General features: G+C 41.1%; 1 long non-coding RNA gene across 1 annotated transcript; it reads left to right on the top strand.

Annotated features, from left to right (window-relative positions):
* The first annotated feature begins 39,757 nt into the window (after positions 1-39,757).
* On the top strand, positions 39,758-117,575 carry LOC122788819. Its single transcript, XR_006362743.1, has 3 exons — positions 39,758-39,798; positions 48,141-48,185; positions 116,512-117,575. It is a non-coding gene; the product is annotated as an uncharacterized LOC122788819 (long non-coding RNA).
* Positions 117,576-144,179: the final 26,604 nt, after the last annotated feature.

Genomic DNA, 144,179 nt, shown 5'->3' with positions numbered 1-144,179 from the left:
CATGGTGGGGGATCTGTAGCAAGCTACAATTTGGATTGCAGTCTTACCTAGTGTTAGTTGCACCTGGAGAATTTCAGACGCATTGTGTTGGGCAACTAGCCTGGTGGTGTGAATATCCTTGGTGAATATGGACACTCCACCTTTAGTGTTTCGGTCCTGGTTTGGTGGCTAAAAAGTGTAGTAAGAGTTGTAGCCTGGTATTGTAGGAGGTGCTCTTTGGAGCCTTGAACCAGGTCTCAGTTACTGGACAGATATCGATGTTCTCCATTTTTATGAGTGCCTCGAGAGAGTGCATTTTGAGGTTTAGACTTCTACCATTTATTAGCATTACCTTCAGATTTTGCATGCTTGTACCTGTTACGGTGGTGGTTTTGTCCTTTGAAATTTGCCTAAAAAAGGCACTATAGGGGTGGCAAGAGCCTTAGCCAGTAACCCGAATCCCAGAGGCGACAGGTGCAGACCATCTCTGGCAAAGCACCGTGGTCTGTCAATCATGTCGTCCCAGGCAGACAGATATTGGATCCCCTTTGAATGACACCAGAAGTTTAGCCAATTGTTGAAGTCAATGATTTTGTCCTTATACTGTGGTATCATCCTGGGCGAAGGCAGGATGCTACTCAGGGCTAGGGTCATACCTGCCTGGGCCACATGATCCGAGAGCTCTTCCATGTCTCTTTTCATGTAGTCCAGAGAGGTACGTCTCAAGTCATTCACTCCAACATGGACAATGACAGAGTCATATTTGTACTTGTTGTGGAGTGACTTGAGTGCATGCTTTATGTGGCAGATCCTGGCACCCGACAGGCAGCTGACTGTAATTTTCTCCTTGTTCAGCCTGGTGAGTGGCACATCAGTGTGCCTGACTATAGAGTCACCTATGACTAAAGTGTTGGGTACGTTGCCTGCCTCTGTCTGCTTGCATGGCCTGCGCACACATTTTCAATGATACCTTGTGCATTAAGACCACCTGGCAGTTGATGGAGTGAAATCCTTTTCTGATAATGTACCTCCTTCTCATTTCACCAGTTGGGGCCTTTATTTCAATGTGAGCAGAGCTATATCCCCTAGTACATTAGGAGAATTGGCTATAGAATAGAGATTTTGCTCACTCCTCTGGAATATGTGGAAACCACATATAGTCCCCCACATATTTAAGCACTGCATTGAGGAACGAGTGAAATATTCTTGAGACAGACACCTGTGAAACCCTTACTGCATCTTCTGTACATAGATGAAAGGTCTCTGTAGGTACATAATGCTGTACAAATCTTAGTATCCACTAGGACAGGCTTTCAACAATTCCCATGGGGCCGCAGATGAGAGTGTCACATGTGTATGATTTCACATATGCTGTCTCTGTACATCCTGTAGCTTCTTCCTACTTTTACAATTTCTTATTGTCCAAAGTAAGTCAAATATGGTCTGAAAACTCTATACCTTTGATGGCAATATCTGGCACCATTAGCAGCAGCACCTTTTATCAGAGTCTCTTGCAGATACAGATTTACAATAGCTGCAGCAACCCCTAACATATTTTCTAGTTTTTCTTTAGTTGTATTCCAGCATATGGTTGAATTCAATGCTAAGGTAAACCAGACATTTTTGTGTGTGTTTTATATATTTCTGAATCACTGTAATATATTTTTACCTCATTAGCATACAGCAGAGCTTATTATACAGTCAATAGCATATGATTCTGCTAAACCTTGTTTTCTGTTCCGCCATGATGTGTATTTCTCTTTCCTGAATTGCAAAATCCCTGTTTGTTGCTTATCATGCATAAGAACTTAGCATAATGTGCAAGCATTCATAAATTGTGGTCTCATGAAAGCAATGACTTTTATTATTGTAAAGAATACTTCTTACTAATAACACTGCTATTTGTACGGTTGTAATAGCTTTTATTCTTCTCAAAATATTTACTCCTGTTTATCTTATGCTTTTTAAGCTGATTATTCAAAGAATGCTCTGGAATACAAGGATGCGTGTAGGCTGCTAGAAATGTGACATTCCACAGCCACATCACATAGGCGTTACTGAACTTAGATGTCACCTTGTGTAATGATTAATAATTCACTGTAGTCTTCAGTGAAATTGCTACAATTGGTAAATTTAAGAAGTGTATTATTTGCTCATTTGTTTATTTTGGCCATTCAGTTGTTTTATGGCTTTCTAAAAGTATTTGGGATTTATAGTGAGAACATCTGATTTTGACTAAGGAATATGGCTTTGACACTATTAGTTGCAATTCTAAATCTCTTCTGTGTTTCAGATATGTCTGATATATTTGAGAATTGGAAGGATTTTGTTTTCAGTTTTTCATGCCTCATTATTTCATTGGATTATTGATGTTATAAGTTAGCAAGTACACTTCTATCCTTGAACTGCCACCCCATTCACCTGACAAGCCTGGTCTGCAAGGCTATGGAACGTATCATCATGGAACTTATAAACAATGACATTGGTAATCTCCAAATTCTGGACCCTACCCAATTCGGGTTTGTAAAAGGTAGATCATGTCTCCTAAACCTGATAGACTTCTTTGAAGAGGTCACCAAAGCCGTAGATGAGGGTAAGATTATTCACACAGTCTATCTATATCTCGACAAGGCCTTCAACACCATCCCCCACTCTGGAATTATAGATAAACTCACTAAACTAGGTATAAATCCTTATGCTTTTGTTATTGATTTCAACAATTGGCTAAGTTTCTGGTGTCATTCAAAGGGGATCCAATATCTGTCTGCCTGGGACAACATGATCGACAAACCACGATGCTTTGCCAGAGATGGTCTGCCCCTGTTGCCCTTGGGATTTACTGGCTAAGGCTCTTGCCACCCCTATAGTGCCTTTTTTAGGCAAGGCTCAAAGGACAAAACCACCACCGTAACAGATATAAGCATGCAAAATCTGAAGGTAATGCTATTCAATGCTAGAAGTCTAAACCTCAAAATGCACTCTCTCGAGGCACTCCTAAAAAATGTATTTATTTATTTTTTTATTTTACATTTGTTTACTGGGAAATTCCGACTGGATGCAGGTCATTTTACAGTGGATGCCCAGGGAGAAAAAGCTCCACATCATGTACATGATAAATAGAGATACAAAGTTGCAGCAATAGTAAACAACATTACAGGTTGCTGGCTTTAATACAGTAAAAAAATCTTGATTATCAACAGTATATACAGTAAATGTTGCAAGTTAAGATGGTTTCTTGTCATTTATAATATTAGTAACAAAGTTGGCAGACAAGATGTTAAAGTATGTAAAGACAACTAGCTAATTCTGATTGTGGTTAGTAGTGGCGGTAGTATAGTTGGGTTAAGAGTCTAGGTGGGGGGAGTAAGGGTGGGGTGTTAGTCTGGATTAGAACAAGGACAAAGCCAGTGCAAATTTAAGTGGAATTTGAGCACAGTCTTGAAAAGGCTGCTGGAAGGTAGAGTAGTTACAGAGGGTGGAAGATTGTTCCAAAGTTTAGATATGGTACATGAAAATATGGCTTCTCCTGCTGAGTTTTTGGGTTTGATAACAGTGAGTTGATTTTTGTTGCTTGATCTTAGGTGCCTAGTGGAGTGATGGGGTTGGAGAAGGGTTTGAAGGGAAGGGATATTAAGGGGGTGGTTAATAAGTTTATGACCGAGGGTGAGTTGATTAAAGTGAAGGAGTTGTGGGAGTTCTAGCCAGTTTAGTTCTTTAAGGGAGACACAATGATGGCTGCAGTAGGAGGTTCCAGTGGCAAATTTAGCAATTTTGTTGTAACAAGCATCTAGCTTATGTAGGTCTGTCTGTCTAAGGTTGGTAAGTATGGAGGATGCATAGAGTAGGGTGGAGATTAGCTGGGAATTGGCTATGAAGATTCTAGCCACCTTGGTTAGGAATTGGCAGCTTCGATATAATGCACCAAGTTTCTTGTGAACTTTTTTATTGTGAGAGATATGTGGGTGTTTTGGGTGGCTTTGGAATGTTGGAACAGGAGAAGTTGTGTCTTACTTGGGTTGAGTAGGAGCTGAGCATTGGATAGCCAGCTTTCTACAGAAGAAAATGATTCCTGTGTAATTTGTTGTAGTTCTGGTGGGGGGGGGGCAGAGCAGATGAGAACAGAGTCATCTGTGTACTGTATAAGAGCTGCTTGTGTGGTGGCAGTATGTGGGTTGTTAGTGAAAAGTGAGAATAGCAGAGGGCCAAGGACAGACCCTTGGGGAACTCTGAGAGTAACTGGGAGGCGAGGTGATAGGTTATCATTCCAGATTACTGATTGCTGGCATCCGTGTAGATAGCTGTGGAACCAGTTGCAGGCTGATTGTGAGAAAGAGAGGTTGGGGAGAGTAGAGTGTAGTAGCTCATGAGATACCATGTCAAAGGCCTTTGAAAGATCTAAAAATATGGCAGTAGAGAAGAGGCCATTGTTTTTGTGATGAAGTATAGTGTTGGTGAAGGAGAGCAGAGCGGGGTAGTGCTGTGATATGGCCTGAAACCATGTTGGGTTTTGGAGAGGAGATTATTAGCTAGGAGGTAGTTGGAGACCTGGCTGTTAATACATTTTCAAGTATCTAGTATATAAATATAGTATATAGTAGTAGGGCGGTGCAGTGGTGCAGCGGTTAATGTTGTCACCTCACTGCAAGAGGTTCTGCGGTTCGATTCTCGGCTGGGTGCCTTCTGTGTGGAGTTTGCATGTTCTCCCTGTGTTCGCATGGGTTTCCTCAGGGTACTCTGGTTTCCTCCCACATTCCAAAGACATGCATCTGGAGCATTTCTCCCTGGGCCTCCGCTGAAGGCTCTGTGGAACCTAATCGGACTTTCCCAGTCAACAAATGTTAAATAAAATAAATAATCTTGGAGAGAGGGGAGAGGATAGCAATGGGGCAGTAATTGGGGAGGACGGTGAAGGAGGTGCCTTTGTGGAGGGGAATAATGTTGGATATTTTCCATATCGAGGGAACATAGCCTTCTTATATGGAATTGTTGATTAGAATTGAAATTGGGTAGGCTAGCGTATCAGCTGCAATTTCAATTATTCAGAGGGGAGGTTGTCAGCTGTGAGTTTGGTGGGTTTAAGTTTTGACAATAGACTTTTTATGTTGGAGGTAGGGAATGAGGTGAAGAAGAAAAGAGGAGTGGGGGCTTAGGGTTAGCAGTTGGGGGGCTGTTGTAGGGAAGTGTTGTTTGTTTAGAGATGTTATAGTTTCAGTGAAGTGTTTGTTGAAGGATTCAGCAATACTGCTGGAGGAGGGGGGAATGGACGGCTGAAGGGTATCAACCTTCCCTGGGTGGAGGATACTGTTAATACTGGACCAGAAGTGCTTAGGGTTGTGGTTGGTAGAGTTTAGGGTGGCTTTATAGTAGAGGGATTTGTCTAATTTTATTAGCTTTTTGGCTTTATTGCACAGTTCAACAAATGATTGCCTATTTGAGTTATTTTTTGTTAGTTGCCAATGCTCCCAGGCCTTATCTCTGGATTTCATTAGGGTTCTGGTGGTCTTTTGTAACCATGGGGTATGCCTGGATCTGACTTTGGCATTTTTTACAGGAGCATGGGTGTTTATGATGGAGAGGAGGGTACTGTTGAAGAAGTGGACAGCCTCATCTAGGTTGAGGTATTTTAGTGGTGACCAGTTAATTTTTTGCAGGGAGGAGATGAAGGAGTTGGGATTGAAGTCGGACTTGTTCCATATTTGCCTGTGGATAATAGGCTTGGGACTGTTTGTGTGGTGCCGAATTAGGAAAGAGGGGGAGTGGTCACTAAGACTGTCAGGTAAGTAGCCTACTGGGTAAGAATGAGGGGCTTTGTTTACTGGGATCCAGTCAAGTAAGGTATGATTGTTAGGGTTTTTGTTGATTCAGGTAAGGGATTGGATGAGTTGAGTGAACCCATGAAGATTAAGGTGAATGGTTGGGAGATTGTTATTACAAGATAGCCAGTTGATGTTAAAGTCGCCGAGAATAATGGTTTCCTGGGGTAGAGATAGAGTAGCCCAGCTCAAGAGATTTTCTAGGGGTGTAATATTTTGCCCTGGTGGGAAATAGTATCCTGTGATATTGATTGTTTTGTTTGGGTTTAGTTTGAGATTGGCATAAAGGATTTCTTCATTGTTGTGGTGAGGGGCAGATGTGTTCAGGAGTTGAATATTAGGTGGTGTTTAAATATCAATACTAACCACCTCCTTTTTTGGACAATCTATCTATGTGAAGGATGTATTCAGATGGAAGTATTTCCTCACTTTTGATGTGAGGTTTGAGCCAGGCTTCTGTTATGAAGAGAATATCTGGGGAATATATGCTTATGCTGGCATGTAGTTCCTAGATTTTATTCCATATGCTTCTGATGTTTAGGGACATTATAAGTAGGTCTATTGTTTTTTTGTTGGCTAGGACTTGAGTTGTGGGAGTTGTTGCTTGGACTAGGGTTTGTGGTTGGGTTGGATTTGAGAGGACCAGGGTTTGGATGGATGTCTCCAGCGAGGACTAGTTTATAGAGGGTGTTTAGGATATGTTTTATATACATAGTAAATTGCTTATGGTATCCTAGGGATATTTTATTTTTGAGTATGTTAGGTGTTTGGTAATGGAGTGTGTGTATTGGGAGGATGTTTTTGGTGGCAGGGGTTGTGTAGTTATAGTGTAAATATTTGAGAAAGGATGTTGAGAGAGTACAGTAGAAATTGTTGCAGCATGTGACTGTGGAGCCCGGGTAGGATGTAATGTGAGCTAGAACTACACAGGTTAGGATTGTTATTATATTAGGAAGTAGCATGATTGTATTGGATGTAGGAGGGGTGACTAGTGGTGTAGCCTAATTGGTGGTAATTAGGGGTGGGGTTAAAGCTAAAAATAAATGTAGAGGCACTGGGGTAGGTGGGAATAGGGGGCAGGGAGGGGAGGGGAGCGAAGTGAGAGTAGCGAACAAAGCAGGCTAGAAACCCCCAGGCTAAAGATTGCAGGGTAAGTGTCTAAATAGCCAAATTGTTAGGAGTTATTAGAATCTAGTAGGGAAAAACAATTATAGACCTGATTTCAGCTGTGTCCTTTCTGGGTAGATACCTAGTTTAAAGCAGACAAAAAGTGGCAGTTTAAGTATCTTTTTGCCTCTATTTTACAAGTGGGCAATTCCAGTGTATCTACTGGGTTACCGTTTTTCATCTAGAGCTTTATCTTGGTGTACTGATAACTAAAAAGAAAAAGTTTAACTGGGGAATGTATTTACAGCTGATGGGGGTGGGGAGCAGCTGCTGTCCCTAGCCATGGGAAGAGCCAGTTATTTCTGCTTTAGACTAGGTACTTTCTACAGTAGCAGGCTAAGATGGAAACATAGCTAGACACCTATAGTAACTTATTTTCTTTTTAAAGCCCTTGAGTCCTTGTGGCTGGTTTCTTCACTGCAGATGTGGTCAATGGCCAAGGATTTAGAAAGTGGGAGACTGAGAGAAAACCTCTTCGCAGGGACAGTAGTCACTAAATGAAAAGATGGAAACAAAAAGAATTATTATGTTAAGGTCTCTGAAAGGGGAATGAGAGAGAAGTGCTGTAAAAAGTAACTGAAATAATAAATTATTACCCAGGCAGGAAGGATATTTGGTTTAAGAGTAGCAGCACATTATACTATTTACACAGGTACAAAGTGTTTAGTAAAAAAGGCTCAGGCAACTGTTATGCATTCACATATGAAGCCCTTGACATAAAAAAACCCTTACTTAGTGTTATGTACCAGATAATTTAGGTACCCCATGAATTTAAACAGACAGTTCTATCACAGATATAGCAGTAGTAAACTATCACAGCAATTGTATATAATAGTACTTAAATATCACAACACAGACATTAACATATCTACATTGCTATAATATTTTTCATGGTACAGCAGTTAAAACAACTAAGGATCACTCTGACTTGACAGCAAAACAAGACTTTTAGCCGTAATATGGTGTTTTGTATTTAACTTATGCTTTCCTTCAAACTGAATCACAGAACACTCAGACTGCTTAACATCTATTTTAACTAAAAAGTATGTACTAAACAAAAGTGATGAGGAGTAGCAACCCATTTTGATACTATAGCATCTGTAAGTACTAGCAGCATGAAACACACTAAGCACCAAGTCAGACTGGAAAATTATACATTGTAACACTTTGTCTACAACTTGTATAAATAGGAAACCAGTTCTGCAACAGTAGCAATGCTGACAGTAATAAAGCAATAGAATAATTGAGTTTGTCAAGACCTTAACTGCAATATGAAAAGTAAAACTCAAACACTTACAATGAGATACACCACGAGCTGCAGGGAATGGGCAGCTGCTGTGAGTAAGCCAAAATGGCTCCAGGGGTTTAAAAAAAACTCTGCTGAGACAATATTGGGGAATGGGGAGGGGGAGTGGTCACAGGTAATGTGAAGTACTTAGTTCTTGTAGAAAATCATACTCAGGAGAAATTGAGCAGCATATGCTGCAAAAAATCTATAGACCTGATTTCAGCTAGAACCCCCCAGGCTAAAGATTGCAGGCTAAGTGTCTAAATAGCCAAATTGTTAGGAGTTATTAGAATCTAGTAGGGAAAAACAATTTATAGACCTGATTTCAGCTGTGTCCTTTCTGGGCAGATACCTAATTTGAAGCAGACAAAATGGAGAACATTGATATCTGTGCAGTAACTGAGACCTGGTTCAAGGCTCCAGAGAGCACCCCTGCAATACCAAGCTACAACTCTTACCACACTTTTCGGCCACCAAACCAGGACCGAAGCACTAAAGGCAGAGGAGTGTCCATATTCACCAAGGATATTCACACCTCCAGGCTAGTTGCCCAAAACAATGCATATGAAATTCTACAGGTGCAACTAACACTAGGTAAGAATGCAATCCAAACTGTAGCTTGCTACAGAACCCCCACCATGCCCCAAGATTCTCACTACACCTTTCTAAACATACAAGATAATATTAAGATACAACCAAACACCCTAATACTGGGTGATTTCGACTACCCTGCCATTAATTGGCAAAACTACTCATGTACCAACACCTTTGCCAAACGGTTCTTGGAATTCATAAATTCCAACACCCTAGACCAACTAATCCATAGTCCCACCAGGGGCTTAAATATCCTTGACCTGGTCATTACCAACATGAGAGATTGATGCTCCACACCAGTGGTCACCCCCTCGTTGGTCAGGTCTGACCATAAGCTAATCACCCTTGATGTCCACATCCCACCACCACCCCCCAGTAGGGAAACCCCCATAAAAAACTTCTCCAAAGCCAACTTCATGCTACTCAAGTCAGAAGTGACAAACTTCATGACACCCATGCAGACGAGAACTGAAAGTTCGACCACTGAATCCTACACTAAGGCACTATACGAGCACATCCACTCATGCATAAATCATGCCATTCCAAACAGAACCAAAACGGTCTCCTCCAAAAAAAAGGAACCCAATCTTGTGGTCCAATGCCATAAACAAACTGTACAACAGAAAGAAAAAACTGTTGCAGAAAAGAGGAAAATCCCAGGATGCAAAAAACCTCCCTTACCAGCCTCAGTAAGAAGCTGAGATCCATCATAAAATCCTCCAAAGCTAGCTACAAAAATAAAATAGCCAAAGATTCCAAGGACAACCACAAGTCATTCTATAGTCATGTCAAGAATCTAAATGGCAATACTCAGATCTGCTCTGAGCTGCAACAGAGTAGCATTAAATATACTGATCCCAAGGATATTGCCAATATCCTGGCAGATTGATTCAGTGCCAACTTCACCCTCCTCTCACCCCTTAATGGGCCAATCTCAATACCAAAAGATTGCCAAATTCCAGTACTCACGGCCACACAGGTAAAAAAACGCATTCTCCAAAGCTAAGAATACAGCATCCGTGGGACCAGACGACATCCTGGGCTGTGTACTACATGACCTACAAAATGAACTGGCACCTCACCTAAGTTTAATCATAGCCTCACCTCAGGCTTCATGCCCAATGAGTTGTGCACAGCTACAGTTATCCCACTCCACAAGGGGGGATCCACCTTGGAATGCGGAAACTATCGCCCCATCAGTCTGATGAGCCTGATCTGCAAAGCCATGGAACGCATTATCATGGCACTTATAAACAAAGACATTGGCAACTTTCAAACACTGGACACCACCCAGTTTGGTTTTGTAAAGGGCCGATCTTGTCTCCTCAACCTGATTGACTTCTTCAAGTCAGTCTCCAGAGCCATGGGTGCTAGTAAGGCAGTCCGCACAGACTATCTGGACCTTGCCAAGGCCTTCGACACCATCCCCCACTCTGGAATCATAGATAAACTTACTAAGCTGGGCATTAATCCCTGCGTCACTTGATGGGTTGCCAACTGGCTTACTGACATAACCCACACTGTAAAAGTAGCCGACTCAAAATCCAGCTCCAGACAAGTGACTTCAGGGTTCAGTCCTGGGACCACTCTTGTTTGGTGTCTACTTCTCTGATGTACAGAACAGCACTAAGGGACTCTGGCTAACAAAGTTCACAGATGACTGCAAACTGGGAGCCATTATTGAATCCCCAGATGATGTGGATATTCTACAAAAGGGCCTTACAGAAACAGATGCTTGGTGCCAGAGCCATGGGCTCAAGCTCAATGCCAAGACATGTATAGTTATCCCTTTGGGAAAAAACATGTACCCTTGAATTACCACTTAAGTGGCAGTACATTAAGCTCCGAAAGTGTGATAAGGGACTTAGGGACACAGGTGGACAGTGGTCTCACCTTTGATAACCACATAGCCCCAACAGTCAGGAAATCCTTCTGTGTGGCACACCTCATCACTAAGGGCTTTTCATCCAGAAAAAAGAAGGTCATTGTCCCACTGTACTCATCCGTCATTAGACCCATTATAGAGTACAACGCCCCATTTGGTATGTACCTCACAAGACATCTGCAACAACTGGAAAGGCCACAGAAATACCTCACTAAAAGAATCACAGGCCTAAAGCAGATACGCTATGCTGACCATCTAAAAAAACTCCAGCTATACTCTGTCACATATCGCCTACTCAGAGGCGATCTCTGCTTAACATACAAGGCCATGTCAAACCCAGTGCTGTTGGACATGCTACACTTAAAGAAATCCCAATCCCTCAGGGCTACATGCTCCAGGGATCTAAACCTGGTCATCACAATGAACAAAACATGCTGGAGGGATAGTTTCCTGACCCAGAGACTCCCCATGCTCTTGAATAGACTGCCCATACATGTCAAGCTGAGCGCCTCTTTGTCCCTCTTCAAAAGGTACCTTGATGATTGGATGGGAGATAGGAAATTCACCCCGGGGATCACATCAGTCACCCTGCTAGAGAGGGGACCAGGGAAGTAAATATTCTGGGAAGAAATAGCCAGGGAATTGTTATGGCTAGGCTTGTATAGGCCCTAGGGCCAATAGCCTAGTACCAACCTATGAACCTATATCACAAGATGGGTTGCCAACTGGCTCACTGACAGAACCCACACTGTGAAAGTAGCAGACTCCAAATCCGACTCCAGACCAGTGACAAGTGGAGTACCACAGGGTTCAATCCTGGGTCCTCTCCTATTTGGTATCTACTTCTCTGAAGTACAGGCTAACACAGAAGGTCTTTGGCTAATGAAGTTTGCAGATGACTGCAAAGTAGGAGCCATAATCGAAACTTCTAATGATGTGGACATCCTACAAAAGGGCCTCACTGAGACAGATGCCTGGTGTCAAAGCCATGGCCTCAAGCTCAATTCCAAAAAGTGCATTGTCATCCTTTTTGGTAAAAACTCTGTACCCATGAACTACCACATAGGCGGTAGTCTACTTAACACCAAAAGTGTGATAAGAGACCTTGAGACACATGTGGACAGTAGTCTCTCCTTTGATAATCACATCACCACAGTAGTCAGGAAATCCTTCTACATGGCACACCTCATCACAAAAGGTTTCTCATCCAGGAAAAAAGAGGTCATTGTTCCCCTCTACTCGTCACTCATTAAACCCATTATAGAATACAGTGCCCCTTTTGGTATGTACCTCACAAGACATCTACAACAACTGGAAAGGCCACAGCAATACCTCACAAAGAGGATTATCGGCCTCAAACAGATGCCCTATGCAGACCGTCTCAAAAAAACTCCAGCTTTACTCCATCATATATCGCCTACTCAGAGGCAATCTCTGCCTAACATACAAAGCTATGTCAAACCCAGAGCTGTTGGACATGCTCCACTTAAAGAAATCCCAATCCCTCCGAGCTACACACTCTAGAGACCTAAGCCTTGTCACCACAATAAACAGAACATGCTGGAGGGATAGATTCCTGTCCCAGAGACTTCCCATACTCTGGAACAAGCTACCTATCTATATCAAACAAAGCTCCTCATTAGCACTCTTCAAGAAAAAGCTTGATGATTGGATGGGAGATAGGAAATTCACCCCACAAATCACTTCTGTGGCTCTGCTCGACAAGGGCACAGGAAAATAATTTTCTTGGGTGGCGAAAGCCAGGGTACTTTTTTGGCTAGGGTTATATAGGCCCTAGGGCCAATAGCTTAGTACCTACCTATGAGCCTATGAACCTATAAGTGTTCAATATGTTAAAAGAAAAAACTTTGCAAAGAGATAAGTCTGCTTAAGCAATACCTTAGAGCTATAGTAGGATCACTTTGGTTATATAAAGGAATGCAACAGACTGTTTCAAGATACATTTGTGAGGTTGCCATTTTACTTTCTGGGTAGATCTGCCAGAATTTATCTGAGTTTTTTTTTTCCAACTTGTTGAATGATCAAGTGGAAACAAGAAGACAATGGTCATTTAGACTATTGAGTGATATTGTAAATTACAATGACACCAATGCTTTGTGGTAGTTATGAGATCAATGGTCAATTTATTATTGAGGGCAGCTTGTGGTACTGACTGCTGGGCTGCAGTCCATGTCTGTATTAAAAAAACAAAAAACTAAATATTTTTAATTACTTTTTTCCTATAAAATTCACTTTTACCATTACTGCAACTGGAACTCCAAGCATGCATGGAGTTCTGAAGTGATCTGAAAAAAAAAAGAAAGAAATGACTTCTCTGCTTGCTGGGCTGTGCGCATGTGTGTGTGTGTGTGTGTGTGTGTGTGTGTGTGTGTGTGTGTGTGTGTGTGTGTGTGTGTGTGTGTGTGTGTGTGTATGTGTTGTGTGTAAGTGTGAGTGTATGTGCAAAGGACCTAGTTAGAATTTCCTTTTTTTTCCCCAAAATTCTTTATTTTGAAATTTTCAAAATACAAGACAAAACAGGGCAACAGATACAATGTAATAGTATACTGAATAAAGTATTATAGGTGAAAAGTATCTATACACAAACATGAAACAACATTATTTACAACTGTACAAAAGTGCCATATATTTTGATATCACATCCATTTAGCGAGCTTACACTGTTATGGAGAGTTCTTATCATTACATATCTATATGTGTGTTAGAGGTGTGTCTTTGCAAATAAGGACCTGTGTCTTTATGTTAATGCGGGTGGATTAAGCTAACATTATGTTAAAGACCTGTTCCCATATTTCTAGTTTCTTAACAATATTATTTTTCACATCAATTACCCATTTATGAGGTAGCAGGTGTTTGATTGCCATCTTTTTTAATTCAGCCAAGTTAATGTTCAGTCTGTCCCCCCATTTGAATGCTATGTATAGTTTCATTAATAGGAATAATGTGATATGTATGATCACTTGACTATTGAATACTTCTGGCGGGGATGTGAAGGAGTGTGAATTCCCATGTAAGTTTTGCTTTTTCATAGCCTTGTTTTTGTAATTGGATTTTTAATGAGTTCCATAGTTTAAATACACATTTGCATCTCCAAAACATATGAATTAGATCTGCTTTCCGTGATTTTCAATATGGACGATGTGGTGAATTGGAAGAGTTAAATTTGTGTAGTACTGAAGGGGTAAGATAAGCATTGTTGTTGACTATGAGTTGTGTGCATGTTAACCTTTTCACTGATAATGCTTTAAGTGTTAAGGTCAAAGCCTGGTTTAGTTGTTCAGTTATCGATAAGTTACTTTTTAACTAACAGTTAGAGATGAGTATGTTGACTTGGAATTTAATCTCGGATATTAATTTGTATGTGTTGGATATTGTTTTCTCTCTGGATAGCATTGTATTCCATAAGGTTTCACAACTGTTTATATCTACCTTGTTTAATTTAGTGTTTTGACAGTGTTTGGAACATACTTCTGTAATTTGTCTCAAGATAATTGTGTATGATTTTGGTAAGTTAAGTTGATATCTCAGTTTTGGGGTTGTGTAGTTGTGGTAAGGGTAGAGATCTTGAATTGTCAAGTCTTTTAATAAAGGGTAGTTGTTGAGGTTTATCATTAAGTTATTAATTTTTAAGTTTGGATTATTGTGGATTGGTTAAAAGGTGTCCATTGCTGACCCAAGATCAAGGGAAATGAACAACTTTTGAAGTATGGTGATGAAGTGTTTTAGAGAGTCAGTGATCTTATAAGCTGTTATATCTTTCTTGGTTAGAAAAGGAAGAGCTCAAGGATTAAATTCTAGAGATTTGATATAACTATGATATACCTTCAGCCAAACTGGAGTCCATGTGTTGGGTGAAGGGGCATATTCTGCTATGTTTAGTATACTGCTACTATTAAAACGATATAGTATAACTTAAAATCCAGTAAATTTGGACTCCCTTTTAGTTTCGGTAGTGAGAGTTTTTGGTATGAGATTCTTGTTTTTTTAGGCTCCCAGATGAACTTGGCCAGACATGTATGTATTTGTTTGAAGAATTTGTTATGTATTACCACTTGTGTGGTCATAAATGCATAAATTACTCTAGGAAGAATATTCATTTTGATTATCTAGACCTTGAATAGGAATGGTATTTTGAGATTATTCCATCTGTTACAGTCTTGCATTATCATATTCCATTTATTCAGTATATTATTTTAGTGAAAGTCTCTTTTGTTTTGAAAAAAAATAATTCCAAGATATTTGGTTGATTCTTTTATCTTAATTGTGTCTAAAAATGGGAATAGCGATAATAGTTTGGGAGGAATAAAGGGAAAATATTGGTTTTGTTTAAGTTAAGTTTATAGTTAGATATATTTGAGAAATATTCAATTGCTTTTAGTAATTTTAGGTATGTCAGAGCTAGGGGTGGTGAAGTAAATGTTTAAATCATTGGCAAAGGCTGTGTAAAAGCTTTTCCAGTTAAAGATAGATGGTGGGTTATGATATAGTTTCTGTTTAATGTACAGGAAGAGCAGTTCAACGTAGAGATTGAATAAGAAGGGGGATAGAGGGCAGCCTTGTCTTGTCCCATTTTTAATCTTGATTCTAGTCGATAAGGTTCTATTTATGTATAGGTTAATGTAAGGGTTTTCATACAGTATTTTAATTATTTGAATACATTTGTTAGGGAACTCAAAGTAGGGTAAGAGTTGAAGTAAGAAAGTGATATTCACTCTATCAAAAGCTTTATGAGTGTCAACCACCAATGTGTATATGGGAATTTTTTTAATATTTGTGAAGGTTATCATGGCTTTAAGAGTTAAGGTGTTGTCACAATTCTGTCTAAATGGAGTAAATCCTGATTGTTCTGGTGATATGATGTTAGTTATAATGTTCTTCAATCTATTTGCTAGTATTGAAGTGAGAATCTTAGCGTCTATATTTAGTAATAAAATTGGTCTGTAGCTGCTAGGGTCTTTTGGATCTGATTGTTCTTTCAAAATAAGGATGTTTTTTGAGGCATTAAAGTGTAAGTCATTTATTTTGTTGTTTGTTATATAGTTTAGTACCTGTTGTGGTATTTTAGCAACTAGTGGAGTGAAGAACTTGTAAAATTCTGGTGTGACGCTATCCAGACCTGGAGCTTTGTTTGTTTTTAGTTTTTTAATTGTGTCAATGATTTCACTTAGTGAGATTGGGTTAATTAGGATATTTTGTTGGTTAGCATCTAGTTTTGGAAAAACTGTATCTTGAAAGAAAGCTTTTCTGTCCATGAAGATGATAAGGTTTCTGCTCTGTAAATCTGAGTGTAAAGTTGTTCAAAGAGGTTTGTTATTGCCTGGTTATTCATATATGATTTGTTCTGGTGGTAAATTTCTGTTATAATGGTTGTGGATTTGTATAGAGTAATTTAGTCTCACTAAGGCCCTGGATAGCATTTGAATAGTCTCCGCATATTTAGCCAAGTTTCTCATTCCGTTGAATGATAGGTTTCTTGTTTCTTTTAGGTATAGTTCTTTTTGTGTTTTTCTTAGGAGGTCTTTTGTGTTTTTGTTAGGACCTGACATTAGTTCCAATTCTAATTGTCTTATTTTATCTTTTAATACAGATTCTTCTTTAAATAATAGTTTATTTTATAAGTTGTTGCTTTATTAATCAGAAAACTTCTAATTTGAGCTTTTGTCAAAGCCCATTCAATGTCTAGTGGCAGTTGTGAGTTAACTAGGTTTAAAGTTAGGGAGTTTAGTAGAGTAGTAATGCCTTCTAGCATGTCTTGTTTTGTTAAGAGGTTGGAATTCAACGTCCAGTTGTAGCCTCTACTGGGTTGTTGTTGTTTATTATCATATTCGATGAGTAGTGTAATTTTTGAGTAGTCAGAGAAGAATCTGGTATATGTGTGTGGGTTGTAACTTTCATGTTAAGGAATGTCTCAGAGATAGGAAGAAGTCAATCCTCGACCTCATTTTTTGACATTGTTAATATAAGGTGAAGTTTTCTGTTTTATTGTCTTTCCTGGTGTATTTAATGGGATCAAAAAGTTTGAAATCTTGTTTAAGTTCCCTAATTGCTAGTGTGGCCTGTTTATTATATATTTTATTTGGGTTAGAGCTACCCTTATCTGGATTTTGATATGAATTCCAGTCTCCACCAATAATTATAAAGTTGTCTTTAAATTTTGTTAATAAAGCATATAGCGACATGATAAAGTGCTGTTGGTTATTGCATGGAGCATAGATGTTTAGCACTAATACTGGTTTTGGAATGGCGGGGTTGGTGTAAATTATATAACACCATCTTCTCTCTTTATCGGTATCAGTTTTAATTATATTGCCTTGAAAATCTTGTTTGATTATTATTGCAACCCCTGCACTATTTGTTTTTCCCTCTGATGCTGTGATTTGTCTTACCCATTTTGTTTTCTATATTTATCCATTGTTCCTTTGTAAGATGAGATTCTTGGATTAAAATTATTTTGGCTTTGGTTTTAAATGTAAGCTGCAAGAATAGATTTCTTTTGTTTTTCAATAGCAGGCCTTTAACATTCTATGATTATAGTTCCCACATTTATCTCAGTAGTATCCTTGATGTCGTAAAACTTTTATGAAGAGTGTATGTGTGGTTATTCATGTAAGCCCGTTTTACGTGTTTTTGTGTATGGCACCTAACTATTCCCGTCCCAACCCAATTCCTAGTCATTACTTCCCTGGACCAAGAATAGTAAGGGGAAAGAGAGAGGTTTTTTTTTTTTTTTTTTGTAAGAATATTTTCCCATTGTATGTGTTAGGGAGTTCTCTTCATGCAGTGTAGTTCCCATGTGGTTCCCCTTGAAGTCAGTAATAACATCAACATAGAGAAAACCTAACAACAGTTCTTAAGACAGCACTTCTTAATACTACTTCCTAGTGTCTTCATCTTGAAGATACGTGTTAATACTATTATTCAAAATCTGTCTATTAATACACATATAAAATAAAACCTTTTGAACCTCTTTGTATATGCCTAGTATTTGTGGAATGTAAGCAGAAGGTTAAGGGAATCCGACTTTAATACTTTGGGATTTTAACATGTTATTAAATCAGTACAATATCCTAATAGGCTTCTGACAAATTCTTTACTATGGTTTAATATCTGATCTCTTCTAGTTCATCAGTGAGTTCGCCTGTATTGATCAATTCATCATAGTTAGTACCCAGAGATACATTTGTTACTGAATATTTTGCACTCATAGTGCTGGAATCAGTTTACATTTCTTCTGTTTTCATTGTTAGAACATATCCAGGACTGCTATTTGAACAGTGCTCATTTGCTGCTATATATGAATTAACATAAGACTAATGAGAGGTCTATTTAGTGATCCTGCTGGTAATTTGACCTTTAGACTATAAGACTTGTCCAGCAGCCAGAGAGGCATAACTTGAGCATCTTTTCGTCTTTTCAGAGGTGCCCACTGTTAACAGTTATTGGTTGACCTCTCTCCTTCTTTAGTATACCTATGTAACACAGTCAGTTTTGACAGAGCAGCCTCCATGGTAAAGCTACTTTTATCACTGGAACACAGAAAGAAATAGAACAACAATCTAAGATTGTGTTAACTGAGAGGTTTCTCAGCAAATAAGCCTACAATATTGAGATTCACAATTTTTAAACTCTTTCTCTAATATTTGTAACCTATTGCTAATTCAGGTACAGCAATGTTTATTTACAATATAGTTAGAATTTTCTACATACTGGCATTAGCAGGCAGCAAGTCTGTAACAAAAACATCAACAGATAATCTTAAAATGTATATATGGGTATATTTATCTGTTTGGGGAGAGGTATAAAAGCTCTAAACTGGTCTTGATTGTGTCTTGCTCATTAATTTTTGTTTAGACAATCATTATATCAAAAGCTTGTAATGCACCTCAGAGCATCTATGACCCTATGAATTCTAGAAGCCACCCCCAAACACCTGGCTTAATTCATTTCCATATTTCAGAATTATTACAGTAGAGCCTTGGCCAGTTAAGATTTGCCGAGAGCATGGATAGGAGCTAAAAGTGAGACAAGGAGTGAAAAAGCAAGAAAGAAATACTCTATCTGATGTGGAGCATGGATGAGGCAAAAACATGGGAGAGGCAATTTGGAAACTAATGTGCATCAGATGGGTCCATGAAGTCTTTTGAGTAGTGCTCCATTTCACCTCAGGCTGGCCTTGTCGATGGCAAGTCAGGCATCTGATGTGCATGTAGTTAGTAAAGTGGTAATAATGACTACATAATGAGGCAGTCTGCGGACAAAAGTGAATGACTGCATCTGCTGTTTTATTACAAATAATACTCACTGACTTGTTATAATAGAGCTTCAGCTCATTCCAGTTAACACCATTGTATTTATTTTCTTCCTGCAGCCTCCCCCCTTGCTTTGTAGACAACAGTCACCACTGATTATTAGAAGTAATGTGAGTTGGTCCTGTAAACTTTGCTGTTGTAAAGTTCTGTTCAAGTGCTTTCCTTCAGGTACTCCTGCATTTACACTTTCTATAGTATTTCTTTGGAAACTTAAAGGGAGCAAATCGTCAAAAACACATAGAAGTGTGGTTTGTGTTAAGATCCAAATCTGGTACAAAGAGTTACAGAGTATTACTAGAAGGGAGTTGGAAAGGTAAGAAAATCATGGTGCCTTCAAGTCGTGGGATTTGATAGGAGCCATAGACTGAAGTAATAGTTGAATAAGGGGACAAGTGGCAAAACAGAAACCCACAAGAAGAAGTTTGGAGAAGTTCTTGCCCTCACCTGTGGGGCAAGAGAGTATGAAATAGTGATACCAGAAAGGTAAGGAGTCTGTTAAATAAAATTAAAGATGCCCTAAGAGCCATATGGGTTTGAAGAAAGAATGTCAAGGGAAATGCATGACATACCTATCCCACTGGACATGAATATCTTGCTACAGGGATATTTCAGTATCTGACAAAGGACACATTAGGTATTCAAAGGCATTAGTTATGTAAATACTACACCATTTCCTAGTCATGATGCTGCAGCATTTCAGTCCCAATATAATGGTTAAGGTGTTTACCTCACAAACACAAGGTACAGGGTTCGATTCTCACAAATGGAAACTGACTAGGCTGATAAAAATGTCCCAAAGGGGCAGCTAACCTAGTATTTGATTATGAACCATTGGCATGTGAAGGAGTATGTTTGGTTTTCGCAGACAGCAGAGAAGACAGACACCATTATGCTGACATTCTGTGACATCGCCAATTTCCTAGAGTCCCTGGAAGCACTGACTGTCATTGCACGTATAATGCCATCAAACCCCTACATACTTCCCATAGCGTCTGGTATATATCAACCAGAAGGATTTCCCCTCCATCAACTGCCAGGTGGTGTCAATGTATGGGATATGATATACAATGTTATTGCCCATAGGTGAGTTTCTCAAGGCAAAGTGAAATACATCTGATAATTTAGAATTAGAAAATGTGCTTGATGAAACTGATAGCCAACTTAGAGAAAGAGGTTAAAAGTCTCATGCTTATTAAAAAGCCAGGAACAATGTTAAAGAAAAAAGTGTTTCTATGCTTAACACAAATAGATCCAAGCTTGTAAACGATAAATAAAAGGGAATAGAGGTATAAAGCGATACTGGATATTAGAAAATATTCTCATCAGACAAGCAACTAGGTTGTGCATATGATATTGTAATTTTGGTTCCCCGTGAAGGCATTTGGCAAGACATTAGGGATTCAATAAACAATTTTTCTTCCAGACACATTTTTGACATGCTGCCTGTTTTTCTTACAATAGAAGTATATACAATATTATATGCAATGTGTCTTTGCACCATCTAGGTGGCTTCTGTGATTTTCACATTTCACACATGTTCATCTAAGATTTCATAATGGGTAGCTTTCCACAAGGTCATAGGCATACATTGCCAGACACATATTCCAGTACATGCTGTTCACACAGATGCAAGCCACAAGCCACTCATAGTGGTTTCCACTGTAGTGTTTTGAGGGTAATGTAAGATACGCCTTACAACCATGGCTGAGGAGCTCATTCCTTTTTCTCAAGATCAGAGCAGAGATGGCTTATAAAACTGCAGACTACAGACATGAAACATTACTAAACATGTGTTCTGACTTATGAAGACTTCCTTCCTCTGCTGGGATATTTCTGATGTTTCACTGCAGTGTGCACCACAGACCTGCAGTAAGATTCAGGGTTGGCACTGTGTTACATATTATGACAGTACAAAAGCAAAAAAAGCATGGTAACATCATAGTACTTCAGTACTCCATGTTAGAGAAAGGTGAGTGCAATACCTATTGACACTAGCAAAGAGGTGGTGTATGCTCTGCAACTATAGGACATGACATAGACAGTGCAGAATAAAACTGATACATCCATTAATATATCCAGGCAATGTATTATAGTTCACTTATTAGCCACATTGTGCATTAAATGCTAGCTTACACACACAGGCTAGATGGATGGTCAGGGCACAGTCACCATCATTTGCATAGATTATGTGGGGCACAGTGACAGGAGACAGCTGCACTGCCAAAAGTGTATAGATTTATAGGAGGAGGAGGATGTGTTAGCAGTGCAGGCAGCTAAGAGGTTAGGCAAAGTCAGGGATTACAGCCTCCATGTCAACATGAAACGCCTATATTGTGAAATTTAGTTGTATGCATCATGTGACCCTAGAATATGAAGATGGAAAACATTCTATCTGATGGATGATGCAGGATTTCAGGACTTGGGGGCATGAATTTAAGCACTGCTCTAGCCCCACAGTGCTGAAGAGGCAATAGATGTTTGCATCTTTAACCCCATGAATCCATGAATGGCCTTGGTTAAGTAATGCAACAAGCCAACAAGGTACTGGGATCATGTGGAACTACAGGATGAACAGCAGCTTCTCAATGAGGTATAATTTTGGTCAGAACTATAGCGAGCTTATCTGATACCCGCTGCAATTCTCACTTATCTGATACCCTCTCCATTTCTCACTTATCTGATACCCACTGCAACTCTCACTTATCTGATACCCTCTTCAGTTCTCACTTATCTAATACCCTCTGCAATTCACTAAACTGGTGCCCCCTCTCAACTTTAAGTTCAGGAGCAAATAAAAAGTAAAAAAGAAAGAACTGTCAGTCTGAAAGTGTAACAAGCTGTTTGTTACTAATATTACAAATAGCACATGTAATAAAAGCTTACTTAAGTTGATGAACCATATACTGAGTGCTTCAGATGTGACTGCAAATGCTCTATCATCACTCAGCAACTAAATTGGACACTGTTTTCCCCTTCCAAAAAAAAAAAAAAAAACAAGTGTGAGAAACAGAAAAAAAAAGGTCTTTAAATGTTCTATTAAACAATACACTTCTACTCTGACTGAAAAAAAAGATAAAAGCTGTTCTAATCTGAAAGTGTAGAAATCTGCTTACTACAAATGTAATGGGCACCTTGTTAGAGTCAGTTAAACTGCCACACACTGAATGCTTTACCACTTTAGATGTAACTGCAAATGTGCTACTGGTATTCATAAATGAATGCTGGTAATATACTGTGACGGCATCAGCACCAGCTGTTCACAGACCCTTATCACTTGTGCCCAGGCAGCCACTCCATTCACTCTGCTCTAGTTATGCTGGAGTTGGAAGACATCCACCACAGCCATGAAACTGAGCACTCATAGTGCTGAAGGCAGCCATAGCCAGAGGTGGCAGTGATGCAGTCTGAGGAACAGTGTATGACATTTATGTATGTCTGCCTAATGATCTGGTAGGTATTGTGCATTATCCTACATAGCCAGAGGTGGTGGTGATGCAGTCTGGGGAACAGTGTATGACATTTCTATATGTCTGCCTAATGATCTGGTAGGTATTGTGCATTATCCTACATAGCCAGAGGTGGCAGTGATGCAGTCTGGGGAACAGTGTATGACATTTCTGTATGTCTGCCTAATGATCTGGTAGGTATTGTGCATTATCCTAAGGGATGCACCACTTAATGTAAACTAAGGTGTCACAGCCCTCAGCAGGTTTATGTGCTCCGTGTCTCTTTATCCCATGTCAATGCATGCAATGCAAGACATCCTGCAGTACTTGCAGTGGTTGTGCTTCCTCATCCAAGCCTTGCTGCACTCTTAACATCTCTGACACAGTGTGCATAGTGGTTATCTGTACCTGGTTAACTGATCTGCACATCTGCTGATTGAAGACAAGGGTGACACCCAGATGAGGGAATGTCCTGTAGTCATGGTAGCAGTGGTCACTTATATTCCTTTCCCTTATGTTGGTTGCACAAAACTTGGAAGCAGTGCTGCTCACAGATTGCATCTGCGGTGGTAAGCTGTGTGTGCAGGTTGGGTGGGGTAAGGTAAGATGCCTAGCAGTAAATGCAGAGGATACCAGAGCTTCCTTTTCTCCTTTATTGCTATCTCATATAAAAGGATGTATGCGCACCTCTCAACCTGTTAGAGCAAGAAATCTGGACAAAGCCATAAACAATGGGGGGACAAATGCCCATAAACAGAGACATTTTTTAAGTATTGCTCTTACAAGCTTAGAAAGTTGATAGAATAACAGGTTTTGAATTGGCATGAATTTTCTGAAGGGTATGACGCCTGAAGCTCAAATGCCTGCCATGTTCTGACTTGAATCCTCAATGATTTTCCAACGATGTGCTAAAAAACTAAAATTTTATGAGAAGCAGACCAAAAATTTGAGGCAAAAATCTGGGCATTCTGCAAAAATCAGGACAGCTGAGAGGCATGGATGTGTGCAAGCCATTCAAACTTATAATTGCTGACAGTGCCACTATGTCATCAGTCACCATTTTATGGTGCCATCATTAGATACAGATGACCCACTAATATCGGGCATATGTCATTCTGTTTTCCTAGACTGTCCACTACATAAAAACAAAAAAAAAACTCTACATTACCAAAGGTAGTCTCAACAAGTAAAGAAAATGCAGGAACAAAGATGAGACGTACCACCAAGGTTGTCGTGAGGCAAACACGTCACGTTAAAAAACAAATTCTTTAATACGAACAATAAAAAGTAGCATAAAACAAGGTTCTAGGGTGGACAAGCACTTTTGATAAAAATCTTCTTCAGATCCTCACCCATTAACCAACAATTGTTCTTATAAAAGGAATAATAGCCAATCATCAAGAATCAGGAGCAAGCTGGACCAATGAGCTTCTCAAACTGAATCAACCATTTAGCATATCAAGATGACCAATGAGAGATTTACATTTGAAGATATTTTTTTGATCGTCTGGTTGAAACTTTCTCTATGCACAGTCACTTGATCAGAAAAACAAAGAGGTCTGCTAAGAAACAGAGCCACTTTACTGATAGAAAAGAACAATCATGATATCATTCAGGAAGGCCTGCATCTGTCAGCATGGGCATGTATTTTGCTCCTTAGTTTTCTTTTGCTTCTAGTGGGTGTTTTCACTTGCAGTTTTCCTCACATGAATATGAATAGTCAAGGTCTAATTTCTATTGGAAGACAAGCTTCCTGACTATGAATACTCATGACTTGGTTCCTATTGGCGAAAAAGCTTCCCGATTAAAGATGATTGGTCCTTTTGTTATGCTAAATAGCTGGTTCAGTATGACTACTTCATTGGACCAGCTTGCTCCTGTTTTTTATTGATTGGTTCTACTGTGATTCTAAATGAATTTGAGACTGACTTGCTCCTGATTGGAAGAAATAGTTTCTGATAGTCTCTCATTGGTCATCTTGATATGCTAAATGGTTGATTCATTTTGAGAAGCTCGTTGGTCCAGCTTGTTCCTGATTCTTGATTATTGGCTATTACTCCTTTTATAAGAAATAAATGTTGGTTAATGGGTGAGGATCTGAAGAAGGTTTTTATCGAAAGCACTTATCCACCCTAGAACTTTGTTTTCTGCTACTTTTTATTGTTCATATTAAAGAATTTGGTGTTTAACATGACGAGTTTGTCTCACGACAGCCTTGGTGGTACGTCTCATCTTTGTTCCTGCATAGACTGTCCACTACTGTAATGTGTGAAAGCATAATGATAACATACCTGTGGCAATGCTAAACATTGTTTCTCTTCCACCAACATATGGAAAACACTACTACATGCCAAATATCTACATGCCTTATGGGCACATGCATTACTTCATGACAATTATTTGAATGGTGTATGGACACATTCAGAACTTATGGTGCACAATGTCACGGTTGCAATATGAGTGTAACAAAACAGATATGATAATGTCTTCTGATGAATAATGCATTCATACCAGTGTGGGTTACTGTACAACACTAATGGAACAGATTATTACTAACCCTTTGCATCTCCTATAAATTCTCTGGCAGTGGTCACAAGCTCAAATCCTAGATCCACCCCACTATTTTGTATGAGATTTATCTCGCAAAGAAATCAAGAACCTGTATAAAATGTCTCTGCGTTGGTGGTACAATTCTTTTGGTCACCTGTGCCTTGATCTTGATGTGCAGTATCTCTGTGTTGATGGCCCACCTTCATTGGTCACTTGCACCTTTATCTTGATATACAGTATCATAGCAGTTATCCTGAGACACATCAGTTCTACACTCCTATTATGACTGCACACAGCATTGATGTCTTGCACCACTCACTGTTAAACCTGGTCTGGAAAGCTTTATGGGTTTCACATGTGGTTCACTGTGTGTGCATGACTGGCTACCCTTGGCAAATATCATTGTAACAGCACCATCTTCCTGTTTCCATTTTGTAGCCATATACCTGTTTGTTAATGTGTTGTGACCACTCCCACCTTGTGCCATACTGACAGCAGCAATAGACATGTTACCACTGTCTGCTATCTAGTATGATCTATGTACAGCAGGCCTCATATCTCAGTAGCATGTCTTCCAATCTGTGTGCTTATGGCCCAGTGTGTCTCTTCCACATAGTTGGGTAGTAACCTTCAATGCCCATGTGCTCGTTCCCTCTTAGTGTCAGCCACTTCCATCACAAGGCAGTAACTTGTTGTGTCCTTGAGTTCTGTTCCCTGTCAGACTGAACGCCTCCCCACACATTAAAAGAGTCAGCAGCTGACATGCTGTTGTACTCTGTTCTCTTTAATGGAGAGACCCCCCCCCATCAGGACAGCAACCTCTCATGCCCTTGGGCTATACTACACCACACACTTTAGTGTTCAGAATCTGAGTAGCTTCTTCACCCTCATGAATGCATCTTGCAGTCCTGAGGTCCATTACCAGTTGTCTTGTCTGCTGCCATTATATTTGTATGGCAGAACAAACTGTTATCCACTGTATTCCTTTACTTAAGCTGATTTTCATAATTAAATATCTCACATTTTGACAAATGCAAATTATATTCTGCTAAAACAGGCCTTATAGTACAGTGATTATGCTAATGAAGGGATGTAGTGTGATTGCCTCTGAATTGCTCCAATAACATGATACATTATTGGCCTTAGCCAGCATTACCATTCTTGTCCGTGCCCATTCCCAGGCTTTGAGGTCATGTGCACAGTATGCTTGTACATGGACACTGAGAAGCATGTAGTTCTGTCAGTCCATGTTTGTGATCCTTTCCATTGCAAACCTTTGTTGTCTGGCAATACCCATCACATGGTGTCCATAATATGTGGTGCTGTGCATGAGATTACCATCTTCCTCTTTGTTCTAACCTACAGAGTAGGCATGACCTCTTCAGTCACTGGTTTTAGCAGAGTTCCCACCTGGTGCAGACCAAAATCTTTCTCTTCTTGCTGCATAGGGATAGTCGTGTATCTGCTGAGGCAGTGTGATGGCCCCATGTAAAGAACTGATGCCTGACACTTCCTTGCCATGGTGGTGAGTGATGCTAAGAATATGTCATTTGAAGTTGTTACTGACAGACCATATGATGTGGTGATGCACAGGCAGTATACTACCCTGATAGCCTGCACTCCCAAACACACACCATAGTTTCCTTATAACTCATGTATTCTAGCCTGCCCCAGTGTGCAGAGCCCAGGTGTGTGGCAAACTCCCTGCATGCCATACATCATGATGCATTGGCTATGCTGTTGAGCTAAACCCTAGCTAGGTTGGTGCAGAGGGAACAGCTGCCCTGGAGGCAAGGAGATGTGGCCACAATCAGAAGCATTTACAATCAGATATGAAGAGCTTCAGCACTCCCTGTGTGTCATTTAGCAGTATCAAATCACTTATTACATTTGTTGCAAGTGGTCCTCAACTTAAAGTTGCGGGAGTATCCAGACTGAGGAAATGGCACAAGGTACTAGAATAGCTAGCTGTGGCTATGCTGTTCATGCATAGAGAGTTGGTCGTTTCACTGCAAGTAAGTAATTGGGATCTATCTCAATTTGTTGAAGGACCAAATTGTCAAAACCCATATGGCTGAGACCATATAGCTGACAGTTTGGTTCAAACCATCCTGACTGAGGTCTTGGTACAGTAGCGATTGGGGAATTTGCCCTTTTCCCCATGTTATGCAATCTCAGAGTTGGTATAAATAATTACCAGGGGGTTTGGGGGGTGCAGGGGGGGGCTTGCCCACCTGCAAAAACATGTTTTGTGTTGCTGGCTTATGTTGTATAGCTTTATGTTAATTTTTCAATTAACTGCATTGTCAAAACTCATATGGTCAAGACCATATGGGTTTCGACGATACAGTTTTTCAATAATCTGTCATAGATTCTATTTTTGCATGTGTGCTTTCTGTGCATTATATAGGTACAGGGTTCAAACTACTGTACAAAAAAACTGTAACAGAGCTTTTTCACTGCCAAATGCACAGACTATACTACTGGGTTCTGCTAAGATGACCTAATATAGCTAAATAATAATAAATGGTATGACAGTAAATCATGCTCACCATTGGACTTGGAAGTACACTGCATTCTCCTGTGGTACAGTAACACATTCTTTGCTATTTCTCCTGATACAAAAAGCAAGACTAAAAAGTACAGCACTCATCAATTAAATGTCCAGAAGTGGCCCATTTAACTACAAGGGAAATAACAGGGCAGGATTAACCATGCATACTTACAATACACATCAACGTTCTTCTCTCTGACCATTGCCTCATTAAATCAGGATGGTGCCTTCTCATCTCATTGAAATGATGTCAGCACTGCTCACTGGAGAAGTATATGCCAGAAGTAGTGGTCACTTAGAAATACCGTGTCAGGCATCCACATTATACTAAAAACTCTGATAAGGGTCCCCAGTCAAGTGGACCCAGTCGTCTCTCTAGAGCAAGTGAGGAAAGATTATACTTTCTCTAGGGCACCACCTTAAAGCCCTGTCACCATCAGTGCCTTTGAAAGCCATGGTCATTCACCAGGTCACAGTCCAGTGAAATAATGTAACTCTCTTCTAGTTACACACATTAATGCTACTGACAAGTGAAATGCATCTTCATGCAGCTATTTGGCCTAACCAGTAGAGGTGCTACCATTACACAATGTGAAAATATGTAGCATGGCATGCTGGTGTTAGGGTGTGAACAACAGCATAAAAGCACTGTACAAGTATCATAATGCCAACATTTAATACTTGTGTTTTTCTGTACCTCTATTAGCCATACTTCTGCAGTATGTTTCTTCTCTCTGCCTAACAAGTCAATGACCTGCCATCAATTGCCTACCATGCTTCACAGGTACTCATGGATTTGCAAAGCTGACCATCCTCTCAGTGAGGCACAGGTGATTGCAGAGATGAAGTGAATGTGTGTTTCATGAAAATTCATTCAAATTAAGTTAATTAGCATGAAGATCATGATAAGATTCTTAAAACCTCATGATAAAAACAGCCATGACTTTCCTCATCTCACTTCAGAAGACTGCTGCATAGCAAACTGTACAACTGTCCTTCTGAAGTTGACAGGAATTTTTACAAAAAATATTTTATTTATGTTTAGACAGAGTTAAGTGAATGTACAGGAACAGTATATGATTTCATTTTTACTGTATTACTGCTTTACTTGTGCATTGCTTCAGGGCACACATGGTATATTGATACTGTAGGGAGTAAGGTAATGAGAGTTAATGTGAACTATGGTACAATTGAGTGGGGGACTGTATACAGAGGTGGGATTTACTGGTATGAGTAAGTGTAGGGAATGTATCAGCTTCAATAAAACACATTCTGAGGTTTGTGTCCTTATAGGCAGTGTGGATAACACGCACTAGGGTGTAGACCGAGCATTGTGTGTGTTTCCCAGTCAATGCTGACATGCAAATGTTGGAAAGTATTCAGCTTGCTGATAATTAAACTCACAGCTGTTGCTGCGATGTCCTATATTAGAGGGATACCTCTGTCAGGTATTTAATATACTGTGTGAGTACTATAATTACAAAATGCCTAGAATGAGGTTATTGACATAGTACCTGTGAGTGTACTATTGTGGGTTATGATTGTTGGTACTGGCACCAGTCAGCAGGGTCCAAAGTTATTCATAGTGTGGTCTTCATGTCAACATTCCTCCACTGTGGTATTTTTGGACTGTTGTGTCCATATACCTTCCACATTCACCACCTCCTGTGGACTGCAGATGTCAGAAAAGCCTCTGCAGTAGTAGTATTAAGTCAGGGGTGGGGGCATACACTGCTACTTTGTCCTTAAATTTTTGGGAGAGGGTCCCATTTTAAGTCATATCCTTTCTACCACTTTCAATTAACCCCTTCCTAAATCTCTACCAAGACATTGCACGTCTGACTTGAGCTATTTCTGTTGGTTTGGGGAAGGGTCATCTGTGAACAGTAGCAGGTCATTGTATTCAAGTCTTGAGCCCATGCTTAAATGTGGAATGCATACACATACTGTTACATGTTCCTACACTGGGAATCTGTGCAGTGGTCCCAGATACACTGTACGTCATACAAGTGGTATACATCATTGGATGAGAGGGTGCTGTACACTCGCAGTCACATCCCATGCTGAATGTGTGCCATGTCTGCACTTGGTGAGTAACATGCTGCAGGTCACAACAGTTATACACAGTGGCAGCATGTTTGGTGTGCCTGTGCTCATACAGATGACCAGATCAGTCTCATATATAGCCAGGTGTACTCTAAATTTCCTGCTCGGAGTACTATGACTCACCTCTCCTGGGCCACTATAACACCTGGTTAAACACCACACATAATACATCCACATGGATGCCACTACATGTGGGTAGTACACTATCAATGTTGCAATGGAACAAAGGTATTCTGAACACTGGCCAGTTGCAGGTATAGCTGTGTGAGGTTATATCATGTGTGACCTTCCAAAAGCTCACACTTACATTTCTTTGCTAGTACAGGTTGTCATACCTGGAGGTGAGAAGCACCAAAAATTCTCCCAAGCAGAGAATGACATCCTGCTGCAGACCCTATGTTTCTATGCACATCAGCTAACTCCATTATGAAAGAACTGAACAAGGCTTCTGTAACATGTAAGGTGCAGAGCTGGATCCAGCAACTAGGTGAATGGCAATCGCTTAGGGCCCACTGGCTTAGACAGCTGTTACAAAACTTACATTTCTTCTTTGAGAACACACTCTGGTTCCCTAGGCAGGGTAATGGATCAGGGCAGAGTGTGTCCTTAGTAGCATCTGTACATGTTTCTTTAGTACGATGCATGCACATTTAAACATTGGAATGGAGCATGTGATTTTTAAGAGGAAGCATCCAGGTCATTCATGCAATACAGAGGTAGAGGGGCATGTGTTTGTAATGCCCCAGTTAGGGATAGCAAATTGATTAACGCATTCAGGCTCAAACCCTATACCTCAAATACAGGAACAAAGTGCCTGAATCCTCTCCACCAACTGCCAAACTGTCACCAGCAATTGCATTTCAAGAACTATTGAGTTTATGTGCATTTTCAAGGAATGTTGAGTTTCAAGGGAAGAGACGTTTACTGTTGCTCATGGTAAGTCTGTTTTCAATGTATAACTGTTTTATTTAGCAAATGGCTATCATCAGTGTCTGTGCTATAAATTTTAAAAGCAGTGTTAATAGCAGAACAGGTAACATGCTTGCCTTTTGTGCAAAATGCTGTGGGTTCTACTCTCGCACCATGAAGATAAAGTGCTGATACTGCAGCACCCCATTAAGTGGGGATGGGGGTGCTGCACCATTGAGTGTGTCTTCCTTTGGATGAGATGCCTAGTAACTATGAACCTGCTGATGGTTTGACAGCTATTCCCTACTGTAATATTACCAGCTTAACATTTTTTAAATGTAACATGGGCAGTTTATTCTTCAAGGGCAGCAGGCACTGAATTTGTACATTAAACACTAATATGTAAAGTTGTTTGCCAGCAGCAACCTCCTCATTAGTTATAGATTTATTTAATGTGTAATTATTTGGCTGACTTTTACTTCTGTAGACATTGAGTATGTTGACTGACATTGGTGGATTGTAATGACAAAAGTCTGAGTGGCCTTTTGTGTTTGTAATGTTCTGCAATTGGTAATTTTGTCATTATTGGTTTATATGCTTTGTTTCATTGTTTACTGGAAAAAAATGTTCAAACCTACAAATTTAAAACACACTCTAATGTGGTGCTATATTATACAAGGAATATAAATTTAATACAATCAGGGTAGTGCATCATAGAACACATGCACATATGCATGGTCCAAAAAATGTGTGCAAGGGGTCTGTAGTTTGAAAACAAACCAAAGGTAAACAATCTGTCATTATCCAGATGCATTTATTTTGAATGTGAGTTTCAATGCCGTTTCAATGAATGTGAGTTTCAAGGGCAGAGAAGCTTACTGTTCGGGCTAAGTCTGTTTTCATTGTGAGACTGCATTGTTTTGTTTAGCAAATGGCTACAAGTGTGTGTGCTATAAAAATGAAATAAAACTTTTAAATATCACTAATCATTGTAGAAGTAAAGAAGAAAGTAGCATGCACACTGACAGGTTTGAACAGTGTTTATGGTAACTGGGGAGAAAGGGGAGAAATAGCCAAGTAATGGGACACTGGAGTGGCCAGGGGAGGTGCTGCCAGGGGTGGTTGGGTTTCTGATGTGAGGGGGCTAGATCCATTACCTTGCTTTGGGCCGCATGTGACCATGATCTGGCTCTGGTCTGATGGGATGTTGCAGCAGACATCAATGCCATCATTGGCTAAAAATCAGAACAATAAGCAGGTCCAAAGAATGGTAATCAACTTGGATGCCTCAGCACACAGTAAGGTAGCTCATCTGGCACAGGAGCAGAGTGGCACAAGAGGGACTCCATCAACAATATCAAATATGGCTGACATGGAAGCATTCATGGTATTTCTGTTTGGGGGTGTGGAGACTTCTGGAATCCACATTAGAATGATAGATATCAGTGGTGAGTTGCACATGGCACCACAACTATCCATTTGATGTGCCCCAGGGGAAGAGTTTGTCTGAATATGATGAACTATTTACAATACTTGTCCAAATCAGGGGCATAGAACTTACAACCATGTCTTCTTTGTTTTACAGGAACATTTGGATTACAGGTCCAAAGACTATCTCCCCAAGGTATGCTAAACATTAGTTTTATGAAATGCTCTGTTATATAGGTGTAATTTTCCCTGTTCTGTTGATGTTGGTGAATGGCTCACCCTTAGATTGTGTGAATCTTTGGTATTCTCACAGGTGTTCTTATATTGGGATCCTCCAAAATGGATATAGGCCTGTCTAATGTCAGGGAACAGTCTGGCTCCAGTAATGTTAATAACAACACTAATAATTAGGCATCACTGTCCATATCCTCATCCCCTTCCACAAATACAACTTCTGTGCTTGTGCAGGCATACCTCAAACCCAAGATTAACCTAAGAACAAGAAGATGCTGACACAGTCACCCAGGGAGTGTCCCCATCTCCAGCAGCACAGCCCCCATCAATTGCCACCATCTCCACTGAACATGCTAATGACCACAGGGGCCAGTGTGCTGGCGGCCAAATAGACCATAGATACTGTCATTCTCCTGAGCTGAGTAACTCTATGGCTGCTAATCAGCATTTTAATAGAGCTGTAAAAGAAACAGGCAGACACCAATATAGCTATAGATGTCCTGGTGTAAGTAGTACATGGTCTGCATGAAAACCTCTGTTAGTGTTTGGGCCACATGTGTAATACTGAGTACATATGGTGTAGAGAGCTTGTACAAAACAGGTACCCCTGTGTAGCTGCCTGTAATGGCCACTATACATAACTTAGCCAGTCCTCCTCTGCTTCTGGTGGGAAGGCTGGTCTAGAAGCTGTCTCATCCTCACCTCAACACCTCCATCCAGTGTTGAGGGCATTGAGGGCTAACGTGGATGTACATGCAGATGTGGTGTTTATGCAAAGTCTATTGGTGATGCACTCTGCCATTCACACTCATGGAGCACTCCACCCTTTAAGCATGCTGGGGATCATGCCTATGATCTTCCCAGGCTGGAGTGCCCTAATGGTGGTGATATGCATACTTAGTGCATACATCACCTGCAGGTGCCCTGGACCTGTCCCCTAGACCCTGGCTCAGTGCTGCATTATCTGCTGGAGCTGCATCCCTGCACATACACACATACATCAGCACAACCCACCACCACCCAGTCAGAAAACAGTGGAAACACTACCTTGCCTCCCTGGCCAGTTTCTCCAGCTCCTTACAATCATTTGCCCATGCTTCACACAAACACACACACACACACACACTCACACACACACACACACACACACACACACACACACACACACACACACACACACACACACACACACACACACACACACACACCATAAACCTCATCCTTCCCTCCTCCACCCAACATTTTCTGTTACTCATCCCCGTCTGTGCAAATGATGACAACTGTGTCTTGCCCCAAGTATTCTGTTACCAGGGTGGCTGTATCTGATGCACACTGTGGCCAACCTTTGCATAAGATATACATTTATATGATTCATTTTCCCTGTTATATGTGTTATTTATTTTCAGCCACATTGATGAACCAGCTGCTGCCTCTTAGCCAGGAACAAAGCATACTCACCTCCATCTGGCATAGAAATTCTCTGCTGATGGCTTCTCCACTGGCTCCTTATCAGGCACTTCCTCTACTGTTGACTTTAGGACTTCTGAATTTCTGTACTCTACTGTAATTGTTTGTTTATCAAAATGCTGTGTAACATTGAACACACTGCAAATATTGTACTGCATATCATGGGGTCATACTATAGTGTACTATGATAAACTTCAAGACAGTGAAAGCAAGCCTTTAGCAGGCCAAAAACACACTTAACAATGACTGTGGTCTGTGACAGAGCATTTTCGTATGCATTCTCTGCCATGATCAGGTTTCTTATCTGTGTTATTAGCCATAGCTACAGGACATATCTAGCATTGCCAATAAGATGGCCTTGGAGAAAATCATCCACACAAACCACTGGTAAAAGTTGCATGTGTGCCAGATATGGGAAATATGGGCACAGCCTGGATGGCCTGCTGACAATCTGTTATACCCTGTACATTGCAGACCACCTGGAAGTTGATGGACTGGAACCCCTCATTATTGATATACCATTATCCCTGATCCACAGGATGGAACATTTTTGCAATGTAGGTGAGGTAAATGGCCCCCACTACATCAGGGAAAGGGCTATGTCATTAAAATGCCTACCTGGTGTTGCCTGTCTCCTCTATGGTACATGGAAACCACAGATACTCCCCATATGCTGTAGTCTGACATCTAGAAACTGGTACAATATCCTTGAGACAGTTGCCCGGTATATACTCAGCGTGTCACCTATTGGATGCTGAAAGATGCCTGTAGCTAATATTTTCAAAACTACACATATGAAGACAACTGTGCCCTGTCCTGAGTCTACAGGGATAAATACTCTATGCATCCCTTGCATTTGCATATGAGGGTGACACATTTCAACCAACTCCTGCATGGTGCCTCTATCCACACAGTAGTAGTCCACTAGTTTTGTGTCATGAAGGGTATAGTATGGTACGTTATGTGTGGATGGAGGACTAGGTGTCATTGATGGTAATTTTTCATACCTCTGTGATTACCAAAAAATTACAACAGCCCCCTTGAATATACATATTCGTTTATGCACCTGCATGTTTTCATGGTGTCTCAAAAATCAAGATTTTTCTACAGTCAACAACTCTGGTGGTAGCGCCTTTCCACATGATTTTTTTTATTTATTTTACATTTGATAACCAGGAAAGTCTGACTGGACACAGATTCATTTTCAGCAGAGGCTCGGGGAGAAAAGCTCCAAATAACAGTACAGTACATAAGTGAGGATTCGAGCATACATATAAGTCTACATTTCAGCATGCAATAAGCAGATATTAATAATTTCTTGTTGTAAGGAATATATACAGTACATTATACAAAATATTCCCCTTTTTTTTTTTTCTCCTTCTTTCAGTGTACTAAGATAGGAGTGCATTCTGAAAAGTCCTTATGATTGGGGTAGAACAGGTATACCCGGGGAAAAAGTGGAACAAACAGGTGAACCTTAGCAGAATTCTTGGAACAGTGGAGAGGTATGGATTAACCTGGGGAGTTGCAAGAGCAAAGTCAGTTGTTTGAATAGTGGGTTTTGAGGAGTATTTAAATAGGAAAGCAGAGGTTGTAGAAGTTATGTGGTTTGAGAGTGAGTTCCAGATTCTACCTATAGTGCAGGCAAAGAGAGATTTACCGGCATCATTTTTCTGTTTGATGACGTTTATAAGGTTTTGGTTACTAGATATTAAGGTTCTGGTGGTTGTGTAGGGCTGAATTAGATACTGTAGTGCTGGGGCTTTGTCAGGCAAGTAGTAAAGTTTGTGTGCTGTTGAGAGTTGATTAAGTAGCAGTAGTTGGGGCAGCTCAAGCCAATTGAGCTGCTTGAGGGTAATACAGTGATGGGATCTATGAGAGGCATCAGTAGCAAACTTGATAATCTTGTTGTAGCAAGATTCCATTTTGTTAAGTTCGGTATGGTGAAGATTTGTCAATATAGGGGAGGCATAAAGGAGGATGGATAAGAGATGAGTTCTTGCAATTGTGGATTTGGTATTCTTGGTCATGAACTGTTTGTTCCTGTAAAAGAGACCAAGCTTGTTGTTTACTTTTTTGATTGTTTGGGCTATGTGTATGTCAAATGTGAGGTTAGTATCGATTACTACACCTAGCAGTTTTGTGTGTGTTGTTGGAGTGATTTTGATGTTATCTTTGGAGTTTATGGTGAAATCATTGCTTAGAGGAGGAGGTCCACCAGAGCCAAAGAGAATTAGGTTGGCTTTTTTGGGGGTTAAGAATAAGTTTGATGTTAGTGAACCATGCTTCAGCTAATGCAAAGTTATTTTGAGTTATGGTTTGTAGTTCATTTAAGGTGAGGGCAGCACATATAATGGTGGTGTCATCTGCATATTGCACTACTGTAGCAGAAACTGAGGATGTAACTATCTGGTTTGTAAATAGGAATAGCAAAGGACCAAGGATGGATCCTTGAGAGACACCTATGGATACTGGTAGTAGGGAGGACAACTGTTCATGCCAAAGCACTGCTTGCTGACGGTCTGATAAGTAGCTATTAAACCATGATGTAGTGGAGGGGTTTATGTTAAGGGTAGCTAGAGTTTCGAGAAGTATGCTATGGTTTATCATGTCAAAGGCTTTAGATAAGTCTAAGAATATGGAGGATATGAATAGCCCTTGTTTCTATGGTGATTGACTATGTTGGTAAATGAGAGTAGTGCTGTGGTGGTGCTTTGGGAAGGACTAAAGCCATGCTGAGAAGTGGATAGTAGGTTATTTTTCAGGAGGTACTGCATTAGTTGAGAGTGAACTAATCTGTAATATTTTTGATAAAGGTGATAGAATTGCTATTGGGTAGTAGTTGGTGAGCTCTAGGGATTTACCTCCTTTGTGGAGTGGAATAATATGTGATATTTTCCACAAGGTGGGTACTTCACATTCTGATATTGACTTGTTTATGAGAATGGATACTGGATAGGCTATGGCCTCAGCTGATATCTGAAGTAAGTCGGATGGAAGTTTGTCAGCTGCCAATGTGGTTGCTTTACGTTTTTTCAGGAGTTTAGTAATAGGTTTAGTAGGCACTGGGTGCAGGGAAAAGCTAGTGGAATTGTTTTTTCTATTGAAGTGGGTAGGGGTGGCTGTTGGTATTGGGTTGGTAGTACAATTTTGGGTGCTGGCTAGGGCTTTGACTATTTTGGTAAAGAATTTGTAAAATTGTGTGGGGGTGTTATCATGGTTATTTGGTAATACCGGGGTAGAAGTGGTAGATTTTCCAGGGTGCAGTAAACTATTTATTGTGGCCCAGAATTTTTGAGGGTTATGAGCATGTTTTTCTTGCATGGTTCTATAGTAATTAGTTTTGTCTTGTTTAATTTGTTTTTTTTTTTTTGGCTTTGTTGTGGAATTCTAAATAGCTTTGTTTCAAGGTAGTGGTTTTGTGTTTATGAAGTTTTAACCAGGCTTTGTCCCTATCTTTCATTACAGTTTTAGTATCTTTTGTTAGCCAAGGGGTGTAGTTAATTTTGACTCTAATGGTTCAGGAGGGTGCATGCTCATTTAGGATTTTAAGGAAAGTTGAGTTAAAGTATTGCACAGCGTCATCTAGAGGTAGTTGAGTTAGGGTAGTCTGGTTACTGCATTTTAGAGCATTGATTAGGTCATTAGCTTTGAATTTCTATTTGTTCCGTACTACCCTGAGGGTGGGTTGGGTGATGTGTTGGGATCTGTTCATAATAAGGAAGGTTGCTTGATGGTCACTCAGACTGTCAGGGAGACAGCCTGATTGTTGTGCGAGAGTGGGGTCAGATAGCAATATCCAGTCTAAGATGGACTGTCATTTGGATGTCTTGTCAATTCTAGTAGGGGTAGATATAATTTGAGTAAACCCATGTAGGTTAATATGAGTAGAGGGACTGTAACTGGAACAGTCAGACCAGTCAATATTAAAGTCTCCTAATAGTATGGTTTCTTGTGAAAGGGAGGCAGACATCCAGTATAGCAGGCTTTCCATTATAGTAATGTTATTGCCTGGTGGGATATAGCCACCTGAAATAATTATATGTTTTCTGGAGTTTAGTTTTAGTTTAGCAAATATTAGTTCTATATCTTTGACTTTTTGGGAATTGCTCTCAAATTGTTCCATAGTGAGATGATTTTGAAAAACTATGGCTACGCCTCCTCCTATTTTTCTTGTCCTGTCATTACATATAATATTGTATCCAGGGGGAGTAATCTCATTATTGTGATGTTCTGGTTTAAGCCAAGTTTCAGTTAGCACAGCTATATCTGGTGTGTATAAGACAAACAGGGCATGAAGGTCCTGCATTTTGTTAAGAATACTTTTAACATTAATGTTTAAGAGGAGGAGAGAACAGGTAGGTCTAAGGTATACAGGATTTGTCTTATTTAAGATTGTTTTGACTGATGAGTTGGGACCTGGATTAGGGTGTATGTCTCCACAGCAAGTGAGTTTTTGGAGTAGGTGTAGGTAGAGTTTATTAAGTTTGTGTAGTTTAGTTTGTTTTTGGGAAGAGTGAGGGTTAGTTTTATTCATTGGTTTATTATATAAGTGGGAAAGAGGTTGGGAGGAGGTGAGGTCAGATGGTGATATAGGGAAATTACTTAGTTTTATGAAATTGGCTATGAATTCTGTTTGCCATTGTGTTGCGGTGCTGATATAAATTTGTCTGTGGTAGGAGGAGAAGATGGAGAGCAGGATTAGAGAGAAGATAGTTAATGTGTATAATGCTGGTTTTAGTAGTTGGGTATGCTGTGGGTAGTAAATTTTATATTTTTATATGGCATGGGGTATGCATGGGAGTAGTAATTATAGCTGTAGAGGAGTAGTATCTATTGCTGTAGAGGTTTGGATTTGAATAAGGGTGTGGTGAAGTGTGTTGCTATGGCGGATGGTAGGTTTAAAGTGATTGGGTGGTTGGGAGTGGTAATTGATGGAGGGTGTGGTTTGTACATATACGTTTTAAGTGATCTGTAGCTGCCAAATCCCTTCAGCTCATGGTGTATCTCATTTGACCACTGTCCCTGCGAACGGGTTCTCTCTCAGTCCCCCACTTGCTGAATCCTTGGCCATTGGCCACATCTGCTGTGGAGAAACCAGCCACAAGGGCTCAAGGGCTTTGAAATGAAGCCAGGTTACTTGACCATTGTCCCTGCAAACGGGTTCTCTCTCAGTCCCCCACTTGCTGAATCCTTGGCCATTGGCCGCATCTGCTGTGGAGAAACCAGCCACAAGGACTCAAGGGCTTGGGAAAGAAGATAGGTTACTTGACCACTATCAAAACAAGAATATAGCCAGCAGAGAAGGTGGAAATCAAAAATTGAATACAAAATTGAAAATCACATAACCAGGTAGAGGGTAGTAAGCCCAACTACCTGTCCCAAGGACTCAAGGGCTTTGGAAAGAAGATAGGTTACTGTAGGTGTCCAGCTACATTTCCCTCTTAGCCTGCTTCTGTAGAAAGTACCTGGTCTAAAGCAGAAATAACTGGCTCTACCCACACGGCTAGGGATGGCAGCTGCACCACAATCCCCATCTGCTGTAAATACATTCCCCAGTTAACCTTTTCTTTTTAGTTATCAGTAAACCAATATAAACCTCTAGGCAAAAAAAAGGTAACCCAGTAGATACACTGGAACTGCCCACTTGTAAAATAGAGGCATAAAGCTACTTAAACTGCCACTTTTTTCTCAGCTTCAAATTAAGTACCTACCCAGAAAGGACACAGCTGAAATTAGGTCTATAGTTTGCTTTTCCCTACTAGATTCTAATAACTCCTAACAATTTGGCTATTTAGACACGTATCCTGCAGTCTTTAGCCTTGGGGGTTCTATGAACTCAGGTATATAGATTTTTGTTTGCAGCATTTGCTACTCAATTTCTCCTGAGTGTGATTTTCTACAAGAACTAACTACTTCACATTACATGTAACCACGCCCACCTCCCTCATCCAATAGTGTCTCAGCAAAGTTTTTTTAAACCCCTGGAGCCATCTTGGCTTACTCACAGCAACTGCCAATTCCCTTCGGCTCGTGGTGTATCTCATTGTAAGTGTTTGAGCTTTATTTTTTACATTGCAGCTAAGGTCTCTACAAACTCAATTGTTCTATTGCTTTGTTGCTCTCAGCATGACTACTGTTGCAGAACTGGTTTTCTATTTATAAAAGTTGTAGACAAAGTGTTACAATGTATCATTTTTCCAGTCTAACTTGGTGCTTAGTGCTGCAAGCACTTGCAGATGCTATAGTATCAAACTAGGTTACTATTCATCATCACTTTTGTTTAGTAAATACGTTTTAGTTAAAATAGATGCTAAGCAGTGTGACTGCGTGTTCTGTGATTCAGTTTGAAGGAAAGCAATAAGTTAAATACAAAACACCATATTACAGCTAAAGTCATGTTTTGCTGCTCAGAGCGATCCTTAGTTGTTTTAACTGCTGTACCATGAGAAATATTTTAGCAATGTAGATATGTAAATGTCTGTGTTGCAATATTTAAGTACTGTTGTACACAATTGTTAGTTTACTACTGCTATATCTGTGATAGAACTGTCTCTTTAAATTCATGGGCTACCTAAATTATCTCATGTATATCACTAAGTAAGGTGTCTTTTTTATGTCAAGGGCTTCAAATGCGAATGCAGAACAGTTGCCTGAGTCTTTTTTTTTACTAAACACTTTGTACCTGTGTAAATAGTGTAACGTGCTGCTACTCTTAAACCCAATACCCTTCCTGCCTGGGTGATAATTTATCATTACAGTTACTTTTTACAGCACTTCTCTCTCATTCCCCTTTCAGAGACCTTAACGTAATAATTGTTTTTGTCTCCATCTTTTCATTTAGTGACCACTGTCCCTGCGAACAGGTTCTCTCTCAGTCCCCCACTTGCTGAATCCTTGGCCATTGGCTGCATCTGCTGTGGAGAAACCAGCCACAAGGACTTTGGAAAGAAGATAGGTTACTGTAGGTGTCTAACTATGTTTCCCTCTTAGCCTGCTACTGTAGAAAGTACCTGGTCTAAAGCAGAAATAACTGGCTCTACTCACATGGCTAGGGACGGCAGTGCACCCCCACCTGCCGTAAACACATTCCCCAGTTAACTTTTTTTTTTTAGTTATCAGTAAACCAAGATAAAGTTTTAGGTGAACAAAGGTAACCCAGTAAATACACTGGAATTGCCCACTTGTAAACTAGAGGCAAAAAGTTACTTAAACTGCCACTTTTTGTCTGCTTCAAACTAGGTACCTACCCAGAAAGGACACAGCTGAAATCAGGTCTATAGATTGTTTTTCCCTACTAGAGTCTAATAACTCCTAACAATTTTGGCTGTTTAGACACTTATCCTGCAGTCTTTAGCCTGGGGGGTTCTATGAACTCAGGTTTATAGATTGTTGTTTGCAGCATTTGCTACTCAATTTCTCCTGAGTGTTATTTTCTACAAGAACTAACTACTTCACATTACCTGTAACCACTCCCACCCCCCTCCTCCAATATTGTCTCAGCAAAGTTTTTTTAAAGCCCTGGAGCCATCTTGGCTTACTCTCAGCAGCTGCCAATTCCCTTCAGCTCGTGGTGTATCTCATTGTAAGTGTTTGAGCTTTATTTTTTACATTGCAGCTAAGGTCTCTACAAACTCAATTGTTCTATTGCTTTGTTGCTCTCATCATGGCTACTGTTGCAGAACTGGTTTCCTATTTTTAAAAGTTGTAGACAAAGTGTTACAATGTATCATTTTCCAGTCTGACTTTGTGCTTAGTGTGCACAGTGCTGCTAGCACCAACAGATGCTATGGTATCAAACTGGGTTGCTATTCCTCATCACTTTTTTTTAGTAAATACATTTTAGTTAAAATAGATGCTAAGCAGTGTGACTGTGATTCAGTTTGAAGGAAAGCAATAAGTTAAATACAAAACACCATATTATGGCTGAAGTCCTGTTTTGCTGCCAAGTCAGAGCGATCCTTAGTTGTTTTAACTGCTGTACCATGAAAAATATTATAGCAATGTAGATATGTAAATGTCTGTGTTGCGATATTTAAGTACTGTTGTATACAATTGTTTACTACTGCTACATCTGTGATAGAACTGTCTCTTTAAATTCATGGGCTACCTAAATTATCTCGTATATATCACTAAGTAAGGTGTTTTTTTATGTCAAGGGCTTCATATGCGAATGCATAACAGTTGCCTGAGCCTTTTTTACTAAACACTTTGTACCTGTGTAAATAGTATAATGTGCTGCTACTCTTAAACCCAATACCCTTCCTGCCTGGGTGATAATTTATCATTATAGTTACTTTTTACAGCACTTCTCTCTCATTCCCCTTTCAGAGACCTTAACATAATAATTGTTTTTGTCTCCATCTTTTCATTTAGTGACCACTGTCCCTGCGAACAGGTTCTCTCTCAGTCCCCCACTTGCTGAATCCTTGGCCATTGGCTGCATCTGCTGTGGAGAAACCAGCCACAAGGACTCAAGGGCTTTGGAAAGAAGATAGGTTACTGTAGGTGTCTAGCTATGTTTCCCTCTTAGCCTGCTACTGTAGAAAGTACCTGGTCTAAAGCAGAAATAACTGGCTCTACCCACATGGCTAGGGACGGCAGCTGCACCCCCACCTGCTGTAAATACATTCACCAGTTAACTTTTAGTTTTTAGTTATCAGTAAACCAAGATAAAGCTCTAGGCAAAAAAGGTAACCCAGTAGATACACTGGAATTGCCCACTTGTAAAATAGAGGCAAAAAGCTACTTAAACTACCACTTTTTGTATGCTTCAAACTAGGTACCTACCCAGAAAGGACACAACTGAAATCAGGTCTGTAGCGTGTTTGTTTTTCCCTACTATATTCCAATACCTCCTAACAATTTGGCTATTTAGACATTTATCCTGCAATCTTTAGCCTGGGAGGGTTCTAGCCCCCTCCATTCGCTGCACTCACTTTGCACTCCCTCCCCGCCCCCGTTTCCCTCCCCTCCATGCCCCCTTTTCCCACCCACCTCCCGGTACCTCTACATTTATTCTTATCCTTTACCCCACCCTTAATTGCCAGCAATTAGGCTACACCACTACTCACCCCCTCCATTCAACACAATCATGCTACTACCTAATATAATAACAATCCTAACCTGCGTAGTTCTAGCTCACATTACATCCTACCAAGGCTCCACAGTCACATGCCCCAACAACTTCCACTGTACTCTCTCATCACCTTCCCTCAAGCATTTATATTATAACTACACAACCCCTGCCACCAAAACCATCCTCCCAATACACACACTCCATTACCAAACACCTAACACACTCAAAAATAAAATATCCCTAAGATGCCATAAGCAATTTACTATGTATATAAAACATATCCTAAACACCCTCTATAAACGAGCTCTTGCTGGAGACATCCATCCAAACCCTGGTCCGCCCAAATCCAACCCAGCCACAAACCCTAGTCCAAGCAACCCCCCCCCCCCCCCACAACTCAACTCCTAGCCAATAAGAAAACAACAGGCCTACTTATAATGTCCCTAAACATCAGAAGTATATGCAATAAAATCCAAGAACTACACACCAGCATAAGCATATATTCCCCAGATATGCTCTTTCTAACTGAAACCTGGCTCAAACCTCACATCAAAAGTGAGGAAATACTTCCACCTGAATACAGCATCCTTCGCATAGACAGATTGTCCAAAAAAGGAGGTGATGTAGCATTGATATTTAAACACCACCTCAATATTCAACTCCTAAACTCATCTGCACCTCACCACAACAATGAAGAAATCCTTTATGCCAATCTCAAACTAAACCCAAACAAAACAATCAATATCATAGGATGCTATTTCCCACCAGGGCAAAATATCACACCCCTAGAAAATCTCTTGAGCTGAGCTACTCTATCTCGACCACAGGAAACCATCATTCTCAGTGACTTTAACATCAACTGGCTATCCTGTAATAACAGTCTTCCAACCATTCACCTTAATCTCCATGGGTTCACTCAACTCATTCAATCCCCTACCCGGATCAACAAAAACCCTAACAATCATACCTTACTTGACTGGATCCTAGTCAACAAAGCCCCTCACTCTTACCTAGCAGGCTGCTTACCTGACAGTCTTAGTGACCACTCCCCCATTTTCCTAATTCGGCACCACACAGTCTGAAGCCCATTATCAACAGGCAAATACAGAACAAGTCCAACTTCAACCCCAACTCCTTCATCTCCTCCCTGCAAAAAATTAACTGGTCACCACTAAAATACCTCATCCTAGATGAGGCTGTCCACTTCTTCAACAGTACCTTCCTCTCCATCCTAAACACCCATGCTCCAGTAAAAAATGCCAAAGTCAGATCCAGGTGTGCCACATGGTTACAAAAGACCACCAGAACTCTAATGAAATCCAGAGATAAGGCCTAGCAGCACTGGCGACTAACAAAACATAACTCAGGCAATCATTCCTTGAATTGCGCAATAAAGCCAAAAATCATATAAACGTAGACAAATCCCTCTAATATAAATCCACCCTAAACTCTATCAACCACAACCCTAAGCAATTCTGGTCCACTATTAACAATATCCTCCAGCCAGAGAAGTTTGATACCCCCCAGCCGGCCATCCCCCCTCCTGCAGTATTGCTGAATCCTTCAACAAACACTTCACTGAAATTATAACATCTCTAAACAAACAACACTTCCGTACAACAGCCCCCCCAACTCCTAACCCTAAACTCCCCACTCCTCTCTTCTTCTTCATCTCAGTACCTACCTCCAACATAAAGAGACTATTATCAAAACTTAAACCCACCAAACTCACAGCTGACAACCACCCCTCTGAATACTTGAAAATTGCATCTGATACACTAGCCTACCCAATTCTAATTCTAATCAACCATTCCATAACAGACGGCTATGTTCCCTCAATATGGAAAATATCCCACATCATTCCCTTCCACAAAGGCACCCCCTCCACTGACCTCTCCAATTACCACCCCATTGCTATCCTCTCCCCTCTCTCCAAGATACCTGAAAAATGTATCAACACCCAGGTCTCCACCTATGTTCTAGCTAATAATCTCCTCTCCAAAACACAACATGGTTTCAGGCCATATCACAGCACTACCTCTGTTCTGTTCTCCTTCACCAACACTATACTTCATCACAAAAAAAATAGTATCTTCTCTCCTGCCATATTTCTAGATCTCTCAAAGGCCTTTGGCATGGTATCTCATGAGCTACTACTCTCTACTCTCACCAACCTCTCCTCACAACCAGCCTGCAAATGGTTCCACAGCTATCGACACGGATGCCAGCAATCAGTAATCTGGGATGATAACACATCACCTTACCACACAGTTACTCTGAGTTCCCCAAGGGTCTATCCTTGGCCCTCTGCTATTCTCACTTTTCACTAACAACCTACATACTGCCACCACACAAGCAGCTCTTATACAGTACATAGATGACTCTACTCTCATCTGCTCTTCCCCCACTCTACCAGAACTACAACAAATCACACAGGAATCATTTTCTTCTGTAGAAAGCTGGCTATCCAATGCTCAGCTCCTACTCAACCCAAGTAAGACAAAACTTCTCCTGTTCCAACCTTTCAAAGCCATCCAAAACACCCCCCACTTCAACATTCTTGCCAAAGACAATACCATCATCTCTCCATCAGAACACACAAAATTACTTGGTGTGGAAATAGACAACAAACTTAGGTTTGACACCCACATATATCTCTCAATAAAAAAAGTTCACAAGAAACTTGGTGCATTATATCGAAGCCACCAATTCCTAACCAAGGCAGCTAGAATCTCCATAGCCAATTCCCAGCTAATCTCCACCCTACTCTATGCATCCCCGATACTTACCAACCTTAGACAGACAGACCTACACAAGCTAGATGCTTGTTACAACAAAAGTGCTAAATTTACCACTGGAACCTCCTACCGCAGCCATCATTGTATCTCCCTTAAAGAACTAAACTGGCTAGAACTCCCACAACTCCTTCACTTTAATCAACTCACCCTCGCTCATAAACTTATTAACCACCCCTTAACAAACCTTCAAACCCTTCTCCAACCCTATCACCCCACTAGGCCCCTAAGATCAAGCAACAAAAATCAACTCACTGTTATGAAACCCAAAAACTCAGCAGGAGAAGCCATAGTTTCATGTACCATATCTAAACTTTGGAACAATCTTTCACCCTCTATAACTACTCTACCTTCCAGCAGCCTTTTCAAGGCTGCACTCAGATTCCACTTAAATTTGCACTGGCTTTGTCCTTGTTCTAATCCAGACTAACACTCCCACTCTTAACCCCCCACCTACACACTTAACCCAACTATACTACCACCACTACTAACCACAGTCAGAAATAGCTAGTTGTCTTTGCATACTTTAATATCTTGTCTGACAACTTTGTTACTAATATTATAAATGACAAGAAACTATCTTAACTTGCAACATTTTCTGTATATACTGTTGATAATCAATATCTTGTTATTGTATTAAAGCCAACAACCTGTAATGATTACTATTACTTCAACTTTGTATCTCTATCATGTACATGATGTGGAGCTTTGCTCACCAGGCATCTGCTGAAAAAGGACCTGCATCCAGTCAGAATTTCCCGGTAAACAAATGTAAATAATAAATAAATTAAATAAATACAGAGGGTGGGTGGGAATAGGGGTAGGGTATGGGGAGTGGAGTGAGTGCAGCAAATGGAGCAGGGTAGCACTGTCCTGTAGTAGCAGGAGTTGTTGAGGTAAACCAGTCAGTGAGAATTGTAGGTAATGCAATAAAAGAGATGTATGCTTTTGGGTTTAGTGCTTAACTATTGTATTTTTGTCTACGTTGTTACCTTTGTACAAATTTATGGGGAGGGATTGAGCAGTCACTAGGCTGGGAGGTGAGTAGGGAGAATCTGGGTGGGAAAGGGCAGCTTAAGCTGGAATCTAGGCTAAGGAGGTGAGTAGGGAGACTCTGGTAGGGAAAGGTGAAGCATTGGGTCTGGGGTTGTAAGTTGAGAAACTGTGTGGGTGAAAGAAATCAGCGGCCCTAAATATGATTAAAACATTTTCAAATAGATGTTCTCAAAGATCTCACAGTTCAGAATATGTATCTAGACATAAGTTTGCAACTGTAGCTTAGCTCCCCCTAGCCCCCAAACCCCTTTGAATAGTTCTTTTTCATGTTCTGTGAAGGTATGAGCTAATCACAGGACTGTATTGTTTCAAAGCTCATTATATATTTACTACTTTGATGTTTAATCTGCAGCCTGCACTGATGCCTTTGGTGAAATAGTAATGGTTATTAAAAAGCTAGCCATATTTTAACTAAAACATACTACAGTGCAACGTGTCATTATAGCAATAACTGACAACGTTGGTGTGGTATATTGAAGATTTACCCACTGTTGGTGTGGTTAATCACGAGGGCGAAGACCGAGTGATTAAAGCCAATCGTGGGTACGTTTTCAATACACCATACCACAGATTTGGTTAGTGCTATTATACAATGACATTATTTAAGAAAAAAAATACTTACTGTTCTTAAATAATGTCTTTGTATGATGCCTCTGTGGTGCCCTTCCGCGTTTTCTTCGGTATCCTAGGGCTTTCCTGATGTACTGCACATGCATATGGGACTTGCGCTCCCACACTTATGCAGTACATCAGTGCCATGTAAAGGAAGCAATGGGGAAAGTAATATCTCCCTTGCTTTTTTTATTTATTTATTAAGAAAAAAGAAATTGGAAGACTTTTAATGTTTGGGAGAGATGGAACAGAGAAAATAAAAGGATAATCGGGTACCTTTCTTTAGTTTTGCAGAACGTACCTGATTATCCTCTTATTTTTGTCTGTGCCATCTCCCTCTTTTGTTTGTTGTCTTTGGTTTTGTAAATTTATTTAAAAAAAGCAAGAAAAGTAAAGATTTTATGGGATATCCTAATGAAAAAAAGTCTAGGTGACCGGACCTTTTTCCATTGGTATATTCTCAGATTTACAACAGGCACGCTGGTTGGGCTAACCAATCAGCGTACTCCTTTTTGACTATTACTGGCCAGTCATTGTGTAATATTGCTTCTTTGTCACCTGGAGACTTGGGGAAGACACCTGACAGTAATTAAGGCTGTTCCTTACCTGATTAATGTAGCAGGATGCATATTGGCTGGGAAGCCTGCAGGAATTTGTTATATTAAGGACCATCTGCTAAAGATGTAAGTAGTGGTGGGTATTTTGGGATTTTCTGTCTTGTTATGGCTAGTTAAATAGCGTATGTTTTATTTTATTATTTTTTTCTGTTTGTGGACAGTTAAGTAACTTATGTGATGTTTTACTAGTGTAAGGGTTTAAAATGTATTTATTGTTTTAATTATTTTCAGAGCTTTGAGCGAAGAAAGACTTATGCATGTATGAGGTCACTACAGGTAGGGGTGGTGTTTCAGTTCTTTTGCCACTTTCCTTTCCTTTGTGTTTTGTTTCACTAATCTCTTTTATTTTATTTCACTGTCCTTATCGTTTAGTATTGCTATTGAGATGACTTCTGAAAGAGGCTTCAGTTGAACACGTTGTTTAATTCTGAACTGTTTGTTTTTTCCTTGTGTAAACATGCATTTGGCTTCCTGAAAGGCCTAGGCCTAAGGATGTGCTAATGACAACCATGTCATTACTACAAACACTCTAGTTGTAGCTCAGGGTTTCCAAAAATTAAGTGTGGTGGTATGAAAAGCAACTGCATCTGTTGTATTGGTAATTTTGCAACTTAAGTTTCATTTTTATGTAGTCATTGTGAGATGAGCAGACTAAGTAACTGGAAGTAAAGACTAGAAATGATTTCTTGTGTGTATAGATGTGCCTGAGCATTGTACCACAATTGTTCTATAAAATTATTTTACCCAACAAAATGATAGACAATAGTAATCTTCCCCAACTGCATTGTCTTGGCCTTTTTTATTAGTTCTTTTTTCTTAGTCTGGGCACAAATGATTGCTGCATCACCCCTTCTTTGGCTCTCCCCTTAAGGAGGGTGGTAAGTTTTATTGATGCTATTCTCCTGCAAGGACACTGCAGCTGAATGAAAGTGACCCCTGTGGAATGTTGGGGGGGGGGGTTGCACCAATTGTTTGGCACCCTGTGCTAGGTGGGTATTTAATATTTTCCTTTGGCACATTATTTTCCCTCTCCCCTTATGCAAAAGCAGGGGGGTATGGCATACTCTTCCTGGAGTCTGTTAATCTTTACACTAGTAGTCTTGAAATATAGGCACTAGTACAGGAGCTATTTCTGTGTATACAAATACTATGTCATCACAGCTTTGTGTTTAACACCCTTTGATAAGAGGTGTGGGTTTTAAACCTTTTACCTTTTTAATGGTGCTTTTGTTTTCATTTTACTCATGTATACCCATTATACATATCACTGCAGTCAATAGCCTATCCTTTCTACTGTAATACCTACATCTCATATGAGGAGTTGGTGGTGAATTGACTGTTAAGTAAAGCAGTGAGTAACCTGAAGTGCTCCAATTTTTTGCTGGTCTCATAGGCATTATGAGGGGATACTTAACTTGTCCTGTCTAGCTGTGTGTGTCAGTGGGCCATGGCTTGTCCAGAAATCATTTCAATGCTTTGTTTCTACCTTGGTTGCTTTCCAAGAGCTTATAAGGGTTAAAAGGGGGTTATGAATTGGTAACTTGTTTTCAATACCACTGGAAAAGTCTCTTTAAGCAAATAAACATTGAGTAGGGGTGTGTTTAAAGTCTGTTTGAGGACAGAATTGGGATTGAGGATTTTGTGGCATTTTGAGCTCAGTTGAATTACTATATTTTCAGAGAAATTATCAAATGCAGAAGATCAAATGGTAAATCATTAGTTCTAGTACATTCTGGGTTGGGGTGGGGGGCAACAACCCTTGTTCCATGTGGTGTAAAGTTGTGATTTGTTGAATTGTACCAGCATTATTCCTTTGATAAGTTTATCCAGGAATGTTTTTATATGCTAAATTTTCAAATGTAATGCTGATGCAGTACTGTAACAATACTTTCTACAAATGTAAGCCTGTGGACCTTATTCAACCAATGTGTTGCTTAAATTTCAAGTTACTTGTACCAGAGGAACTAATCTGCAAATGAGACTCGGAGGAAGTTAACATTTATCAGTCTCTGAAGTCTTCAGGAATACAAAATGGCTGACAAACTGCTTCACGTTTGGCAAGGGCAGAGTAAGCCTTTAAGTTAAGCTTGTGGATAGTATGGCTAAACTTCAAGTGGAAGGAGCAGTGCTTCACTGTAAATGCATTTCAACAAGATACTCAAAAAGTAAGTGATTAAAACTGACATATTTAAACTGGCTCTTTCATTGTGTTTTATAGAAACCGCTGGGGTGTTTAGTAAATTGTGGCTCCTGGTTTGGGGGATGGGGGAGCTTCCTCATTCCTTTAGGTCAGCAAAAGAATCTCTGTTCAAAAACCACACCAGGTTGGTATATATAATCCAGTTTTCTAGGAAATGTGCTAACACAATAATGTGCATGTCAGTAGTGATTCATTAATTCATTAGCCTAAGCAAGCAAATAAGAGCACTAGTGAAATCCTCCAAAGCAAACTTCAAGTCCAAACTGGCCACATCTACTAAATTCAGTCATACGGCTTTCTTCACATATGTCCTCAATCTCAAGGGAAGTACCTAGATCTACTCAGAACTGGTGGTCAAGGACACCAAATACACAAACCCTGTAGATATAGCCAACCTGCTGGCAGACAGGTTCAGTAAAAACTTCACTCCTCTACCCCCCCCATCAGTAAAACAGGACATCCCCAGTACCTGCCCCCCTCCCCTTATCTCTAGGGAACAAGTCATCACTGCCCTCTCAAAGGCAAAAAACACAGCCTCCATGGGACCCGATAACAACCCAGACTGCATCCTACATGAACTCAGGCAGGAATTTACAGCACCATTAGGCACCCTATTCAACTAAAGCCTGAGTACCAGCTTCATCCCAGCCAAATCAATGCTAGAAGTCTAAACCTCAAAATGCACTCACTCGAGGCACTCCTTAAAATGGAGAACATCGACATCTGTGCAGTGACAGAGACCTGGTTCAAGGCTCCAGAGAGTACACCTGCATTACCAGGCTATAATTCATACCACACCTTTTGGCCACCTAACCTGGACCGAAACACTAAAGGCAGAGACATGTCCATATTCATTAAGGCTAGCCACACCTCCAGGCTAGTTGCTCAGCATAATGCATCCGAGATTATCCAAGTGCAACTAACTCTGGGTAAGACCGCAATCCAAATTGTAGCTTGCTACAGATACCCCACCATGCTCCAGGATTCCCACTCCCCATTTCTTGATACACTGGAAAATATTAGGGTACAACCTAACACCCTAATAATGGGTGATTTCAACTACCCCACCATTAACTGGGAAAACTACTCGTGTACCAACTCTTGTGCTCAATGCTTTCTGGAATTCATAAATTCCAATGTCTTGGATCAACTTATTCACACCCCCACCAGGGGCAGCAATATCCTAGACCTGGTTATTACCAACATGGGCAACTGGTGCTCCACACCAGAGGTCAATTCCTCGTTGGTCAGATCCGACCACAAGCTAATCACCCTAGACATCCACATCCCTACCCCACCCCCCATTAGGGAAACCACCGTAAAAAATTTCTCCAAAGCCAACTTCACACTTCTTAAGACAGAAGTGGCAAACTTCACAACACCCATGCTGATGGAAAATAGAGGTATGACTGCTGAATCCAGCACAAATGCACTTTATAAGCACTTACACGAGTGCATGGATCGTGCAATCCCTAACAGAACCAAGATGCTATCCTCCAAAAAAAGGAAGCCAATCTGGTGGTCCCCTACCATAAACAAACTCTACAACAGAAGAAATTAACTGTTGCAAAAAAGAGTAAAATCCCTTGATTGGAGAAACTCCCAGGTCAGCCTCAGTAAGAAGCTGAGATCCCTCATAAAATCCTCCAAAGCTAGTTACGAAAACAAAATCGCCACTGACTCTAAAGACAACCACAAAGCATTCTATAGCTATGTCAAGAATCTCAATGGCAACACTCAGATCTGCTCTGAGTTACAGCACAATGGAACTAAATATACAGAACCAACTGATATTGCCAACATCCTGGCAGATAGGTTCAGTGCTAACTTTACTCCCCTCTCATCCCTTAAAGGGCCCATCTCTATACCGGAAGAATGCAAAGTTCCTGTAATCACGGCTGCACGGGTAAAAAACATACTCTCCAAAGCCAATAACACAGCATGCATGGGACCTGATAACATCCCAGGCTGTGTTCTACATGAACTACAGAACAAACTGGCACCCCACCTAAGTACCATGTTCAATCATAGCCTCACCTCAGGCTATGTGCCCACTGAATGTCGCACAGCGATGGTTATCCCACTCCACAAAGGGGGAGCCACCACAGACCCCGGAAACTACTGCCCCATTAGCCTGACGAGCCTGGTCTGCAAGGCTATTGAACATATCATCATGGAACTTATAAACAATGACATTGGTAATCTCCAAACTCAAGACCCCACCCAGTTCGGGTTTGTAAAAGGCAGATCATGTATCCTAAACCTGATAGACATCTTTGAAGCAGTCACCAAAGCTGTAGATGAGGGTAAGGTGGTTCACACAGCCTATCTAGATCTCACCAAGGCTTTCAACACCATCATCCACTCTGGAATTATAGATAAACTCACTAAACTAGGTATAAATCCCTATGTCACAAGATGGGTTGCCAACTGGCTCACTGACAGAACCCACACTGTGAAAGTAGCAGACTCCAAATCCAGCTTCAAACCAGTGACAAGTGAAGTACCACAGGGTTCAGTCCTGGGTCCTCTCCTGTTTGGTATCTACTTCTCTAAAGTACAGGCTAACACAGAAGGTCTTTGGCTAATGAAGTTCACAGATGACCACAAACTAGGAGCCATAATCAAAACTCCAAAAGATGTGGACATCCTACAAAAGGGCCTTGCTGAGACAGATGCCTGGTGTCAAAGCCATGGCCTCAAGCTCAATGTCAAAAAAGTGCATTGTCATCCCTTTTGGTAAAAACTCTGTACCCATGAACTACCACATAGGCTGTAGTCTACTTAGCACAGAAAGTGTGATAAGAGACCTTGGGACACAGGTGGACAGTAGTCTCTTTCCTTTGATAATCACATCACCACAGTAGTCAGGAAATCCTTCTATGTGGCACACCTTATCACAAAAGGTTTCTCATCCAGAAAAAAAAGGTCATTGTTCCCCTCTACTCGTCACTCATTAGACCCATTATAGAGTACAGCGCCCCTTTTGGTATGTACCTCACAAGACATCTACAACAACTGGAAAGGCCGCAGAAATACCTCACAAAGAGGATTACTGGCCTAACAGATGCCCTGCGCAGACCATCTCAAAAAACTGCAGCCTTACTCCATCGCATATTGCCTGCTTAGAGGGAATCACTGCTTAACACACAAAGCTGTGTCAAACCCAGAGCTTTTGGACATGCTCCACTTAAAGAAATCCCAATTCCTACAAGCTACACACTCTAGAGACCTAAGCCTTGTCACCACAATAAACAGAACATGCTGGAAGGATAGATTCCTGTCCCAGAGACTTCCCATACTCTGGAACAAACTACCTATCTATATCAAACAAAGCTCCTCGTTAGCACTCTTCAAGAAAAATCTTGATGATTGGATGGGAGATAGGAAATTCACCCCGGGGATCACTTCTGTGGCTCTGCTCAACAGTGGTACAGGAAAATAATTTTCTTGGGTGGCGAAAGCCAGGGTACCTTTTGGCTAGGCTTTTATAGGCCCTAGGGCCAATAGCCTAGTACCTACCTATGAACCCATAAGTGGAGGACAGCTACTGTCATCCCTTTGCACAAAGGTGGAGCGTCCACCGATCCAGGAAATTATAGACCCTGATCTGCAAGGCCATGGAGCAGATTATCATGGACCTCATTAACAAGAACATTGGCAACCTCCAGACACTTGATCCCACACAGTTTGGTTTTGTCAAGGGATGGTCATGCCTGTTAAATATGATCAACGTCTTTGAGACAGTCACCAAGCCCATAGGCGAGGGGAAGATGGTGCATACCACCTACCTTGACCTGGCCAAAGACTTCGATACTATTCCCCAATCAGGTATAATAGATATTCTCTCAACTAGGCATCAATCCATATGTTACCAGATGGCTAGCAAACTGACTCACTGATGGAACCCACCTAGTCAAAATGTGGGAAGCCACCTCAAGTAGTAGACCTGTAAGACCTGTAACAAGAGGTGTGCCCAGGGATCGGTCTTGGGGCATCTGCTGTTTGGGATATACTTCTCAGAGGTGCAGGCCAAATCTAGTGGGCTATGGCTGTCCAAGTTTGCTGATGACTGCAAGCTGGGTGCTGTCATCAATTCCCCTAGTGATGTGGACATCCTCCAAGAGGGTCTCACCCAAACAACTTACTGCTGCTAGAAACATGGCCTCAAACTGAATGCCAAAAATGCATCATCATCCCTTTTGGGGAGAATGACATCCTCACAAATTATCACATTGATAACAAGGCACTTAAGCACGCAATCAGTCGTGGGGTACTTGGGCACCCAGGTTGATAGCAAACTGACTTTTGACCACTATATTGCCTCCATTGTACAGAAAGCTTTCTACATGTCCCACCTCATTAGTAAGGGTATCTCATCCAGGGACAAGGTGGTTATAACATCCCTGTATTCTTCCCTTATAAGACCCATTATTAAGTACAATGCCCTTTTCGGCATGTACCTCACAAAGCACATGAAGCAGTTGGAGAGACCAAAGAGGTTCCTCACCTGGAGAATCCAGGGCCTCAAACATCTACCTTACACAGATAGGCTAAAAGCCTTGTCCCTCTACTCAGCATCCTACAGACTCCTCAGAGCTGACCTCTGTCTGGCATACAAAGCACTATCAGACCCCACCCTGATGGGACTGCTGCATATCTGCAAGTCAAGCTCCACTTGAGTACCCCACAAGCAAGACCTCGACCTGGTCTGTGACATCAATAGGACTTGCTGGTGGGACAGATTTGTGTCCCAGAGACTCACCCTTTTGTGGAATAAACTTCCTCTCCACATAAAGCAGCGTACCTCATTAAACCTTTTTAAGTGCAACCTGAATAACTGGATGGAGAACAGATAAATACACCCTGTGATTTCACCTGTGTCCCTGCTTGACAGTGGCATAGGGTGCTAGCTTGTTGGAACATGGGCTAAATTCTTGGCTAGGCTTGTAGCGGCCACATGGCCAATAGCTTAGTAACTTCATCTGATCCTTTAAAACTATGTGCACTAGCATAACTTAACTGCCTATCCTGCTTTTTCTCACCACATATCTGTTAATCTTATCTAGGTAATGGTCTGAAGGCCACTACAAAGAAGACACTTGTCCTGCCTCAGTCTGTTCTGCTTCTGTGGATAAGGCTTTCATTCCTTTCCCCTAAAAGGGAAGCAAGATTGACACTGCAGCCAAGGTCTATGGCTGCAGGGTAGATGTCACTCTCAGACTTGTCTTTTAAAGTCAGCTTGGCTAATCTGACTGATACCTCTAAGGGGAGGTACTAGTGAATTTCCTGTTTCCACCTTGACATCTTCCTTTGCCTAATACTTCCTAGGGCTGGCATGCACTGATGCCATATAAATAGGGTCTAGTATTTTGGTGTACCCCAACAACATAACCTGACTGTACAACCAATGTCCTTGCCTGATAGGGGTAGGTCTTGCAGATGCAGGTAAAACCATATCTTGGTGCAATGTATATGGGGTAGAAACACATCTAGCCACACTGATAATGGATGTTGATGCTGAAATGGCTTTGCTTAGCTATTTTAGTTATGGTGGTAACTTTCTGGACCTTACTAAAACAAAATGAGCCTGTTGGTAGGATCTACACATGACTAGCCTCAGACAGGCTTTGTCACAGAAAATGCTAACTCAGTGGTCTTGTAATCCAAAGCTGGAGGAGACTGAGCATTGCTGATCCATTATGACAGTCCAAGAGCTACTTGATTTAGCCTGGTCTGGTTCTGACCTTGGCTACCATTCCAAGATGGATAAGGCAATGTAGTGATTAATTTGCCCTTGTCTAATAACCTGTTCAGTGTAATATAAAGTAGTATAATCTACAAACTGGCATGTTCACTCTTCAGTTGTGGTCATTTAGCTACTAGTTGGACAAAAAGTACTTTCATTCTGTCTCAGTTTATAAACTGAGACCATTCTCATTGTCACCCAGAAAGGAGTCTATACCTTGGGACTGTCTGTTTGATTCATGGGTCTTTCTGTTGTACCCTCCAGTTCTCTGCATTGCCATACCCTACTGACCTTTGTGAAGCTGCAGCAGATGTTGAAGGTATCCTAACAGGCTATTCTTACTGCCTAAAATCTGTGCAGTCATGTGTGCTGGTTAATTTGTGGGTGGAGAGGGGGGGGGGTAGTAGGAAAAAGTACATTGAATTTAAGTAGAACAGATGGAAGTGGTACCTAAATAAGCTAACTGGATAGCTTGGGATGAGATAGCTTGATGGATCCAATCTGAGGAAGCAGAGTGAGCTGGAGCAACAGAACTAGACAGTCTCCCCTCCCCAAGGCACAAGAACACTGATATGGGAGAATTTGAGGCTTCCCCAGCAATAGAGCTAAGGAGGAGATTATATGCTGGTATTGTGCTACATGTCTGGGTATCTGAAGATATTGAAGGGTTAATCACTCTTGGCTCAAAAGGCTAGATGTAGGACAAAACCACCACTATGCTTTTAACTCTGATCATGACAAATGCATTGTATGCATTTGTGTATGTGAACTACTGCAGAGAAGCATTAAACAGGTGTTTGGATTTGTGGACAACTTATAGGCTAGTAAGCATCGGTGCCTAGGTTGCTCTTGTGCAGTGGTATTGCCATAACCACTACTGGCTTCAGAAGTGTAAGCAGCAGAGGGCCTTAGCGGGAGTTTAGATAGGCCATAGTGATAAAATCAGCCACCTGATTTATTGGGCATCATGGACGAGGTGCTCTTGATGGCTGTAAAAATGAAGGAGGGGGGGCTGAGATGGCTATGAAAATGGAGAAAGGGATGGGAATGTAGAATAGCTAATCTGCATATGGTTGGAGTAGTTTTCAGCTTTAGGAAACAGAGCTCTTTACCACATGAAGTTGAATGAGACCAGAGACTGGTACACCATTATAAAGGGTTTTGTGTATAGGATGGGCGAATGGAGTTGTGTTTATGGTGTAGGCCAGGGATACAAGTTCCAAACACATGGATGTTGGTCTTGGCACTTTGAGACCCTTTTGAGTGGAGAAATTAAGACACCATGGTGCCTGATAGTTCCTAAGACAACATAATGTCTATGCATCAAACACGGTCCACATGTAGGGTTGCCACCTTTTTAAATGCCCAAAGTGGGACATTTTTGGTACAAACATCAGATTTTGCAGGACAAAACATACCCACGGCCAGTACAAAGGACAGAACTTCCCTTTTTTGCCTAAATAAAAGGTTATTCTTGTAGCATTTTAGTTGCTTATTCTGTTATATAACATTTAGGTGTTTCAGATACAGAATAACTGTTTTATGCGACTATTAAATAAAACATAGGAAATAATTTTGTCCTAAAATCTCAGGACAATTCCCATGTTTACACTTTTTTAGCAGGACACAACTGCCCAAAGAGGGACTGTCCCTCGCAAAGTGGGACAGGTGGTAACCCTATCCACATGCAATTGAATGCTGGGGAGGGGGATTATGCATTGTAATCTTGTAAATAATGCAGTGCAACTACAGGATCAAGCTATCCTGTTAAGGAGACTTCAGCATAAAAACCTACTGGAGAATCACCTTTCTGCATTCAGGAACATCCCTACCTGAACTAAGGGGCCCTGAAATTAGTTTTTCAAGTGTTTTGTGGTTGCTCTCCAACTGTCATACTTCCTCTAGCAAGACTATATTCTGTCAATTTCCTGAAATGTAGAAATATTTACTTTTGGGTTATAGCTGAAAGGGTCTTTGGATCAACCCAAATGCATAGCCCATGTGCCACTGCTGTGTTCAGTTAAGAGGAAAGTAAAGCAGAAATCAGGAGGACAGTAAGTGATCTGCATCTTGCATACCCAAAATCAGGCTTGGAAAGTGAATGAGGCAACTGCAAGCCTTCATAAAGTCTGCAGCACTAATTGTGCAGAAAATTACTGTACCAGAAACAAAACTGCCACAAGCTGTAGGAACAAAGGGGTAACTTTTTGTAGGGGGCATGTGGCTGATCTGGGGTTGCAGCAGCAAGTATGAACAAGACTTTTCAACCCCAAACAGCACCATATAACATTAATACTTCCCCCATAATGTTTGCTATAATAAATTAGTCAGCTGGGCAGAGCACAGCTACCTAACATGAACATCTATTGTATAATCTAAAGCTTGCATGAATTGGGCTACCTGTGGATCATATATATGAGCAAGAACATCATGCGGATTTGCATGACCCATGAATTCAAACATGGCTCTGATGGGCTCGACAGAACTGTACCATTTCATACATAGCAGGTGAAGAATTACAGTTTAGTCTCCTGACATGGTTCAAAAAGCTGTGGAAACTAATGACAGTTTGCTAACCGATCTCCCTGTGCTATTGGAGACCTTTACAATAGAGGGTGACTCGGGAACTGAGACAAGGAAGTCTCCTTGCAAAGCCCCAATTGCTACTTAAACTCCAGTAGCAGCATATCAAGTTTTCATAATAGCTTAGAGCTTTAACTACTAGGTAAATGAAGATATCTGTAACTGAGAGTAAGTTTGTTTTGCCCAAGTGACTTTTTTCCTGACCAGATAGTGTGGAGGAGACTCCTATGGTGAAGGACCAGAAAGATGCTTCTTTCCCAAACTCTACAGTCTGCTTGTAGAGGTTGAGTGAGTTGTAATACTAACCACCTCCCACTCAGTCTGCAAGGAGTTATTTCTTTCCTCCATCCCCTTCACTTAGTTGAAAAGCAGCCACTCCAGTCATGCTGTGATGCATAATGCAGATGCAGCAGTTCCATTCCATCAGGGAGTAATTGTGTTAAAATGGCAGCCGTGAATTATTTAACTGCAGTGCAACTCTACCTGTGATCTTACAGAGAAGTATGTGCTTGGAGCCCAGTTGTCTGTTATATTGATATGCTCAGTACCTAGCCTAACCCATTATCTGTCATTGATAAAAATCTGTCATGTAACACATTACTGGCTTCTCTGACCTGAACCTGGGCATTCAGCAGAAGATGGCGTCATAAAGTAATGAGCTAGAAATGGAAAGCATCAGGCAGGCGTGTACTGCTGCAATGGGAATAGCTGAAGATTTGTAATACTTGCAAATAGATGCAAAATGCCGACCCACTGGCAAACGTGTTTGCATGTGAGGTTTATTCTGACCTATACTAAAACTGTAATTTGTCAAGTGGTGAGATGTCCTCAGTGGTACCAAAATGGAAATGGGGATATGTTTGCCATTGCTGTGTAGTCTTTAAGATGCAACTGTTAAGTTTGTAGTACTAATGCATCAAAACTTGTTTCAGCGGCCATCGTAACAGCATTAGTGATGAGCCAATCTCAGTGAAGTTTTCTCCATGCACTGTCAAAGTATATAGAAAAATGTTTCAAAGTTTGCCAAACAGATGCTTTCACTCAAATCCTTGGGTTCATGTGAACAATTCTGCCAAACTGCCCACACTATCTTCCACTCTGTAGCAAGCAGTTTTCTACAGTTGCTAGCACAGATATAGGTGTGGAAAAGCCAAGTGCACTTGTAACATGTCCCTGGGACAGCCACTCCTTTTGTCCCTGGGACAGCCACTCCTTTGCCTGCCTTGGTCACAACTTTGATATGGCACCTGAACTTGACTGCACTCAGAGTATGGAAGCTGTCTCACAGCCCTGTTTAGCCAGTCATTGGTAGGAGGTGGACTGCAATTTTTGACTGTACCTGTGCCTAGCTGCTTGGAGGGGTAGTTTAGAAGCTCTCTCTCCAGTATGTATCCTCTTGAACCAGAAATGGTGCTCCCCTCTGGAGCTGGTAAATGGCTCAACTCTACTGCTGTACAGGTCTAAATGCCAACAGGTGAGATCTATGGTGCCTGTGGAGGTCACAGACAGTAAATCTTTCCCAGAAGAATCCAGAGACGTTTTATGGGACAAAATCAGTATGGAGAGGAAAGATCTAGTCATTAACAAGGAGCAAAAGGAGAGAAAATGTCATCTTGCATGGGGTAGGGGTCTGCACGTAGATGGTAGTAGCTTAGTAGGGGGGGACAAAAATGTGAACTATAGGCTTGCTGTACAGGATGTTTAGTATGCTGCTATAACTCTTTATTTTTTTTTATTTTACATTTGTTAACCAGGAAAGTCCGACTTGGAACGAGTCAATTTTCAGTGGAGGCATGGGGAGAAACACTCCAGACGCATGTTTTTGTAATGTGGGAGGAAACCGGGGCACCTGGAGGAAACCCACATGAACGCAGGGAGGATATTCAGACTACACACAGAAGGCACCCAGGCTGAGAATCGAACCAATAAACCTCTTGCTGTGAGGTAACAGTGCTACCACTGCGACAACAAGTGTGTGACAACAAGACTTCTGGGAGGTGGCAGGGGTAGGTAAATGATTATCCTCTTACACCCTCCTAGCAAGTGTTTTCCTGTTTTAATGATGTCAACTTAATGGGTCTGTGCTCAGAGAATGAGCTATGCTGGCTCTCCTTTATTAATCAGGAGGTAAAATAGGCTTTCTGGAGAGTGTTGCAAAATTGTACCAAAATATCTGAGGACTGACTTTTCACTCATCCTGCCAGAAATTCCTAGGATGTGACTGCACAACTCATCCTCTCTATTGACTCATGCAAAGCTTATTACCCAGCCCATAATAACTTTTCCTGACTTTTTGACTCAAGATTTTGTTTACCTCTTGCTTATTGGGATTGAGGGCTATGCCCCAGTATTATGAATCCTAAATGCCCTGTTTTTTATATGAAAGTCTCTGCAGTTTAGTGTCTTAAGCAACCTCCTGAGACTCTTGGTAACAACGTATGCTAGCACAGGAAGGCTGAACTCAAGTGTTCTGCAAAAAATAAATGCTCTACAGTGGGCTGGTTCTCCACTCTGGACCTATTTAATAATTGCATCCTGGGGGTAATACTTGAGATGCTCTCTGTGGCAAGAGCCTCATGAGAAATTAACAGACCTGTCTTTGACAAGGTTTGTAGGACAGCACCATTAAAAGAAAAACAATAGTGGTTGGGTGCCTGGTTGTAAGACCTGTGATGATATGGGCAAGTGCCAGCCTAGCCAGCTGGTGTTTTGTAAAATATGATATGTCCTTTGAATATCAAACTGAATGTACTATAATGGATGTTATTTGTATACCAAACTGACTTTGTACAGATGCTTGTGCTGAAAATGTATGAGCTTTGCTTGTGAGAAATGTATTAACCGTGCACCATGCTGAAATGAAGATAAATGTACATGTTATTATGGTAACTGAATTAAATCTATATATTTTAATAGAGGACACTGGCACAGTAAAGGTTAACCAGCTGGCTTATTTTAAGAAAAATAAGGGAAATGTAAATGACCTGTTAAACAATTAAAACAGTACCCCACAGTGCTGAATGGAATCGGAGATGGTAGGTCTGGGAGTAGCCATTATCTCTCGGCTTTTGTAAAAGACGAGGGAGGTGTTGTAAATGCTTCTGGCTTCTAGGCATTGCCATAAAAGCTTTAAATGTGTATTGTAGCAGTCTGCAAAAGTCCTGTCTCAAACTTCAAATGGAGATATTGTGGGAACCTAGAGTCAGGTGACCAGATGAGGTCAATCTGCAAGTCATCTTGGGTATTATATTTTAAAGGGAGTAATCTCAGAGAATAGAGTACTCTGTTTTGGGAAGCCTGACTATAAATACCCTCACCCACAACATCCTGCCTTGCGATAGTAAGTAACTTAACTAGGAAACAGTAAAATTATTTTAGATTCTGTCAGGAATATAGTGAAGCTTAGTTTAGATATTGTTTTTCTTTGAGTCTATCAATCTATTTTCTTTTCAGTATTTCCTGTGATCTGAACTCTATGGTTTACTGTGAATATATTCAGTATTTTCATGTACTTTTACTATTAAATATATTAAATATATTCAAAAGTTTTATTGTGGCTGATCCTTGTAGAAAGTATCTAACCTTGGAGAGTGCTTATATTTGACACTGCTGGGCCACTCCAGATGGCCTAGCCATCTTGTGAACTACTACTATCCGTATTAATATTACACAGTATAGTTGGATATCATTTCAAGAGCCTTACAGTAACTGACTGGTGGCAGTGATAACCTTTTAGTCTGGGCAAAGTTGGTAGAGTGAGTAATCTTTTGCCAGCCTTTCCCAGGTCTATGTGTGTGAAAATTAAATCTTAGAGTGTTTATCAGCTACTTGGGTCAGGGACACGAAGCACTGGGTTTACCAACAGGATGCTGGAGGACTTGGAATGGACACTCTGCTGAGGACCTAACCCTAAAGCTGTACCAGTGGAGAGTCTTACTGGGGATCTGGAAGGAGACAGAGACATCCAGACGCCAAGCTGTGTGCTCCCTGTGTGCTCCTAAGGGAAATTGTACTTGTGCATGTCCCTCTCCAGTGTCAATGGTGAGGATTCAGGCTCCTTGATTACTGGCCCAGGCTGGAGATGACACATATTGGCGGCCACCACATATTGGCAGCAGTGGTTGGCAGGGCAACACAAAACCTTTACTGCTTTTCACCCTGAAAGTAAGGAAATTGCAGATGTGGAAATACAACACACTTGGATTAGGAGTAACTACTAGGTACTGAAAGTTTGAATACTCCAAATGGTGCTACCTTGAAGGTATGAGGGTAAGTGAAGGGTATCAAAACATGACTTCAGTCTTGTCTTAAATACTTGAGAAGCCAGAGATGCAATTTAAGGGTATGCTGTAATATTTGGAAGGACCAGATGAAGATGCTAGTCATGGGGGAACACAAGACTGGTACCCCCCCCCCCATTTTAATAGGTTGAAGAGGCATGGTGTTTGTCATTGCTCTGACTGGGAATGCTGAAACACTGCAATCAAGCATGAGAGACTTGCACACCAGTAAGTCTGCTGGATAGTGCAAGGCTGTTACACACAGACTTCTTAAAGAACAGGATTACAAGGAAAGTACCTGAAGGCAAGTAGTTGTTCTTCAACTGCCTAACTGAGGAAACTAAATCAGTGCTGGTTGGTTTAATTGACTGCTATCATCTCTTCAACTAGGAAGATAGAGACATGGGGACAGATCTCTTTGAGCCATTGGACTATCGTGACAGCGATCATCTGAGATGGGTTGTCCTGGCTCAGGTATTTGGTAGTTGCAGGGGAATAAAACAAACATGAGAACAGTATGCTGATATGAAGGTAGCAGTATCTTCAGAATGATCTACACTCCCACCCCCATGTAATGGAGCATCAGATCTGGCATTCATCTGCCAGCAGGCCTTTATCTGCTGGAAAGAATAGCTCAGTTTCTGCTGTGTTGCTTGGAGCTTTATGTTTACCCATAGTTTATCATCTAGCTGCTCTTGACCTTATCTGCAGCTTTTGACTTCTACCACTGTCTTTCCTTGGGTATGAGGAAAGGCTGCAATCAGAACAGAATTTGGAGCATAACTACACATGCAGTATATAAATTCACAAACTACTGCATTTTTTTGTTTTAGAGGCTTATAGCTGTATTGTGAACACAATCCCCCAGCTCTAGTGCCTCAAGCCTTGCACACATCTCAAGTTAACAGCATTCCAGTGGGCTAACCCTCCCCCTACCTTGCTTTGGGGAAGGAAGTCGTCACTCACTCTACTGCATCACTGTATTCCTTGGAAATCAAAAGCTCAGATATGCAAGATGAACCTCGGTGCAGGCAAGATTACGTTTCTTTTCCAATACACATGGATTGTGCTGAACACTTCCACATTGGTGAACTGTACATATTCTCCTGTGGCTTGTCAGAACTTATAAAGCAATAAGTATTCAATGTATTGGCCACTGGTTCCACATTATGAATTGTTTTGATGGTTAAGGCTGAACATGACTGGGGTAGCATTTCATTGTACTTGGGGGTGAACGGCTGCCTTCAAAAACTAAAAACTGATTATGGTCCACTTGCTGTGCTTTTGTACAACTTGCCACCTTGTTGTGTTATCTTTCCAAACAAATGAAGTACCTGTTAGTGAGAGGCTTGTGACATCTTTCCCTTATCTTGGTGGGATCAGGCTTGTGACTTATCTTGGTGAGATCAACAAATACTTAGAAATGTGCTCAGTAATTAAGGTTAAATGCCTATTTGCATAGTAAAGTCAATGACCCTGATAGCTTATTCCGAGTTTTCCACTTGTGTGCTTTTAATAGTAGATAACTCTTAATACAAGTCATAATAAAACATTGCATTATTTACATCCAAGAAGCTCCACAGTACAGGAAATAAGTGTCCTTCAGGCAAGAAGAGCTTTGTTCTGAAGTGGGTATAAACTTTCAGTGAAAGGAAAAATAAGACTGAGGGAGATCTGAGAAAAGCAATGGATCAAGCATAAGATGAGAGAACAAAATGAGACACTTAGGGTTCATACGTGTGTCCCAGTTCCCGAGAATACTAAATGTTTTCACTTGTAATAGTGAAACAAATGCTTGTCTTCAGCTGAGTGCATGAGATCAGACATGAACACGAAGCTCAGCTGACTCTCTAAGCTTGCCTTTTTGTTTTCTGTTCAGGAAAAGTGAGGTTGTCTTTGTGTATAATGCCCCAGTTATATAGGGGACTTCTGGTTCTGTCTTGCTCAGTCACACAGATGGAGGTAAAATAACTTGCAACCTTTATACTGCTCAGAGGCTAGAGCCTTTATCCTCCACATCAAACATTCCTTAACTTTTGGTTTTCATTCCTTGTGAAGTTTGTGGCTTTCTGGCAAACTGGGTTGGGTTAACTGGGGTTCATGAGTTTTTCTCTCAGCAAGAAAATAATTGCTAATGCAATTGTCAAAGTATAGCAGAAGGATTTAAAATATGTTAAATGTTGGGTCTTAAAGTCCTCCAATTACTCAGCTACAAGGCTTGAAGGGAATGAGGTGTATGCAGTGGGATGAACTGTTGCTCACAGCAGTGAGCTGAAATGCACTTCCTGGTCATTGTGCAATTCATGCACTGAATCACATGCAAACATCTGAACAGTCAGTAATACATCCCAGATTATTTATGGCGTAAAGGAAGGAATGCTTCATATAGGCCACTTTGAGTAGTCCTTGGTTTCCTTTGGCTGTTGGTGTGCTTTTATTGCACAGCAATAATATCTAGAGTTTAATGTTACATTAACTTAACACGTTCTAGGCATGAGTGTGAAATGCACTGTTGGGCTCCAGCATTTTAGTACCTGCTGCTGATCAGCTGCTTCCTGTAGTCCAGATTTTGATTTTTCCTCAGCCTGAGTCTAAAGTCATACAACACGGTGCTCTTGGGCTGCCCCTAAAAGGAGACTTGTGTCAGCTAGGCTGTACCAAGCTGTTTCACAACATCCCCTAATTAGCGCTTGACTATATGCTATTTGACTATAACTCCCTGCATACTAGTAGTTGTAATGGATTGCCAGATGCATTTTGGTAAATCTAGGTTGCAAAGGGTGAAAGGTTTGCTGCTGCTCATGCTTTATTTTCAGATGAGTTTTCATCAAAATGGTTCAGTGTTTGCTATAGATGTTTTACAGAAATCTAAGCAATTTGGGATTAAACAGTATGCACACACAAGCTTCCACAGTATTAGTGTAACTGGACAAACATGAGTAGTGTAATATTGGGATGGCTGTGCGTGGAGGTCTGGCTAATTCCTCTTGCCTAGGGCCCCATATGACCAATATGCTGCTCTGCTGTTAAAGTGCACATTGAGTATTTAGCCCCATATGTATGTTTTACTTGAAGTCTCACAGTAGGCAAATAGAGGTTGAATCAAAACATGTACCTTTTTTGACTACATGAAGCAGCTCTCTAGTTCGAAAGCCTTAATCCTATTTCACTACCATACCTTCACTTGTGTTATGATAAATCAAGGATTAAAATTCTCAGGTTTATAGTCAGTAATGCCAAATAGTTTCATAACTCAAAGCATTCAAAACTGTTGGAGGCAAACTACTGTAACTTTACCTCATTGGGCCCCATCGCTCTAAATTTTTTGTAAATGACTTTATTGGATTACTGTCACTCAGTGCCATTGATTTCATAGTATTCTTACATTTAAAGAATGCATGTCCATGCAGCACTGGAGTGATTGGGATTGTTTGACACTTGTCCCTTACAGGAAGCAGGAAGGGTTTGAATCCTTGTTACCTTCATTTACCTGCACCTGCTTCACCGAACACAGTTCTGGCAGCAGTCTGTAGACTGGGTTTAAGTTGTCCCTCGTTCTGCTTTTTTGTCCAGAATTCTTGCCCAAAGAAATTGATTTTGGTCTGTTCTTTGGCTTCTGGCAAATTGCAGAATTTATTGAAAGGCATGTTTCTGATTTTTTTTCAGAAAATGCTTGATGCAAATGATCAAGTATGTTGTTGTCTTTCGGCTTTTCCCGGTTAGGGGTCGCCACAGTGGAACTCCGGTCCGCTAATGATTGGCAGTAGATTTTCATGAATGCCGAGGTGCCAGCTCGACGTTCAACCTTCAAAGAAGGCACGCCCATTTACGCATGTCTTTCGAACGCCAACCCAGCCATGGGGAGGACATGCAGACTCCACAAAGAAGGCACACCCCGCACTCCAGCCGAGAATCGAACGGGAGAACCTCTTGCTGTGAGGCAACAATGCTACCGCTGCATTATAAATGTTATTTACTTTGATTCTTAACTCAAGAATTAGAAAAATTTGACAAGTCAGAGGGAGTATGGTTCTGACATCTGTTAGTTTCATTTCTGGACCATTTTATAAATTTGAATTCACTTTGGGTGGGGGTTGCACATGTGTGGGAGGAGTCAAAGCATTGGCAATGTAGAGTAAAATCAAGTAACATGGACAGGAAGTTTGTCACTGAGAATTTGTAATGAGATGCTAAGAATGAGAAGCAGTTTTTATGGGAAGTGGGGACTAGACTTGCAACTTAATCTTGAGAGCTGGGTGTATGGTAAAATTTCACCTGTAGAGTAACACATTTTTGTATAAACTTTTACACTGTAACCAAGTGACTGCGCTGGCATGTAGAGACAGCTGGTATCTAAACTTGAATCCTGTTTAGAAAGGAAGCTCACATTGTGGTTAGTAAATGTCATTTTGTTCCATATTCTAAATCTGAAGTTTGACTATAGTGTTTTGCTGGACGGTGTGGTATTGATATTGCAGGCATTCTTACCTGCATTGTTTGACTTTAATTTGCCTAGCTGGGGTCTTGGACTTAACTGTTGAACTGGTTTAACAGTAACATCTGTGCTGTGAACTCACTAAATGATCCACATTATGCCCACTTGTTTCACTATGGAGGAGTGGTCCATATTTTGAGTATGGAAAGTTGACTGGCTGAACTGATTAGCTTGTTAGACCTGTTATGGTACTGTCAAACCACACTACAGCCTTGGATTATTCAGGATATGTAGCTTCCTCAGTCCTTTGAGACTTGTTTATACGCAACTGTAGCATTTAAAATCCTGTCCATCAAAAAAATATTCAAGTCGTGCAATGGGTTTTTGTGATCTCGCTCTGAGTGCTACCACAAAGCATTCAGATCTAAATTTCAGTGAACAAGTAATCTAATACTTGTGTCACTGCATTTGCTTGTCACAGTTTCTCAGTGCTTTTCCTTGGATGGGGCTGGAAAATGTCTGTCTGCAGTCTCAGCAGCTCAGTGGGTACCCCATTTGTCTGGGAACCAATCTTCTGCATCCATCCCCATGCCAGGAGCAGAGAATCCATTACTGACACTGCAGTGCAGCATATAAGATGTGATGCACTACTGGCTCTCGTCATTCAGATGACACCCTAAAACAAGGCCTAATCTGCCAGATTTAGTGTTGGCTCAGGTGGATGTAAAAGAACCCCATATCATACATGTTCTTGTTTGGTCTGGCCCAACATAGTATGAATATCCCCACAAGTATCCCTAGGCTATTTGCTTATGGGACAGGTATAGTGGCAACCACTATCTTTGTATTCTTAAGTGGGTATGGTTGCCACTATAGTGATCTGGAGTGTTCACACCAACCATTTCAAGCCCTCTTGAGTCCACAAAACTTGTAAAATCTGTCTTTTTTTTTTGCCTTGTTCTCTTGTAGGACCTACATTTTTTGTTATTGGCAAATGATTAACAAATTCCTGCAGATGGCAGTATCAAACTGAATTAAAGGCCTGGATATCATTAGTCATGTAAATAGAATGTCAGGCACACTTTCTGATTTGTGTTCTCAGAGCAGCTCTAACAACTGTAAATGCTCAAAATTGTCGGAACTGCAACTCTTTATGACTCTTTTTATAATTTCCAAATTGTAAGTACTGACAGACCCTCATCCTTACTGAGGTTTATTACTGTAATTCATGAGCTGTTAAAAGTTCTGAATGCTAGATTCAAGTTAATTGCTAGAACCAGATTGGTCAGGTAACAAAAATACTTTGCTGTTCACCAGTGTCTGCAGTGGGAAGACATGTTGCCAAAATGTACTGTATATGTGGTGGTTTGTGCTGTGTAAGAAAAGGCCAGCTTTGAGGCAAACATTTGTTCATTTTTCACACCACTGCTGGTAGCTACATCCTTAATACACCGCTACAAACACATCAACCAAACATAATCCTTGACCAGGAGAAACTTTTCTGTGACTGTTGCCAAGATTCCTAATTCTTTTTTTAGGGATATGGTTTTAACAGAGGATTTCAAATCCTAAGTGGCTGATAGGTGGTAGTTGTGGTTCATCCTTGAAGTTGCACACATGGTGACTAGTTTGCAGTAACTAGCACTGCTTCATATGGGCATCCTGTGGCAATGTAAACATTGCCTCATGTTTACTAACAAGCAGCTAATTCTCACACTGACGGTATGAGAGAGATATATTTCACAATGTCAGAGGGCAAAGCTCTTGCATAAAAGCACTCCTAATGTCCATCACGTTGCATGTAGTACACCCACTGCTGTTCAAAGCAGGCAGTCCCACATATGCTAAAACACATAAATGTAACCTTCCTAAACCCAAAAGACCACATATATGAAGTACACAGGTAACCTCATCAGCCCTGAATGCACTCTAAAACACCCATATCAACACATGCAGCCACATCTCATGGAGTCTCTATTTCTAAAGACATAATGCAAGCCACCACACAGTCCAGCATTCTGGTCATTGGACACTCTATTGTGAAACACTGTCCATCTCACCAGGCTGAGTGAGTCTCAGTCAGTTGCCTATCAGGGGCCAAATCTGCCACATTATGCACACACTTGGGTCATTGGACCACAAGGACCAGTATGACGCAGTCACAGTCTGTGGGTGTAAATGACTGGGACATACCTCCCTAGACTATATGAAGAGACATCATGGAGGTTTTGGAATGTGTCCCATGTTGGTATGAGCCTAGCACTGAGCAGCATTTTACCTTCTCCAAGGATGCCACAGTGAACAGAAGATTACAGACTTTAATAATTGGCTTAGTTTCTGGTATCCTAAGGGGGTGCAACATTTGTCAGCATGGAAAGATATGGTCAAGAGACCATGCTGCTTTGGCAGGGATGGTCTGCACCTCTTGGCTAAAACACACTCCTCTCCATAGTGCCTTTTTTAGGCAATGCCAAACTGAAAATACTGCTGACAGCAAATCAAAACTAAGAAAATCTAAAGATGTTGCTATTTAGTGCTAGGAGTCTAAAACTACACTCCCTACAAGCTCTCCTCACCCTGAAGAATGCTTACATCTGTGCAGTCATTGAGGCATGGTTTATAGCTGCTGATAACATACCAGCAGTGCAAGGCTATAATGCCTTCCACACACTTAGACCAGCAACTATACAGGCAGGACTAAAGGTGTGGACGTCTTGTGTATTACATAAATATACCTCAAGCCTGGTCAAACAAGCTGATGCACTTTAGCTTCTCCATGTTCAAATTACCATAGGCAAAATCCCATACTACCATGCAAGCTATAGGTTCCCCTCTATGACCCAGGAAACCCCAATAAGCTTATTGGGAACACCACTCAATACCATATTCATGGGAGTCTTCAATTACCCCACTATTAACTGGGAATTGATACAAAAAATACAAGTACAGATTTCTAGATTCTGTAAACACAAACTCCCTAGACCAGAATGTCAGTACGCCAACCAGAGTTGCAAACATACTGGATCTCGTCCTCATTAATATGAAAGATTGCTGCACACTTCCTAATGTAATGTCTCCTCTGATAAGGTCAGACCACAAAACAGTCTATTTTAGAAGTAAAAATAAAACCCTGAACCCAAGCTAATCATGGAATGCTCAGGAACTACTTTAAGGCTAACTGGCAAAATTTCAAGTCCCACTAAACCCTAGGAATACTGCTGCCTACCCACAACTGTTCACAGAAACCTTGTACAACCATAATAGCTGTATAGTTACAGCTGTACTTGCTGGGAAGTACAGAACAATCTCAAACAAGCCAACCAGGTGGAATTCCATCAATAGGTTGTATAACAAGTAAGAAACCCATGGCAAAACTAGACATGGTACCCAGCAGGAAAAAAGCACTTCTCATCAAACTTAAGTCTATCAAAGCCAAATCTGAGGTAAATTTGGCCTCCCAGGCCAAGGACAACCACAAGGCATTTTTCACCTATGTCTGCACCCTCAAAGGCAATACCCAATTGTGTGCAGAGTTCACTGTTAATAGAGCCACCTATACTGAGACAGAAGATATAGAAAATCTACTGGTGGACAACTTCAGCGCTTGCTTTCCACTCTCCTCTCAACCTCCCCTCAGGAAATACCATCACATGTAACTCCCCCTACTGTCACTAGGGAACAGCTCCTCAGTGCTAAGGCCAAGAACACCTCTTCAATGGACCCACACAGTATCTCAAGATGCATTTTTCAATAACATGAAAAATGATCAATTAGACTTTCTGAAATGGTTATTAAGTGTAGCCTTCAGGCTTCATGCCTCACAAATGGAGAATAGCAACAGTCCACCCTTTGTACAAAGGTGGGCCATCTAGAGACCCTGGAAAACAGATCCAGAAGTATCACTAGTCTTGTATGCAAAGCCATGATAAGAATTATGGAAATGATCAATAAATGACCTAGAAAAGTTCCAAACACTGGAACCATCCTACTATGGTTTTGTCAGGGGTAGGTCATGCCTACTCAACCTGTTGGACTTTGAAGGTCACCAAAGCAATGTATGAGTGAAAAATGGTGCAGTCTACCTACCTTTACCTAGCCAAGACTTTTGAAATACCCCACTCTGGCGCTGACAAAATCAAGAGGTTGGGTATAAACCCCTGTGTCACCCATGGATAGGCAGCTGGCTTGCAGATAGGACCCTGAAAATTAAAACTGGGGAGTCCACCTCTATAAAGAGGCCAGTCACAAGCAGATGCACTCAGGGGTATGTCTTGGCAACACTCCTTTTTAGCCTTTGCTTCTCTGAAGTCAAGGTCTAGGGCCTCTGGCTGACTACGTTTGTAGATTACAAATTAAGAGCAGTCATAGGATCCCCCACTGACACATCTCCAGGGAAGTCTGATACAGACAACTTGTGTCAGAGCCATGGACTAAAACTAGATGCTAAGAAATGCATACTAGTATCCTTGGGAAGTCGTCCCATCCCCTACAACTATCATATTGACAACACACCCTTAAGAGAAGATCCAGTTATCATGGACTGGAGGACACAGTAATCTAGCCTTTGACCATCAAATGTCTACAGTAATGAGGAAATTTTATCATGCAATCTAACAATTGGGATGTGCAGATGTTCCTCACTAAAAAGCATACAGCATATAACATGTTCTATCCAACTGCCGCAAAGCCCTATCTCTGTGTTCTGTCCCCTACAGGCTTTTGAGCAGAGATGTATGCTTTGCATACAAGGCACTGTCAGACTCCAGCCTGATGGACCTCCTGCATATCTGCAAAACAGCAGCAGAATTACCCATTTTAAAGATGTAACCCTTGCCTGTGATATAAATAGACCTGCTGGAAAGACAAGTATGTATCATAGAGACTACCCTTCTCTACATGAAACAAGTTCCTCCCTCAGCCAGTTCAAATGTAACTTGGATAATTGGATGGGAACAGGAAATGTGTCCATGGTTTGGCACCTATCCATGTAATGGGCATGGACAGCCTATACATAGTTCATCCAGCAGGCCTCTGCATGTAAATGCTTCATCTTCTAAGCCTGTGTTAATAATCAAGGGTATTCAAACTTGTCAGCAATGCTTCATAGGTTTAACAACCACAAGGGCCGTTAAGCCTAGCAATGCACCTCAAATCTGACAAGAACTGCAAATGCACTGCAGTACCCAGGTGTGAAGTATCAGCTGAGGGAGGGGGTACATAAAACTGAAGATGAAATAGTGGGTGTTGGAATGTTTTCCACATCCAGAATGGACTACCTTGAACATGATGGGAAGGAAGCAGCAGCAGTCAGTGGAATATCTGTACATGCATGGGTACAGAATCTAGAAACAAAGTAGTGTTTCATTCCCTCAATACCCATTAGTCAACACCCTAAGTGTTTTTCAGTGGCTATATAAGGAGAAAGATATTAAATGAAAGGAGAAGTCTAGGGGAAAAAACAATAACATGCACATGATAAAGGGGAGAAGGTAGTGAAGAGAATAGAAAAGTAAACCTCTTATCATCTGAAACCAAGAGAGGGATGAACATAATATAAATGCACTAAGGCACATTAAGATGCAAAGGAGTCCTTGTGGATAGGGAGGGAGAACTTTCCTCAACCTTAGTCAACCACTGCATTAGTAATCACCCTTTTTCATTTTCCACATGGGTTGGGTGTCATTTGATATTGCGGTAACCAATAAACATTTGATATTTGTCTGAAACATGTATGTTTTAATGCTTAACATAGGTTCATGGGTTCATAGGTTGGTACTAGGCTATCGGCCCTAGGGCCTATACAAGCCTAGCCATAACAATTCCCTGGCTATTTCTTCCCACACTATTTACTTCCCTGGACCCCTGTCTAGCAGGGCGGCTGACATGATCCCTGGGGTGAATTTCCTTTCTCCCATCCAGTCATCAAGGTTCCTTTTGAAGATGGCCAAAGAGGTGCTCTGCTTGACATGTATGGGCACTCTATTCCAGAGTCTGGGGAGTCTCCGGGTCAGGAACCTATCCCTCCAGCATGTTTTGTTTATTGTGATGACAAGGTTTAGAGCCCTGGAGTGTGTGGCTCTGAGGGATTGGGATTTCTTTAAGTGTAGCATGTCCAACAGCTCTGGGTTTGACATGGCCTTGTATGTTAAGCAGAGATCACCTCAGAGTAGACGATATGCGACAAAGTATAGTTGGAGTTTTTTAAGGTGGTCAGCATAGGGCATCTGCTTTAGGCCTGTGATTCTTTTAGTGAGGTATTTCTGCGGCCTTTCCAGTTGTTGCAGATGTCTTGAGAGGTACATACCAAATGGGGGTTTGTATTCTATAATGGGTCTAATGAGGGATGAGTGCAGTGGGACAATGACAACCTTTTTTCTGGATGAAAAGCCCTTAGTGATGAGGTGTGCCACATAGAAGGATTTCCTGACTGTTGTGGCAATGTGGTTATTGAAGGTGAGACCACTGTCCACCTGTGTCCCTAAGTCTCATCACACTTTTGGTGTTTAGTGTACTGCCACCTTTGTGGTAATTCACGGGTACATGTTTTTTCCCCAAAGGGGATAACTATACATTTCTTGGCATTGAGGTTGAGCCCATGGCTCTGGCACCAAGCATCTGTTTCTGTAAGGCCCTTTTGTAGAGTATCGACATCATTTGGGGATTCAATAATGGCTCCCAGTTTGCAGTCATCTGCGAACTTTGTTAGCCAGAGTCCCTTAGAGTTGGCCTGTACTTCAGAGAAGTAGATGCCAAACAAGAGAGGTCTCAGGACTGAACCCTGAGGTACTCCACTTGTCACTTGTCTGGAGCTGGATTTGGAGTCAGCTACTTTTACAGTGTGGGTTCTGTCTGTAATCCAGTTGGCAACCCATCGAGTGACGTAGGGATTAATGCCCAGCTTAGTAAGTTTATCTATGATTCCAGAGTGGGGGATGGTGTCAAAGGCCTTGGCGAGGTCCAGACAGGCTGTGTGGACTGCCTTACCCTCGTCCACAGCTCTGGAGACTGATTCAAAGAAGTCAATCAGGTTCAGGAGACAAGATCAGCCCTTCACGAACCCAAACTGGGTGGGGTCCAGTGTTTTAAGGTTGCTAATGTCTTTGTTTATAAGTTCCATGGCTTTGCAGATCAGGCTCGTCAGACTGATGGGGTGGTAGTTCCTGGGATCCAAGGTGGATCCCCCCTTGTGGAGTGGGATAACTGTAGCTGTGCGCCACTCAGTGGACATGAAGCCTGAGGTGAGGGTATGATTTAACATGACACTTAGGTGAGGTGCCAGTTCATTTTGTAGTTCATGTAGTACACAACCCAGGATGTCATCTGGTCCCATGGATGCTGTATTCTTAGCTTTGGAGAGTGCATTTTTAACCTGTGTGGTCGTTATTACCGGAATTTGGCAATCTTCCGGTATTGAGATGGGCCATTTAGGGGGTGAGACAGGGGTGAAGTTGGCACTGAATCAATCTGCCAGGATATTGGCAATATCCTTGGGATCAGTATATTTAATGCCATTCTGTTGTAGCTCAGACCATTTAGATTCTTGACATAGTTATAGAATGCCTTGTGGTTGTCTTTGGAATCTTTGGCAATTTTATTTTCGTAACTAGCTTTGGAGGATTTTATGAGGGATCTCAGCTTCTTACTGAGGCTGGTAAGGGAGTTTTTTGCATCCTGGGATTTTCCTCTTTTCTGCAACAGTTTCTTCCTTTTGCTGTAAAGTTTGTTTATGGCAGGGGACCACCAGATTGGCTTCCTTTTATTTGGAGGAGTGCATTTTGGTTCTACTTGGGATGGCACGATTCATGCATGAGTGGATGTGCTCATACAGTGCCTTAGTGTAGGACTCAGCAGTCAAACTTTCAGTTCCTGTCTGCAGGGGTGTCATGAAGTTTGTAACTTCTGACTTAAGTAGCATGAAGTTGGCTTTGGAGAAGTTTTTTATGGAGGTTTCCTTACTGGGGGTGGGATGTGGATGTTAAGGGTGATCAGCTTATGGTCTGATCTGACCAATGAGGGGGGTGACCATAGGTGTGGAGCATCGATTTCCCATGTTGGTAATGACCAGGTCTAGGATATTAGAGCCCCTGGTGGGACTATGGATTAGTTGATCCAGGGCATTGGAATTTATGAATTCCAAGAACCGTTTGTCAAAGGTGTTGGTACACGAGTAGTTTTCCCAGTTAATGGCAGAGTAGTTGAAATCACCCAGTATTAGGGTGTTTGGTTGTAGTATCTTAATATTTTCCAGTATGTTTAGAAAGGTGTAGTGAGAATCTTGGGGCATGGTGGGGATCTGCAGCAAGCTACAATTTGGATTGCAGTCTTACCTAGTGTTAGCTGCACCTGGAGAATTTCAGACGTATTGTGTTGGGCAACTAACCTGGTGGTGTGAATATCCTTGGTGAATATGGACACTCCTCCACCTTTAGTGTTTCAATCCTGGTTTGGTGGCCAAAAAGTGTGGTAAGAGTTGTAGCCTGTTATTGCAGGGGTGCTCTCTGGAGCCTTGAACCAGGTCTCAGTTACTGCACAGATTTCGATGTTCTCCATTTTTAGGAGTGCCTCGAGAGAGTACGTTTTGAGGTTTAGACTTCTAGCATTGAGTAGCATTAAGTAGCATTACCTTCAGATTTTGCATGCTTGTACCTGTTACGGTGGTGGTTTTGTCTTTTGAACTTTGCCTAAAAACGGCACTATAGGGGTGGCAAGAGGCTTTGCCAATAGCCTGAATCCCATGTGCGACAGGTGCAGACCATCTCTGTCAAAGCATCGTGGTCTGTCGATCATGTCGTCCCAGGCAGATACTGGATCCCCTTTGAATGACACCAGAAGCTTAGCCAATTGTTGAAGTCAATCATTTTGTCCTTATATTGTGGTATCAATCTGGGTGAAAGCAGGATGCTACTCAGGGCTAGGGTCATACCTGCCTGGGCCACATGATCTGAGAGCTCTTCCATGTCTCTTTCCATGTAGTCCAAGGAGGTACACCTCAAGTCATTTACTCCAACATGGACAATGACAGAGTCATATTTGTGCTTGTAGTGGAGTGACTTGAGTGCATGAGTTATGTGGCGGATCCTGGCACCCGACAGGCAGCTCACTGTAATTTTCTCCTTGTTCAGCCTGATGAGTGGGACATCAGTGTGCCTGACTATAGAGTCACCTATAACTAAAGTGTTAGGTATGTTGTCTTGCCTTAGGGGCTGTTGCTGGGTAGCACACTGGTGTTGTGAGCTATGTGACACTTTGGTTGTGATTGGTGTTTGTTTGCGTTTCAGCTTCGAAGATCCTTGTTGCTTGTGCAGGTTACAGTTAAGGGCCTCCGCATATGTGGATTTAGTGTTGCTATGTGTGGGTGTTGGTGTGAGTTTAGAAGGGCTATGTGTTGCTTGAGGTGCAGTGCGGGTGTTAACCTTCTCCTCTTGAATGTCTAGCACAATCATGGGTGGAGAGAGCTTTGCTTCCAGTTTGGCTATGTAAGTGCATCTCTTACAGGTTGTAGTGTTGGGTTGTAGGAGGAGAGAGTTGTCTGTGTACATGAGGCAATTGCTGCATTGCCCCAGTATGCCCAGATTCACCAGGTGGACAGGAGAAATCAACGGAAGATGACCCTTGGACATGCCTGGTTTGGTGCTTTTATTTTTTTAAAAGTACAGAAGCTGTTTTCCCTTACCTTAGCAAGGTACTTTGCAATTATAGTCTGTTCAGTGCCCGTGATTAATTTATCCTTATTAATAAGGAGAGTGGAGTGCTTGTATCAGTTTAAGGCTTCCTAGTGCTTTCCAGCAGGTATTAGAGCACATGCTAGTCACAGGGATGCTTAAAGGTAAGATGAAAAAAAATGGTTTATCCTAAACACTGCAGTGTGCACTATAGAAGTTAGATGTGAAAGTAGGTAACTTGTTTTACCTGTCTAAAAAGTTAAGTTTTAGTGGAGAGTCACTATTTTTAAAACAGCAAGATAGATTGAAAGGGGGTTATCACTTTTGTATTCCGGTACTATGGAATACAGTAGAATGGCCAATAAATTTAAATAGTTGAAGGAGGGTGATTTCACAAAATGATAATTTAGTGCTTACTCACACAAGCCAGTGAAAGCAGAGAGGAAATGAGATATATGATCATATTAACATAAGAGGCAGGCAGCTAGAAAAACAGTGGCATTTAAGAACACGACAGTGACGGGGGGGGGGGGGATTTCTGCCTGACTCACAAGAGACAGAGCTGTGGGGTCTTTTGAAGTTTTAATATGCAGTTAAAAGCAGAACACAAGCAAAACACAGGGTAAAGAAAACAAATCACAGCACTCAAAATATAAAAAGGCAATAAACTAATACAAAATACAACAAATAAAAAGCAAACCAACATTTCCCTCACAGCAAAGTGTAGCAGAGTCTGGGTAAGCCTTTCCAATAAAGCTGTGAAATGTTTTATTTTACCCCTTAAATAGAAGGTTTAGTTCCTAGCTCCACCCCCTCAGTTCACAAATGATTAACCTTAAGTGACCTCTTCTGTCTTATGTATGAGTCCTTAATTGATCAGTTCTAATTTCTGCCTAACTCACAAGAGACAGAGCTGTGGGGTCTTTTAGTATGCAGTTAAAAGCAAAACACAAGGTAAAGAAAAAAAAAATCACAGCACTCAAAATATAAAAAGGCAATAAACTAATACAAAATATAACAAATAAAAAGCAAACCAACCTTTCCCTCACAGCAAAGTGTAGCAGTGTCTGGGTGAGCCTTTCCAATAAAGCTCTGAAATGTTTTATTTTACCCCTTAAATAGAAGGTTTAGTTCCTAGTTCCACCCCCTCAGTTCACAAATTATTAACCTTAAGTGACCTCTTCTGTCTTGTGTATGAGTCCTTAATTGATCAGTTCTAATTTCTGCCTGACTCACAAGAGACAGAGCTGTGGGGTCTTTTGAAGTTTTAATATGTAGTTAAAAGCAGAACACAAGCAAAACACAAAGTAAAGAAAACAAACCACAGTATTCAAAATATAAAAAGGCAATAAACTAATACAAAATACAACAAATAAAAAGCAAACCAACCTTTCCCTCACAGCAAAGTGTAGCAGAGTCTGGGTGAGCCTTTCCAATAAATACTGTAAAACAGTGAAAAGGTTCCTCATCAGGCACTTTTGTGATAAGGCATGCATGTGTAATCATATAACCATCAATAGTCACTTTTTTCAAACTTGCCTAGTTTTTTTAACTGCTTAATGTACAGTGAAAAGGTTCCTCATCACCTGTCACACTTGGGTATTATATAAAACTTTTGATTGCTCGCAATAATTGGTAATGTCTTCCCTTTGTAGAACATGTATCATGACTGGTATGAAAACAGGTGGAAGACATATCATTGTGCGCTCCATGTCCAGAAATGGAAGAAAATCCCTCAAAATACAAGTGCCACAGGAAATCTTCATACTTCTATATAAAAATATATGCATAAAATGTCTTTACATCAAAACTGAAGAAAAAGGAATTTAACAAATGTTACTAGGCCTTTCCTCTTGTACATCGTTTTGGTTACATGAATGTTGCTTGTCTTACCAATGTATACATGTGAAAATGGTTTACTATCAAAATTTCGAGGTTACTTACCTCAACTATTCACATCCCCAAACTGGAACAATGAAACAGCATCATGCCGATTGCTTAGAATGTCAATTCTTTTGGAGAAAAGAATCGACATTTGACCGCTCACAGTCCAGAAAAAAACATCCACTACGAGGTGGAAAATTTCCTACTGTTTTGCAGGGGGAACCCCCTGGACCCCCACACCCCTGCTACTTATATAATATATTCTAACTACAGTGAGGAAAATGGTAATTTTCTCGATCCCCACTGTAGTGTGATGCAATTCAAAACACTTGCGCTCCAAACTGCAAACACAGTCTCTGTATCAGTGTTTCAAAGTCAACAGGAATTGTGTTTGCAGGTTTGCCTCCCTGCTGCTCTATGTTCGTCCTTCTCACTGTCAAGGTAAGCCACCTCAACATTTTGATTGTAAGCCTGTAAAAATAACTTGTCTTATATTTTTTGCTATCACTCATGGCAAGCAAATACTCTAGCTTCGCCCTTACCCATAATGCACCAACCCCAAGTACCACAGATATCTGCTGATTTTGTATACACTGCAAATATTTTTCCAATAAGAAAAAGGGAGAGAAAACTGATATTCATTTAAACAGACTATATTTGGAGCTCAGTATAAAGGACATGGATATCCTAACACTTCATTCGTCCTGAAGTTTTCAAGGGAAGGGGGTTGATTGGTGGGGAGTAGAAGGAGCCCCCAGCTACCCAAGATCCTAGGTGCACTCTTAAGGATATTTCTGAGCACTGTTGAACCACAATATGCTCTACCTCTGGACCAGATCCAATTTGTAATAAGTAACAAAGGTATGGGAAAAAGCCCAAGTTGCTGCTGAACATATATCATCCATGGACACTATAGATTGGAAAAATGAAGTTGCCATGGATCTAGTTGAGGTTGTAACACATTTGTTAAGGAAATGCCCAATTTGTTGTAAATATAGGCAGCCACCTATCTGGCTAAGGTTACTTTGTCAGCTGGTTTCTCCAAATTCAATTCTGCAAATGACTGACAATTGGTCAGTTTGTGTCTTTTTGTTCTATGTAGGTAAATACAGAATTCTGTGACATTCGATAAATGTAATAAGTATTCAGCCTTGTTAGCAACTTTAGGAAAAAATGCTGACAAATTAATGGACCGATATTAGATTGACACCACCTTAGAAAGGATGCATTGGTTCATAATGTAACTATTCTTGTGAAAACTCAAGTATGGAGGTTGGAGGTTTGTGAAGATAAGACTTTAATCTCTGAAATCTGTCTAACAGAAGAAATGGCTACCAAAAAAATTGTCTTCCAAGAGGGATATTTAAGGTCACACTTAGCTGCTGGTTTGGAGGGGGGAAGGAATATACACCTGCAGTACTAGATTAAAGTTCCATGAGGGAGTAGGGGCTCTGAAAAGAGGTCTCAAGAATGCCTCTTGAAAAGGCTTAGCAGAGCTTGAGAAACAACAGAGAAACCCTCAAATCCAATATGAAGATTCAGTATTGCTGCTAACAGTTCCTTAAATGAGGAACTAGCTCCTTTAAGAAGTGCAATCAAAATTTAAGGATTTTATAGATAGGGTCAGAAAGGATCAATATTGATGTGCCCAGTAAACCTTTTCCACTTAACTAGACTAGAGTTTGTGTAGATTTATGGGAAGATAAATGTATATACTGGACAGGTGAAGAGAGCACAGGTTGTCTTGCTATCAATGGAAGCGGACAAGCCAGATGGTCAGCCTGAGGTTTGGTATATCTGGATGCATTATGCCCCTCAGGTGAGACAGGAGGTCTGAAGTCAGATCCAGACTCCAAGGTTGAAGTGAGGCCAAAGGAAGGGGAACCAAATCTGTTGAGGCAAGTAAGGTGCAATGAGTGACTTTGCTCTTCAACATGGCAGCTTTCTGTAGAAACTTTGGGACTCAATGAAATTGGTGGCTAGGCGTAAGTAGACTGGGGGGGGGGCAATTGTGAAGTAGAGCATCCATTGGTGATTCATCCTGTGGGGAGATTAGGATTAAGTAGTTGCTACATTTCTTTAGGGGTGAAGCAAAATGTTGCAACAAGGCTGGCCCCACTGATAGAAAAGAGGTATGATCTCGGTCCCTCCTTTGATGTACCAAACTACTGACATTGTCCATTTTGAATGTCAATTGTCCCTGAAGGTAGGGCATCCTGGAAGGCCTGCAATGCTAAAAGTACTGCGTTCTTCTCTAGAACACTGTGCCTTGGACTGTTTTCCCCAGAAAATGCCCCCCATCACCCCAGCTAGGAAGTGTAAAGCTTGAAGAAACAAGAGGGCTAACATCTGACACTGCAGATTATTTTTCTAACTTGTAATCCTATAGTCTGGACTCTCTGGGGAGTTAATAAAGCTATCAGTGACCTTATGTTGAACAGTGCTATTTTATAAATTCCAAACTTTGAGTTAGTTACAAATTAGACTTTTTGTAGTTATGGTTATTTCTAGATGAGAGCAAGTCTGGAAAACTTGTTCTCTTGCCTCTATTACCTGATGCCTGGTTAGGTTGGTAATGAGTCAGTCATCTAGATAGGGAAACACCTGGACTCCTTGCAGCCTGAATTGAGCTGCTATGAACCCCCTGTGGTGAGACCAAAGGGAAGAACACTGAATTGGAAGTGACTGGCTGCCTGTTGGAAGTGTAAACCTTCTGGCTCGTCTATTCATCTTTGTGATATTATGCATTCTGAAGGTCTATTGAGCACATACGTCATCCTTCTCCAGATAAGGGAGAATGGACTTAACTGTGACCATCTGAAACTTGGCATTGAATTAATTCAAGGAGCTGAGAGCCAAAATTGGTCTCCAGTCCCCTCTTTCCTTTGGCAGTAAAGAATCTTGACTAAGTTCTGGATTCTATCGGGTCTGGTGAGACCTCTTGGATGACTGTCATTCTAGCAGCTTTTGTATTTGAACCACTGCTTGTTCCCTCTGACTGGAACACTGGATTTTCCTTGGATTTGGAAGAGGAAGGGAAAAGGGTAACCTGGAAATCCTTTGCACCTAAGTATCATTTACTTCCAGACAGGCTCACTGCTGCAGGGATAATAGACCCCCGATTGCCTCCAGAGTAGAGTGATTGGGCCTTCTTTCAGGAATAATGGTAGTCTGTCAAAGAATCTCTGGACCTCAGGTTCTGCATGCTTCCTCTGCTGTGAGTGCAGTGTCTTCCATTAGAGTTCCCCTGCCCTTGGGGGAACTTCCATGTGTGTCCTGGAACGGTGCCTGGGATTTCTGGAACCACATCTTTCAACCACCTCATTTGATTCCTGGAAAAGGGTCTTTAAAGGGTCAAATGTATGCCTATGGCAAACAGGGTCTTTCATCCTTCTCACACCTGGCTAATGTCTTTCACTTTGGGGACAAAGACATTCTATCAAAAGGAGCATTGATGAACAAAGACTTGGTCTCCACAAAATCACACAAGTGCATCCAGGCATGCCTCCTAATAGACTTGAACCTGCTGCCCTTTAGGTTCCTTTGGCTACATGTGAAATGAGCCTCATGGAAGGATTGGAAATAGACTATAGGGCATTTGAGAGCTCCTTGATCGCTTGGGAGTTGACTAAATTATAACAGGCATGACCTCCCCTTAACCAAACTGTGTGGGATTGAGTGTTTGGAGGTTGCCGATGTCCTTGAACTCCATGATCCATTCCATGGCCTTGCAGATCAGGCTAGTTAGGCTGATGAGTCAATAATTTCCTGAATCAGTGGACACTCCACCTTTGTGCTAAGGGATGATAGTGGCTATCCTCCACTCAGCTGGGGCAAAACTGGTACTCAGGCTTTGGTTGAATGGGGTGCCTAATGGTGCTGAAAGTGCCTGCCTGATGTTCATGTAGGATGCAGCCTGGGATGTTATCACGTCCCATGGAGGCTGTATTTTTTGCCTTTAAGAGAGCAGTGAGGACTTGCTCCCTAGCAATAGGGGGAAGGGGCCAGTGGCTGGGGATGTCCTGATTTACTGATGGGGTGAAGTTTTCACTGAACCTGTCTGCCAGCAGGCTGGCTATATCTACAACATTTGTGTATCTGGTGTCCTTGACCAGCAGTTCTGAGCAGCTCTGAGTGCTTCCTTTGAGATTGCAGACATATGTGAAGAAGGCATTATGATTGTCTTTAGTAGATGTGGCCAGTTTGGACTCAAATTTGCTTTGGAAGATTTCACTAGTGCACTTATTTACTTTTAAGTCTAAGGAGATATTGCTTGCAATTAGGTATCTGATCCTTCTTGGTCTTGGACAGCATTTTTTTCCTTTTATTATAGATTTTTTATTGTCCTGTCGGATATTCCTGATTCCACGCAGCTATATAAATGCTCGTATAGTACTTTGGAGCAGGTTTGGACATGTCAGTTTCAATTGAGGGAAAGGGGCTTTGAAGTTGTTTATACCTTCCCTCAAGAGGTTATAATAAGCTTTTGGAGAAGTGTTTGCTTGACCCTAGCTGGGGGGGGGGGGGGGTTTGGGGGAGATGGTGACTTCTAAAGTGACTGCTTTGTGGTTGGATCGTACCAGCTAGAGTACCTCTGTAGGGATGTTGCAGTGGTTGCTCATGTTTGTTAATATAAAGACCAATATATCACCTCTTGTGGAGATCAGCTTGTCAAGGCATTTGCATTGACAGAATCACTGGGCATTTGTGTTTTGGCATGAGTAGTTCTTCCAATCTATGGTTGGATAGTGAAAGTCAGCCAGTATCAAGGTAAAGGGTTGAATCTTGATAGATTTGAAGAGGTCCAGATAGGTGGAATGGGAGTCTTGAGTCAAAGTTGGGGGGCTGTAGCTAACTGTGATTTAACTAGGGATCTTGTCAATGGTTAACTGCACTCTCCTGTGTGTCATACTGTTTGACTAGCCTGGAGATGTATATGTCTAATATTTTGAAACTCCACCTCCTTTTCCTATGCTGCCCACAGTTTGAGGTCTGAATGTATCCTAGGATGAGTAACCTGGTATGGCTGAGTTGCTCTCCACAGCTTTGAACCAGCTTTCTGTGATTGCATAAATGTCAGCATCTTCCAGGGCTAAGAATGCTTGCAATGAGCGCAGTTTCATGTTTAGACTCCTAACGTTAAGCAGCATGACCTTTAATTTGCTTCTTGAAGAAATTTTCATGTTGGTAGTTTTGACCTCATAGCATTGCCTAAAAACGGCACTACAGGGAAGGCAAGAGCATCATGGTCTGTCGATCATGTCTTGTCAGGCTGACCCATAATAGGGGGTTTTATCCCAACAGGATGAGGTCAGATGGGTGACAGATAATGGGTGTGTGTTATCACCACCTGAAAGTGCTTGTCAGGGTGACGCATTGGGGTAACATCACATGATGAGGTGCAATGGGTGAGAAAATGGGTATTATCATCACCACAAGATGAGGTTCAATGATCGCACATAATGGGGGGGGGGTATCACCAGATGATGAGGTTTGATAAGTGACACAAATTAGGAGTATTAATGTTACCACCTGAAATTGCTATCAGAGCGACACACATTAGGGTAGGTATTATCATCACCACCTGAAAGTGCATGTCAAGGTGACACATAGTGGGGGATATTATCAACATCACATGTTGAGGTCCAATGGGTAGCACAGAATGGGGGTATTATCACCAAATGATGGGGTCCTTTGGGTGGCACATAATGGGTGGATGCTTATTACCACTTGAAAGTGCATGTCAGGGTGACACATAATGCTGTGTATTGCCACCTGAAAGTGCATGTTTGGGTGACACAGTGGAGGGTACTATCACCACATTATGAGGTTCAATGGGTAACACAATGGGGGTATTATCACCACATGAGGTTCAATGGGTAACACATGAGGGGGTGGTATTAATATCACCACTCAAAAGTGCATATCAGAGTGACACATACTGGGGGGGTATTATGACCACCACCTGAAGGTGCATCTCAGGGTGTCACAAAATGGGGGATATCACCTCCTGAAAGTGCAGGTCAGGATGACACAGTCGGGGCTTATTATCATCATCGCCACCTGAAAGTGCATGACAGAGTGACACAGTAGGGGGTATTATCATCACCACATGATGAGGTGCAATGGGTAACACATAATGGGAGTACTAACACCATCTGAAAGTGAATGTCAGAGTGACATATTGGGGGGGTATTATCATCACATGATGTCCGATGGGTGACACACAATGGGGGGGAGGTTATCAGCACCTAAAAGTGCATGTCAGGGTGACATAATTGTGGGGTATGATCATCCCCACATGATGAGGTCTGATGGGTGACACATAATGGGTGTATTATCTTCACCAATTGATGAGGTCCAATGGGTGAACCATAATGGGGGGTATTATCAATACTTGAAAGCACATGTCAGGGTGACACATATTGGGGGGGCTATTATCACCACCTAAAAGTGCATGCCAGGGCAACACATAATGGGGGTATTATAACAACCACATGATGAGGTCCAATGGTGACAAATATGGGTGTATTATCACCACATGAGGACTGATGGGTGACGCATAATAGGAGGGTATTATCATCACCTGTAAGTGCATGTCAGTGTGACAAAACTAGAGGGAATTCTCCCCACATGATGTCCAATGGGTGACACAGTAGTGGCTATTACCAACACCACCTGAAAGTGCATGTCATGGTGACACATTGGTGGGGTAACATCACATGATGAGGTGTGATAGGTCAAATAATGGGGGGTATTTTCATAACCACAAAATGAGGTCTGATGGGTGGCACACATTTGGGAGGAATTTTCCTCACATGATGAGGTCCGATGGGTGACACAGAATGGGGGGTATTATCAATACCACCTGAAAGCACATGTCAGGGTGACATATATTGGGGGGCTATTATCACCACCTGAAAGTGGATGTAAGGGCAACACATAATGTGGGGTATTATCACCACTACATGATGAGGTTCAATTGTGACAAATATGGGCGGTATTATGGGGGTATTATCACCACTTAAGGACTGATGGCTGAAATGTTATAAAAGGGTATTATCATCATCTGAAAGGGCATGTATGTGTGACACAACTGGGGAAATTATACCCACATGATGAGGTCCAATGGGTGACACACAATGGGGGCTAATATCAACACCACCTGAAAGTGCATGTCAGGGTGACACATTGGTGGGGTAACACATGAGGTGTGACAGGTGAGATAATGAGGGGTATTTTAATCACCACAAGATGGTCTGATGGGTGACTCATCATGAGGGAGGTATTATCACCACCTGAAAGTACATCTCAGCGTGACACATAATGGGGGGTATGATCATCCCCACATGATGAGGTGTTATAGCTGCCACATAACTGGGGTATTATCTTCACCACATGATGAGGTCTGATGGGTGAACCATAATGGGGGGGGTATTATCACCATCTGAAAGCACATGTCAGGGTGACAGGGCAACACATAATGGGGTATTATCACTGCCACATGATGAGGTCTAATGGTGACAAATATGGGGGCTATTATGGGGATATTACCACAAGGACTGATATGCGATACATAGTAGGGAGGTATTATCATCACCTGAAAGTGCATGTCAATGTGACACAACTGGGGGGAATTATCCTCACATAATGAGGTCCGATGGCTGACACACAGTGGGGGTATTTATCAACACCACCTGAAAGTGCATGTCTGGGTGACACATAATTGGGGGGTATGATCATCCCCACATGATGAGGTCTGATGGGTGACACATAATGGGATATTATCTTCACCACTTGAGGTGTGATGGGTGAATCATAATGGGGGTATTATCAGAACCTGAAAGCACATGTCAGGGTGACACATATTGAGGGGCTATTATCCCCACCTGAAAGTGCATGTAGCGGCAACACATAATGTGGGGTATTATCACCACTACATGATGAGGACCAATAGTGACAAATATGGGGGTATTATGGGCGGTATTATCACCACATGAGGACTGATGGGTGACATAATAGGACGGTATTATCACTGAAAGTGCATGTACATGTGACACAACTGGGGGGAATTATCCCCACATGAGGTTGGATAGGTGACACATAATGGGGGGCTATTATCAACACCACCTGAAAGTGCATGTCAGGGTGACACATTGGTGGGTTAACATCACATGATGAGGTGTGATGGGTGAGATAATGGGGGAGTATTTTCATCACCACAAGATGAGGTCTGATGGGTGACACATTATGAGGGGGGTATTATCACCACCTGAAAGTGCATGTTAGGGTGACATACAGTTTGGGGGAATTATCTCCACATGATGAGGTCCGATAGGTGGCACGGAATGGTGGATATTATCAACACCACCTGAATCTGCATGCCAGGGTGGCACATAATTGGGGGTATTATCTCCACTTGAGGTCCAATAGGTGCCACATAATGGATGGTATCATAACCACATGATTGTTTCCAATGGGTGACACATAATTGGGGTATTATCTTTACCACATGATGACGTCCAGTAGCTGAACCATAATGGGGATAGTATCCTCACCACCTCAAAGTGCATGTCCGGGTGATGCACAATTGAGAGTATTATCATCAAAAAGTGCAGGTCAGGTTGAAACATAATGAGAGGTATTATCACCGGATTCCATACATTTGGTCGAATTACATTTAGTCGAAAATGATTCCAGGCATTGCACTTGACTGAAAGCTCACATGGTCAAAATGGAATATAGCCCCTGCCCCACTGCAGTGCAACACTGGAGTGAGAATATTAAATAAGGGTGGGGAGTGGAGGGCACAGCCCCCCACATTGGGGGTGTGGGGGGCGTAGCTCCCCATATTATGCCAATAGTTTTTACTAAAGCTATATATATCAATGCATTTTATTTATTTATTTACATTTGTTGACCGGGAGTGTCCGACTGGACGTAGGTCCATTTCAGTGGAGGCCCGGGGAGAAAAGCTCCACAGTTAAAATAAACAGACAGTAGTTACATTGGATTACATAGCGATTAACAATTTAACATAGGAATTACTTACAACATATTTACAGATGAAGAACATAGTACATCAGTAAACTAGAATCTGTGAAGTACAGACATTAACAAATGTTACAGTAAGAAGTTTCTGCTGTATAATAAGTACTAGGCTTATGAGCATCTGAGCTTGCTATAATCAAGGTAGTTAGTGGAGTGGAAAGAAAGATAGTGGTTGGATGGGGTGGGTGATATTAGAGTGGGAGTTGCAAGGGCATAGCCAGCATGTTTTTAGGTGCGTTTTTAGTAAAGTTTTGAAGTGGGTGCATGATGGCATGGAGGCAATTGTGGGTGGGAGGGAGTTCCATAATTTGGCTATGGTGCAAGAGAATAGTGCTTCACCAGCAGAGTTATTGGCTTTAGTGATCTGCAAGTGATTTTTGTTGCTGGATCTTAGTGGTCTGGTGGTGCGATGGGGTTGGAGTAGATTCTGGAGGGATAGGACATTTAGTGGATGGTTTACTAGTTTGTGGGTGAGTGAGAGTTGATACCACTGAAGGAGGTGAGGGAGTTCAAGCCAGCCCAGTTCAGCAAGTGAGAGACAGTGATGACTACGGTAGGATGCCCCTGTGGCAAATTTGGCAGTTTTGTTGTAGCAGGTCTCTAGCTTGTTTAGATCGCATTGCCTTAGGTTGGTATATATTGGAGAGGCATAAAGTAGGATGGAGATAAGGTGGGAATTTGCTATTGAAATCTTTGCTGCTTTGTTGAGAATTTGCTTATTTCTAATTTCTAATGGATATACCTTCTTATAATAGTGAATACATTAAAATTATGTGAGGGGCTATGCCCCCACACCCCCCATTGTGGGGGGCTGTGCCCCCCTACACCCCCCTTATTTAATATTCTCACTCCAGGGTTGCACTGCAGTGGGACAGGGGCTATATTCCATTTTCAACCAAATGAACTTCGACCAAGTGAGCTTTCAGTGAAGTGCAATGCCTGGTATCATTTTCGACTAAGTGTAATTTGACCAAATGTATAGAATCCATTATCACCACCTGAAAGCTCATGTCAGGTTGACACATAATGGGGGGGATTATCATCACCACATGGTGAGGTCTGATGGATGACACATAACAGGGGGTTTTATCCCCACATAATGAGGTCAGATGGGTGAAACATAGTGTGAGGTATTATCATCACCACATGATGAGGTCCGATGGGTGACACATAATGGGGGGTATCATAAAAACCTGCAAACCTCTCAACCTCTTACTTTAAGAAATTGGGACAAAGCCTGACAAAATGGGGTGACAAAGGGCCAAAAATAGGGACTCATTTTAAATATTGGTCTTATAAACTTAGAAAGTTGCTAAAATAACACAATTTGTGTTACCGTACATTTTCTGAAGGGTATGGTCTGAAACTCAAATGATTGTCATTATTTACTGACATCAATCTTTAAATCATCCCAGTGATTTGTCAAAAAAAAAACACTTTTTTTATGAGGACCAGACCAAAAACATGAGGCAAAAATCTGGACATTCTGCGAAAATCTGTACAGTTGAGAAATATGACACCTGAAAGTGCATGTCAGGGTGACACATTGGGTCAACATCACATGATGAGATGCGATGGGTGAGATAATGCATATTATCATCACCACAAGATGAGGTCTGATGGCTGCACATAATGTGGGGAGTTATCACCAAATGATGAGGTTCGATATGCGACACATAAGGTAGGGTATTAATGTTACCACCTGAAAGTGCATATCAGAGTGACACATTACTGCAGGTATTATGATCACCACTTGAAAGTACATGTCAGGGTGACACACAGTGGGGGGGTATTATCATCATTACATGATGAGTTCCAATGGGTAACACAAAATGTGGGTATTAGTACCAAATAATGAAGTCCAATTGGTGGCACATAATGGGTGGATACTATAACCTCCTGAAAATGCATCTGTGTGGCAGATATTGCAGGGTACAATCACCACATGACATGGTCTGATGGGTGACACATTATGGGGGGTATTATCACCAACTTCAACTCCATGTCAGGGTGACACAATTGGGGTATTATAATCAGCAACTGAAAGTTCATGTCATGGAGACACATAATGGGGAACTATCACAACCACCTCAAACTGCATGTCAGGGTGATGCAATGGGGGGTATTATCACAGCATGATGAGGTATGATGGGTGGCACATAATAGGGGGTATCATCATCAGCTGAAAGTGCATATTAGGGTGATGCAAAATGGTGAGTATTATCAACCACCTGAAAGTACATGTCAGGGTGACATAATGGGAGGTATTATCCCCACATGGAAGTGCATGTCAGGGTGACACATAGTGGGGGTATTACCACCGCAAGGTGACACAATGGGAGGTGCTACCATCGCATGAGAGCCAGTGGGTAACACAATGGTGGGTGTTACCATCACCACCTGAAAGTGCAGTTCAGGGTGACACATAATGCGGGGTATTATACTCATCACCTGAAACTGCACGTCAGGGTGACACATTGTGGGGTTTTATCATCCCCACATAATGAAGTCTGATGTGTGACACAATGGGGGGTATTATCCCCACATGTGGTTTGATGGGTGACACATAAGAGAGTATTAATATCACCACCTCCACCTAAAAGTGCATAACAGAGTGACACATATTATGATCACTTGAAAATGGATGTCAAGGTGATGCAAAAATGGGGATATCATCACCACATGATGTCTGATACATAATGGGGGTATTTTCATCACTACATAGTGAGGTCTGATGGGTGACACATAATGGGGGTATTTTCAACGCAACATGGTGAGGACTGATGGATGACACATTTTGGGGGTACTTTCATCACCACGTGGTGAGTTCTGATGGGTGACACATAGTGGGGGTATTATCTTCACCACATGAAGTCCAATGGGTGAACCATAATGGGGGGTATTATCCCCATCTAAAATCAAATGTCAGGGTGACACATATTCAGGGGCTATCACCACCTGAAACTGCATGTCAGGGTGACACATAATGGGGAGTGTTATCAACACAACATGATGAGGTCTGATGGTGACAAATATGGGGTGTATTATGAGGGTATTATCACCACATGAGGAATGATGGTTGACACATTATAGGGGGTATTATCACTTGAAAGTGCATATCAGTGTGACACAACTGGGGGGAATTATCCCCACAGGATGAGGTCCAATGGGTGACAGAATGGGGGAATATTATCAACACTAACAGAAATGTATGTCAGGGTGACACATAATTGGGCACATGGTCATCCCCACATGATGCGCTCTGATAGCTGACACATAATGGGGGTATCATCACCACATGATGAGGACCAATGGGTGAACCATAATGGGTGGTATTAACACCTGAAAGCACATCAGGTTGACACATATTGGGGGGGCTATTATCACCACCTGAAAGTGCAGGTCAGGGTAACACATAATGTGGGTATTATCACCACCATATGATGAGATACAGTGCTGAAAAATATTGGGGATAATATCGGGGGTATTATCACCACATGAGGACTGATGGGTGATGTACAATGGGGCTATTATCAACACCACTTGAAAGTGCATGTTAGAGTGGCACAAAATGGGGGATATTATCATCACCACCTGAATGTGCATGTCAGGGTATCAGAGTGACACATAATTTGAGAGGTATTATCCCCACATGAGGTCCAATGGGTGACACAATGGGGGGTATGTTTAACACATGATGCCATGCGATGGGTGAACCATAATGGGGGCTATTATCACCACCTCAAAGTGCATGCCAGGGTGGCACACAATTGGGAGTATTATCACCAAAATGTTCATGCCAAGTTGACACATAATGGGGGTATTATCACCACATCATGAGGTCTGATGGGTGACATAATAGGGGGTTTTACCCCACATAATGAGGTCTGATGGGTGACATACTGGGAGGTATAATCATCACCACATGATGAGGTCCGATGGATGACCCATAACTGGGGGTATTATCACCACCAGAAAGTGCATGTCAGGATGACACATTGGAGTAACATCACAAGATGAGGTGCGATGGGTGAGGTAAAGCATATCATCACCACAAGATGAGGTCCGATTGGTACACAGAATGTGGGGGGTGTATCACCAGATGATAAGGTTTGATATGTGACACACAAGGTGGGGTATTAATGTTACCACCTGAACGTGCATATCAGAGTGGCACACATTACGGTGGTTATTATGATCACCACTTGGAAGGGCATGTAAGGGTGACACATAGTGGGGGGTATTATCACCACCACATGATGATGTCTGATGGTTGACATAATGGGGTTATAATCACCACAGGATGAGGCCCGATGGGTAATACAATGGGGGTATTATCATTAACATCTGAAAGTGCATGTCATGGTGACATACTGGGGGTATTATCTTCACATGATGTCCAATGGGTGACACATGAGGGTGGTATTATCACTACCTTAAATGCCATGTCAGGGTGACCCATAATGGGGGGCTATTATTACCTCCACATGATGAAGTCTGATGGGTGACCAGTAATGAAAGGGTATTATCACCACCACCTAAAATCGCATGTCAGGGTGACACAATAGCAGGTACTACCACCACATGATGAGGGCCAATGGGTAACACAATGGTGGGTATTATCATCGCCACCTGAAAGTGCACTTCAGGGTGACACAATTGTGGGGTTTTATCATCCCCACATGATGAAATCTGATGTCAGGGTGATACATATTGGGGGGGCTATTAGGTCTACCTGAAAGTGCATGTCAGGCTAATACATAATGGGGGTATTATCATCACCACATGATGAGGTCCAATGGTGACAAATATGGAGGTATTGTGGGGGGGTTTATCTGAGGACTGATGGGTGACACATTATGGGGGTATTATCATCCACATCTTAACCTCCATGTCAGTGTGACACTATGGAGTGTATTATCAACAGCACCTGAAAGTTTGTCATGGAGACACATTAAGGGAGGTACTACCAGCACCACCTGAAACTGCATGTCATGGTGATGCAATGGGGTATGATCACACCATGATGAGGTACGATGGGTATCATCATAAGCTGAAAATCCATGTTAGGGTGACACAAAATGGGGGGGTAGTATCAACCACCTGAAAGTGCATGTCTGGGTGACACATAGTGGGGGGTATTATCACCACCACATGGTGAGGTTTGATGGGTGACATAATGGGGGTATTATCACTGCAGGATGAGGTCTGATGGGTAACACATAATGGGGATATTATCATTACCATCTCAAAGTACACATCATGGTGACATATTGGGGGCATATTATCATCACATGAGGTTCGATGGGTGACACATAAGGGTAGCATTATCACTACCTTAAACTTCTTGTCAGAGTGACCAATAATGGGGAACAATTATTTCCACATGATGAAATCTGATGGGTGACACAATGGGGGTATTATCTTCACAACATAATGAGGCCTGATGGGTGAAACATAATGAAGAGGTATTATTACCACCACCTGAAACTGAATGTCAGGGTGACACAATGGGATGTATTCCCACCACATGATGAGGGCCAATGGGTAACACAATGCTGGGTATTATCACCACATGAAAGTGCAGTTCAGGGTGACACATAATGGGGGTATTATAATCACCTCCTGAATCTGCATGTCAGGGTGACACATAATTGTGGGGTTTTATCATCCCCACATAATGAAGTCTGATGTGTGACACATAATGGGGGTATTATCACATGTGGTTCGATGGGTGACACATATTGATATCACCACCTGAAAGTGCATATCAGAGTGACACATATGGGGTATTATGATCACCTGGAAATGCATGTCAGGGTGATGCATAATGGGGATATCATTACCACATGATGTCTGGTGGCTGACAAAATGGGGAGTATTTTCATCACAACATGGTGAGGTCTGATGAGTGACACATAAAGTGGTGTTATTTTCATCACCACATGGTGATGTCTGATGGATGATACTTAATAGGGGGTATTTTCATCACCACATGGTCAGGTCTGATGGATGACACATTTTGGGGGGATACTTTCATCACCACATGGTGAGGTCTGATGGTTGGCACAATGGGATGATATTTTCATCACTACATGAGGTCTGATGGGTGACACATATTGGGAGTATTATATTCACCATATGATAAAGTCCAATGGGTGAACCATAATGGGGGGCATTGTCTCCACCTGAAAGTGCATGTCAAGGTGACACATAATGGGGGTTATTACCATAAAATGATGAGATCCGATGGTGACAGATATGGGGATATTCTCAACACCTGAGGACTGATGGGTGACACATTATAGGGGGTATTGACATCACCTGAAAGTGCATGTCAGTTTGACCACAACTGGGGGAATTATCCACACATGATGAGGTCTGATGGGTGACACAGAATAGGGGGTTATTATCAACACCAACAGAAATGCATGTCAGGGTGACATAATTGAGGGGGTATGGTCATCCCCACAAGATGAGCTCTGATAGCTGACACATAATGGGGGTATTATCTTCACCACCTAATGAGGTCCAATGGGTGAACCATAATGGGGGGTATTATCAATACCTGAAAGCACATCAGGGTGACATGTTGGGGGGCTATTATCACCACATAAAAGTACATGTCAGGGTAAAGTAATGGGGGTATTTTCACCACCACATGATGAGGTCCAATGGTGGCAAATATGAGGGTATTAAGGAGGTGTTATCACTATATGAGGACTGATGGTTGACACATAATGGGGGTATTACCACCACCTGAAAGTGCATGTCAGTGAGACCCATATTGGGGGGTTATCACTACATGATGAGGTCTGATGGGTGACCCATTATGGGGGTATTATCATCCACATCTTAAACTCCATGTCAGGGTAGCACTATGGGGTGTATTATCAGCATCTGAAAGTTCATGTCATGAAGACACATAATGAGGGGTACTAACACCGCCACCTGAAACTGCATGAGAGGGTGACGCAATGGGGATATTAAAACTGCATGATGAGGTATGATGTCTGACACATAACAGTGGATATTATCAGCAGCAAGTGCATATCAGGGTGACACAAAATTAGGGGTATTATCAACTGCCTGAAAGCACATGTCAGGATGACACATAGTGGGGGGTATTATCACCACCACATGGTGAGGTCTGATGAGTGACATAATGGGGGGGTAATATCACCAAAGTATGAGGTCCGATGCGTAACACATAATGGATGTATTATTATTACCATCTGAAAGTTCATGCCATGGAAACATATTGGGGGGTATTATCATCACATGATGTCTGATGGGTGACACATAAGGGTAGTATTATCCCTACCTTAAACTCCATGTCAGGGTGACCCATAATAGGGGGCTATTATCATCCCCACATGATGAAGATCGATGGGTGACACAATGGAGTATAATCTTCACAACATAATGAGGCCTAATGGGTGAACCACAATGGGGGGTTATTATCACCACCACCTGAAACTGCATGTTGGGGTGACACAATGGAAGGTACAACCACTGCATGATGAGTGCCAATGGGAATCACATAATGGTGTGTATTATCATCACCATCTGAAAGAGCAGGTCAGAGTGACACATAATGGGGGTATTATAGTCACCACCTGAAAGTGCATGTCAGGATGACACCTAATTGTCAGGTTTTGTTATCTCCACATGATTGTCTGATGTGTGACACATAATGGGGGTATTATCACCATATGTGGTTCAATGGATGACACATAAGTGGGGCATTAATATCACCACCTGAAAGTGCAAATCAGAGTGACACAATATTAGGGGGGTATTATGATCACCTGAAAGTGCATGTTAGGGTGATGCATAATGGGGGGTGTTATCACCACGTGATGTCTGATGGATGACACATAGGGTATTTTCATCACCACATGGTGAGGTCTGACAAGTGACATAATGGGGGGTTCTTTTCATCAACACATGGTGAGGTCTGATGGGTGACACATACTGGGGAGGTATATTCATCATCGCATGGTGAGGTCTGATTGGTGACATAATGGGGGGTGACACCCATGCACTGGCCCAGTAATCAAGAAGCCTCAATCCTCACCACTAGCACCAGTGAGGGGTATGCACATTGGGAAGGATAACAAGTACACACACATTAAAGCACAATTTTCCTTAAGAGCACACAGAGATCACATACTGTCTGGGGATGGTTTCTCCCTTTCTCTCCAGATCCCCAATGAAACTCCTCACTGGCATGGCACAGCTGTAGTCTCTAGATCTCAGCCTAGTGGTCAAGTTAAAACCTCCAGCACCCTCTCTGTCCAACCAGTGCTTCATGTCCTTGCCCAAGTAGCTTTGAGATATGAGTTATATACAAATGCACAGACACTCCTGGGTATGGCTGGCACAGGTTCTCCAGCTATGCTCCCTTCTCTCCAGACTATAAGGTAGAAATCAATGCCACCAACCACTAATATCAACTACTTATAAGGCCCTTCTCAAATGGTGACAAATTTCACTGTGTAATATCACTGTTATCCAAATAGTAAGTGTGACCCACGGCTAAAGCTATTGGAGTGGCTAGGATAGTATCTCCGAATACATGCAATATATGCTAAGAGCTTAAATTATCTCTACACAAAACAACCACAGTTGAAAGGTTTAAAAATATTTAATAATAATTAATAAAACCACAAGACAAATCTTATTACTGCAACACAATTACATTACAGAGTTCAGAAATCACAGGAAAATGCTTTAAAATAATACTGTAGAATAGTCTGAAATAAATATAGAAAACAGCTGGACTAATCTGGCTATTTCTATCTATCTCTAAAAGAAATCACTGTTCTAAATAAATATATTATTTACAGAGCAAAGGCAGAGTGCTGGTGAGTTGATGTGTTCAGGTTCAGACAAAATCCAAAATGCTCTAACCTGTCTCTCTGAGAAAGTCTTAAATTAATAAACACCCAGTACTGCTGAGTCATTTTACATTACATCATTTTTATCACTTCTTTAGTTCACAGTCTAACAGGAACTCAAATTTTACACATTTTACTAAGCTGCACCTGTCCAGAAAGCCACAGCAATAAAATATGTTATACTTGTAAAACCATAGTAATTATCTCTTAAATCAAGACAATAGAAAGAATTTCCTGGCCCAGACATCCTGTCTATGAGCTTGAGATCAAACAGTCATACAGTGCTTGACTTATCAGTTTTCTTCCAGCAGAGTGCACTGTGGTTACATTTTTGAAGCTCAGTACAACATATAGTTTAATCATAACATATAGTTCTCTTTACATTTGTAGAACAAGCCTGTGGATTACATTAATATTTACAGTGACATAGAATTATTTACAAAATTCTATCTAGCTAGGCTGGCAGCCTTCATGGAGAGTATTTTCCTCACCACATTGTGAGGTCTGATGGATGACACATTATGCGGGGGTATTGTCATCACCACATGCTGAAGTCTGATGGGTGACACTTTTCATCACCACATGGTGAGGTTTGATGTGTGACATAATGGGGGGGGGTATTTTCATCACCACATGGTGAGGTCTGATGGGTGATAGTGGGGCAGTATTTTCATCACCACACGGTGAGGTTTGATGGGTGACAGTGGGGGTATTATCCTCACATGATGTGGTCCAGTGGATGACACTTAATGAGATTATCCCCACTTGAATGTGCATACCAGGGTGGCACATCATGGGGGGTATTATCATCAGCACATGAAAGTGCATGTCAGGGTGACACATAATGCGGTAGTATCACCACCACTTTAACTGCACATCAGGGTGACACAATGTGGAAGGTATTATCACCACATGATGAGGTCTGATGGGTGACATATATTGGAGTGTTCTATCCTTACCACCCGAAAGTGCACGTCAGGATGACACACAATGGGGGATATTATCTTCACCACCTGAAAGTGCATATGAGGGTGACATATAATGGGGATATTATCACCATATGATGTCTGATGGGTGACACATAATGGGAGGTACTATTTTCATAACCTGAAAGTGCATGTCAGGGTTGCACACAATGGGAGATTATTATTACCACAAAATTGGGGTCCAGTGGGCGACATAATAGAGTACTATCATCTCCACCTGAAAGTGCATGTCATTATGACAGAAAATGGGGGGTATTATCATCACCACCTGAAAGTGCATGTCATTGACACATAATGAGTGGTATCATCACCAACTGAAAGTACATAGGGTGACAGATACTGGACGGGGGTATTATCACCACTTGAAACTGTATGTCAGGATGACACATAATGGGGGTTATCACCACCACCTGAAAGTGTATGTCAGGGTAACACATAATGGGGGGTATTATCACCACATGATAAGGTCTCATGGGTGACACAATGGGGGGCATCATCACCACTTGATGAGGTCCAAAAGGTGGCACATAATGGGGGTATTATCATCACCATCTGACAGTGCATGTCAGGGTGACACATCATAGGGGGTATTATCACCACATAATGAGGTCCAATGGGTTACACATGGTGGGGGCTATTATCACCACATGATGAGGTCCGATGGGTGACATAATGGGGGGTAGTATCATCACTACCTCAAAGTTCATGTCAGGGTGACACATAATTGGGGGTATTATCCCCACCTCAATGCATATCAGAGTGATGCATAATAGGGGCTATTGTTATCACCACCTGAAAGTGCTGTCAGGTTGCCACATAATGGGGGGAATTATCATCACTACCTGCAAGTGCATGTCAGGGTAACATATAATGTGGGTATTATCACCACATGAGGTCCAATGGGTTACACATCATGGGGGGTATTATCCTCACCACATGAGGTCTGATGGGTCATACATAATAGCAGGGTATTATCATCACAACCCAAAAGTTCATGTCAAGATGACACACAATGTGTGGGTATTTTCATCATATGATGAGGTCCAATGGGTAACACAAAATGGGCGGGCATGATCACCACCACTTGAAAGTGCACATCAGGGTTACACAATGATGGGTATTATCATAACCACCTGAAAGTTCATGTGAGGGCGACATAATGGGTGCTATATTACCAAATGATGAGGTCTGATTGTTATGACATAGTTGGGGGTATTATCACCAAATGATGAAACCCGATGTGATATAATGGGAGGGTATTATCACCACTACCAAAGAGTGCATATCAGGGTGATACATAATGTAGGGGTATTGTGACCACATCATGTGGTCTGATGGGTGACACATAATGGGGGGTATTATCATTACCACCTGAAAGTACGTCGGTGAGACACATAATGGGGGGGCTATTATCATCACTACATAAAGAGGTCCTATGGATGACACATAATGGGGGTATTATTACCATTTGAAAGTGCATGTCAGCATGACACAATGAGGGTATTTTCATCACAACTTGAAAGTGCATATCAGGGTGATACATAATGTGTGGTATAATCATCACCTCTTGATAAGGTCTGATGGGGAACACATAATGGGCAGTATTCTCTTCATCACTTGAAAGTGCATGTCAGGGTGACACATAATGGGGTATTTATCACTACTTTGAGGTTCAATGGAGAGACATATTGGTTGGGTATTATCATCACCTCTTGATGAGGTCCAATGGGCGACAGATAATGGGGGGTATTATCACTTGAAATTGCATGTCAGGGTGACTCAGTGGGGGTCACCACTTGAAAGTGCATGTCAGGGTGGCACATAATGGAGGATTCCATCATCACTGGATGAGGTCTGTTGTGTGACAGTGGGAGGGTATTATCATCACCACTTAGAACAGCATGTCAGGGTGACACATAATGGTGGGGGGTATTATCTGATTTTTTTAACTGATAATATGCATCCTTGAGTTATAAAGTTATGTACAAAGTAACATTATTTGACTCAACAGACCTGTGCTGACCTACCTGATTGGTTTTCAAATCTGATGATAATGAAGTTAAATAGATAACAGAGTGACTAGTCCAGCTACAATATATGGTGTCTACTGCACTGGTTGTGATATTATTGATTAGTATGTGTTCAGGATAAATAAACTGGTCTTGAAGTTTCAGCATTTTTTTTTACTTAAAGATGTTTTTATTCATTTTATAAAACAATAACTTAATAATATAATAGGAATAGAACAAATGGAACTATATACAGTGTCCACAAAAAATAGTATACATAGGAAAAACACTTAGTATTCTTCTAAGAGGTTAAACAATTTCTTCAAAGCAATTAAAGGGTGGGTTGTGTTTGTTCTCATTTTTATTGAAGCAATCTCATTATTGCAAACAGACTTAGCTAGGTGAGCAAATTAAATTTTAAAAACTGGAGTAGATTGAGATTTCCATTTCTTAGTTACAATGGTAACTTGTTATGGAAAAAGTTGACCACAGTAAAAATATTTGTTTTTTAGAGATGACTTCTAGAACAGGAATATTGAAAAGAATAAGACAATCAGAAATTAAACAGTTGTCATTCCATAAAGCTTTACAAAAATACCTAAAATCTCTCCAAAATGGAGAGATTACTTTACAATTAACCATATGTATCCAGTCAGCATCAAGAAGTTCACATCTCCAGCATTTTACTTCATCTTTCTTATATATTATAGCTAATGTTTGTAGTATCAGAAAACATTTGTGCAAGAATTTCCATGTATTTACTTGCCAATACAGGGACTATATGACCCTTTCATTGACTCTAAACAAAGTTTTTTTTATCCTTTGTTGAGAATTATTGTCTATTTACTTTAGTAGAATAATTCCCAAAAGAAATATCTATTTTACCAAAATCATTTCTGAGATTTTATAGATTATAGATATGTAATATGTATTAAGTATGCCATTAATAACGGTTAAGATGAAATCTAAGACTTTTGGTGTGTTATGCCTCTAGAGAAGATATGAGCTTGGTATGTATGAATTCCTTACAGGTTTGGATGTCTAACCAATCACAATTCTTTAAACTATATCTAGCAATCAGTCTCCAGAGTTTATTTTATTAGCTGAAAGGAAATGATTCCAATATAGTAAATCACCCCTCTTAAACTCTAGCATTTTCTGGGTATCAAAATATATCAAGCACTCATTTGTGAAATCAGTTAGGAAAATAAGTTTTTTCATTAGTTGATTGGAAAACATAAGCCTTTTGAACAATAATAAAATTTGGCTTGTAAGAGGTCTAAGAACAATTTTCAGTTTCATGCCTTGAATATATATTTTCAAGATCCATATCCATCTATGTATTTGAAAAATGTTATTATTCAATAGTAAACTTTCATGGTTTCCAATATGATGTATAAGAAGTATTATTCCAAAGCAACACTGCACTGATAGTTGCAGAATTTAGATAAAAATCAATGTCTGGAAATCCTATACCCCCTCCTCCCAGCTTGAAGTGTGCCAAAGAAGTGAAATTCTTGTTTTTATTTAGGGTACCAAAGGAACTTGAGTAATTTCTTTTTAGTTTTTAATGGGAGGGGGAGTATTAAGGCTTGGCTAACAAAATTTGGGTAATATCATTTTAATTAAGGTTAGTCTGTCTTCAAATGTGAAAAAACAGTCTATTCCAGATATCTATTAAACTTTTAATTGAATTTATAAGATGTTGACACTTAGCTGTGAGTGATTTTATTTTATAATTAGATTCAATAAGAACATCTAAATATTTAATATATGTGCCCTCCCATTGTATATCTCTACTTGATTTCAGTTTTGTAGTAACATTCTTGTTTATTAGAAATGCCTGAGTTTTATTGTGGTTAAATTTTAATCCAGATATTTGTAAAGAAAAATCTAGATTGTTCAACAGGTTATCTATTCAGTTTTCAATATCATCATTAGGAGTTATTAATAGGTTGCCAGCAAACAGTTGTATCCTAGGGGGTAGTTCATGTGATACTTTATATCCTTTAACATTCTCATTATTCCTAATGCAATCTGCAAGAGGTTCCATGGCAAGGGCAAAAAGTAGTGGAGCAACTGGACATCCTTGCCCTTAATACCCTTTGAAATCCCAAAAGGACCAGATAAGATCCAGTCTTTACAGAATAAATTGAATTTTCATAAAGTCTTTAAATTAATGTAACAAAGTTTTTAAAACTTTAAATAGGTATGGCCAACTTAAAGAATCAAAAACTTTATAGGTTCATAGGTTCATATGTAGGTACTAGACTATTGGCTCTAGGGCCTATATGTCTAGCCAAAAAGCACCCTGGCTTTCGCCACCCAGGAAAATTATTTTCCTCTGCCCCTGTCGAGCAGAGCCACAGAAGTGATCCCCGGGGAGAATTTCCTATTTCCCATCCAATCATCAAGATTTTTCTAATGAGGAGCTTTGTTTGATATAGGTAGGTAGTTTGTTCCAGAGTATGGGAAGTCTCTGGGACAGGAATCTAACCCTCCAGCATGTTCTGTTTGTTGTGGTGACAAGGTTTAGGTCCCAAGAGCTTGTAGCTCAGAGGGATTGGGATTTCAAGTGGAGCATGTCCAACAGCTCTGGGTTTGACATAGGCTTTGTATGTTAGTCAGAGATCGCCTCTGAGTAGGAGATATGCAACGGAGTAAAGCTGGAGTTTTTTGAGACGGTCTGCGTAGGGCATCTATTTGAGGCTGGTAATCCTCTTTGTGAGGTATTTCTGTGGCCTTTCCAGTTGTTGTAGATGTCTTGTGAGGTACATACCAAAAGGGAAATTATATACTGGGTCTAATGAGTGACAAGTAGAGGGAAACAATGACCTCTTTTTTCCCAGATGAGAAACCTTTTGTGAAGAAGTGTGCCACATAGAAGGATTTCCCGACTACTGTGACGATGTGATTATCAAAGGAGAGACTACTATCCACCTGTGTCCCAAGGTCTCATCATACTTTTGGTGATAAGTAGACTACCGCCTATGTGGTAGTTCATGGGTACAGAGGTTTTACCAAAGTGGATGACAATTCACTTTTTGGCATTGAGCTTGAGGCCATGGGTTTGACACCAGGCATCTGTCTCACTGAAGCCTTTTGTAGGATGTCCACATCAATAGGAGTTTCGATTATGGCTCCTAGTTTGCAGCCATCTGTGAACTTCATTAGCCAAAGACCTTCTGTGTTAGCCTGTACTTCAGAGAAGTAGATACCAAACAGGAGAGGACCCAGGACTGAACCCTGTGGTACTCCACTTGTCACTAGTCTGAAGTTGGATTTGGAGTCTGCTACTTTCACAGTGTGGGTTCTGTCAGTGAGCTAGTTGGCAACCCATCTTGTGACATAGGGATTTATATCTAGTTTAGTGAGTTTATCTATAATTCCAGAGTGGGGGATGGTGTTGAAAGCCTTGGCGAGATTTAGATAGGCTGTGTAAACCACCTTACCCTCATCTATGGTTTTGATGACTGCTTCAAAGAAGTCCATCAGGTTTAGGAGACCTGATCTACCTTTTACAAACCCGAACTGAGTGGGGTCCAGAGTTTGGAGATTACCAATGTCTTTCTTTATAAATTCTATGATGATACATTTCATGGCCTTGCAGACCAGGCTCGTCAGGGTAATGGGGGCGGTAGTTCCTGGGGTCTGTGGTGACTCCCCCTTTGTGGTGTGGGATAACAGTCACTGTGCACCATTCAGTGGTCACAAAGCCTGATCTATGTCAAGGCTTAATATGGATAGCTCATTCTTTTTTTATTCACTGTCTATTAAGGAAAGTAGTCTAATTACATTATCTTGTAAAGAAGCAAAGAAGAAGTGGGATTATCAGAGAGATGAAAGTAGACAGGAGTATAAGGAGATGAGGAGCATGGCAAAAAGAGAGGTGGCGAAGGCTAAGCATAAGGCATATGGAGAGCTGTATAAAAGGTTGGACACTAAAGAGGGAGAAAAGGACCTGTACCGATTGGCTAGACAGAGGGACCGAGCTGGGAAAGATGTGCAGCAGGTAAGGGTGATAAAGGATAGTAAGGGAAACATAGTCACAAGTGAGGAGAGTGTGTTGAGCAGATAGAAAGAGTACTTTGAGGGGCTGATGAAGAAAATGAGAGACAGAGAGAAGGTTGGATGATGTGCGGATAGTGAATCATGAAGTGCAGTGGATTAGCAAGGAGAAAGTAAGGACAGCTATGAAGAGGATGAAGAACGGAAAGGCTGTTGGTCCAGATGACATACCTGTGGAAGCATGGAGGTGCTTAGGAGAAATGGCAGTGGAGTTTTTAACCAGATTGTTTAATGAAATCTTGGAAAGACAGAGGATGCCTGAGGAGTGGAGAAAAAGTGTTTTGGTACCTATTTTTAAGAATAAGGGTGATGTGCAGAGCTGTAGTAAATACATAGGGATAACACTGCTCAGTCACAGCTTGAAGTTATGGGAAAGAGTAGTGGAAGCTAGGTTAAGAATGGAGGTGATGATTAGTGATCAGCAGTATGGCTTCATGCCAGAAAAGAGCACTACAGATGTGATGTTTGCTCTGAGAGTGTTGATAGAGAAATATAGAGAAGGTCAGAAGGAGTTGCATTGTGTCTTTGTGGACTTGGAGAAAGCATACGATAGGTGCCTAGAGAGGAGTTGTGGTATTGTATGAGGAAGTCAAGAGTGGCAGAGAAGTATGTAAGAGTGTTACAGGATATGTACGAGGGTAGTGTGACAGTGATGAAGTCTGTAGTGGGAGTGAGAGATGTGTTTAAGGTGGAGGTAGGATTCCATCAAGGATCAGCTCTGAGCCCTGTCTTATTTGCAATGGTGATGGACAGGTTGACAGACGAGATCAGACAGGAGGCCCCATGGACTATGATGTTTACAGATGACATTGTGATCTGTAGTGAGAGTAGGGACCAGGTTGAGGAGACCCTGGAGAGGTGGAGATATGCTCTAGAGAGGAGAGGAATGAAGGTCAGCAGGACTAAGACAGAATATGTGTGTGTGAATGAGAGGGAGGAAAGAGGAATGGTGAGGATGCAGGGAGTAGAGTTGGTGAAGGTGGATAAGTTTAAGTACTTGGGATCAGCAGTAAAGAGTAATGGTGAGTGTGTAAGAGAGGTGAAGGAGAGTACAGGCAGGGTGGAATGGGTGGAGAAGGGTGTCAGAAGTGATTTGTGACAGACTGGTACCAGTAAGAGTGAAAGGGGAAGGTCTATAAGAGGGTAGTGAGACCAGCTATGTTGTATGGGTTGGAGATGGTGGCATTGACAAAAAGGCAGGAGTCAGAGCTGGAAGTGGCAGAGTTAAAGATGTTAAGAGTTACACTGGGTGTGACAAGGAGGGACAGGATTAGGAATTGGTATATTAGAGGGTCGGCTTAAGATGCCATGGTGGTGCAGCGGTAGCATTGTTGCCTCACAGTAAGAGGTTCTCCCGTTCGATTCTAGGTTGGAGTGCAAGGAGTGCCTTCTATGTGGAGTCTGCATGTCCTCCCCCAAGGTTGGGTGGGCATTTGAAAAACATGCGTAAATGGGCGTGCCTTCGCTGAAGGTTGAACATCGAGCTGGCACCTCGGCGTTCATCAAAATCTACTGCCAATCATTAGCAGACCGGAGTTCTGCTGTGGTGACCCCTAACCGGGGAAAGCCGAAAGACAACAACAACAACATATTAGAGGGTCAGCTCAGGTTGGATGGTTTGGAGACAATGTCAGAGAGGCAAGATTGCATTGGTTTGGACGTGCTGAGGAGGGATGCTGGGTATATTGGGAAAAGGATGCTAAGGATGGAGCTGCCAGGTAAGAGGAAAAGAGGAAGGCCTAAGATAAGGTTTATGGATGTAGTGAGAGAGGACATGCAGGTGGTTGGCGTGACAGAGCAATATGCAGAGGACAGGAAGAAATGGAAACAGATGACCCGCTGTGGCGACCCCTAATGGCAACAGCCAAAAGAGAAGTTGTCTAATTACATTATCTTGTACCTTTATGCATTTAAAGAAGCCAGTTTGGTCTCCATTAATTAATTACAGGAGTATGTTATTTAATCTATCTGCTAGAATAAACATAAATATCTTAGTCTATGTTCAGTAAGGATATTGGTCTATATGATGCACATAGGCTGGGTTCTTTATTAGGTTTAAAAATGGGAGGTTTAATAGAATATTTCCATGAGGATGTTTGACAGTTGTGGTTTTGACTTCCTGGAACGTGTTAAGTAAAATTTTCAATATATTATCAGGCAACAGTTTATAAAAGTTCGGGATTAGACATTCTAGTCCCAGTGCATTATTTGTCTTGAGATTTTGTATTTGTTTTCACTTCTTTGAAAGAGAGAGTTTATTGTTTCTGTAATGCTTAGATAACTTCTGGATACTGTCAGTTAGGAAGCTGTCTATGCTTTTATTGTAATTTGTAGGTGGTTTATTACTGTTAGTATTCCCATAGTGCTTCTTGAAACATAATAAAACACTTTTTAAGTCTGTGACTCTAATAGTCTGGTCATTTTAGTGCATATAATTTCTTTGATTTTTTTTTTTCTCATTTAGATGTTTATATCTAATTGTAATCTTGTGTAGGCTCTTAGGATTGACTGAGTATGATTGCAATATGATTTTTTTCTGGATTTATAGATTTTGTGTTGCATGATATCTTAATATTGATTATTCAATTACATATATTGGTTAGTGCAGATTTATCATTTTGCAAGTTTTAGCTTGTCAGTTTCTTTTTGCATGTCTCCTAGTTTTTATCCCATCCCATTCTTTTCTTCTGTTTATGTACCAACGTTTGACTTTGCATATAAGACCACCTTTAGAGTGTCCCATAGGATCATATCTGGAATATTATTATTGAAATCCGTGTAATGTTTTGGTTTGTTTAGAAACCATTCTTTAAAACATTTTACTTTTACTAAATAATATGGTAATCTCTGGCAAAATTTTAATAAATCAGTGTAAAGGGTTATATTGAAGGTGACAGCGTTATGATCAGGCATAGAGCATGATATCAACACTACATTGTCTATTTTTGATAGTAAGGAACTAGTTACTAAAACTTTATGTATGATGGTCTGCATGCCAGTCCTGTAAGAATAGTAAGAATAATTTAAGGAAGACAGTGCTTTTATGCAATTATTGTCAATTAGGTTTCTGTCTTTTATGTAATCGTTCAGTACTTAGCTATTGGTGATATCTTGAAGGGCTTAGAGCTTGTAGTATCAGTGGGGGACAAGATATAATTGAAATCACCTGCTAATAGTATTTCACCTCTAGATTTGATGTTATAGCATCCAAAATGCTTTTTCAAAATTTTTGTACCAATATCAGATATCCAGTAGGTATTAATAAAAGTATACTTCTTTTTATCCCGTCTTAGTACAATTAGTGCAAATTGCTTGAATATGAATCTACTATTTCTGGTATTCCTACTGTTTTTTTTTTTTTTTTTTGCATAAGATTAAAACACCTCTTCTCTTATGATTATACAGTTTTGATAAGTTCACACTTTAATCTTTAAATGCTGATTTGTTTACGTGGCATTCCTGTAGAAACACTATCAGCTTTATGTAAAGGTAAATATTTGTTAACACTTCTCCTTTTCATGGGGTGGTTCAGTACATTGACATTTAAAGATAAAATGTTGAATGCTGTTAGTTTAATAGAGAATGCTACTGTCAATAAAATTGAATAGTGTTTTCCTAAGTTCATTTTGTTAAATATCATGCCTGAAGTTGTTATGGACAGTACAAAAACACTGAATTTAAAAACAATAAAACTATATAGTTCAGCAACCTGATGCATGGAAAAGCTAAATCCAGGCTTACCATGGTTCTCATAGAAGCCACAAACTAACCCTCTCATGACATCTAGTGACAACTCTTAGCCACTGCAGAATAATAGCAAGCAGAAGGGAAACTATGCACTAGAAACATACAAAAAGGAAGAGTCAGTTCATACATTGTTTATAAAACATAAACTTCTGTATAACATACTAAAATTCTTTAACTAAACAAACTATTTGGAATGGGTTGACTAATCTCAATTATTAACTAATCTAAATAAATACAGGTATATTGAGCTGTTTAAGCTAAGTAAAATTGCATTTAAAACTCTCTGCCAGAAACGAGCAATTTATATTTCTTTAAATATTTACACATTACAGTTTAAATCATTATTATTAAATAAAATAAGTACTTACAGATTCTTTAATTAAAACAGTTCTTAAATAAGCAAAAAAGCTATTCAAATGTCTGAATCCAATTGGCTGTTGGCGTTCAGTGAAGAAAAACAGGTTCAAAGGTCACGCCTACTTCCTGAAAGACATTGCAAGTTGTTCAGAAGTAAGGGAGCAATCTGAAGCTGTTAGAAGCTTGAGCTTGCCATAAAATTTGTCAAAACTACTAAAGTGAGTAGGTGGGCATTTTATGATGAAGTGAAGACTTTAAGCACAAAATACTCACAGATGATATAAACAAGCCATAAGCAGTGTAAAAAGTCATTTTTAGGCATTAAAATGTGAAGTGGCAAGATAATCAAACATTAATTATACAGAAAGTTTAGTCATATTAGCTAATAGAAACATTTCTAAAAGTCTGAGTGAAACAGGTGCATAAGTTATTAATACAAATAAGAATACTCTTAAAATATCTAAATATAACATTTTAAGCATTCCCTTTATATCTAATATATTTAAGTGCTGCATTATTGACACTAAGATAATGGGAAAGGTATATGTAAGGCGATATTAGACTATTTGTACAGGAGTAATTCTATATTTCAATAATGATGTGTATGAAAAGAATGTAGTATGTTGTAATAGAGTGTTGTTTCTTAATGAGTCTTAAACCTTTAGAACTGGTTAAATAATGTATATTTGTTTGAAAAGTTATCATTATTGTAAGCAAAATAACAGGGAAAAAAGAAAGTTACATTACCTTCTCTGAGTGGTTCCACACTAATTAAAAGGAAAATTAATCTCGGAGGAAAAGAAAAATTAACTGTTCACTTGCCTCTAGATTTCTTTTTTCCTTAGTTGTCCATTCATTCTTTGATGCTTGTATTTTTAAATTCACTGATGGATCCATGGGTTCAGGTTGACTTAAAAGGTTCTTTTTTAGACAAATGTGGAGGCTTCAAGGGTGTCAAAAGTTTTCCTTCCTTCTGGTAGACAATTTTATTCTTGCAGGAAAATGAGCTGTGCTTTAGTTCCCTCCTTCAATGATTTTATTAACGGGACACATGCTTTTCTTTTGGACATTACAAGGGATGAAAAGTCATTATTAAATCTGATGATTTACTCCTCTATTTTCAGTAGAACAAGAGACTAGGCAGTTTTTAAAACAAGGTCTTTGCCTTGAGTAGAGAAGAATTTTACAATAATGGATTAGGATGGATGTGTTTACTGGTTGAATGGACTGTGGTTAAAGATCTGTGTGCTCTCAATCCCAAAGGATAATGCTTCTGGCAGGTTTAAGGTTTGGGTATCCAAGAAGTTAGGAAATTTATCACAGTGTCCCGAAACATGAATACTGATGGTCGAAACAACAGACTTGCATATTCTAAGTCTGAGATGCCATTTCTGGGAATATTCCCTTTTCCCCCAAGTTATAAGTTTGGCAGGAAGGGGGCTTGTCCCCCCAAAAAAAGTTTTAAGGAATAGAGTGATTTTCGAGATTCACTCCTCCAGATTTTCAGTCTTTTTCAGCTTTTTGTCACTCAGCATTTTGTTTCTGACTTCCAATAGGGTGCTGTTCATAAGAAATTATGCAATTAAAGCACAGATATCAAAGAATTAATACTTTTTCTTTGCTATAAGACAAGGTTGTAGCTTCATACTTTCCTGCAAGGCTGTTAACATTCTCTTGTTAATATGTTAGTACATATTCTGCTTTTATCCTTTATTACCAACTAATTCATTTCAGAGAGATTTAATGGGGGCTCTGGATCCATAGCAGTGTCTGTAATGAGCTCTAAAACGCCAATGTTTTAGCAGGAATTCTGACAGTATATCAAGGTAAAACTCACTGGAGGAATAACGATTTCATGCCTGTCATGTTTTATCTACAAATGTCTCACAAGAGGTAGTAATTTCCTGTCAAACTTCACTCCCAGAATTACTTCCTGTGGAATGTATTACAAATGAGCATCAACAAGGTTAATACAGAAGACATGTTTACAAAAAAAGGATTTCATAAAGTCTTATCCTTACAGGAACACACATTAAAACTTGATAAGCTACAGGGACATAGCTTGAACAAAACTAACATATTAAGAAACATGACTGTATCTCAAAATTCTAAAATAAAAGGAACAGACACAGCTTTAAATTATTTAGATGGAATAATGAAAGAGGAAGAAATACAAAATTAACTTCTCATTAAAGAAAATAAATGGTTGTTATGTAAAGTTGATGACCTGAAGAGCAGAGAAAGAAGGTACAATTTGAGAATTTTGAGTGTGACTGAAAAATCAGAGGGAAATGACACTGTTGCATTTCTTACTAACTAGTTACCTTAAATACTTAATCTTGAAGAAGGTATGTCATGTGGAATAGAAAGAGCTCATAGAACTGTAGGTGAGCATATTCTCCAAGTTCTAATTCACCAATAACCAGTGTACCAAAAGGTATGTCCTTTCTAGACACTGAAAACTGCTTGGTCTAATTCTTCTATAGGAAAAGGACAACATTTGGTAAGATTCAACAATGACTCTGCTTCTAAAACTCTAGAAAAATGCAGATAATGTTAGACAGTTATAAAATCTCTCAAACAAAACAGCATTAATGCTTATCTTTTGTATCCCACCAGACTCTGAATATTTCATCATTCAAGTTAGAGAACATTTAATAATGTAAAGGAAGCCAGAAACCTCATATTCAACAATGAGTTACTGCATTCTCAAATTCTTATGGATTTTTCAAAAACAAAATGAAAAAGTTACTAGCAGAAAATGGAATAAACAGAGTAACATCTAAGAAACAAAAAACTAATAGTTCATAAATTTCTACTTCAAGTGAAAAGACGTGGCTGTGTTTATCTGTCTGTAGCCTATACTTCAATGAGCTTTCTCATAACTGATTTCCTATCAGAATTGTTGAAGATGGGGAGAAAAAGGAGTGGGATAAATAAGAAGCTTTCCTTCTCTTTCTAATTAATTGAATTATTAAAGCCAAAGCATTGAAAAGAGTTAAGTGCCTTTATCTGCTTTAGTAATACAGGTTTAACTTGGTAACTATCACAAGATTAATAACATACTTCCCAATAGCTTTAAGGATGATTTAACTGAAGATATATTAAGGCACGTATCAGTAATTTTATTTTTTTATATCAAAACTTTTTTTTAAAAATATTCTTACTTCATTTGAGAGTATATGTTTCCCACTGTAAGTGTAAGCAATAAATAACAGCTTTTCTTGTGAGTTACAGAAGTATCACATGTGAAGTTGAGATGTAAATGAAAATCTCTGTCACTATTTAACCATATTCTATTCAGTTACATATGATTGACTTCCCACTCAAAATTCTTCTTTATATTCTTGTTCCTTGAACAGTTTGTTTTCATAAATATTAGAGAGGAAGTGATGTTACATTATACTTGACAATGTTTTAGATGTCACTTTCTTAATACTCATTTGAAAATGTTTTTGTTATTATTTAATGATGTATTTTCTCACTACAAATGAAAGTAATTTATATGATATAAATAGCTTACATTTTCCAAGAGGTATTTCAACTGTAGTTTTGATAAGTCTGAATGTTGCCTTTCTTTGGTATGATAGAATGTTAGATAACGCTATTTGTAATTACGTTATCCTGCTATTACCTTTTTTTCTTTTTAAATAACAGTACTATTTGCCATATTATAGTTCAAATACATCTTATTTCACTGATACACACAGTTTACACTCACTGAAGAGATCTGCTTTTAATTTAAGGGAACATAGTACAACATAAGTTAATTTCTGAACATGTTTATAATGGGCATTGCTCTGCCAGATTCCTATTAGACTTTAGTTGAGGGATTTATGATGGGATGATTCTAGAAATTTTGAAGTGTTGATTTGCTCAGGTTCTGAACATTCCCAAGGATGGCATTTTCTGATGTGTTATAGGTAGAGATCTATTAAAGCTGTCTGTCAGTTTTTCCATCCTTTAGAATATGGTGCTTAGAGTAGTGATTTTATACCTTATATTTTGACAGGCTGAGTAATATGAAGTATACTGATTGTACATTAATATAATTTAACAAAACAAATCAGGTTTAGTTGCTGCAGTTTTCACCAATACAATTAATAAACATTTGGCCGGGTAAGTATGTGTCTTGCTTTTTATTAACATCTTCATGGTAACAAAAGTATAGATGAATCCTTTATCTCTTTGTTTCCAATCTGTTCTTCAATTCAGCATTTCTATAAATAAAGCTTGTTACCCAATAAAGAAAAATGTCTTCATTTTCTGACTTAATTAGGAATAGTATAATAAAATTAATGTAAAGTTAAGATATTCTGGCTATGCAGATATGTGGACATTTTGATGCCTCTTTTACCTGATTTTATTGGGCATTAGACTTCAGCAGAGTGATTTATGATGGGATGATTCTGGATATTTTGAAGTGTCATTGCTTTGAAATGGTTCTGAGCAATGCCAGGGATGGCAGTTTCTGATGTCATAGTTTATTTGTTGGGGAAGTTGAAGTTGGAGGAGGGCATTTTTGATTGGTGCTTTTTTTGTGAAATCTGGTGGTATCTGAGCATGGTGACTGTGCTATTTCTGCATTTTCATTTAGTGGACAAGAGTGGTCATAGACAACATTCTAATTTGTAATTATTCCAAATGATATAAATTTTATGATTTTATAGGTATGTTAGTCTTGGCAGTTTTCCATGAATGGGTAGTTTGTCTGGTGGTAGATGCTGTACACTGCATGCTGTGAACAGTGTACAGATGTGAGTCTCAGTTATTTATTTTTCAAGATGGATTTTGCCTGGAAAGCACACATTGGTGCTAGTTTAATATTTTAAATATGATGTAGTATTAAATTTTGGTTTCTCTTCTGAACATTGATTTTGAGCATTTGGGCGACTCATGCATATAAATAGATTTATTGCATAATATATCTAGAAACCTAGCCGCTTGGTTCACATTACTGATGCATGTCCTTGGGTTGGGAAAGTAGATAGCATGTTGGTGAGATGTACTGTGCAGCTCACCTAGGTGTAGACGAGGGATATTTGTGTCATCTTATGCATGTAAGCCACTGTGATATGGGAACTGATTTATACATGATCCAATATTCTAAAACAGTGGTCAGTCTTTTGTAGGCTGACAGATTAACTTACTTTTTCATGAAGCATGTGGTTATTTTTTTAAAGATGGGATTAGTGTTGTGCTGTATCAAAGAGAAGGTGTTTGACTGCCCAAGTCTAGGCAACATTTTTCACAGCCTGATTACAGATAAACATATTACATACCTAAATATTTCATGGCAAACTCATGAATTTACTATTTGGTTACAAAGTCAGACATGACTAATTCAAGATCATGAATTTACTATTTGGTTACAAAGTCAGACATGACTAATTCAAGATCTAAAATTAAAAATTTTAAGTTAACGTCTGGTTACCTCTCCAATTATAATTCTTTGTAACTTGAAGTTTCAATTAATCCTAAAAAATGGCATTAACTTCTAAAATTCCAGCCTGTTGAACCAAAATAATGATTACGGAAAATGGTTTAAGGAAGAAATATTTTTAATTATTAAAAAAAAAAATCTCCAAAGCCTTGTCCAGTATAATGGAAATTCACTTTGGTTGATTGGTTTGTGAATAAATTATGTATACATACAATTTAAACTATGACTTTAAAATATTTATGTTGTCTCACCTAGATCTTAATACTTGGTCAAAATTGTTAGTATTTTTTCTTACTATGAGAAATATAATCAACTCTAATCTCCTGAAGATATTTGAATGTAATGCTAAAGACTTTGTTGGTTGGTATAACTTTGTGGAACATGGGCAAAATTCTTGGCTAGGCTTATAAGGGCCTCCGGGCCAAAAGCCTAGTATCATCCTTTGAACCTATGAACTAATGTTATACCCAAATTAGCCTACTTATGTCAGGTTGTCTACAATAACAAGTCTTATTTAACTCTACTATTTGATATATACAAACAGATTACCTTTCAAATCTTGAATCCCAGAACGCTGGATGCCAGAATCTCGAGACGAGAATGCTGAAAGTTTACAATCACAAATGGATGATCTATCACAGGGAAAGGAAACATTTGTCCATCAGGTAAGTACAACACACCGGCCTATGTAAAAAAACACCTAGGTGAGGGCTACACCCTCACACTCCCCTTAACTATATATACCAACTCCAGGATCACACTACAGTGGGGAAATGGGCATATTTTCATAAGCTGGACAAGTGTTTCCTTTCCCTGAGAATGATTGGCCATTCATGATTGTAAGCCTTTGACATTCTCATCTCAAGATTCTGGAGTTCAGCATTCTGGGATTTGGGATTTGAAAGGGGATCCATACAAACATATTCTATATTATAAAGAAAAAATTGATATGTTATGGAAATATTTGTTAATGAGGAGAAGGAGAAGACAGGTTTAGTGAATCTAAACTCTTAATGTTAAAATAAGTTCTTCTGTAGTCTGCTATTTGGAAATGTATGCATGGATGTTCTTACATAGGGCTTTCTTTACACCTCACTGTTATTGCAGATGTAAGACAAAACGATAAAAATTAAAGCAAACTAGAAGCAGAATTTTTAAGAATGTGTTAAATGAAAAGAATATTGGCAAAAGATAAACATAATTACAAGCTTTACAGTGGAGTAGTATTATCATCATCTGATAATACTGTAATGTTTGATACTCCAGTTCCTCAATTTGTCAACAAAGACCATTTATATATTTAATGGACTATTATTCTCATCATAGCTAGACAGATAATTACTAGAAATTGCAATAGTTTGGTTCCACCATAATTTAATGATTCCTTAATTCTCTTGAAGAGAGCAAGATCAAAAAAGTTATGAAGTCACAAAGTTAAGATAATTAATCAAGACTGTGCTTCTAATCTTTGGTCAAAAGTTCAATAGATAGACACCATGAATGAGAACTAAAATTACAGAAATCTAAACCTTGGATGTTTTTCCCCCACTTCCCTTCTTTTCCATTTGGTGTTGAATTTGACTAAAATTACATTATACGTGTTGAATATTACAAATGTGCATCTTTGTCAATATTGTAAATAGCTAAACTTCTATTTTGTTATTTATTCATTTAATTATTCGATTTTATTTAAAATATCTTCAATCCAAAGAGAGATCTGATGACAGATTTGGGGGGGGGGGCAAGCTTCCTTTCTCCTTACCATTGGATGAGTGAAGTTCCATAGGTTTTGATTATTATAATTAAGTATATTCTATAGATATAATCTAGTCAAGGATCAGTGAAGCTGCTGTCCACTCTGCTAATTAAGTGTTAACTGTTATAAGCATTAGGTTGAGTTAGCTTGGTCTGCAGCTTTAATGGAAGTGGCTTGGCTGATAAAAAGAAACAAGCAGGCCAGTCATTATACATTTATTTTGTTTGTGCTGAAAAATATATCATAGCTGAGTACATCTCCTAATGCAAGAGTCTTATACATATGTACGCTGACTATGAATGCCTGAAGGAATGTGGAGAAGGAATTTCCTACATTGAAATTCAGTGACTGGTATAACCAAAAATGCATGCAAAGGCACAAGCAGAACTATGAGGAACACACAGATTGACAGTAGAATCAGTACTTAACACTAAAACTCGATTCATGGTTAATAGTTGAGGAGAATTAGATGTCTGTAGCACCTAATGGTGCCTTAGCCATGGTGACAAAGTATAATTCCCTGGTTTAGTTTTTTTAATACCATTCTTTTAACATACAGTGCAAGAGTGTTAGCATGTCAATGATGACACCCTAGCAAATGTAAGTCATCTATTTGCATTGCTTGAAGAAAGTGCTGCGTATAACTAAAACATGATCTGACCCAGCACACTGATTAATCTGATTACTATGCACCAAGAAAATAGTCTCTGTATCTTTTAGAATAGTAAGGAAAGGTCCACATTGGAGTATGAAATGCCTAGTGTTTTGAGTTGATTATTGTTCTGATCTCTTAATGACAACATAGTCACTGACAGAATAGCAAGATATTTACATAGTGTTAACAAGATTCTCTCTGTTTGATATGCCTAGATACAGATGAAAAATATGAATGGAATAAGGACATCTTTATGATGTATATTACACAAATGCATTTAAATATTTAGATTTACAAAGTATGTAGAAATGCATGGCTTAAACTAATTTTTCAAACTGTACTCCTTTGTTTCACTGTGTATTACTGAACAAGTAGCTGAATACAACTGAAGTACTTTAACCGTGGTAATATGTGTCTATAAATAATGAATTTGGCACCTAAGTGAAAATCTGGCACCTGATTAGAGAGCCACCTCATTTGTTCATATGTGTTTTTATTTATAATCAGGGCAGACTAGTGTAGCAGAACTACCCTTCACAGCCAGTTCTTGTCAAGCACGGCATGATGGTTGAAAGTCCTTTACTTTTTCCTAATTTTTGGAGTCTTGTAAATATTTCAATTGATTTTTGAGGTTGACAGAATTATTAGCTTATAGGTCTTTAATACTTGTCATTGTAGGAGTCTATGGGGTTAGACCCAGAGGTATTGGGCTATGCAAGGAGCATATATTGTGTGGACAATGTCCTCTTTAAAATTAGTTTTATTATAAAAGTAAACTCAAAGTTGTATAACCTCATGAAGTATTTTATATTGACAAATCCTATGCATTTTCAGGTTCAATCATGAAGACTGCTGCATGGCACAAAAGAGGTTGGTCATACTGATCAAAAATTGGAGAAAATAAAAGAACAAATAGTGTGACTCATCGAATCTCCATGGTATCAAGGCTCCTCAAACAATGAAACCTTTCTGATGTTTATTATTCCAAATGGATGTTAACATTTACTTAATATGGAAAACTCATGTATTAGTCACACAGTTTGATGGTTATAAATGGAAAAGGCTTCAGAATATATTTGCTACAGAAAATTAACATAATACAAATGGTGTAACAATCCTGGCCATGAAAAGGTTTCCATTTGAAATAGTGCCGTACAAAGAAAACCAAAAGGAGAGGTTTGTTATGCAGAATATAAGAATTAATTAAATTGTTAGGTTTGGTATCAGCATATGGTCCTTATGGTGAAATTCATTCTTCCTGTGCCATCTATTTAATGTATTGTCATCCTTTGGTAGACATGACTACATATTACCTGGAGACTGGAATGCTACACTGGGTTCATAACAGAACAGACCTGGTTCAGATATTACACCAAAAATAGAAATTCATTGTTTCCTATGGTACTAATTAATGTGAGTGACTTGTTTGTTCCATATACGTCTTTATTCTTGAGAGTAAGGTGTATGATTTATTTTCTCCTCCCTATAAACCATTGTCTAGGATGACACAAAAAATATAGCCCATTAAATATGTTGTGCTACCAGCATCAGATACTCCCTTGGGTACTGAAGCACACATACACATGTGCATACATTCAAACACATGCACTGTGTGTGCACATGTGTATGTAAGGCACTGTGTTTGTGTGTGCAAACCCTTCCCAAGTACAAAACTGTAAACGGATTACACCACATGCCAGTTATGAGACCTGCTCCAACATAGGATGACTACACAGTGAGTACATGTTTAGTTCAGAGGTAGGGAATAGTCCCCACAAGACATGGCAGTGTTTTTCTACTTCAGAGGTTTGGAGTACTGTGACAAAAATGCTAAATATGTGCAGTGCAAATGGCCTAATACTTAAGGCATTGCTAGGCTTTGTCCTACATTCACTACTACACACACACACACACACACACACACTATATATATATATATATATATATATATATATATATATATATATATATATAAAATATAATGAGGATTGGTGAATTCCAAATGAACCCATGTTCAACAGATGGGGCAATGCCTTCAGCTATCATTCATAATAATGGAGTTTTTTTTTCTGTAGGCTGTACCAAACATATAATAATCTACTGACAATGATGTGTAACTTTCATTAACAGCGCATCACCACTCCAGTGCTGAATATACTTAACAAAAACAACTTTAATAATGTTACACTTCACCACTCAATATTATGTAATTCCATTAAGTGTTTTTTTTAAATGTCATCAACATAGTGCAGCTTGATATTACAGGTGGTAATCTGAAGAAGAATTCTGACCATACAGCATTTTGTTGGCAGACTACTCATAATCTAAAAAATAAAAAAAATGTTTTAAAAAGGAGACCTTTAAAATGCTAAGGTCAATGTGTTGTACAAATTATTGTGTACAGTAATCATAATAATGAAATTATGTTGAAAATACCTTGTTTTAACTGGTAAATACTGTGCAATTGCTGTAAGACTTTTGTATTCGAATGGATAAACATCTGAAATGGTGGGCTGCTCTACAGTATGTCCTGAAACATGGAGACTAAATAGCCAAAAAAATGACTTTTATATACTAAGTCTCAGAAGGCCATTTCCTGGAATATTTCCTTTTCCCTGAAGTATGGCAATCTTGGAGTTAGTATATATAAGTCTAGGGGGGCGTTGCCCACTGGCAAAAAAAAGTTTAAAGGAGAAGAGTGATGGTCAAGATTTACACTTTCTGATCTCTCTCTCTCTCTCCTTTTTTGGTGTGTCAGTACTCATAATTTTGAGTGATGGCATTTCAATAAGAAGCCATATAGATGCAATAATTTACTATGTTAACCAGTCGACAAAGTGCCATAACTCAGTCCAAAAAGGTGCGTGACTTTCCAATGAGCAATAAAATGAAAGTAGAAATTCAAACAAATAAATCCATGTTAGCAAGTGCCATAACTGGTTCACATTTTGTTTTTTAGTATAGTAGCTACAATCATATTTGATTTACGAGACTGACATCACCCTAAACTTCATTCTATGTAGCTTGCTTACGTGTAATTATTAACTCTTATTATTGTAATTGTGATGACCGTGCCATGGCCCAGCAATCAAGGAGCTTTAATCCTCACCACTAACACCAGGAAGGTCATCTCCTAGGAGAGAAAAGGATAACTAATACACACAGTAAAGTACAATTTCCCTTAAGTGCACACAGAGATCACAGTCAGTCTGGGGCTGGTTGCTCCTTGGCTTACCAGGTCCCCAATAAGACTCCCCACTGGCACAGCTATAGGGTCCAGGTCTCAGCCTAACTGGGCAAGATAAAACCTCCAGTACCCTCTTTGTCCAACCAGTGCTTCATGTCTCTGCCCAGGTAGCTGATACATACACACACACACACACTTTGAGAAGAGGTTATACAACCACACAGACTTTCCTGGGAAAAGGCTAGCACAGGTTCTCCAGCTGTGCCCCTATTACCCAGACCATACGGTAGTAATTCCTGCCACCACCCAGTTAATTATCAGCTACTGAAAGGCCCTTAAAAGGGTGTCCAATTAGTACTGTGCAATATTATAATCCAATGGTAGTATGACTAATCAGTTTCAAGGCTTATTGGAAGAGCTTAGACAGTAAACTCTATAAATATATAATGTACTCTAAAGCATAATTTATCTCTACATAAACCAGCCACAGGTAGAAGGTTTTAAAAATATTTAATAATAATTAAAACACAAGACAAAACTACTACACCACAGAGATATCTAAAAGTTCAGAGATCACACAGAAACATAAAATAATATAGTAGGACAGGTCTGATTTCAAAGAAAAATACCTAATTAATCTTTACTAGCTTTAACTAATCCTACAAAAAAATCACAGTGCTAAAACTTACATGTGAGCTTAGGCAGAGTGTTGAATTAGATATCCAAGATCAAAATGCCCTCAGTCTCTTTAGAGAAATAGTATTTAAACATTACTAACAAACATGTCTCTAAGGCCCTCCCAAATTACATCATTTTTGACACTTAGTCTGGAGTTCTCAGGCCACAAACTGCATTATTTAGCAATCTAACACCTGCTCAGAAACTTACAACAATATAAGTCATTTCACATGTATACTCTAACAGAAACCAGAGCAATAAAGCACATTCCACATCTAAATTCTGGTCATAAACTTTAGCCTTAAAACAATGGGCATGAAACCTTCATCCAGATGCACTGGAGCTGAATTCTAACATGAAAGTGTCACAACATACTTCACTGGGCCAGTAGAGTGCAATGTTGTCACAGAATTTCAGTTTCACATTTCACAATATTCTTTTACACTCAAGAAAACATGCCTGTATTTTACATTTATTTACAAATGCCAGAATTCTATATCAAATTCTATTTGACTAGGCTGGCAGCCTTCGCCCATCTCTCCCCAATCATCACATCTCCCCCCCCCCCGGGGAACTCAAGAGAGTTTTTCAAGTGCCCCTTGAGAAACATCGCTTGAGAGTGTCAGGTCTATCTGGGTGAACCTCATTCCCTGTCTTGAGAGCCCATCTGCATTGGCATTGCTACTCTCACTGCAGTGCTGCACTGACATATATGCTTGCAAACCCAGACTCCATCTTAGCAACTTGGCATTTTGCTGACTGGCTCTGTTTAACCATGTTAGAGGGTTGTGATCTGTCATCACAGTGAATTTTCTTCCATACAGATAAGGCTGAAGTTTTTGTAGTGCCCACACTATGGCTAGACATTCCTTTTCTACTGTTGCATAGCATTCCTCCCTGGGTTGGAGCCTACAACTGAGACAAACCACTGGGTGCTCTTCTCCGTCTGAAGAAATCAGGCTAAGTACAGCCCCCACCCCATAGTTTGAAGCATCCACCTGCACAACAAATTATTTGCTGTAGCCTGTACTAGCTAACACAGGGGGTCCTCCCAAAGCTTCCTTAAGCTTTTGAAATGCCTGCTCACCTGCTAGGGTCCACACTACCTTATCTGGCCTGTTCTTCCTTGTCAGGTCTGTGAGGGGAGCAACTATGGTACTATAATTGGGAACAAACTCTCTGTAGTACCCTGCTGTCCCTAAGAATGCCCTCACCTGCTTTTTGGTAACAGGTACAGGCCATGACTGAATAGATTCCACTTTGGCAGGTTCTGTCCATATCTTACCACTCCCCACTCTATGTCCTATGTAGGAGACCTCTGCCATACCCACCTGACATTTGCTCAGCTTAATGGTCAACCCTGCCCTTTGTGGTCTACCCAGCACCTCCCTGACATGCTGAAGGTGCTCTTGCCAGGAATGGCTATAGATAGCAATATCATATATGTAAGCAAGGGCAAACCCTCCTGCTCTTGCTAAGATATTATCCACCATCCTCTGGAAAGTTGCTGGGGCATTCTTCATCCCAAAAGGCATCTTTGTGAACTTGTACAAGACAAAAGGAGTCACAAAGGCTGACTTCTCTCTAGCACTGGGAGTCAAGGGCACCTGCCAGTAACCCTTGGTAAGATCAATGGTTGTAAGATACTTAGCCCCACCCAGCTGCTCTAGGGCTTCATCTGTCCTAGGCATGGGGTAAGCATCTGACTCTGTGTGACTATTTAATTTCCTGTAATCTAAACAGATCCTGGTGCTGCCATCCTTCTTTGGCACCAACACTACTGGTGAGGCCCAGGGACTGTTGGACTCTTAAATCACCCCTAGTTCCAACATCTCCTGTACCTCTTCCCTCAGAGTCTGTTTGACTCTGTACCTCTTCCCTCAGAGTCTGTTTGACTCTGTACCTCTTCCCTCAGAGTCTGTTTGACTCTCTCAGGCACCCTATAAGGGGCCTGCCTAATAGGCCTTTGGGGTCCTGTATCCACCTGGTGCTGCACCAAGTGGGTGCACTCTGGTTTCCCAGTGAACATGTCCCCAAATTCCTGCAACACTGCTCGGATTTCTTGAACCTGGGTAGGAGATAGCTGCTGGGATATTGCTACCCCTTCCACCGAGGTGTCAGCCCGAGCCTCCCTGAGGAGATCAGTCACAAGATCTCTCTCAGACTCCTCTTGCAATCCACTGCAAATGCTCAGCACAAGGGCCTCCCTATCATGGTAAGGTGTCATCATGTTAACATGGTACAATGTATGCCCTTGTCATCTGCCTAGCACTTCCACCATGTAGTTAACATCACTTACCTTTCTTACCACCTTGTAGGGTCCCTCCCAAGCTGCTTGCAGCTTGTTGTGTCTGACAGGAATGAGAACCATTACCTGCTGCCCTACAGCATACCCTGTAGCTCAAGTATTCCTGACATACCACACCTTTTTCTGTTGTTGGGCTTCTGCCAGGTTCTCGTGGGCCAGGTCCATGAGTTCTCTGAGCCTTGTCCTGAGGTTCAGGACATATGCCACAACAGACCCCTTGTGAGAATCACACTCACCTTCCCACTCCTCTCAAATTAAATCTAGAGGTCTTCTCACCCTATGCCCATACAGCAACTCAAAGGGTGAAAAACCTGTGGATTCCTGGGGAACCTCTCTGTAAACAAACAACATATGGGGCAAATATTTGTCCCACTCCCTCTTAAACTGATCTGCAAATGCCCGTAGAATTACTTGATTGTAGAGTTTAACCTCTCAGGACCATTAGTCTGGGGATGGTAGGGGTGGTCTTCATGTGCTTCACCCCACAGGACTTCCACAGACAAGCTAGCAGGCCCAACATAAAATCGGCACCTGTCAGACAGTATTTTCTTTGGGAAACCTACCCTGCTGAAAATCTCTAGCAAAGCATTTGCCACCTTCTCTGCCTCAATGGAGGACAAAACCACTGGCTCAGGGCATTGTGTAGCATAATCTACAATCACTAGGATATACTTTTTCCCTGTGGAGCTTGGGGTACTCAGAGGACCCACAATATACATAGCTACCCTCTGAAATGGCTCCTCAATCACAGGCAAAGGCATCAAAGGAGCTCTCACCTTGTCTCCTGCCTTGCCTACCTTTTGGCACTACTCTCAGGTCCTGCAGTACCCTGTTACATCTCTGGAAATTCCAGGCCAGTAGAAGTTTTGCATAATACGCCTCTGAACATTTTATGCCCATATGACCTGCAAAGGGAATATCATGGGCTATGGCTAGAAGTGCCAGATGGTAAGCTCCAGGCACTACCAACTGCTGCACTCTCTCACCTTCTAGCCCTCCCTCAGGGGTCCACTCTTTGTACAGTAACCCTTTGTTCCAGTATACAGATTCCCCCTTCCCTTGAGAATCACATGCCTCCCTAGCTACCTGCCTCAGGCCTTGCAATGTAGGGTCTGAGAGCTGAGCCTGTCTCAAGTCTCTCCTTGTAACCCTTCCCAGCTCCCCTTCCACAGGAAGCCTGGCATCCTCTGACAGCGGTGCCTCACTGTCAGCCTGGATGCTACCACTCACCTCTACCTTTGCAGTTACCCTGTCCAAGGGAACATCAGTACCCACAAGCAGCTGTGGCTCACATTCAGTCTCACTGCTACAGAGCAGCTCCCTCCCTAAAGTAACCACCTCAGCAGTTCTGGCTGCAAGTGTGCAGTCTTTCTGGGTCTCCCCCAAGCTATCAGACCCACATGCTTGTCTCCTAGCCTCACTGCATGTAACTGCATAAGTACATAGTACTGCCTCATCCAAATCCTTCCCTCTCAGGACATCTGCAGGATGGCAGTTCCATACCCCTGTTGTCTCAAGACAACCCACTGTTGGCATTTTGTCTTTCCAACTTACTGGCTCCCTCACCTTTGGTTCTCCACCTTGCCTCCGTGGACATCTGTATGCCACATGGCCTCACTGGTTGCATTCAAAATATTTAACCCTAGCTCCTGGGTGTGTACCTGGGCTATTGGCTTTCCCTGCTACTGGCAGATTCTGTTGGGGCAGTCTGTGCTGCCCACCATGGGTTCCTTTAGTCCCATGAGCAGTACTGGGGGTCTCTTTCCTATGCAGGACTGCCCTGCTTGCTAGGTATGGGTCTCCCTTCTTCCCCAACTCCTCTGAAGTAGCACACTGTCTATCAGCTAACCAGATCCTCATGTCCTCAGGCGAAGTGCTAAGGGCTTGTTCCCTTACCAAAAGGTCTGCCAGCCCTTCAAATGTGGTGACCTGACATCCACTCACCCAGCTATGAAAATAAGTGCTCAGTTCAGCAACCTATCCACATACATTTTCATCTGCCTTGCGTCTGTGCTCACGAAGCTTTTTCCTATATATTTCAGGTGTTAGCTTAAAACATTCCAACAAGTGTCTTTTTACAGCAGTATAATCAAAACAGTCAGTGTCATACATTTTTTCTAAAGAAGTTACAGCTTTACCATGGAGTAAGGGGGTCAGGAACCATACCCAGAGCCCTTGGTCAACTTCATACTGTTTACATACACGCTCAAACATATGAATGAAGCTATCAAAATTATCTTCCTCTTTAAACTGTGGAAGAAATGTACTGACCTTTTGTGCTTCTGGGGTCCAGTTACTCCCTTCCCCATTACCTCCATGACTTTGGTGAAGAGTCAGCATTTCCCTCTCATGCCTCTTCTGCCTTTCATTTTCCTGAGCTTGTAGACTCCTCATTTTCTTAGCTGCTTCTAGTTCCAAAAGCCTGGCCTCCAACTCAAGTCTCTTTAGCTCCAGCTGGATTTTTAAGTCCACTGCAAAAAGGTTGAGCTGTCCATTGTCCGAGGATATTGGATCTCCACTGTCAGTCTGATTGTCCTCCAGGCTGCTGTTTTCTGATTCAGCTGCAACTAGGGCTGCAATCAGGTCTGCTTTAGTCAGGTTTCCATGCACCAGTCCCCTAGCCTGGCACATCTCCGCCAGCTGTCTCCTTGTCAGCTTTCCATACTCTTCTGCTGACATGCTGTCTGCTCACCCTGACTAACACTAAGCTAACAAAAGAAATAAAACAATTGTGATCTGAACTCTTGAGTATACACTGCATGTCTGTTTTAGAGTAAAAAACACTTTTAGAGATCACTGTACATAAGCTACAGGAATTCACTCTACCCACACCACTACAAGCTAATTAGTGTGTGAAGTAGATCCCACCACTGCCACCGCTTGTGATGACCATGCCCTGGCCCAGCAATCAAGGAGCCTCAATCCTCACCACTAACACCAGGAAGGTCATCTCCTAGAAGAGAAAAGGATAACTAATACACACAATAAAGTACAATTTCCCTTAAGTGCACACAGAGATCACAGTCAGTCTGGGGCTGGTTGCTCCTTTGCTCACCAGGTCCCCAATAAGACTCCCCACTGGCACAGCTATAGGGTCCAGGTCTCAGCCTAACTGGGCAAGCTAAAACCTCTAGTACCCTCTCTGTCCAACCAGTGTTTTGTGTCTCTGCCAGGTAGCTGATACATACACACACTTTGAGAAGAGGTTATACAACCACACAGACTTTCCTAGAAAAAGGCTGGCACAGGTTCTCCAGCTGTGCCCCTATTATCCAGACCATACGGTAGTAATTCCTGCCACCACCCAGTTAATTATCAGCTACTAGAAGGCCCTTAAATGGATGTCCACTTATTACTGTGCAATATTATAATCCAATTGTAGTATGACTAATCAGTTTCAAGGCTTATTGGAAGGGCTTAGACAGTAAACTCTAAATATATAATGTACTCTAAAGCATAATTTATCTCTACATAAACCAGCCACAGGTAGAAGGTTTTAAAAATATTTAATAATAAATAATTAAAACACAAGACAAAACTGCCACACCACAGAGATATCTAAGAGTTCAGAGATCACACAGAAACTTAAAATATAGTAGGACAGATCTGATATCAAAGAAAAATACCTAATTAATCTTTACTATCTTTAACTATTCCTACAAGAAATCACAGTGCTAAAACTTACATGTGAGCTTAGGCAGAGTGCTGAGTTAGATATCCAAGATCAAAATGCTCTCAGTCTCTTGTGAGAAATAGTATTTAAACATTACTAACAAACATGTCTCTAAGGCCCTCCCAAATTACATAATTTTTGACACTTAGTCTGGAGTTCTCAGGCCACAAACTGCATTATTTAGCAATCTAACCACCTGCTCAGAAACTTACAACAATATAAGTAATTTCACATGTATACTCTAACAGAAACCAGAGCAATAAAGCACATTCCACATCTAAATTCTGGTCATAAACTTTAGCCTTAAAACAATGGGCATGAAACCTTCATCTAGATGCACTGGAGCCGAATTCTAACATGAAAGGGTCACAACATGCTTCACTGGGCCAGTAGAGTGCAATGTTGTCACATATGTTGCAGTTCTACATTTCACAATATTCTTTTACACTCAAGAAAACATGCCTGTATTTTACATTTATTTACAAATGCCAGAATTCTATATCAAATTCTATTTGACTAGGCTGGCAGCCTTCGCCCATCTCTCCCCAATCATCACAGTAATCATTCTGTGGTTTCACTGGTTAATGTACACATTTTACTAGTAGGCACGGACACAGATAATCGAACCTACATTTCAGTGCCATAACAACTTCTGCAGTTGAACATATCCCCAACATGAGCAATTGTTAACATCGAACAATTGATTTTAGCCAATATAAGTTATCCAAAAAGCTTGTGTTAATTATTTTTCAAGAACTCACTGATTCCTGTATAAAAACATGCATGTTGCATTCAAAGCTTCAAGATATGAGACAATAATAATTGGATGTATGTAAACACTCATAAGAACACCTCATCCAGTTGGTTTCTATGATCTTAAACAAAACTGCATAATCTATTAATTTAATTTCAATACATCTACAGGATCTTGTATTCTACATTTCTTAGTTTCTGCATTGGAACAGAGATGACATCATAACTTTTTGGAATCAGCTCCGGTCTGCAATACATCTCCTTGAAATTTTGGATTACACAAGCCACTTTTATGAGTATTGTAGCATCCTTTGGAGTTCATCAGCTCCTGATGAAAGCAGAACTAACCTAGTGTGAAAGCTGAAGTAGCTGTATTGTAAAACCTATGTTAACCCAATAAAGGTGTTGTAGCATCTCTGTTCTAACATTTTCTTTTAGTGATCCAACATAGCCCTTCTCTTTTTTAATTTTGTCTTCTGCATAAGGTTCTTGGCAGTAAGGGATACTGTTTACAAGGCATTACCAAGAAATCATTAGACTCTCCCCCGGATTTACTAATCTTCTGTGCAGGACATTTAGGGGCAGGATGGCAGCACCCCATGCATATTAATGAAGGCACGCTGCTTGAGCTCTTAATCTTACACGGAGCATGTAAGAGTGCCGGGGGCAGGTCTGAGAGCAGAGCTTTTGGAATATGCATGCCCCAGCAATGAAGAACAGCAGAAAGTCAAAAGGAATGAGCGAGACCACTGATAAGTGTCCACACATCCCCAGCAACATCCTCCCACATGTACAACAGCAATAGTAAATACAAATCAAATAAACAAACCTTTTTTTTTATTATGAATCCGATTGAAGCTAACTGTAGGTGCGTGGGTTTACCCATTGCTTAGCTACGGTTAATGCAACTGAAATGACTAAAGAGGATAACAAGGAAGATATATGCAAATGAAACAGTATAGCAATAGTGTAGTGGGCAGAGCATTCTCCTTACAAGCAGGCATTCCTGGTTCGAGTCCCACTGCAGCTCATTCCATTTTCCATGGCAAATCACTTTATGACCAATATTTTAGTTGCATAACCTACTAAATAACATACATTTGTGAACTGGAGTACTGCATTAAATGCAGATGTGAGGTGTCAGTGTCATAATGTTGCAAAGTCCACAGATAAGCACATGTGCCCCATACAGTGTATGTACACAGGAATCATGGATACAAATGGAAGGTAAAATGTGTAATGAATGACAACTGCATACAGCTTCCAAATCCCCACCTTCCCAGGAACCATTAGATATTACTGTCTAAATCAGTGCAATTGTTAGCGGGTGTTAAGAACTTGTAAGCACCAATAAGCAGTAGTAAGCATATTTAAGCACTAGTAAGCGAGTTTAAGCCTGTTTGCGTGGAGGGTAAGCAATGCACCCACAGGTTAAGCAATATTGAAGCTAACTCTCCGTAAGCATATTTAACCAGAGGTTAGATTTGCCTACCCTTGCGCAAATCTGAGCAAACCCACTTACAACTGCTGAGAAGTGCCTTAATCACCCTGTATCTAACAGCCCTTGCTCTGCCCAGCAACAAAATAAACAGCCTTGCAGGTCTTGAACTCAGGACCCTATACATTATAGTCACAGTAGTTAACCACCAAGCCATCACAACAGTACAGAAGAATGAGGTATCGGCAAATAAGTCCTCACTATAGTAAAATCAAACTGAACCTGTGAAAGGAATCAGTATACAGTCATATGTTCTATAACCCACTGCATAACATAAATATGTGAAATGGAGAACATCAGTAAGCCAAGATGTGAGGTGTAATTGTAATAGAGTGTTGACTTCCCCAATAAAGCACAAGGACCCCATACAGTGTACGTACACATGAATCATGGATACCAGGTATGTATGTATATATATATATATATATATATATATATATATATATATATAATATGTAATGAATAATCAATGCCAAAAAGAAAAAATAATTCAAAGTCTAATGTAAGCAATGCTAAGCATTGCACAGGCCTGCTTAGGAGGTGTAATCAATGTATAGGCCAGCTAACTCAATGTGCCCAGTGGCATACCCCTTTAAACAATGCCAACCTTAGGTAAGCAGGTTTGCCCATAGCCTAGCCTTTTTAAAACTGGCCAATGATGGAAAAGTTTTTGGAAATCAGTCCTACTTAAACCCAACAGGCAGGAATACCTTTCATAACTATTTGTAGCTTCCCCTTGCAGGCACAATGGCAGAAAGGGGAGAAAGTGTGCGCTTCTGGGTGCAGTGCTGGTGCATCCAGGAGACCAGAGTCATGGCAGGACTCTTTGTCCAAGACCATGAGTAGAGACTGCTGCAGGGCCAGTACCAGGGTTCCCAATATAAGGTGGAAGCCTTTGACCATCTCGCCCATGACCTCACTAGTGCCACTGACATACCCCAAACTGGTAAGCAGGTCAGGCATCACTAGGCTGACCTGAAGCAGCATAAGGGGAACCTCTTGGAGCAGTGGTCCAAGAGGCTAGAACAGCAGGGGCTGTCCCAGCTGTGTGTATCACTCCACTATGTATGTAATAATTGCCAGCTCATATATATCATGGATAGGTATGGCTAAATATTCCTCTTATGTCCTCCACAGCTGCAAGTGAGCAGGCCACAAACCAGGAGGCCCATGGAAGTCACCTGGAGAGATTGTGACGTGAGGCAGGTCAGTAATACTCTTGCATGTACTGTCATAGGAAATAAATCTAAAAGTATTAGTAAATTAACTGCCTGCATAAAACCTTTATTGTTTAATGCAAGTACTGCATACACAGGAGAATATGGCCGGAATAATCTCATGTATGTAAATAAAAGTGTAATAGCCTGACAATAAAGGTCTAAATGCTGAACTGCATGTGTATACTCTGGTATCATATGGTAATGTAGATTTGCAATCAAGTAATAGTACTGTTGTATTAAGCACTGTTACCCACACTGTGCACCATAAATAGAATGTGTAGGAATGCCTGTATATCACTGGTGTAATCCCTGGAGGCCATTTAGTACAACTGAGAGACACATAGACAGAAAACAGTGAAAAGGCAGACAACAAAATCTGAATAGCACATGCAACTAAGACGTGAACTGTTGTATTTTTAGCACACACAGCCATGGTTTGAATCCTGGCAGTGGTAGTAGTCTGCATACATAATCATACCCCACAACTGTACAGATATGTCCAGTAAAATGGCCCATATCTGTTGCCTGTCATCCTGTCCCCCTGGAAAATCAGTGGGATGACCCCAGACATATAGGCAGCAAACAGGAAAGACAACTGATTGACACACATCTATAAGAACAAAGCTGGCACACTAGCAACTCCCCAAAACCTTATGAGAGTAAGAAGCCATGTATTTCCTATCTACACCCCCATGTTGTCAAGCTGTGACCAGAGTGTGTACAATAACAGAGTGAGATGTATGTGCATAATACTAATGTGTAATCTGGTACTTTTTGTGGCAACATTCAGGTAGTGCTAACAAACATTGAGCCCACAGGTACGTCAGATAAGAACACTGTGCTGAGAAATAAAAGGCTTGATACACTGTACTGGCACTGTTTACTCTGGCATTGTATGGAATTGTGAGTGTTGCAATTGCTCTGAATAATAAGGTATCATTGATCACTATCACCCACACTGTGCTACATAATATAACTGTGTAGGAAAGCCTGTATAAGAGTGTGGTAAGTCACTAAGGGTTAAAAAGGGCAATAGTCTAGATATGTCCAGGTTCACCTGCATGTGGTGAAGACATGGCCAGAGTCTGTGCAGAAAGAGATGGACAGCTATGTGCACAACATCAACCTGGAATCTGGGAGTATGTGTAGAAACAGTTAGTGTTAACAAACATTTCCCCCACAGGTATACCAGCTGAGAGGTGTATACTACAAATAATACCAGTTCATGTATAACGATGACGACAGCCATATCACTGTCCAAACTAAGGCTATAGGGTAGTGTAGTAATACTTGTAAGGTACAGATAACAGCAGTGACTAGGAAAGTAATGTAGACTACAGGAATATACTAGTTAACTGACATCTTTCTCTCCCCCCCACCATATCTCCAACAATAAACTGCATACCCACCTCAACTGGTATCTATTGACTTCACTGTTCTGTTAGGACATATGTCCTATTGGTTGATAATCATTTAAATCTGTTTCCATGCATGTGCTATATTGAAATACTCCAACATTGGTGGCATGGTGCCACTGTGGTCGCATAAATGCATGTGTTCCATTTGCTATGCAACTGTTCTGTATCTGGTGTCTGGGTTAATGGGAATATCTATGCATGCTGTTATACCTAACCCTGGAATGTGTTGACTATTACTAACCAACATATGTTGATACACCATAAAAACCATAACATGTATGGGAATTAGGGTCCCAGCAGGCCCACATGTCCCACCTCAGCTGGCCCTGGTACTGGGCACCAGCAGGTCTGGGGCCAAACCTGGAACCTCCTCGTCCATTGGTCCTGCACCACCTTCAGGTGGAACTACCTCAGGGGATGGGGCTGCTACCCCTGGGAGTGGGCGTGGACAGGGACCTGTCACCCATCGCCAGGTCCGGGTCATGGTGTGTAGAGAGCTCCATCAGCAGTTTGGAGATCTTCTACACCAGCTTGAGGGCCACGTGTCATGACTAGAGGGTCGGCCTGGCTCTCCGACTCAGCCCCCAGCACAGCCACCTTCGGGACTGTGAAGGTGCAGTGGTGACTGCCCATGGGTGGGGTTCTCAGTCCCACTGTTTCCACTAGAGGGCTCATGGGCTTCCGATTTCCAAACACCCCTCCCCATCAAGGTGTTTACCCCCCAACATGTCATATACTGCCACTGTATGCATCTTGCTTGTCTTGTCTGTTTAACTACCCAACCTACCACCCCAAATATACCTACTATCCCTCCCCAACATCCCACTCTCACCTGAAAAAAAAAAGGCAATCTGTTCCCAAAAGAAAATATCACCCCATACATAGCTGTCCATTTCGCACACGTGTCCACTGGACACATGTAATCTGATCTAATTGGCATCACAACATATTAATGTCCTCACACCTCTCTCAGGGGTTTGAGTGTCCAAATCTACCCCCAAAATCAGTGTATATGCACAGCTGTTGCTGTTTAAGAAATGGGCAGCTATGGACCTTCCCTACACCCTCCTGCACATCCCTAGCTATTTACCCTACTGTCTTTCCCTCTTTGTGCTCCTTTTTCACCACTTTCCTATCAACCATTTTTTCTTTTCTTTTAAAGAAATTAGAGTGGGGGTAAGCAGGGGTAAGCACTTTTAAGCAGTAGTAGGTGGGTTTAAGCTTGTTTGCACAGGGGTAAGCAATGCCTACACAGGTTAAGCAATTTAGAAGCTGAGTATAAGAAACTGTAACAGGAAGTTAGCAGTGTTTACCTCTGCGCAAACCCACTTACAACTGCTTAAAAGTGCCTTAATCACTCTGTATCCAATGGCCCTTCTGCCCAGCAACAAAATAAACAGCCTCTTCAAGGCTCAAACCCAGGACCCTGCAAACCATAGACAAAGTGATTTACCACTAAGCCATGTCAGATATACATAACCCTGATGTTTTCACAAACATATCATCCAGCCCAGTCATTCAACAGTACAGGAAATGTATTTAAACATGCAGATGTATGTGTGTGTGTGTACATATATTAATATCTAAATAGATATATACATATCTATATATGTAGATATATATATATATATATATATATAAGCAGATATATATATCTATATACAGACATACATCTGTAGATAAAAATGGGAACATAACAAAACCATATATGTCCACATGCACCATTAATGGGGTTGAGAAGCAACAAACAACATATGTCTTGTACCAATAGGTATCCCCCCCCCCCACAGCAAAACACATCTGCCCTGCAATACACTACAAGCTGTTGCAGATCCCATAACCAGGACCTGACACAACATGAGCACATGATGTTAAAAGTACTCCATCCCACCTGTATGATGTCAGGCTGGTATCAGTAACATATCATGCAGTACAGTCTGGCTCTCATAGGGAATGTACAATGTGGAAGCAATCAACACCCCTAGGCTACATATACACAGACACAATTATATATATATATATATAAAACTACACATACACGCACACACATATATATATATAGGAAGATACATATGTAGAAGGTGCACACAGTACGGAACAGCCACTATGCCTACAGTTACCACCTTACCAATTGGATACCGTATGAGCCACCCATACAAATGACAATCATTGCCTGCAATATATACCCACAGAGAGGTCAAAGGATATAACACCTAACACAGGTTTTCATACATGGGAAAGCTTTATTTGTGTACTATTACAGTTCTATATGCCATGTCATATAGCTGTTTAGACACTGACATCCATATAAACAGAGTAATGCAACTGTGAAACAGTTATACTAATACAGTAGTCTGGAAAGGTTTACATATGTTGCTGTCCAGGCCGAGGCCTTCAAGTAGTACATTAGTAAAGACAGACTGGGCCACAGGATACCAAACAATCAGCACTAAGTAATGCAAAGGTATAGTCCAGCAGCCTCTATCTACACTCTGTACACAATCCCTAGGGGATAAAGACCTCAATTAACACAATGGGATGTATGTGTTACATAACAAGGCGTAACTGACACCATCACAATCACACTGACAAACAGAACAGTCTGTATGGCAGGAGGCAGTAGCCCTGCATTTACCCAAGGTGGATTGTATGGTAATGTACATCCAGATACCTTAAGGCAGCTTACCCCAATACCCCCACATGTTGTAACAGCCTAGGTTAGTTATGGTGCATCCCTCTAGACTCAATAATACAGGGCCATATACCACTGTTACATACAATGGCCTCTGGAGTGCATAAGGACACACATGTATTGTGTCGGTGAAGCCCACACATATATGACCCAACCCCACAGTATGTGTGGGGGACACAACAGCAGTGGACTGATGGCAGGAATGGCAGCATGACATACTTACAGCCCACTACAGAACAATCCCTGACAGCATGTCATGTGTGCAAAGCCTGGTATGTAGGTGGAGGACAGAGGCTGGAACACAGGCCCATATGTGTAAAACTATTGTCATACACTAAGCAAATCACTGGTGTTACAGGATAGTCTGCAACATACCCTTAGTCAGGAATATGAAGTTAGAAACAGAAATGGATGTAGCCATATACTGATAGCACTCAACACACACTGCGAGTGATATAGCTGACACAAGACTTGTGTGGTGGACAGACAAAACATAATAGGTACACCACTGGCCATCAAGAGGATAGGTCCACAGTTGAGAGCTATGCAGACAGACTGCATTCCAAGTTAAACTAGTATGTACACACAAACCCTGTAACACCAGTGCTATACAATGCATACAACAACACTACTCACACTCTGTCCGTAGTTCTGGAACCTCCTACAAATATGTAGCTGGCCTGAGTGTGCAGGTTCTCCTGTAAGAGGTATTGCTACCTTTTGTCTGTAACACTCATGCCCACACACAGGAAGGATGTCCATCATACAGGAAAGGTAAAGGGACCACGCCCACATGATGTAGGGATTTATAGCAGTTGGTTGCCATGACAATGGTAATTGGAAGTACTACACAGCATGCTGCATGCACGTAGCCAGTGGAGGACACTGACTGGTGCAGAGGCCATCACCTGATCATATGCATCACCTACAAATTCCATGCTGCAATCTATGCAAAGCAGCCCAGTCCATTTTCTAGAGAGAGACTAAGAGTGAGAGAGAGTGAGTGCATATAAGGAAAAAAAAAAGAAAAGAAAAATACCAAACACTCTAGAAGAGTCTGCAGTCCCAGAACAGGTATGTGAAGTATATATGTATGTAATTGACCGTAGTACTTGGACCATAATAATGAGATAGATGATGTGGAATGCTTTATATGTACCTTCAGGTGGTGGTGTTGTGATGATGCTCAGCTGAACAACTGCTAAGGACAGTAGAGTTTGTCCCTCTGAGTCGTGGGCCATACCTCACAACCATGCAGAGAAGCACTGACTGATGAGATGTAAGCCATCATAGTGTGTGTTGTGTAATGGGAAGTATGTATATTACATGGTCAATAGCTGGTGCTGGATGTAATGCCATTATGATGGACACATGGGATCCACAGCCAACCCTTTGCACGATACTCAGGTTAATCTGTAGCATGCAGGAATGCCAAAGGTGTGTAATAGGGTTACCTGCAATCTGGCCCTACATATACACCCCTAATGTCAGGCTGTGTCCATATGTGGCACCTTTCTGTGTTGTAACAAGGCAGAACAGTGCAGCTGTGCAGGAAGATGTTGTGAGATAGTCGACCTGATGTCTTAATGTACCCCCCCACACACACACACACACATATATATATATATATATATATCTACATGTATGTCCACAAATATACAGATACCCATGTGTAGACATATATATGAGCACATATATACATCACATATATCTACACATATATAGATATATACCTATATGCACATGTCTACATATATACAAACACACAAGCATATATGTATGTAAATACATGTCCCCTATATTACTACCACAGTGCTGCATGCTATGTGCAAGGAAACAGCACACATAGCAATACACACAGATATCTACAGCTGTCAGTGTGTGCAACATGGATGGGTATGTCACATTTGAACCCCTTGTTGGGACCACATTGCCCTTGTCTGTGAATTATGGAATGGGAATATGGGGAAGTATGACAGGTATAGTTGTGGAGTTGGTCAGAGATGGTAGGTATAGAGGACAGCCTACAGGGGTAGTATGTGACATGTGGTGGGTAAACACCCTGGAAGATGTGTGTGGTCTGTGATGTCGATGTCCCATGGGCCCCAATATGGACACAATAGTAACAAGCCTCCCACCCACTGCTACTCACAACAGCAGTCCATGTCCTGAAGGTGCCTGGCCTGGATGCTGAGCAGGAGGAGCATGCTGGCCCTGTGAATGTGTACTGGGTGCCTCAGAGTGAAGTAGCACATCCCACATGTGTCTGTGGAGCCTGTTATGGAACAGACCCTGGACCTGACTTCAGGGAGCAGGAACATGTCTGTGTGCACCCCCAGGGGTGGACAACATCCCCTGGGTTGGTTTCACCTGACGGCATTGCTGGACTAGTACATGAGGAGGCCCCAGGGTGGGACACACATGTGATGTGGCCAGGTAACATGGGCAGATGAGTTTGTAGAGGTGGTTCTGCTGGCCAATAGTACATACATGCTATTATGTCACTGTTATAGAACATATGTTGGTAGTAATCTTCTACATAATCCCAGAACATGTCCAACAGCATGCATAGATAACCAAAATAACACTGTATGTCAGATGTGCAGCACACACTTAGCAGGCATACCACAGGCATATATGGAACCATTGTGGCCCTGACAATGGCATGCAAGTGAATAGTCTGTAACAGGCCAGCAATGATAGTGTCCACACAGGTAACATGGCTACAAATACATTGCACAAAGTGTGGTACAGTACAATATCTGCCCCACTGATAGGTATGCTGTAGCCATACCTATTGAGATGTGTGTACGGTTTTTGTTGCTGATATGGTGGGGGGTGACAGTGATGTGTATTAAGAACTATGGTAACCTTGCTGTATGACCTGCTCACACCTGTGTCCATCTTTGTCTTTCAGGCACGATGTCTCATGCAAGGCTGGCAGCCTACTCAGCAGTGGAAAATGACATCCTGCTGGATGGACTAATTCATCACTATGCAACCTTGTTTGGCTGGGCTGCCCATGTTCAGCAGGAGTGGACCTCCCTGTGGAATGACCTAATCCACAGGGTCAGTGATGTTGGACTGCACAACCACAGTTATGAGCAGGTCCGGCATCATTGTTCTGACCTGCTTCAGAATTCCCATTGGCGTGCTGCTGCAGTCCGGTGGTATCACCTCACCACAGGGGGGCCATGCCATCCATCACCCCTGACATGTGTGGAGGAGCTCCTGGCCAGCCTCGTGGCACCTGCCCGTCCGGCCACACATCAACCACCAAACACCTTTGTGGAAGTGGATGCCACCCACACATCAACCACCAGACACCTTTGTGGAAGTGGATGCCACCCACACACCAGCCGGAGAGCATGTAGGTAAGGCTACAGGGCACATCCATAGACAACTGCTCATATACAGCCACATCAGTACAGGTAGATCATGCATATCTGACACATCATAGATATATTTTGTTACTGCATAGTAGTGATAAACAGATGTCCATATGTAGTAGTATTGTGGAAATGGACTGTTGATGTATTGTAATACTGCACCCACCCTGTAGCACTGCCACAGTTGTGGCCACTGACTTGGCATCTCTCACCCTCTTATGTAGATCCCTCTGGGATACCACCAAGGCAGCAGCCTGTAGCTGGTGAGTATGGTTTATGTAGATGCCTGCCAATACACTGGGCATGTAATGGCTATGGTATATGCCATGCACACATCTAACACACCTACCCAGAATACATGCTGTACGTGCACATATTGTTGCTGTGAAATGCACGGCATCACAGGGGTGACCATGATGGGGTATTGGAAGGGTATGTCAGACACCTGCATGATAACTAACATCCTGTCATTGTGGAATGTGTCCACAGGGAGTAGCATAATGGTGGAAGACATGGCCTACAGCAGGGATATGTTTGGAACAACACCCATATACAGTGCAACACCAGTGTATATACCTGTAGAACAATGGCAACTGCTGCAGAGATACACTGTGGCATAAGGCATTACAGTGGTCCACATTATCAGCTGGAACTAGGCTGTAATGTGGTGTTCAGTGTATGGGACACTGCAAAGGGGCACACGTGTAGAGCTTACTTGTCATGCATCTGCAAAAAGGCTGAAGGAGGGTGGAGGGGCATCAGCATGACACACCAGTGCACTACAGCAGGGATCCTAAGGATGCTAAGAATGGCTGTATCTGCACATAGTCAGGTTCAGGACCTGTGGCAGCCATAACCCTACCCACACAGCAATAGTGACGGCAGTGTGTGAACACCAAGGGATGTGCAGATGAGTAGACCTTACAATCATGCAGAATAGGGGGACATGTGTAGGGCAGACTGAACATACACTGGCAAATGCAGATGGCCCATGCTGGTATACCCCTGCCAGGAGTAGTGACTGCTGTAATACACACAACAAGAGGTGCGATGAACTGTCATGATAAGGGTGTGCACACATATGCCCACATGGTGTGTATGCACTGCGGTCAGCATCCACACACCTAACACATTCCGTAGGCACTGCATTTGAAAGTACAGGACATATGTCGCATATCAGGCTCATGTACTGCTAAGATATGCAGTGATGTGGTCCCATGGCAGATCAAGGATGGGTGCATCATATCAATAAGGGTGTGTACACCCCCCATACCCATGGTATGCTCTGATGGTTGTCAGTGTAAGAGTATTGGATTGGTCATACATGGTCTGCTAATGTTGAGAGCTGTGCATCAGACATCAGGCATTCACAAATGACATATGTCCGCATATCATACCAGGCATGTATTGCTGGAAAATATAGGGGGTGTGAGCATTAAAACTTTCATAACTGACACAGTAATACACATTCAGCAATGGGCTTTACACCTGTGAGGTGTGGTGCACAGTACATGGTAGGGTGCAGAACACGTGCACAGAAATACCCTGTTCATGGGTGCAGTGGTATCCAGGGGAAGGGGCTTCACCTAATGACACAGCACATGCATCACACACATGTATACTGTTGCTTGCATGGATTGACTATAGCTGCACTGTCGGGTACCATATGTTATGTATGTTGACAGAGGGGTAATAGGAGGACTGTGTGTACTATCATTGTGCAGTCTCACCTGTATGTGTGTGTGTGCATCCTGGTGGGTAGTTAGTTTGTCTGTAGGGTCACTCTGGGGAAGTGGAGGGAGGTTGATGCATGTAAGATGCTTGTGTGCATTTGTGTGTCTGGCCATGTATGCACATGTGTGATTGTGGAGTGTTCATACAGCAGTATCTCCCTCTGGGATCATGCAGTGCATGTACATGGACTGCCACATTACACACCAGGAATGCTTGTCATGTGTGTAATCACAGGAGAGCTGATAGTATAATATGGTCTGTAGCATGGAAAAGGCATAGCGAGAGAAGGTAGACACCAGGTACATCCTTAATATTGCATTCAGCAGATAGGTCACCTACAACCCATGTATGCAGCACTACAGATGCATTGGGGAAGTACTAGTCAACACCAGGGAGTGTATCCAAATATTACAGTTGTCACATGATAGATTGAATAAGCAGCATATGTGGCATGTAGTGAGGATTACATACACATGACACACCAGTGCATGATACTATGGATAGAACATAGTAGCTCACACATATAGGGGCCATGCTCATGATGTCAGGACATACACAGGGTGAATACTGAATGACGGCAGTGTGGCCATTTAAAACCACTACACACAGGTCAGGCAGGTAATGTAGTAACAGGTCTTGTGTTGTGACCTCTTGTGTAGGCATTTAGAGGACTGATATGTTAATGAGTGTTATCAATGTGTGTATGTTAACAAGTGTGATGCAGGATGAGGTATCACATGGACATATATGTGGGACTGTCTGTAAAGCCATGAACAGGTAGGTATTACAGAGTTGTGTGTGTGTGTGTGTGTGTGTGTGTGTGTGTGTGTGTGTGTGTGTGTGTGCGCACTGCTAGGCAATGCTGTACAGGTTTTAAAGTGCGTTTATTGTTTTCCCCCACAGGTGGCAAGGTGGGTCAGGGCCCCTCCTGCATGCAATCTGATGTCGGTGTCCATATAGACACTGAAGATGATGATAGTACTGTTGAGGCACAGGTGGGGTTGTCAGGGCCTGACACTGTGCCATCATTTGACACCTCCCTTTTAGCCACCCCAACCTCGCACACAGTTTCAGTGCCTATACATACCCCATCACCAGTGGCCATAGCGGAGGGATAGCTGGCGTTTGGTGGCAGTGCACAGGAAAGTGTGGTAACCATGCCTACTTTGTCTGGTCGCAGCAGGCATAGCCAGATGTCTGGCAGGGCACCACATAGGCAGATGTCCCAGGGGTCTCATGGTAGGGCCCACTGGACATCATGCTCATGGCAGAGGTGACATACCTGGTACCAGCAGGAGCATGTCTCATGCTGTCATGGTGGAGCAGGCACGTATGGAATGCTATACCAGACAGGGCCTGAGGCTGCAGAGGGCTGCTCTCACATCTGTAATTGACAACATTTGTGAACTGTCTGGTGCCATCCGTGCTTATAGCGAGCTCATGGATAGACGGCATGGTGAGATGATGGCCCTCATCGGCCGTGGTGTGTCCGTGCTTAAACGTGTGGTGGGGGTGCGGTGACGGCCACGTGGACGTAGGCCAGCAACACCAATAGCTTGCAGTCAACGTGGACATGCTAGGACACCAAGGGGCTCCTGTAGTGGCAGTACCAGCCCCGGCAGTGTGGGGGGTGCTATCCACACCACACCACAGCAGACCACATGCACGTGGTCCTGGCTAGTCCCAGAAGGGGTCTGGTATCAGTGGACATTTGTCATCAGCAGGTGAGAGTAGCACATCAAGGCCTATGCCTGGACATGTCCATGGAACCCCTGGCAGGCACAGTCCACGTGTCTGTGGCCAGAGGCAGTAAACTGCACACCCTACCAGGTATGGTCTGCAGCTGTCCATAAACACCTGTGTAGGGCAGCCACATGGCAGAACTGTGTGCATGCATATCCACACACTATACAAACACACCTAGAACAACCCCATACCTACAAAAAGCACAGCACCACGCCCAGCTCACTACACCCCTCACCCACACACATGGTGTCAAGTGTATGGCCCATCCTTGGCCTCTGGCAAACCAACATCACACCCTGTGCATATGATGATACCTGTGCTACATCCCTGTCACCCATACCATCAATGCATGGACAGGCTAATATGGTTCTGATGCACATGTGTAACACAGTACTGCAGTGTAACATGTTGTAAGAAGTAAAGTGTAATGCATATATGGCAGGTAGTGTAGCCGTCCAGCAATGATACATTATAGCTGTTAGTAACACTGGTTAATTCTGGGTTCTATAATGTTATTCATTTGTATTGTAGGGTGTACATGGGTCAGCATGAGGATGGTCTGCAGTCATATTCCACAATGGGTTATGGCACTGTGGTGAAACCATGGCTGTGACATATCTGAGGTACAGTTGAACACATGTCACAGGTTATTAAAACGGTTATTGCCTGTGCCACATGGACAGGTGACCCGCTGAGGCATGTATACCCTGCAACCTGATGTAGACCCATCCACATACATGCACACTGTTACTTGGCAGCACTGGGACTAGACCCCTACCTAGCTATGTAGTGATACTGAAGTGTGTGGCTTACATTGCACACACCACACAGCGTTTAGGGTGAGTGTGTCCCAGGTTACATGTAGAACATCCCCAGACATGTACAGTATGCTACTGGGTGATGTAATGGGTGTATATGGACAATACGTAGTGTGACATACCTTCATATACACATTAACAGACATAAAAGCAGACACACATCCGAGATACCAGGGCCAATCACTGCTAACTAACTTGACCGTGTGTCCAATGTGTTGCAGGTAGGCTGCACACAGCACATGCATAACTGGCCTGGATTGTAGTATCAGTTACCCGTAGGGTTGATGGTGACAGTGGTAACCATAACGTGGTACATGGGACATATACCAGGTGTACCTTGGTGTAATGACAATGTACACAGCACCAACATCCCCAGTGGATATTGTACTCCCTGAAACCCATGATGACACACTGCCATACCCGCCATCACACATTGGTCATGACTGCGATACAACCCATAGTATACCCCATCAGTGGTACTACAGGAATATGCATCTAATGCACATGCCACACACGTAGTAGGGTGCTGCACTGTCATGCCTCACCTATGGGCAGAAACAACACTATCTGTACTACTGTGAGGTAATGGGTATTTTAATAGGAGTATGTGACCTCAGAATGCTGTACCCTACAGATATACGGACATGCACAACTACGCACACATGCCAGAACACAATGGGTAACCCATGCCTATCAACCCATTTTTACAATACTGTTGTGCTGGTACTGCAAGGCTCATGTAGCCGGTATGGGGAGGAGCTTAACAGGGTACATGTATTGTCCTATAGAGCAGCAGCCACAACTGACTATGGCAATGGGTGTTGCGTTGGTTATGAAGGCCCTCATGGAATTCCCAAGTACAGGTGTGCTAACACACAGACACTGCTATACTCAGTCATGCACATGTACACGTGTCAGTACAGGGGTGCATCGCTGCAGATGGTCACAGCTGTGTATCTAGCTATTGTCCAAGGAGAGATGGGTTGTGTAGGGGTTGTGTGTACAGTGGTATCCTGCCACCTGCCAGGTGGCAGCAGGCAATCTATCAACAGACACTGATCAAGTTGACATGTGTGAACATGAATTACAACACATGGTTAGTGTCTGTGATGGATATCTATACCCAAGCATGTTCTGTTGACTGTGGTAGTGTAGTGGTGGTACCCGTGGCATGTGGTATGTACAGGGTGACATCTATATGTGCCAGTTCATACACAGCTGGGAAGATATGTCAGTGTCAATCAAGCTTAGGTTGTCTGTACATATCCCAGCTGGATACCTGCCATCTGCACATCTCTACAGGGACTGACAGTCATCAGCTTGGCAAGTAGCTATGCAGTAGGATGAGTGTGTTGACAATATGTATGCCATAGCTACATGTCAGAAGCCCTCACCAGCATGTGCTGTACAGACAGTAGTCTACAGTTACATTCCACATGTCGGATCATTACCCGGTAAGGGGTATATACTGTGACACAGCTCACACACCAGGGATACAACAGGGAGGCCTCAGTGTCCAGCTATGCCTGCAGGTGTGCCTGTTATCAGTACTACATTTAGCACTCTGTTCTTGCCTGGGTAAGCACTATCAACAGTAGTACTGCCATGATACACTACATGCCAGTGTACCCTGGGCTACTACCCCTGTATTTAACACATTCACATGGATAACAGTGCTATACAGGCCTCATATATGTTTGTGTCCCACACATGACACTCACACACCTTGCTACTGTAATTACAGCACATAGGTCCATGTATTGTACATGGCATTAAATACACTTATTACAGATGTCATTACCCTACTATGTTATCAGACTGGGTGGTGTGACCTGGTTACCAGGGCTAAGCCATGCTTAGCAGGTATCAACATTGCTCCAATATAACAGCTAACCTGCTTTGCGTGCTTATAAGCAAAGCCTACACTTTGTAAGCGCCCGTACGTTTACCCATAGCGTATCACTGCTTAGCTTTGAGCAAATCCATGCAAACCCACTTAAAGCTGCTCAAAACTGCCTTAACCACTCTCTATCTGACAGCCCTTGTTCTGCCCAGCAACAAAATGAACATCCCTTACAGGTCTTGAACCCAGGACCCTGTACACTACAGTCACAACACTTAACCACTACACCATGACCACTGTGAAGACAGCTGTTGTTTTACCAATATAGCTGTCAATACACATATTGAGTAGTATTGAATAATTGCCTTTACTTCCAAAATTGTGTAGTCCTTGTTATTAATATGACTGTTGCATCACATATTTTGTTTTATCCTAATGTGTACATAGATACATATATATGTTAGATACATCTGGGGAGGGTATATGCAACCGTTAAGTTTGGTTATGGTTATATACATATAGATATCGATATATGTGTACATACACACATACACATGCATACTGTATACACATCTGCAACATGCACATATGGTCATGTACATCTCTTTGTATGTATGTATATATATATATATATATATATATATATATATATAGATATATGTATATATATATAGCTATATATGTATGCACATCCTATGTGCACAGATATGACTAGTTATGTTGGTATATATGTAGATATCTATAACTATATGTGCATACATATCTATTCTGATATACTTACTGCTGTCAATATATATGTAGATATCCATATGTATATGTGCATATGTAACTCTATCTGTATATGTGTAGACATATATTGCTCTGTATATGTATATATCTGAGTGTATATTTGTATAATATATATATATATGTGTACATATCCATCTATGTATGTTGGTATGTATATGTGTGTATATCTATATAGATATATGGATAATTATAGATACATATATGTTCGCCATTTGTCCTGAACATGGAGTGGAGCCTAACATCAGCCCCAATAGTCCCAACCTCTTAGTGCAAGGGGATGTCAGGTATGTATTGCAGGTATATTTGTAGACTATTGCTACTGTAATAGGGGTTGTCTTCACAGACATGATGTGTGTGGGAGGTCACATCTGTTTTTAATATGTGCACCATTGGCTACTGACAGACATCCTATGGACATCATAGTACAGTACCACTGCTAGCACAGTAATGCTCCTGTGGACTACAGCAGAGATATGGGCAATATATGTGGACAGTCTGACACTCTGGACAGTCTAGTGGTATACACAGAACCCCTTAGTGCAAGACATGTGGACCAAGCCTGACAATGTGGATGTTAACAGCCATGTAGATGGGTATATCATGTAACTACTGGTATACATTTGCCCCCATAGGTTATGCAGTCACACACCCCTGTCTGTCATGATAAGTAATAACCACTGGTACAGAGGTGCCATGGCCACATACTACCCACTAGTTAGTGACATACATCTGTACAGCATCCCACTGCTTTGTCTG

This window comes from Protopterus annectens, chromosome 14.part0 (genome assembly GCF_019279795.1).
Source record: "Protopterus annectens isolate FY-2018-M chromosome 14.part0, PAN1.0, whole genome shotgun sequence".
Taxonomy (NCBI): domain Eukaryota; kingdom Metazoa; phylum Chordata; order Ceratodontiformes; family Protopteridae; genus Protopterus; species Protopterus annectens.
Note: the sequence above shows the minus strand (reverse complement) of the source record. Positions and strands in the feature narration are given on the sequence as shown.